Below are 121367 nucleotides of genomic sequence, written 5' to 3'. Positions count from 1 at the left end.
AAATCATCTGTGTTACAGACCCCAGACCTGGCAGCATCTGATCAAATCCAGACTAATCTGTATCCCCACTGTGTCTGTGGTCTGTTGGGGGTCCCCAAAGTTCAGTTATCAAAGGAGTGCAAGCAGCCATGGCCAGAACAATGCTGTCCAGTTGGCGAGGCTGAGGGAGGCCTCATTAGAGCTCATTTGTACTGATCACAGATGATCCTCCCTAATGTCAAGATTTCTCAGTTTAAACTGCGATGTGCTTGGCTCAGGAGCACAATTTCAGCACGTAAACACTTTGTGTGTCATCAGACTACTGCCAGGAGCTGCACACACGCACAATGGCAGTGGGGGCTCAAGCACTGTCTGGCAGAGCCTGGCTGGAACCCTGGTGAGCCTCTCAGTGAGCTGGACTGGGACCTTCACTGCCTTGGTGGGCACAGGGGCCATGCAGGCAATAGCAGGGGCTTCATTACAAACCCACCATCAAACTGCTCAGCCCAGTCCAAACGTGCCTGTGAGCAGGAATTCAGACATGAGGGGACTGACTCCCTAACATTTAGGTATTGCCAAAGAGCTGCCAGCTGAAGGAACCTCTTTGGCTCCTGATGGGTTAACAAGGGCTGCTGGGAGCTAGCGCAGCTCATCCCTGCCTTGGGGCTTCTGTGGCTGTGCCAAGCCTGGGGTCCCTGTTGAGAACATCTCATAGCAAGATATCAGCAGCACTCCCATGAAAAGAGAAGAATTTCCTTGAAATGAAGAGTTCCCCTCCTTGAGCAGAATGGAAACCCACTCTCTTCCTGCTCTGTCCGAGGACTCTGCCTTTTTAGAGGGCAGGTCCCTGCGTGTTGCAATACCTCCTCTGCCTCCCCAGTCACAGCATCTTCTACCAACAGGCCAGGATGCTTATTTCCCAGGAATTGGCAGCCCACCATGAAACGAGAGGGAGTTACTGAGCAGCAGTGTGTGGGGAGGGATAGTGGTTGTGCTCACAGCACAGGAGGAGCACTTGCCCTGGCTCACATCTGGCCAAGGCCACTGGCACAGGATGGTGGACATGCCAGTGGCTACATCCATGATGTCCTACACTGCTGCCCCTGACTTGTTACTTGCGAGCACCAGCAACCTGATGCCAGCTTGTGCCTGGGATGTCAAAGACTCTGTATCCTGTTACTAATTCACTGAGCCATCAGTCCCTTGATGCAGGCTGCATTTACACCAGTAACCTACAAGCGAAAGGCTCAGGGTTGTCTTCTCAGTCCTTTGATCTCTCCCTGTCCCTTGCCATCTGTGTCAAAATAACTGAGTCTTGAACCAGCCCTGCCTGGTCCACCTACAGCCCTGATCCTTCACCACCAGTGTGGGACACGTGTTCTGGGTATTAGCCATTTCCTGCAGGAAAAAGGGATTTGGGATGTCCAAACTGGGACTTGGGATGTCCAGAAAGAGTGGCAGAGATGTGTGGGTCAGAAGCACATGCACCTGAACCACATGGGCTACAGGGCCCAGAGAGGACTGGCTCTGCCCTGCCATGTGGAGCTATTTGGAAGCCTCCCTGGTCTCAGGATTGGAGATGAAAGCAAAAGGATTATCTCTGCAATTAGATTATTTAGACTGGAGCTTTAATCTCTGATCCTGTCTGTGCAAGAAAACAGTAAAACTCCTTGGGATTATTTGGGGCTTGTTGTACCAGTAAAACCACACTTGCAGCAAGAGCTTCTGCTGGAAGAATTAAAAAATGAATGTTCTGGTGACCTGCCTTGTCTGACCTGTTCCCTGTATTGTGCTGAGACCTGACATGTTATGTGGAAGAGCTTCCAGCTTTCCTTGGAAGTAGCTGTGGGTCCAGGACTGCCTCTGCAATGACACAAAGGTGCCCTGCAACCACCCTTCCCCTGGCACTGGTGTCCCTGTGTTTCTTGGGACTACAAACACAGCTCTGCCATGGTACAAATGCAGGGACACCAAGGGACACTGAGTGTCACTGATCCCCACAGGCCGGCACAGTCACTCTGCTGCACGCAGCAGTGCTGTCCTCTTGCTCTGCACACACGAACACGCATCTTCCTCAGTGAGCTGCACTGTAAGTGAAGCACATTTGTGTGCCAACACTCCCTATGGCACACACAAGCCTGTGCAGGTCTCTCCCCCCTGCCAGTATTTTCCTAAGTACACACATAACTTACTAGGACTCTGGACCCTGTTCAGTTCATCACCCTCCTAAGCACAGTACAGCTGCTGTACCAATAAATGTGGAGATCTGTAAATACCCATTTTCCCATTTCTTGGCTCACACCCACATTTCCAAGACTGGACCAGCTCCATAGATACACACATATAGTTTGCATACACCCACTTGCAAACAACTCTTCTGCTGCTGCACTGCCATGTACTTATCTGCATTCCCTGCTTTAATGTGCACACACATAAACCTTCCCCAGTGCACATGCCTGTGCAAACAGGAGTACACATACGAAATACAAGGAGAAACAGCTTTTCCATTGCTGGGATATGAGCCATTGCCGCAGTTATGGTGATTGGCACAGCAACAGGACAGCGTAAGGGAAAATCCTCCTCTGGGACATGGATTTGTGGACCTTGAGAATTTGAAAGGGAACCTGGGAAGTGAAAGACCTGAGATGGAGGAAGCAGGAGGATATTGGTCCTTAACCTCCCAGCTGGAGTAAAGGGAAAACTGAGAGGAAAACAGCTCCCATTCTCACTGAGAAATGCACAGTGATGATGATGCCCTTTGAAGCCAAGCAGAAATTAGTCCTGGCAACTTGTAACTGAGAATCTGCATAGAGAAAGAGGATAACCATAGGTCTGGCAAGGTAGGGGAAGGGAGCAGGAGGTAGGAATCATGTTGGGGTAAGGAGAAGGAGGTCGATAGAGAAGAATAGGGCCTGGAGGCTGCTGTCATGGTCACTGCTGCATATATCTGCACCATTTTGGAGTGTGAACAAGCTGGAGAGCAGGGCACTGCCAGACAGGGAGGATCAAGGGCAATCACTGGCACCAACAGCTCAGCTCCAGCAGCACAGCCCCCACTGTGCATTCATTCACAGCTGTGTTTGAAATCATCTGAAAAGGAGTGATGGTGGCTACTGCTGCCTATCCCCATCCCACCCAGCTCCCCTCTGTGTCCTTTCTCCTACTGTTCCTTGCCATAACACCATGGGGGCTCCCACTTGCCCCTTTGCAAGCAGGGGGAATGCAGGGCTTGGGGACCCTCACACTGCTCTCACCACGAGGCATCTCCAGGCCCCCAGCTGCAGGCTTAGAGGCTGGCAGTGAATCCCATTTCCTTGGCAAGGACTCGCCTCTGCATCCTGGTGCCAATGATGGCTTGTGCATCTGCTGAAGCCCTTCTCCCCCAGCCCAGCCACCACCTCTCAGGGACATCCAGACATCATTTCAGCGTGCATATTTATCGCTTTCTCCCCTCAAGACATGTATTTGAATGTACTCTTGGTAAACATAATCACAGGAGATGCGAAATACGTGCCGGGGAAGCATAAATAACTCCACACAGATAGACACACACACATAGACAGCAAACACAGACACGGTTCACCAAGGGAAACCAAGAAGTGCAGAGCACGCCCTGAGGCTGCCACCAGTCCCAATGGCTTTGCTCTCATCCAGCAAGCCAAGAGGATTTCTCCTGCTCTTGCTTTGCAGCAGCTGGTGGGAGAACAAAGCTGGGGAGGAGGAGTCTAAAGTTGCAAATATCCCATGAAAGCATCATGGCAAGTCCTGGCTCTGCAGTTTCCTGCAATCATTTCCAAGGAATGGTTCCAGTTGTAGGAAGTTGCAAGTCTTTCACAGTGTGAAAGGGTGGAGGGGCATGGGGACCACCATGAGGGAGGAGCAGCAGGTCATCTTGCAATGTCCCAGTTGCAGCCAGCCGATAAACCTTCACATGGGAACATCGGGGCTAGATGCTCCATCTAGGTCCTCTTCTGCCCTCTCTAAGGTGCTGATTCTTCTTTAGCTGAGAATAATCTTCAACGGGACATCATGCGAACAAACTCTGCAACCAGTAAGAAAGGACAGCCCTGAAGCAGGAGGCATCCATGGTCCCCAACCCAGCTCTCATTCCCTAGAGAGAGCATGCAGCCGGGCACAAACCCAGAGTCAATACACTGCCAGCAGGTCTGTGCTGCTCCGTGACTGATCCTGGAGAGCTCCCACAGAATGGGCTTTAGTCCTCGCATTAGATATAGTGACAGGAGCTCACTAGCAGGTCAGTTCCTTGCCTTGGACTCCCTCCCAGCTAGTGTACAGTCCTGTATGCACAAGCAGCTCCCTGTGAGACACTATGGCAAGTGTTGTCTCCTCTGTAACTTCAGGGGACCCTGATTTATAGTCTTGGGAACACAGTATGGTTTCATAGTAAGCTTGCCACTTCACAGAGACAGCGTTGTGGGAAAGCACTAGTGTTTTGGTAGGTACCAGCATTTTTACAGAGAAAAGTTTACTTTGATGGACTTTAGGTTTTTAAAGATACAGGCTAACTGTAAGGCTACCCTGGATCTATTTCTTCACCATCCTGCAGCTTGTGAAGTCCATTACAATTGTTCAAATGGAGTGTAAATGCCATCGGATATAAATGTGTTTTCAGTCTGCACTTGAATTGCCAAGGAACTAATAACTGCAAAAAGGAGGGCAGTGGAAATTACCCCCCTTGACTTCTCCTTTTCCATTGATGGAGCTGTCCTTTGATAACTAAAGCAGTAACTCACAGAGAAAATTATACTGGGATAGCATTCCATGTATTTAAGCTGTCTAACACAATTTAGCTGTAGGAAACAAGGAGAGCTACTGTCATGTAATCAGCCAGTGCATTAGAACAACTGCAGCTACCAGATATGTTCCAGAGAGACACTTCTAGTTTTTGAAGCCCTCAGTAATCCTGGGGACAGAGGCTCTGTGTGATGTGGGAGACCCAGGAATACTCTGAGCCAAAAAAACAGTCTATTTAATTTTAATTCAGTAGTTCTTCACTCTTACTGCAAAGGGATGTCTGGGTTTGCACTAGGAAAACAGCAGCCTGCCACGCTCTCACACCTTCCAGCTCTTATATCCGCTTAGCTGTCTGCTATCAACTGCTTCCCTTGCCAGAAACACTGAGCTCTATTAATACTGCTCCTGCCATGGCTAATAGCACTCTGTTTTTCCCAAGTCCTTCTGGCATGAAAAGTGAGAGAAGAAATGAGTTATCTCTAGGATTTAACAAGACACCTCCAGATCAGATATCTGCAGTCCCAGTAAGCGTATCTGCCATAAAGGCACAGAAACAAATTCTCTATAAACCCAGATAGCAAGGTGAGCCAGAGGAAATGGAGGCTGCAATGCATTCTCCAAACCAATCTAGCCTCCTCACAGCTTTTGCAATAGATTTATTGTCCCATAAAAAGAAGGCTGGCACAGCATGTGTGCACCTAAATCTCCTTCTCTGTGACAAGGCATTTCTCTTACTATGCTAGGATTATGAAGACCCAATTGAAACTGAGATGCAGCAAGAGATGATACACAAATGAATACTTCAGCTGAGGCATTTCCTGCGGGGGCCAATGTTCTTCATTTTCCTCAAATGACTAGGAAAGAAAATCTTGTGGTTTTCTCCATACTTCAGATACCTGGGCCCTGAGCATGCAAATCTTCCCTTCTGCTTCTGCCTCTGAGCTGAAACTCTGACTCACCCCACAGCAGATGGACAGGGAGCATTTATCCCTTCTCACCTTCAAAATCAACACGTCCATCTCCATTCAGATCCACATCCCGGATGATCTCTTCAATATCCCGATGGCCCACCTGCTGCCCTAGAAGCTTCTTCATGGCTTCTCGCAGCTCACTGGTGCTGATCTCCCCATCACCATTGGTGTCAAACTGTGAGTACATGAAACATACCATCAGGGGAAATACACTTAATGGAAATGGATCTTGCTCTGGGCTGGATTTTGTACTGTCCTGCTCCCAAGTGCCCTGGTTTTCCTACATTTCTTTTGTGTCCCTCCTTTTCCTTCTTTGTGTGCCTTTTGGATCCAGTCTGTTTTCTCCTCAGAAACCCCTCGTAACTGCTGTGTCTGCACCAGCTTTCCTCTTCCTTGCCTCAGGGGCTCCCTTATCTTAGTGACTTTCTCTGCTCTTCCCTTGTTTCACACCTGGCTTGGCTCTTTCTCTGTCTTGTACTGCTCTTTCTCCTCCTCTTCCCCAGCGAGTCTCCTTCCTGTCTCCTGCTGCTCACCTCTCTGGGGGCACACGGTAAGGAACACTCACCTCTCTGAAGGCATCACGGAGCTCTTTTACACCAATCATGTCTGCAGTTTCTGCTAGCAGCTTTGGTCCCATCAGCTCAACAAAATCTTCAAAATCCACATGGCCACCCACTTGGGACAAGACAAAACATTGTGTGTAAGAACCCCATATGTTAGCCAAGCCTAGCACTCACTGCACTTCTGTGAGCCCCGCTGGTTCTCCAGGAAGCAAAGCACAGAAGGTGCAGGACAGTGGAAGGAAAAGCAGGGTTAGTTTTACACTGTCTTTGTATTTTCTGGATTATGGGGTAGGTGGATGAGCCCAAGCTATTCCTTCCTAGGCTGCCATGGACTGTCACATCCTTATGGCATCACATACTAGGATTTAGAGGCTTGATCATTTCTAGTGCTTATAACAACCCTCTGCTGCGCCTGAGCCAAAGGGTATGGCTAGGGCACAACATAATGTTCCTGCATGGCCTGGGCAGTGCCCTGCAGCAGTGGTGGAATCTTGCTCCATTAGCAGTGCTAATGTATGTCCTACTGCTCGTTCATAGCATCAGTCCTTTTTCTTGTTTGTCCCTATTTAAAAGCTGGCAGTAACACTCTCAAATTCCTAACTGCTTGTGTGCCAGGGTTATAGAATCATAGAATAGTTAAAGTTGGAAAGGACCTTAAGATCATCAAGTTCCAACCCCCCTGCCATGGGCAGGGACACCTCACACTAAACCATGGCACCCAAGGCTCTGTCCAACCTGGCCTTGAACACTGCCAGGGATGCAGCTTTTGTGCATGCCTGGTTGTGTATGTAATAACTGTTTTCCTTCCCCTGACCATGTAAGTGTCCTTTTTACATCATCATGTGTCAGAAACAACATGTACTAAACACCTTTTTTCCCCACATGGAGAGTAATACCCTGCACTGCCACAGACACGAGGCAACAAAAGATGATGATGAAAGACAAGGAGCACAAACACAGTGAATATGACACATCTGTCACATACTTCCATGACTCCAGCAGCTGCTCCCATCTGACACTGCCAGCACAGCTAGCTCACAGCCCATCCCCAGGCACACAGCTGATCCACCAACCACTACAGAGTGAACAGCCCACCCGTTACCCATCTGACCAAAGCTTCTCCATCTTCCTAGGCTCTTTCTTCAGTCTGACACCAGCTGACAACAGGTTCAATATGACAACACCCACAAACAGAGCACTGATGTCTAACTGCCCACATCAAGAGCAGTTTTATACCTGATAGCATAAGCATGAAGGACAACCCTTCCACTCACTGTTCCCATACAGAACAGTCCACACAATCCCTTTGTTAAGCAAGAAACAAAGGCATCAACTCCTGGGGACCACAAACAAACAGAAGAGATGACAGGGAGTGAAAATGAGAATCAAAAGAGGGAGTCTGGGGGAGGGAATCCAAAGGAAGAGACAGCAGGAGACTGAAAAAGCCCGTTGCAATGATGCAGGACACAGCAGTAGCAGTGAGGCACAGCTAGGTGGATGTTACTCACAGTTCATGTTGATCTGCTGGGAGAGCTCTATTAGCTCCATCTCAGTAGGCATGTAGCCCATGGTTCGCATGCAGTTCCCCAGGTCCCTGCAGTTAATAAAACCATCCTTGTCTTTATCAAACTCCTTAAAGGCTTCTCTTAATTCTGTGGGAATAGATCCAGAAAGAACAATATTGTCAGTGACAGCTTGAAATAACTTTTCCAAGAAACCTCCCCAGAATCAGCAGCACTTTATGAGGTCAGACTCCCTAAGACAGTCCTTATGCTCCCTTTGCAGATCTCCCTGTAAAGACCAGTGACTGGAGCAATGTTAAACTCCTGTACCAGCAGCACTGCTGACCCATTCCTTAAAGGAAAGCTTGCTTGGACTACAAGATCACAAACTGATCATTATTAAACTGCATTCCCTAAAGAAACTGAAACAAGTAAGTTTTCCCAACTTCTACCCCTGCACTATATTATATACCCTGTAAAACAGCTTTCCTGGAGTCGTATACTATTGTATCACACTCTACAACACTTTCTGTCAGAGCTGGGGTGCACAGCAGTTCTCTGACAGCCAATATCCCACTACTTTACTTATCCTCCCACCCTGACGAAGCTGGAATGGATGCAAATTCCTTCACAGTCAGCACTCTTGTAGTTTTCTTTTGCTGGGATTTCCAGGAATTATTCCAGTAATCATCTCCCTCAATTTGCCCCAACTTATTTTACCCATGGGGCCAAGCTGGAAGGGCCTGCCAGTAGGAGCAGGTTTTCCTTGGGCAGGGAGAAAGGTGACACGGAAGTGACAAATTTTACCTTCAATTTCTTCTGGACGCAGTTCTCTATCCTGCAAGACAAGAAAACATTACGTTAAAACTGCTTGTTTGCCAAACACACAGTTTAAGAACAGCACTTATTGGTGCAAACAGTTCTGGGACAAGCCAGAAAGCAAGAGAATGAACAAGAAGGTGATGACATGTTTAATACCATCTACCTGCCAAGGCTCCCCAGCTCTCCTCCCCAAAGACAGGGGTGTTATCCTGCACACCTTCCTGGGGAAGCCCCTCTCCCTCTCATCTGCTGACAGGGGGATGTCAGGTGCTCCCCCAAAACAGAAGAGACCTGGGCCAGCACAGCAGTAAGTGTGGCCTCCCTACCTGATGGTACTATGAGCACCTTCATGAAGCTCCTACATCACTCCCCAGCACCAAGTCCTGGAGCAGACACTGTCCCTGCAGCAGTTATGATCTCTTCTAGAGCTCTGACTGTATTTCGTACTGCAGCTCCTGCTGACAGCCAGATCAAAACAGCCAGAAGCAGTTCCTGTAACCAGCAGGTCTATATAATCATCTGCTTGGATCACTGCTTGATACCTGTCCTTCTGGCATGGCAGCAACAGCCACAAGCTTTCTTACAGCCCACATCCCAGTGCCATCTCCTACAGTTAGTTCTCACAAAAAGGTAGGAGCTTCTCCCTTACCCCAACCTCAACTCCATATACAAGCGCATGAAGGCAGACACACGACATATACATCATCAAGGTCATCTACAAACAAAACAGGACAAGGATTCACCATGTTCAGGAAACACTGCAACTTCAAACATCCAATTTGAATTTCTTGGAAGAAGGGGAAGGATATAAAAGAGTATAGGAAAATTCCAACACTGCACCAGGAAGAAGAGATGAGCATGGAAACGCACTGCTTTCTGGTTTAAACGCCCTTTCTAATTCCTTTCATGGCTCCCAGGCAAATCCAAAACATCTGAGAATTTGGAAACACAGAAACACGATCTCTTTTGTCGTCTCACTCTCGGCTTTTCCCCTTAACCATGGGGAGTTTCTCCTTGCCTTCCAGGTGTCCTCCAGCCTCACCACATGTCCCTGGAGACGGTGCCTTTGATCAGTTTGAGGATGATCCTTTGTTATTTAACCACAGGCTCCTCTGGAAACTAATGGCAGCTGCTCAGAGTGCCTAGCAAACTAGGACACACACTGGTTAACGTCTGTGCAGAAGTGGGCTGTGCCAGAGAAACGACCAGCTTGCCACTCATAACCTTCCCAGAGGCATCTCTGTGCTGGATGGAACTGTTGGAGCGCGCTGGCTCTGCCATTTCATCCTTCACAGAACTGGTATTTTCAAACATGTCATCCCATTTGTTCTGCTTTCATCAACAGCAAGTAATAAAACAATTCAAACTCTTCAGACTGGATGCAGAAGGCATTATTGCCCTCCTGCCTGAGATAAAACAGCAGATGAGAACCACAGATGATCAGTACCAACACTGTGTGCACCTCATTCCAGAGCGTGCGGACGTCAACCCCGAGGGATCCTGTGGTGTGCCAACAGCTCGGCGCGGCAGCAGATGCAGGGTGTGATTGCCACGGTGCACAGGGCCTGTGGTCTTGTGAGAGCGGCTGGGGCAGGACCCAGGCCTTCCTCTAGCACAGTCATCACAAGAGCATGGTCCTCCTCACTCACTGAAGACCACACTGTAACCGACACCACTGACACATGCCGGAAGTGGGGGCTTCAGCACCAGCTCTAATTCTGCACATCAAGGCATTTGTGTCTGCAGGGCGCTCAGCATATCTTTGCACATGCAGACTGTAGCATCAGAGAGCCACAGACTGCAAATGCAAAAGGAGGGGGAGGGCTTACGTCCCTCCAAAAATCTGACTCAAGCAATAACTAACGTCATGAAGAGGTTTTCTGTTTTAAATTTGAAAGAAGAGCCCCTAAAATGATAAAGGAGGAAAATTGCTTGGGAAGAAATGGGCTGAATCACTCCACAGCTTTTGGAGAACATATGGAAAGAGGAATAAAACTCTTCAGAGTTTAGATCCTAGCTATGAGCAGAGGTGACCCTCAGAGAGTACATTATACATAATGGTTTTACCCTCATTTATTTCTTTCCTATGCACAATAAATCCTGTTGGTTTAGAGAGTAAGTAAAAGTAAAGCTGTTTATCAGATGCACTTATTCTACATCAGGGTAGTTACAGACATCACTAATCCTATTCTGGAGGCTTCTTAGGGCACTGTGAGTTTCCACAGCCTAAGCAGGATGGATACCTGTCCAGCTGTGAGCCTCCCACTAGAGAGCTGGACCTATCTCCTATATCAGACAACTCTGTGTATGCCAGCAAATGTGCTTGTGTGAGAATACTGTTTTGTGTTCTAGTGAAGTGGCACAAGGAATATGTGATCACTCCATGGCTGAAGGTTAGGAAGAACAAAAGCCCTTCTACCAATAATGACAAATAATGACTATTTTTTGTGTTGCTGATTGAAGAAGATGTTTCAGAATTAAAGCCCTAGGTGCCTCATAAAGCTCTAGATAACCATAGCACAAGTAAGACAGAGATTTACAGAGGCAAGAAAGCTCTGACTCTCAGGTAACTGGGGCGAGCTTCGTTTCACCACAGGAACATGGAATGCACCAGGTGAATATCTGACAATGCACATATTCATTCATACATATCCATAAAAACAGTGCTAATCATACATTTGTCTATGTCTTTAAATTCATGCTAATGTAGGAATTAAATGTTTATGTAAAAAGTATGGTTTACTTCTTGTAAAGGTATAGTACTGAGGTGCATATCTATGTATATCTAACATGTCCAAGTGCATATATTTGAAATTACATACAAACACATATTTGTATTGTTTGGATATAAATGCATTCATTAGCTGCATATGAACACATAGTTACAAATAGGTGGGACTGAATGGACAGATGTGGTTTTGCTATCTGTGTGTGTATATGGGTAATAGCTCCTGTTAGTGTAAGCACTATCTGCAACTATAAGGACAGACTGATGTTCTTTGGTTTATCTGGCTGGGATTGCTGCAGTGTCAGTCTGGGTATGATAGTGCGTAAGAGATAAGCATTTGGGTATCTATGAGGAGGCAGATGCATACTTATTCCTGCTGGTGCTGGTGTGCTCACTGTGAGCTGATAGGAACAGTATCAAATATGGACAGCTTGTTCCCAATACGGATGCTCTGATTTGCATTTAAGTGGCTATTTAGGTCTTAAATGCCAATCTGAGCCTCTTGGAATGAAATGTGGATGTCTTGCTGGAATAGCAGCTTTGAACAGTGGACTCCTCCTGAGTCCATATGATTATGTAAGTCCTGAAGTCCTAAGTCCTTCTCTTGAGTTCATATGATTATGCCTACTTGAGTGTAGGCTTGGATCTAACTTCCATAGCTGCATTTTTAGAATCCTCCTTTCTTGGTGCTTAGGCACGGGGGGTATCTCTGCACAACCTTCAACTTAGACATTTGCCTGTGATTGTATCTGCACTTGGAGCTGGAGCCGGGATGCTCGAGACCCAGGGCTGGGGGTTACAGAGCTCCACACAGATGGAGCATGTGGGCAGCTCCGCATTCCCCGCTCACATCCACATGGCTTTGTGCACGTCTCGCCCGGCTGGGTGTAACTTACGTACAGGCTGCCTGTTTTCTGCGAAGCCCTTCCTCAGGAAGATGCATGCCGGCCCCAGCAGGTTGTGCATGACGGCGCAGTTCTGGGCCAGCACCATGAGCGGACCCTGGTACTCGCAAGCCGACGGCCCCTCTTCACTCGTCTGGACAGCCTTATAGCACGTCTTCTCCTCATGGCGGATCTTCCCAGCCAACAAGCAGCAAGCAAACAACACAACAGAGGATGTTACCTCCCCATCTCGCCCAGCCCTTCCTCTGAAGTTCTACTGAACCGCCTCGCAGAGACATTATTGCTAAATTTCCTTCATCTGGTCCACACTGCGTCCCCCCCACCGCTCTATGAGGATTTGTACAGAAGCAGTAAGTCCAGGAGTTCACTTCCAAAAGCTGACAGAAATACAAGCAACCAGGAGAATTTCACTTTGAAATGACATCAAACTCACAGCACTGCTCACATCTACCCAGACACAGCCAAAAGGGCCGTGCTCCCACTATCGGTCCCAGCGTTAACAATCCCTTGAATGAGCTGCAAAGGGCAAGCACAGCCCAACCTAACAGTACGTGTGCCAGCCTGTGCCCAGGGCAAAGCTGCTGGCAGAGCCGGGTCAGCGAGGGCACCCCCAGGAGACCAGGCAGAGCCTGCACAAAGGCACTGCGGGAGGCTCCACATCACATTCCAGCCACACAGCATCACACGCTTTGTAATGTTATTAGAAGGCCATTTACAGCATCAGGTGGCTCTGCCAGCTGCAGGGTCACTTCTAATTAGTTACACCCTCAGGGTCTCAGGCACTTACTGCACTGGCCTCTTCTAATCACTGACAGTCCCAAAGTGGAGATCAGGCACGGGCACCACATTTTTGTCTGTTTGCATCTGCACACGTCCTGCTAAGCTGTGGCTCCAGAACAGCACTGGATTTTATAAGGAGGCACTGCTTTCCTTTTATAGAAATGCATTTCCCTGGCTCTGCAAGAAAACTCTTATCCTGATATTCCCATGCAGCTATAAAAAGCCAGCACAACCCACAGGACCCTTGGTTTTATAGAATAAACATTAATCACACATCAGATTCCTCTTCAGGAATGATTCTACTTTTACAGACCGTGCTCCCAGGGGTGATCAGAGAAGCTCTGTCAATTGTCATTGTCTCTATTAACCCTTTCCTTAAAGCCTGAGGTGCCTTTTCAGGCTAAAAGACCAGATATACACACATGCCCCATTCACACTTGTCCAAGTCTATTGTATCTACTTGCTGCATCTGCCATGTGCTATTACATTGCACACATGGTTTGGAGTTTGCCTTTTTGTACAGTCTTATACCAATCTGCTCATGTATAATGTCATGTGAATATCAAGCATCAAAACAAAAACAACTCAAAAAGCAAGCCATGGAGAAAGAAAATGATGAAGCAGGAGAGCAGTTTCATTGCAGTCATGGATGAGGAAGGAATCTGCCCTGATTAAACCTGACACATAGGACACTTGTCCTTAAAAACCTGAAAGATGAGCATCTGTCCACAAATGGCATGTTACCAGCTCAGCTAAATGTCAAGATATCTGTGTTGAACTGCACAGCTTGGTGCTATCAGTGCAATGTATTTTCAAAATTATCAGCTTTATTTCCTGGCACATTTTTCAGTTTGATACACCAAATACTATGAATCACTTAGAACAGTCCGCATCAGTTCTGGGTTTAACTCCAGTGAAGCCACATGACAGACTCATCAGGCCCCACAGCCCCTGATGCTTGTTTGCTGGCCTTTCCAGTCAACAGAGTCTTACCAAGCCACAGAGCAGCACTACGGAACAGTCACCCCATTACTTTCCTGTGTGGAAAGGGATTGCCAGTTGATGAAGCAGTTGCCAAGAGCCACCAAGGATCCTGACTACACATCCCACCGCAACACCAGGACAAGGCACTTGGCTCAGCGAGAGCCCAATAAGGGCTGCTGCAGGCAGGATTTGTGGCATTTGATGTTTCCTCTGCCAGCAGCACCCCCTGGTTTCTCCTGCAAGTATCCCCTCAAGTTCCTTCCACCATGTTCCTCCTACAGCCCACCAGAGCCATGAAGGAAGCTGTGATATGGGCACAGAGCAAAGCAACGTCAGCTGCCCATTACAGGGGAAATAGCAGCATGCATGACAAGGAAAATACAAGGACAGGACTGGGAAGCTCAGGCTTTCCCTGTCCTTTCCCTGAGCAAAGGGCCACTACCCTTCCTATCAGAGTGCAGTCCCTGGCTGTGTCAGACCGGCAGACTGCAGAGAGGGAAGAGAACAGGCTGACTTAGAGATGGCTGCAGAGGTGGTGATGGGTGGCAAAGTGAGACCTGGATGCTTTTGACAACAAAAGTTTTGACTTTTCCTTTCTGCACAAAAGGGCTCACTTCATTTTCCTGCCTATGTGTCAGAGGGACTTCATAGAGCAGCAAGCCCAGGGGGGCTTCATCCTGACAGCAGTGCCTCTCAGAGGGAAGGGCAGCCAGGCTGGCTGCTGGCATCACTGAGGGGACACTGTGACACTGAGCACTGCCACCAGAACCGGCATGGTACCCCCATGTCAGCCAGTCCCAGACCAAGCCAGCCAGCACCCCTGAGTGACTCCTGTACTTCAGGCTGAAGCCATGTATTCAAGAGATAAGTCTGTAACCCAAAAGCAGCTTTCACACCCGTGGTTACAGTCCCTCTTCTTTACCATTTCATCAGAATGAATTTGCCCAAGCTAAAATCTGAGAAAAAAGATTGGTATTACAAAACAGCCACGTGAAGTTGTGAAATGTTAACCCAAACTATTCTATAATTCTATGTTAAGACAGATCTGCAAAGTCTCCAGTATAACTGTGTGTTGTGATCAGAAAAACAGCAGGGACCTAGGACCTGTTGGGATGAGTGCCTGAGGCCTTAATACATGGCTAGCTGGAGTAATGTCTGAGAAATACTCTAATTCAGCTCTGCAACTTTCTCTCTGTAGTCCTGCCATCCCAGGCCTTCTAACTAGGCACAAAGTGTGTTATTTGAAGCAGCGTTTAGGAATAAAGCATAAATTACCTAAAAGACTGACGACAGAGCTCATACGTTCTTGAATCCATTTGGATTCAAGCAGCCTGGCCACACGTCATTCTTTAATTGCAGTCGCCTCGATCATGTTGAGCACAGCTGCAGCCAACGCCTTTTATTGCGAGTTGGAGGCATCCTACAAGCAACCAAATTGGTTTTTCATGTGTGCAACATTTGGGTGAATTTCAACTACTTCTGCCTTTCCCTGAAGGTCACCCTGACTTAGGGGATGGTCTCAGCACTGCCTCACTGCCTGGTGATGAATCCCCATCCTGTGTGTCCCAGCTTCCCCACAGCAGCACTGTGCTATTACTGGCTCCGCTCACAGCAGCTAAGGTAAAAGCAAACTGTGTTCCTACACAGAAGAGGCAAATCTCTGACCAAAAGAAACTCTCTGCTAGGGAGGTTCTCCACCAAAGAGTTCCCCCCCAGAGGGAACAAGGTCTCCCTGATGTCAGTGGCACTTCATTGTCAGCAAGGTCTCATGAGACCTCCTCAGTGCTCTTCATTGCAATACTTAGGATGCTTAACATAACTTTTTCATTTACAAGGAGTGAATTGCAGCTTCTTGCTGAGTTGCTAGATTTGCAGCAGCAGTATGTGAGAACAGTGTGGCTGACAGGTACATGGTGCATCAAGACCTTTCTCAGTGAAACAAGAAATTTTTCCAGGACACGTCATTCCCATTTCAATCTGCTCCCTAACAGCAGCATCATTCCTGAATCTAATTTGTCCTGGGATCACTGCAAAACCTCAGCACAGAGCAGACCATGAGTTGAAGACTAACAGATACACATGGCAGCTTGCAGATGAAGTCCAGCTGGGCCCAAGCATGTGGACACATGGGCTGTGCTGATGCGCAACATGATGCACGTACATGCAGCCAGGGCCCAGTGCATCCACTCACAAACAGAGGCATGGACAAACAGATCACAGAGAAAAACGTGCTTCTGTACCCAAACACATACCAACAAAACCAGATGTGTGCATATGCAAGGATGGATTATACATAAAACGCATGTATGCCTACATACAGATGTCAGCAAGGACGTCCACCAGCAGGTACACACACACACAGAGTGCTGTACAAGCAGGGATCCGTGTATGACCCTATATACTCACAACAAACCCTGCACACCTGCTCGCACACCTCAGGATGTGCACATAGAGACACAGAGCGCGAAGGACACACATGTACTTCAGATGGGCTCATTAGGTGTGTGGACTCTTACACACCAATGGAATACGTACATGCACCCATTCCCCTGTACATGAAGAGATGTCCCTACAGGAGCAACACACGACTAAACTCATGCCAACACCTTCCAACTGAAGCACATGCACACAAACTCACACATACACACGTACATTAAGGTGCCCCTACAGAAGATGTGTGGCAGCATGCTATGGACATTGACAAGCACAAGCTTGCATGTACCCAGAGGACTGCTGTGTATACACACACAGCGGGAGACAAGCCTACTCCTGTGCATGCATATCCACACATTGATTTACACACGTTATGGCTTTAATGGCTGCTCTTGTACGAGCAGCTCTTACAAAAAAAAAGTCTGGTTGAAAAGAGCTGAACCCTTCACACACACCTTTATGTTTCTCCCACCTCCCATTCCCTTCTGCCCATCCCAAGAAGCAGGGCTGGAAACACACAGCGCACTTTGATTCAGGGAACATACCTTTTTAGAGAGATTTCTCAGTGGAGACTTCACACAGTTGCCCATAATATGTTGAGTCTGCCTTTCCGGTGGACTTGGTTATAAAGGAACTGAAGCAACTGATCCCATTAAAGGTATTCCTTGGGAGCAAAGCAAGAAAGGCAGTGCCAGGCAAATCCAAACAGCTACTGGCTGCTGGGGCTTCCCTCTTCAGGGAGCTTTTTCTCTCTCTGCCTCTCTCTGTGTTTTTACTTTATGTTCACTTTCTTGAAGAGATGAAGCAGGAAGGAGAGGGAGGGGAGAGAAACAGACAGAAAGAGAGGGAGAGAGAGAGAGAGAGTGAGAAGGGGAGAGAGAGGGAGGCGGGTGTATAATCTACATCAGATTAATGTTCAAATCCCTCCCACCCCCCTCAATCTCCAGGCAAGATTGTTTCACTCATGGGAGAGGGCTGATTCAGGGGGAATTAAAAGAGAGACGCACAGCAAGAAATGATTTCAGTGATGAGTTCAGTGAATCCAGCTAGTTTGGATGCACAGAGCCTTTGAACATCGCATCCCTACCCACCCCCTTCTAACTCCTCTCGGGTTTTCAATCACTAGAGAGCGCGGCTGGCCAGAAGGCAATCCACTTAGGGGCTTGGAGCAGAGTCCAGAGCTGGTCTGGAGCAGAAATGGACCATTTATCAGGGTGGGACCTGTTTCAGCTTATAAATAGCAGAAGTCTCTCATTCTTTTCCTGCCACGGAGGAAGCAAGCCTGGAGGCAGCAGTCCGGGGGCCCTACAACACTCAGCCCCAGGCTAGTAGCATTTAACCACAAGGGAGAGACCTCGAGCCAGCCTTGTGGTAAAGTTTTTCCAGCTCTCTGGAAGTCAGCTGGCGGTTTACCTGCACAAATCTGCCAACGAGGGGCTCACAGCTGAATCCTAAATCTGAGCAGCCCTAGGCTGGGTAATGTGAAGTAAGGAATTTGGATATCATATCCATCCGTTCCATTGCCAAGCACCCAAGTCTCAGAGGCACACAAAGGCTAAGAGGCTCCTTAAGCTACAGCCAGCTCCGAACTCTGGACTTAGACCTGCTGAGGTAACAGAATAACCTCTGAAAGAAAAGCGATGAGTCCCCAGTACATTTTCCTCTGATCTCAGGCTGAACATAAAAGCATTCAGTCTGAAAAGAGATTTAAACGCATTAAAAACTCACCATCACACCCAGGTAACAGGATTTGAACAGGATGGTGAATGCACCCTTAGCTAGGAAGCCACAGCAGCTGCAGCTCCAGAATGATAAGAAGCCATGGCACATCCTTCAAGACCTGTGAAGACCAAAGTGACACTGATGCTACACCACGTCTATGCAGCAGGCAGGTTGGACTCAGGTATTCAGCTGAAAGACTTGGCAACTTTCTTTGCTAGTGTGGTTCCAAACAAAAGGCTTTACAAAGACCCAACCCATGGACTGAGTACTTGCACCACAGGCTTTTTGTGAAGAAGCCACAGACTCACTCTCCAGGCAGTTAAAGACAGAGAAGAATGACCTGTCAATGTCACAACAAAGCAGAGATTTCCCTGCTTCCATCCTGATGGTGCTGTGGCAAATTAAAAATGATTGTAAGGTGAATCAACAGTTTCTTTAGAGCTTAGAGGATTCTTCCACCTGAGGAGATGAGTTTAGGAGTCCAGACAAGAGTCAACAAATTATCCAGTCCTAGTCACAGCCATGTAGGACAGTGTTTCTTGCTTTTCCTTGTGCTAACCACTTCTCAAGAGTGGAGGCAGTGGAGCAGCCTCCCCTCAGATCCCCTCAATGCCTTCTTCACTGGATGGCCTGGAAGGGACCCATACAAAGATCCACAGGACCTCCAAAGAAAGAAGCTGCAGTAGCAGATACTGGAAGACACCCCTTGCACCAGGGCAGACTGAGAACAGGACAGAAGGGATTGGGAGGCTCTGGTCTGGAAGACCTCCATGGTGGGCTGGAAAGCAAAACTGTTCCTGAGCTGGGCCTGCCTCCTGCTGTCATAGTCTGAAGACCCCTGATGCCCAGGAAATGTACAGTCACTCCTTGGGGGCTGTGCCAGCCCTGGGCCTCTCAGCAGGGGACACTGCAGGAGGATGCTGAAACTCTCAGCTCTTCTCAAGACTGCCATCTTTAGCTCTATTTCTCCTTCCTCTCTCGAAGCAGATAGTGGGAGGCTGATCTACCCTTGGCCAAAGAGCTGGTCGTTAATAATGTCCTCTGTCAGCTGGAGCCATTCCCCAGGCTCCTTGTTTATTGACGAAGTGCTTGTCTCCCTTGAGCAGAAGCTGCCACACAGTGTGTGAGGCGCCTGGGCTCCTTCCTGAGACAAACGACTCCAGTTCCAGAGCAGAGAGGAGAGAGAACCGCCTCCCTGCCGCTAATGAATCTCCCCCTGACAGGCAGTGTGGAAGCCAGGAATGCCCTGCAATTCAGAAGTGCCCATCTCCTGCATCCCCCCAGACAGAAAGAGTGGAGCAATGGAGTCAGGCATCTCCTGCCAGCAGAATCCATCACAGCCCCCCAGACTGTCATGGACAGCTTTGGAAGACAGCCACTGAGCGTCTTACAGAGGCTCTAAAAGTCTCCCAACAAAAGTGGAGATGGTCATCCTCTAAATACTCACTCGTACCAGAGCATTCAGAGCCAGCCACCATGGCATGCTGCCGTGTCTGCCTGCTCTCCTGCTTTTCTTCCCTGCAGTTGCAGGTGACTGTGTGAAATGCACAGGTCAGAGTGAGAGGGCTGAGACCTCTGCCAGGCTTGGCAGGGAGTTTACAGTCCAGGAAGAGAAGAGGTGATGGAAACCTGCTTGCACCACGTTTGCAGCACAGTCACAGTCCTTCAGCTCTACAAGAACTCTGGCAGAGCTGCAAGGGGCCCAAAGGATGCAATTATTAACAATTTTCCCACCTCCTTATTTACTCTGGATCAATTGGGCAGCACATCACAATCCAGCAGACAGACCCTGCTGACCTCTGAGGAGGAAAATCACTGTCTACATTGGAATCTTGTTCCCATCACCACCACACGCAGCTTAGCGACAGGCAGGAAAGTGAAGCTGGGAGGAGGGTCATTAGAAGATTAGGTTAGAAGGAACATATTTTCTCCCTCCCTCCAACTGAGGCTGCTGTGAGAGAACAGGATGCTGAGAATAAGTGTGTCAAAAACATTTGTGTGTAGGTGCTGATCTGTGGGCATGCCTATATCTGGGGTAGTCAGTATGTGTGTGGGAGGGCTGCACATGCATGTATACTGGTTTTCCCACACTGTTCTTTGTGGCAATCATACTGTTCTCTTAAGGTCTGGGGCTCTGCTGTAAACTTTCTAAACACTGGCAGGAACTTTGTGAAATGCAGCTCTTGCTATGTGCCTGCATCCCCTCCTCTCCCCTGAGGTCCAAGGTGGAGAGCAGAGACCCCAGCGGATGTGGTCTGGCACAGAGTGAGGTCCCAGCTCACAGGAAAGAAGCATTTGGCACAGGGACTGGCCTGAGCATGGAGCAGGGAGGAGCCTGGGTGACTTGGCATTGAACAAGGAGTGAATTAGGTGGTTTAATATGTCTGGATTCTTTAAAAAGCAGCAATGCTGTGCTTTGGGCTAGCCCCTTTGGCAGAAATGCTCATTTCGTAAGAAAATGTTGGATCCCACCACAGCTAATCACTTGGTAGCTGCCAGAAACTTTATCCAATGGCAGCAAGTATCCAACAGCCACAATGGAAAGAACAAAAGTCAATCTAAAACTTGGGATTGCTTATCAGAGAGTAGCTTTGCTCGGCAAACATTCTTCCAGTGGAAGTATGGATTTGTACAAGGGGACTGTTCAGATGCCAGGCCTGTTTCTGTGCACAGTCTTTCACCTGCTGGAATATCCTATCAGATGGTTGTTCTCAACACAAAACAAACTGCAACAGGGCAACCTCAGTAGGTAGGAGGGTTAATCTCTGAGGGAGTACATCCTAAAGCAAGGAAAACTCATTCTTAGCATCTTTGCACTGAAGTCCGTCACAGAATCAAGCAGCTTGGAAAAGACTTTTTACCTATGAGCCCTTTGCATGCTTCAAAGATTTAGTATTTGAAAATACATCACCTCATTTAAATCAACCTAACAGGACAAGAATTTTTGATCTATTTTTTTCCTATCACAGAATGCAGAATGCATCTATTGATCCGTAGCTTTCAAATCTGCTCCCAACCACCATTTAGCTGGTGGCTATAGATCGGTATTTTGCAAGAAACAACCTAGTCTTGTTTCCTAGATGACCTCAGCTGAGCCTAAGCATTTGGAATAGTTATCATTGCCAGTGCTGTTGAGGGCCTCATTTCCAAGATCCCCACTGCTGGAACATGCACTGGTACTTAGAACTTCTGCAACTGGCTTCCCCTACTGCTGCTGCACATTGAGTTGTATCTTCTAAACTTGAATGAACTTTGGATGGTTTTGTATTCCAGTCAGACAAGTACAGGTCCATTTCACAGGGAAGCACCAGCAGGTACTGGTGGATGCAGTCCAGATCCTCATCTAGGGGGGAGGAATATTTCTGCAGAGAGTTTGGGAACTTTCTTTGCTGTCAGCTGTTCCAGGAAGAAAGTGTTGCTGACTCATGCTGTGCATAATATTCTCCTCCATTAGAGCAATTGGATCATATTCAATCACAAACAGAAAGGTTATTAAAAAGACCAAGGCTATTTTCCATCTCGCTCAAGGTAACAAAGCCTGCACTGTCAACTTCTGTTTAGAACAGCTTTGACTGTAATTAGCTAGTTTTATTCTGTGTTAGATGAAAAGAGATGGGACTGTGCCATCTGACACCATCCATGCAGATGTGGTCCACGCATTTTGCACTAGCCCGACTTCTAAGTCCCTGCACAGGAAATGTGTTGGCCAGAGCACAATGTGCTGTGGATATTTTCTGCTTTCAAGATCATCAATGGGCTACAAAAAGACAAGTACAAGCTAGACAGCCCAGAACTGCTCTGACAATTTGCCATGTACATGCAGTACAAAGACTGTTCAAAACAAACTTTACATGGTCTCTTCTTTTTGCTCAGGAATATGAGAATTGTGAATCACTCTCTGTCCATCTGGGACTACTGCAAGAGCAGCCAAGTGTGCCCTGGCTCCCTCACCTCTTCCCAAATAAAAGGGAGTCCGTTTCTGGCTGGCACACTGAGGTGCTACCGAAAGCATGGATGAGCAGAGGCTTGGGAACCAATACTAATACTAATAATACAAATGTGCGAAACCAACCATGCACATTTAGAAGGATCAAACTATCCCAGTACGAGCTCTCAACACTGCTGGTCACAAACTACCTAACCCCTTTTGGCATTATTTCAGCAGAACATAGGGGGGTTGATGGCAGTTTTCTACTTCCTGCCTTCAGCTGTTGTGACATGATGCTTCACAACATCACAAAGTTGCCTGTTCCCTTCCAAGAACAGAGAATGTATTTTGTCTGTGTGGGATGAAGCAATGCTGTATATTCTTTTCAAAGATGGCTGCAAGGTGCAAGGTACTCCAGGGGAGGAATGGGTGGAAGAAATATTAGAATATTGCTAATGACTTCATTCATAGCTAGCACTGAGTTTGTGCTCTCACGCTGGTGCAGAAAGCTACTGAAAAACTGGGTATGACCCTACAAGCTACAACAGCTGTTTTGTCTTTGTTTCTAAGCAGGGCATTTGATTGAAATTGGAGGATTACTCAAGTTCATGGGCATTGCTGTTGCTCTCTAAGGTCACAGGAATGTCAGGGGATTATTGAAAGGGAGCCCAAAGTTAGCTAGGCGTCTTTTACTGGATGCATACCATATAGCTGCTTGTTATTGGAAATCAATACCACTCATGGACTCATCAGGGAAAAACAGTTACTGAAGCTGGGATGCTACAAAGAACCACAGCTAATTTGGCTGACAAACCTGCAGCCCAGCCACTGTCTCTAAAGCAAAAGTCTTCTCTGACACTTTGTTCAAACCCAATATGCACAAGACAAAAACCAAGGTGGTATAGGATGGAATAGAGATGGAATGCACAGAGTAATTCAACTGATGATTAATTTTTTATTGAAATATTTTCTTCTCTCAAAAGATAAGCCGAATCTACCCAGGTGGTTTGTGTATTTCAGTGCATTAGATCATGCTGCTGTATATTTTATGAACGGAATATTTAATGACTGTTCTTTTAGCTTGGTTTTATTTTAATATCTTTCTATATCCTTTTAAAACAGATTTGTTTAAAAAGTAAATCACTGGCAAAGATTAGTGTTTGCTGGCAAACCCAGTGCAAGCAGGAAGCTTATCCATTGCCCCTCAGTGGTTCTGTACAGCTGGCTCACTCAAGCTCTTTATAAGCAATAAATGTGATACCTTTTTCTCCAAGCTGAGCAAGGGGGTAGTAGCTGAGTGGATGTGCTCAAATGGAACAATGTTTTTCTGTCCATTACATATAGGAAACACAAGACGTACCTTGGAAGGTATGGTGGGTGTCAGCAGACAGGGATGTACACACACAATTGGTTGTTGTAAGCACAGGAGTGAGTGCATACACATGTAGAGAGGAGGGTGTAAGCCCCCCAGCAACTTTAGCAGAGGCTGCAGGCACGCAGGCTGTGTGTATAAAGACAACACACATATACAGACACTCTGTGTCAGGCTACATGCTTGGACATGGCTGTGGCAACACATACAGGGATAGAACCACCGAGGCCGTACAAGCCCCATGCAGGTACCCGGACCGCTGTGAATACGTGCTTGGCAGTGAGCAGGACCAGTGCTCCCCTACATCACGGCAAGCAGGCGGCTTTCCCCAGTCTGACACGATGACAGGGGAGAGGCCAAGCCCCAGCGGGCCCTGGCCGGGGGGGGTGTGTACTAATGCGGTCCCGCTGCCCAGGGCAGAAGCCTCCCGCTGTCCCAGCACCCCGCGGCAGAGGGCGGCCCCCGAGGAAACCTTTCTCCTTCCACCCCCTCTGAGGACCCATAGGGGCCGGATTAAACCTTCAGAGGTGCTGTCAAAGAGGAGGAAGGGTCCGGTCAGGGTTTGGTGTTTCTGCCTCCTAACCTGCGTACCCACGGTCCACGCCAGCGCCAGGACTGCGCAACAGGATTAGCATCACTGCAGCAGTTGATCACTGTCAGCCAGAAGTCGTCTGCTCACCCCAAATTACTGTGCCGATGTAACACTGTAAATGAGGAGCTGCTTTGCCACAAGCCCTGACATGCTTTATTTGCCTTACACCATGGTACAACACACAGCTCCTGCAAACCCAGACCCTTCACCTTCGCCATCCCACAGCACAACACCTGAACGTTTCCATGACTGGCATCACCGCTCCAGCACAGCCCAATGCACTGCAGCCTCTCCTGCTAATACAGCTGAGAGCTCCCTTTCCTGAACCATTCATCACTTCCATTACTGAACCCTTGGCCAGAGCTCCCCGCTCTCTGCGGGTGGAGCTCCAAGCATGTCCTAATGCAGCCGCTGCTCTTGGGCAAAACTCCCAAGCATCAGCTTGGAGTCAGAATCAGCTGCAGCTGAAGCCACTGGAAGGAACAAGGTCACCCTGCAGATGAGGAGACAAGAAGGGTGAGAAGCTGGACAAGGCACTTTTTCCCTACCCGCTCCTGGCTGGTTTAGAGGAGAATGTTCTTGACACCTACTTCCTGCACAGGCAATGCAGGGACACATCCTGCCCCAACATAGGGACCACTTCTGTCATCCTGATTTACTGTAAGGTCCTGTTAAGACATGGTATGAAGAACTTAAGCCCATGAGCAAAGGAAAATGGAGCAGGACAAGAAAAGGAAAATGATACAGGAAATGCAGCAAGATTCTTTCCTATTTTAATGGTAATGTGGATGCTGACATTAAACAGGAATGGGAGACGGGTGCAGATAGGAGAGGCTTTTAACTCCCTGTACAAATAGAAATACAAAAGCCCCTTTGGCCACAGTGCTAACAGTAGAAGCCTGTAAATATTTAATTATTCCCTACAGCATTGTTTGACCCTGCTGATCCCCATGCTACCATAGGCAATTGACAGAAAACTGTTGGGGAATCACTCCACTGAAAAATTTAACAGTCAGGCAGGGTGTGAAAGCTAAACGGCTCTGAAAATGGTCAGGTCTCACATGGCAGGATCACTTGCAAATTAATATTGCATAGCAAAGGCCTGGAAAAAGGTCTTCTTAAAGGTTCCAGCTAGGCCAGTGCTATGGCACAGGAGGAATGAAGTGACAAGGATCGGTGGGTTTCTGTGCTGCAGTGCCCGTACTGTGCTGCGCTGTGAGCCCGGTGCCAAGCTGCTGCCACACTGTGGGTGCTGCTGCTGCATCGCTGCTGCCCCAGGAATCCTGCTGCCACAAAACTGCCACCCCACGCTGCTGTCCCAGTCACTGTGCTGCTGTTATCACACTAATAAACTGTCCTGCTGCCAGGCTGCCACCTCACCACCATCCCAGCTGCAGGGGATCACTGCTCCTCTGCTGTCATGGACATGCAACTGTTCAATACTGCAATGTTCTATAGCCACGCTGCAAGCACTGTAGGACTGTCATGCTATTCTGCTCTGCAGAGGTGATAGAAAGCTCCTTTTCGCTCCATGACACTCCTTTACCACTTGGCCATTCCAACACTATCCTGCTACCAGGCCAAAATTATATGGAACATTCTCCCCATGCTCACTTTTCTTGCCACTTTCCCACTTTGCTGCATTATCACACCTGCATCCCTTGCCAACTACACCCATGAATCACTGCACTGCTCTCACACTGCACACTGCACTAAGCCACTGCCATTGCAGGGCCACTTCAGAAAAGCACTGCTGCCCCACTGCCACATGCATCTGATAACCAGCCCATACTCACACGGCACTTCTGTCATCAAGTCGGTCTGTGGTGTTGCTCTCGTGCTAACTCACAGCCGTGCTTCCAAAACTGCAGCATGGTGGTAACACTTCACTTACTGCCTTCTGGTACAACGGGATGGTGCTGTCAGATCAGCACAGCCTTTTTCTAATATCACACCAGAAGTAATCACTGCTGTATAGAATAGCTCCCATCTGGAATATTGTATTACTACATCATTAGGCTGCTAAACTCTTCTGTCAGGCTACAACACTACACAATTATCACACCCATGCATTGCCAAACTGCTACCGCATGGCTCCAGTATCACATCTCTGTTCTGCCACAGGATTGCGTTACCACACCACCGCATTGTCAGTGCTGTGCTCTCCAGCACTGTGTGCTAACCCAGTATAAACTCCACAGCAGAGTGCTTCTCCGCAACTGTCTCGCTGATCCAGTGTGCAAACATGTCGTTAGGTTAAGGTGATATCCTAGCTTATACTAATACATCATTCAACTACCCTACATTTGTTAACTCATGTACTGTTTAATTACAAAATGGTAAAATGCCCTAAAAGAGTATTATTTTTATTGTATTATATTAGAACATCACTGTACCAATATAGCATAAGCTTACTTAACCAAATATCCCCGCATCCCATATCCTGGCAGTATCTTAGCATTCTCCTGTAGTGCATACCCACAGTGCACTATATTGCTGTGCTGGTTACATAAACACAGCACTTCTGCTTTTACTCTGTCTTTTTTTCTGCACAGATACAAATCTGTCTCCCTCAGACACAACCCTGTAGTCCTGGGCTGCTCCTTTTCGCTGTTACTGCAATAATGACATCCTCCGTGAAGTCATCCCTGCAATCTTTTCTGCGTTTCCGATTGTATCACTGTAGGGTCTGTATCTGCGACCACATCACTGCACCACCACGGAACAACAGGGTGAGGATGTTCCACAGCTGTACAGCTGGAGCAAGATATACTGGTGCTGCTGGACCAGAGCGTTCTGCTGCTGCAGATATGCATCACTGTGCTCCTCTCCTGCTATGTGCTGCAAAATTACTGTTTTAACTGTTTCACAGTGGGCTGTGTGGGCTGGAGAAGTTCTTGTATCAAATAAATTGTCTGCTGAGCTGTTGCACTCTTCTAATTGCAGCATGGAGCAGACTGGTGCTACAGCGCCTGCAGCCTTACACTGCAATCCTGGACACTTCTGCACCTATGACCCTTGCTCAGCCCAGGGTGCAACTTGAGTTCCTGCACATTGAAGTCCTTGCACATCGCAAAGCATCACTCATATTTTGACACAATGCTTAGCACTTGTTTCTTAACTCATAGAAATAAAACTTCCATCATCCTGTTCCATGATGGAATTCCCCCAGATCTTATCTTTAAGCCTTTATTCATCTTAGGATGAATATACATCATATCTCTCCTGCAAGCAGCTCTTTGTGTATTCTACATCATAGTTCCCTTTCTTGTATCCACAGATCCACTGTACATCCCTACTACAGCTCATTCCTAACAGCCAGTCCCAAATCCCCACTGGATGTTTGTTCTCTTGTAGTTACTTCAAACAAAGCAAGTGAGAGATGAACACAGAGAGAAATGGGAATAAATAATAGTATGCTCTAAAAGAAAGATGCTGGTGTTTCTTTATAAGCACTGGTGCAATGTACCCAGTGAAAAGAAGAAAACTGGAATTGCATCTGCCCCTTAAGAGGCATTGCTTAGCATTGCAATTACATTTTGCTAAGTTTAAGGCTTTAAGAACTGTCTCATGACACTGGGATGCAAACAGCAAAACAGGGAAAACAAAGATCCTGTGCAGGTAAGGACTGAGTTCAAAACCAGAGAGGTTTCTGTGAGCAGGAGCCCTGACATGGGTTAGTTTGTATTTCTGACACTTTGGGGACATACAGCTGCACTGACTTACAATCTCTTCTCAAACACATCTTTACTTTCCTCAGAACTACAGGTACAAAATCAGAGCTGAGCCCATGGATTGCAAAGCTTGGTGCTGGAAGGAATACAGCTTTCTGTAACCTGGCTGAGCACCAAGCCGCTCATCAGGCCCTTCCTTCTTACCACTACAATGTCAACCTAGACTTCTGGTACACAGAGGGTGGCCCTCGGTCCGAGTTAAACACAACCAGAACATTCATCAACAGCAGACTTTCAGGGAGGATGACAAATTGTCCAGGGAACAGATGTGCTTTGATTTTTCTCTGGAGAACTCAAAATGAACAGAAGTAGAACGCACTTCCTGACATCAGATTAAACAGATACAGGTGTATTACCCACTTCCACCCCCTTACAAAAATTCTTCTCCTTCTCTCCATAATCTTGAGTCCTGTAACCCACTTTAAAATAAAGCAACCTAAGGACAACGAACCCCACAATCACAATTCTGGTTTAACTGATCACTTCCAGGGCTGGAATTCAGCCGCCCAGGCTGCTGGCTTATACCTAAAACTGTGCTTCTGGGAGATTGCAGTTCCATTAATCTTCCTGGAGATTACATCTCCCACTAACATCCCTTAAATGGCTCTAAAAGAAAATTTCAGGCCAGTATCCCTCTGCCTTTTCATTTTCAGAGGGTAGTCCTGTTGGGTAATTTCACTACCAGAGGCAGCTAAAAGCAACAGCTTTGTACCAAAAGAGCTTGCAAACACCGAAAGCATCTGTTTCATCCTAACATAGTGACTGCGAAGGCTTCAGAATTGGGTCAGGATTTTTTTATTTTTTTATTTTTTTGCCGTTCTCCCCACTACCTTTTCCTGACGGCTTCTGCCATCAGAAATGATTCATCTGCTGATTGTACAGAAATGCACCATAAGGGGATGTAAACAAATCAGCAAAGCAAGGCGGGGAGCCAGAGAGATAGAATCTAATAAGTAAATACATTTTAAATATCCGCTTCTCTGACTCTCACCCTCAGCAGGCAGAGCCACAACTTCCCCCGGCGGCAGGGAAAGCACCGGCACTTCCCCCGCCAGCACCATCGAGAGCGCCCTCCGCAGAGCCCGGCGGGGCGGGCGGCCGGGGCTGCGGGCGGCTCCGACCCGCGCCCCCTCCCCGGGGCCGGCCCCGCAGCTCCCCGGCGGTGCCGCACCGCCGGGAGAAGTTCGGCAGGGCGGCAGGAAGCAGTGCATTTACCTGCGCCCCGGGGAGCGAGGGGCTCCCGAACGAGCAGGCGAAGGTCCGTGAGCGGGAGGGAGGAGGGGGCGCGGGGGGGAGCAGGCAGGAAGGGACGGAGGGGGCGAGAGGCGCTCTGCCCCTTACCTGGCCAAAGACCGAGCTGAGCATAGGGTGCAGCTGCTGGAAGAGGGGGTCCGCTTCCACCGACCGATCGCTGCCACTGGACTTGGTGGAGCACTTGCTGCTGGATTTGGACAGAGGTGAAGCGCCTTCCGAGAGCTTTAGGGACTCTCTGCTGGACCGCTGCCTGTGACTGTAGAAAAAGTCCTCCTCTGCCTCCTCCCCATCCCTGTCTGAGAGCTGATGCTGGTCCTGGGGGTGCCCGTGGCTGGCGTGCTGCGGGAGGTGGTGGTGATGCCTGGATGTCCGCACTGGTTCCTTGCCGCTGCTTCTCCTTGGACCTCCTTCCGCCGGCTCCTGCTGGCTCTCCCCCCGTCCATGTGACAGCTTCCCCGCGCCCCTCGCTCCGTCCTCCCGGGCGCCCGGGTGGCAGAGCGGCCTGCGGGCACTGGGCTCCCCGGGGAGCGGCTCCTGGCTCAGCTCCCTCCCCGCCTGCCCGCCTTGTCTTCTGCCGTCCCGGGCGCGGCTGCCGCGGGGCTGGGGCTGGGCGTCCGCAGCCCTCCGGCTCCCCGCCGCCTTCAGCAGCGAAGTGCGGGACTCGCTCTTCGCCATGGAGGAGCCGCTCATCGCGGGGCCGCTAGAGCCGCATCCCCGGCCGGGCGGAGCGCTGCCGCTGCGGGCAGGGCTGCGGCGCGCCGCTCACGGCATGTCCTGCGGAGACCCGCTTAAATCCCGCACCGCGGCCCATGTGACAGCGCAAACAAAGGCCGCGGAAGGAGCGCTCCGGTGGGGGCTGGCGGGCACCGTTCCCCCAGCCGGGGCTCCCCCCTCCCCCCCGCCCGTCCAGGTGAGCCGCGGCCTCCCCCCGCCGGGGGCCGGCTCAGGCCGGGCCGTGCCGCCAGGCGAAGCGGCGCCGCCGAGGGGGTGCGGGCGGCGGCGGGCGGCGCTCCCGCAGCGCGGCGGGCGGGCAGGGCCCGGCGGCCCCAGGCACGGCGGGGAGGGGGGACCGCAGCCCCCCCCACCGCCCCCGGCGCGGCGGCCCCGAGCCTCGGGAGCATCGGCCCCGGCGGCGGCGCGGCAGTGGAGAGCGGGGGCAGCGAGAGGGGGACGGGGGATTGACCCCCGAGGCATCTCCCGGGGAAGGAAGGAGCTCGGTGCCCCTGCCCTCGGGCTGCCCGCACGCCTGCCCCTCGGCCGGCGCCTCTTTCCCAGCACAGAGCCAGCCCGGCGCTGGGAGCCAGCCCCCTGTGGGGGCCACGGCCCACCAGAGCCCCCCGCCTGCCGAAACGGGACCGCGGCGGATACCGGCTGGATAGGTCAGCACCTCTAGGGCTTATCGTTCTGACTGAGGGGACTCAAGTCTTGATCAGAACTCCACATTTCCCAAAGTTCGGGAGAAGAGGCTGGGTGCTGAGCCACTGACCCATATGGGGAGTTTTGATCCAGCCTTGGAAATGGACACAGAGGCTCATCATAAAAAAGACATAAAAATGAAGGAGTTTGTACCTAAAAAGCACATCATTTAGCATCTTTGTAATCAAACACAGGTAATTAAGTGGCAACAGGTGCTTCAATAATGATACTCTGTTTAGAAACAGTAAAAGATAATGGTGTCAAATCAGACATATGTCCCCAGTAACAAAAGGACCTGATTCCTTCTTGCTTATCTTCAGACAGTGATTGTGCCTCACTGTGAGACTTGGATACCTCAGCAGTTTATGCACCCAAAAAGATGAAAGTGTGATTATTGAATAATAAGCTTACTCATGCTAGCTCTGCTCTTGCTGGCACATGCCCAGCAGTTACTATGGGATGACACAGAATTTTCTGCAACAGCCCAAGTGCAACTTCTGCAGCCTGGGTCCCACTGTGGCCTGTTCTGCTGTGCCCCCACCATAGCAGGCATGGTGGTCAGGGCAAAGCTGCCACAGAAGGAGAATTACAGTGTGCTGTGTTCCCTCAGCTGTGCTGTCAGCACCAGATGTGCAGCAGCCATGAGCAATTCCTGCACAAGGTGCCCTCCATCCATCCTCAGGAGGGTAGAGAGGAGAACAGACAGATCCTTCTGCCCATCCTGTTTTGGATGCCTGGCAGCAGCTCTCGGTAGCGAAATGGGCTGTCAAAGGGATTGTGGTGGGGATGTTTGTCAAAAAGCAATTTGCCATTCAAACCTGAATTGCCATTTCAGGTCCTAATTATAGACAAGGTACCTTTTGGGGTTGGTCTGGGTTTAGGGTTTTTTGTTTGGTTTTCTTGGGGGGGGTTATTTCAGAACAGGCTGTTCCTGTTTGATACCAGCAGGGCAGAACCACTGCTTGTGGCTGGATGAACACGAGCATTGGCTTTCCCTACAGCAGCTGCATTGATGGAGCCGTGGCTGCTTACAGCGGTCCTTCTGCCAGGAAGCTCAGAGGTAGGAGGAGGCTGAAACAAACACTTCTCAATACCTCTCTGTCCCAAGAAAGTTAATTCCATCAGGATGTGACATTGCTTGTAGAGAAGCTGCCATTTCTGGAATTAAAGCTGGTGGTGAAGAGATATCGCTGTGAGAAAGCTCACACAGATTAAGATTCCTAACACTGCTGTTAACCCTGCTTGGGGTCTTTTGAGCTATTCCTTAGGGCTGCAGTGACACTTCTGTCTACAGGTGGGTTCTAGCTCCTTGCCCCAGTCAAGTGAACACTGCAGAACCAGGAGCAGATGCCTCATTAGTGAGAAGGGACTCACTAGTGCAGGTGTGATTCATCGCATTGGAGAGCACTTCAGGGATCAGGGCATAAAACTGCTTGACTAACACAGGCAATAACAATGCAGGCAGGGGCCATGTTACACATCCAAGCAACAAAACAGCAGCAGTCGCTGAAAAAACTATGAAATGGGCCAGAGTGAGAGGACAGAGCAGATACCTGGCTGTCCACAACACTTGTGTTTGGGTTTCAGTTGGAAACAGACCCCAGCTGTTCGGCGAATCTGTTGTACATCCTCCTCACAAATTCATTTTAGAGGTTCTTCATGTATCTCCTTTTCTAGACAAATTAATCTTGGGATCACAGTGGCTGCATAGCATCCACTGCATACTAAAGAACTAGCTATTCTGGAGTCAAATGCCAGGGAGAATTGGTGCCCGCTGCAGGAAGAAGCACATAATTCCAGCATGGCTGAGCGGTGAGATGCACAGGGACATCTCTCCAGAGAGCGCATGGCTCCTCTTCCATCTGGCAGCACAAAAGAGGACAGGCCTGAATCCTCAAGACACAAAGATTATATTATGTAATTATGTAATGTGAATGCTCGCTGCTTCCAGAGATGGAGCTAAGTCAGAGCTTTACATGAGTCAATCAGAGGCCAAGGCAGAGGGGTGCTGCACTTCCATCCCAAAGTAGGGGCATTCTGGAGCCAGTGAGTAGCCTGGGGCTGGGGGGAAGCACCACCTGCAAGTGTAAAATCCTGTCTTTCCTTAAAAGTGTTATGAAAAACATGCACGTGAGCAAATGCATGAGTGTTTTTGGGGGAAGAGCTTGATCAATTCTTTGTGGCTTCACTTGTGTAGAGAAAATGTTTGATAAAATAGAGAATACTGTTCTCTATTTCAGTTCAGAATACTGAACTCAAAGAGTGGAATGCAAGTTCAGTTAAAGACCACAGACTAGAAAGAGTTTGAGAGTGAAATAAGTGAGCACTGCCCATAGGAAAAAGTCTCCAGCAAGCTGGTGATGAGAAAGGCCAAAATGTCTGTGATTTTTTTTTGCAGCAGTTCTCTGGGCACTAGTTTCTTAGTGTTTATTATTTCTTTCACCTTCATTTGCAAGAATATGATCACCTAGGGTAAGTATGATATCATACCATTTGCCAAAGCACAGTAAAATCTAAGATGGACTGGACTGAGAATCTGATACTGATGAGGAATCTGTCCTGTAACAGAAGGTGGACTCCCTAGCCCTCATTTATGGCCTTTCCTTTCCCTTTACTATCTTCATTGCTTTTGAAGGCTTTCAGAAACATGTCATGTTTCAGTAGTCATAAAGATGCCAAGTATCAGTCTTCTGGCATATTGTATTTGGACAGGCATGTGTCTGCCTCCAGAGGAAGCAAAAGCACTGACAGCTGGAGATTCTGTTTGCTTGAAGACTTGGTATTGCTCTTCAAGTTTTACTCCACAGGAGAGGAATAATCCCAACAGCATTACAAAGGCATTATTGTTCCGGCTGTAATCCCTCTGCTCAAATCCACCCTGGTTACTTGCATCCTGATTGCAAATGGAGACCTTCCCTTTGCATTTGTCAGGATGAAACTGGAAGATGGATTGGAAGACACTGTTTACTATAGTCAAATAGCATCAAAGGGGAAAAAGGCTGCACTGTGGTCCTGTAATAAGGCTACAGAAATGGAAAAGTAGGATGAAGGGCAACAGAACAAAAATGACTGTCCACAGGAGGAATAGATGAATTACAGGAAAAACGAAGTTAGTGGAAAGCAAAATGACAGAGAGATGAGGGGAGAAGAAATTCATAGGGACACATGTGAAGCTCCCTGTACATTATAATGTAAACACACAGGCTGTGCTCACAGAGGTGGCAGTGGGAAAAAGAGGTAAGAGGAATCATCAGTGGGGAAGAGAGGAAGTGTTTCCAAAGAGAAGCAACAAACATTTCCACCCCAATGCTCGGGGTGGGGGGGCACAGATCTCAGCTTGATTCTACAGCTCCATGTTGTTGGCACATGAGAGGCCAGCCTGAGCAGGAGACCATGCCAGACACAGAGATGATCCCCCAACCCTTTCTTAGCTTGTTAAACCAAGTAACAGGAAATAACATACAACAGAAACTCTGCTGCTCAGTAGGACAGATACGGCTGAACGCTCCAAGCTAGCATGTGTGGCCTAACTTTAGCCAGACACCCAAGAAGAGACCAAACCTTCCCTACTCCAGACATGCAACAACAGTAAATAAATTTCCTAGAATTACACCTCACCCTCCCTCCTTTCCATGTGCCCTTTTTGAGCCTCAGTCCTCCAGTATGCACAGCTAGGAATGCAATTCATTAAGCTATTGTAGCTGGCTCAGTTTTGCAGTTTTAGTGCCCATGGCTGGCATGTGTCACCTCTTTAGTATCGGACATCTCCGCTGCCAAACTACAGCCAGCTTCAGAGTCACATCTATGTAGAAGTCACTGCTAGTGTGAGTGAACCACAGGACAGGCAGGAAGCACAGGTTCTAGGAGAAAAAGAAACCCTCTGAAAATCACTTGAAGCAAAACTGCCGTGGTTCTAACAGTGCCAGTGGTCCCTCTCTCCATCTGACACAGTCTAAAGGCATAAAATAATGTGCCAAATAGTAAATAGGAAAGGACTGCTCAATTGGTTGGCTTATCTTCCGCTTACATTGAAAGCAGCAATTAATATATGAAGAAAAAAATCAAATCGCTTCATAATTTTCCACTTCCAGATGACCTCAGCTCTCCTAGATAACAGCAAAGCTTTTTATGAGCCCATGCAGATGTTTTACAGCCCCAATAAACCATGTACATGATGGAGCAATCTCTGAAATATGTTCTGGACCACAGGATTATGGCTGCTTCTCAGAGAGACAGGTGGATTCTTCAGCTGCAATAAAAAAGGATCCCTGATTATCAGGTAAAAACCCTGCTTTTGGGTTTGGGTTTTTTTTTCAGGAACATTTAATCTTTGCCAGTTTAAAACAAAAGGAGGGAAAAAAAAGGAGGTTATTTATCAACTGCCTAAAGAATTAGTTCAGGGAATGGGAGGGAAAGAGCAGCACTGAAAGCCAGATATTTGCAGTCTGCTCTGGGTTGAAAGTAGTCTGGGGACAAAGCTGAACAAATTGCTCTTGCTTGTTCATTGCCTGGCAGCCTGATCTCTGGCCAGTCTCCTGGCAAAGAAAAGCTCTTGTGTTTATTTTGGGAAAGGGTTACTTTCCAAGGGGACGGGTATTAAGGTGTGTCAAGATTCTGATACATCACTCCTCATATTTTATTCTGCCACCTGGGAAATCAGAATAAAAGTAGCTGCTGCTTTTTATCCTTTGACCCTTTCACAACCACCAAGTAAAATACAGACTACTGCCATGAAGTAACTCAGTTATACAACATAAACTCGATTATACAACAAGCAGGCAAGAGTATGAAATAACTACAGTGAGCTGAAATTCATTTGGGATCAGCTGGAGTGAAACACTCATTATCTCCAGGGCAGCTGCTCTCTCTCCATAGAGCTGCTCTCTCTCAAATATTTAATGAACACTGATACTGGTACATAACCAGCTTGGTTCTGGTAGAAGATAGCTCCAGGGAGAGACAGGGTTTGGCACATCTGGCTTATAACCAGAAAGGAAGCTGTATGAGTGTGAAGTATGGTCAGATTTCTATTAGCAGCCAGTAGTCCATTCCAGATGAAAAATTATAGTCCTAGTACTGACACAAGAGGGTCAGGAACATGTGGCCAGTGGAAGAAGGACATCTTGTTTTAGTAGCAGAGCTGCTGAAAACTCCTGTGCAAGCACGTCCATGTCTCTGCTGAGTCAGGAGGCTGGACAGAGAGAGATAGGGAGCAAGATGCTGCTACCAGTGTCACTGGCACAAGAAACAAAGGCACTAAGGATTCCTAATCCTGAGGATCTATTGGGGGTTTTTTTCCCCAAGAATTTAATGAAAGACTCAATGTCCTGAATAAATTACAGCTCAGGAAGTTACATTCTGCTTAAATTACCCGGCAACTTCAGAGGAAGTCATTTGTCAACTCTACAAATATGTTAGGTACAAAATGATTTCCCTGTCTCACTTCAGAGGTAGTTGATCTAACAATGTCTCGTTACTATAGTTATATTCAAGTATTTGAGCTATATTGAATAATGTAGGGGTTTTTTGTCATTTCCAACAAATCATGTTAAACATCTAGAGAAGCATTTCTATGTCATAGTTATTAAAGAATCAAATTAAGTCATCAGAATGAGTAGTTTTATCTTGTACAGTGGCTTTGCAGGTTTCGGGCAGGCAGGCAGCATACACTAGTGTACGAGCAGGGAGTTGGGTGTCAAAATGAGAGCTAATGACCACTCAGACTACCTGAGTGCTAAATTGTGACATCTTCCCCCCCCAGAGTACCTACAGCAACTTCAGCTTTATTGCACTATGCCTCGGTTTCTTTCAATGTAAAGCACAGACAGTGCTTTCCAAAGGTCCTTGGATTTAAGGATTTCTGTTCAGATAAGAAGTAGAAAGTGTTGCAGGCTTCTAAAAATCATTTAATGCAGCATGTACCTAAGCTGGAGAAACCAGAAATCTGCTGCTGCTGAATGTGATTTCAAAATGCAGATTGCACACACGTGCCGGTATGTTATCTTTTAAAGCGGGATTTAGAGAGAGGTTCATGTTTGCTGCCTGAAGCTCACATCTCTCCTTTATCTGCTCATTAATAACATCAAACTCTATTAGAAGTGCTTCTTTCCTGCTTTAGTTTACTAGGAAGACTGTTTACTCTTTGGGCTTTATTCAGACTGAACAATATCTGTCAGAGCTGAATCAGGCTCCCGAAGAAAATCTTCTTAAGACAAGTAAACATGAAGGTTCATATCCCAAACATGCCAGTTTGTTAGTTTTAAGGCTCACTTCTAATCTTTACTAAAGTACATAAACACTGGGGAAAGCTGGCAACTTCCTGAAATAGCTGAAGCAGTGTAAGAGGAAAGGGGATAATCATCTGCAATGAATTAAGATCTTAAGACCAGACTTCAAAAAGGCTTGTCGTCAATTAGCAAGAATCTCTCTTCTTGATCAGTGATTTTCTGGATACCCACAGCAAGGAAACAAGTGATTCCCAGCTTCCAGGTGCTCTCACCTATTGACCAAGCTGACAAAAAGCTAATGTGTAGTAGGATCTTAGCAACACTGACACTTCACGAAATGTCTCCATTATCTCCATTTCCTACAGCTTCTTTCACTCTCCAGGTGATTTATTGCTGCAAACAAGGCTCCTAGAAGAATTTTTAGAGGCTTTGCTAACTACTTCACATAAATCTGACCATGACAGCAAGCCATACTCTTTCTCATAATATCAAATATTTAAAAGCATACTGACTGGGCTTAGACCTTTGAAACACTGTTAATTTCTAATGGGTTTGTCCATTAAAGCATGAGGACTAATGACAGAAGAGGCAGATCAAACAGAGGTTTTTCCTGACACTCCAGCTCAGAAGGACTCAAGTGTGGATAAGGCTGTTATGTAAGACAGGCTTTTGGATATCACTGAAGTGCTTTACAGTTAAGATGGAATATTAATAAAAGACTTAAACTGAAAACCTCCAGCTATTAGAAGGATTAAGATTTTGCAGTGGGCTAAAGGAATACATACAATGTCAAAGCCATCTTCTTGGCTGTGATCAAAGGCAGAAAAGGCTCTGGCAGAAACACCATCTTGGAGGGAGGGGAATAGATCTGCAGCCTCGTATAATAATAAATGATAATGATAATAATAGCAGCAACAACTCATGCAGAGACTGCAATCCACAGCAGCAAAAGACAAGAAACGAGGGTGCAGTCTGGAGCTTCTCTACTCAGCAATGTGCCCTCTGACAGCAGATGTGCCTACAAGAAGGGACAAGCATCAGCCCATTTACACCCTTGCGGCTGCACTGGCTTTCCTGGGAACAGAATTCACACTCAGTACATTTGTCATTCAGTGGCAATGTCAGCGCCTCGCACCTGGGCATTGGCCAAGAGGAAAGAGCACAAAGCTCACAGGGCTCAACACTGCATCAACAAACTGGAGTTGATTACATTTATTTTCTGGAGATTGATTTTGGTTTTTCAAATCAAATCTCTTCAAGGAGTGCACTAAAGGGTATTTCCTTTAAAGAGCCCAGGCCATTTCCCTGGAATTCTCATGGGAACAATTACACTGATAGAATCATTCTGTTCTACAGACTGTCATTCTGTAATAACTCTGTAATCATGCAAATAATATTGACTGCATTTTAAATACATTTCTCCTTTGGAAAAGCCTGGGGACTGACCCCCTTTGGCAGTGTCCCATTCCCACACCATGCCTTCTGCTTCAGGGACTATGCCTAGAGCGTCCAAGCCATAACCCTGGCAACTGTAATTGGAAGTAGTTCAGTTGCCCAGGGACTGGGACGTGGCAAGAGCCTTCATTCTGTAAGTAGAGAAAGCTGGAAATGTGTCATTAATAAGGAATAACTTTTAAAGCAGTTTGGGTGCAGAGGGATTAAGGAATACCATATGGTATCAGGAGTAATAAGATGCCAAGGAGTGTAACTTGAATGGAAAAGAAGAAGCTACCAAGATGCCCAGAAGAGCTGAGAGTCTGGAAATACAGAAGGCAATTGGGAAAATATTAAATTGCATGTATGCGATAGAAATCCATATTTATCTAAAAGCTGTATGCCAGTATGCCAGTAAAGAGGAAGCAATCAGAAGCTTTATTTTTCTTAATACTCAATTTTGATGCATTTGAAATGTTTAAGAGGTTCCAGTCAATTTTGGCAATGAAAACCCCTTAGAAAGCCATATCCTGCATTTCAGTACATGCAAAGATGTTTGGTTTGGGCAAATATCACAAAGGCAAGTAGAACTGAAGGAATGCATGTGCCTGCCTGGTTCTTACCTTTGAAAGAGTGCTTAGGGGTGTCCCTCCTGAGCTTTATTCTGAAATTTCAAATTATGGTCTGTTCTTTTATTAGGGAATTTGATTTCCCTCAACAATTTCAAGCCTGACAGAAGGCCAAAGAACTGACCTATGACAATCTTCCAGTCCAGAATTAAGCACAAGTCAGATCTAAACACAATGAAATACATCATGCAAGAGATCTGAGAGAGAAAAGCATATTAAGTTCAAAGACAAAATCATGTAGAATCACATATGAACTATGACGACTGGGATGGATGGAGAAAATATCTGGCATATGGGAGAATACACAAGAAATGTCATAGATCAGCTTCACAGGTTTTGCAAGCAGCAGCAGAGCTTGCACAACGTGGACAAGATCATTGCAATGCTACCTCAGGGAAACTGTTCATAGGAGGGAAGCTCAGTGTTGCAGTGATAAATGAATATGCTATCAGCTTGAAAGGAAATAAAACATTTGTTAAATTGGACAATGGCACACAAGTGAGTATAATGCTGGAAGCTGCCTTGTGTGCAATAAAAAAACAACAGAGTGGGCAAGGGATGTCAAGGTAAAATTCAGAGATTACACTGAAAAGCCTGTCACCATTAAAGGATTATAGAGATTAGATATATGAGTAAATAGGAGGCTGAAACACATTTAAGGGCAGTGGCTAAGAATATTGTTTACTGTGCCAAAGGCACAGCAAGCCCTAGGCTTGAGCAAATGTCAGCACACAGTACAACATTGGTACAACACAGAATGCAAAGAACAGCTTGATAGTGATCTTCCATCTGAAAGACAGCAGCCATATCTCTGAGACTTTCCAATGCAGAAAAGGTTCACTGGTTTCAGAGTTGCCAACTAAGTAAAAGAGACAACAAGTGAAAGAAAAAAACCAACACAATGCTTTCTTAATGGTACTGACATTCTGTCACTAGAGATTAATTTCTAATCTCCGTGAACTTCACTCCAGTGAATGGTGGAAACCAGTATGAAAATAAGTTATCAGCTACTGGCAAAAGGTGTTGATCAAAGCAGTGCAGCCAGATGCTAATATTCATTTAATATTAGATAGTTTGATCTGCAGCAGGTAAATCCAAGAAGTAGCCAGCTGGATTCACAACTCATGCTTTTGGCAGAAGGAACACTGGTGTCTTAGGAAAATGCTCAACCAAAATATTAATAAACATTATTAATGCCACATAAGCAACCCAGAACATTGGCTGAAAAAAGAGAGTATTTAAAAAACCACATTTCCCAAATATTTGACTACTTCCATTCTGTGGCGACAAAGCACAAGGTTAATGAATCAGTTACTTCTGCAGTAAAACCTCCACATTCTCTGGCAGAAAGGCAAGATGGAAATTTAATAACTCCCTTTTTATTCACATGTAATTCAATTTCTTATTGATTCTTTGGAAAATGTCAATTAGATTTATTTACTTTTTACAATCTAAAGATATGTAAAAGAAGACTCGTCTACACCATTGCTGTAACAATCAGCTGAAGCTTTCAGGCTTGTATCTACTATCTGTAGTTCATAAATTAGTGTCCTCTTCTACCTAACAGACATGCATGATTTTATGAATGAAGTTCCAAAGTTCATTAACACCTCAATTTACTGTTCCTGGCTCAAAAGCCTGGAGACTATTGACCAGGTTGAAATAAAGATGTAATTACAAGCAAGATACAAGCGTTAGCTAGACAAAGTAACTAATTCCTGAGATGCTATTACTACATTTACAACTAAAACTTCCATGGATGCTTTACAGCTAATTTTGAATATTTATACTGCAAACCAATAGTGCCTTATGCAACACATTAGAAATCCACACTGATAAAATAGGGTCTCTCACCTGTAGACAAGATATGGAGCAAAACAAAAAAAAAAGAGAAAAGAGAATTAGAATACTTTTACATAAAAAAAGCTGAAGTCAGAGGAACTGGGGTTTGAAATAATGAGAAGAAAGAGACAAAACACAACAAACTCAGAAGCTACACCCTGTAGTGGCTGGATCCACCAGCTTTATAAGCATGACACTGTAGGCATTTCTGATGAAAATCAATAGCTCTAAACAAGTATCCACAGGAGGTTGTGGACACAGGAGGTTGTCCTAAAAGACAGGCATGTACTGAAGGGGAACACACATTTCCAGCTCTAGGAACAATATTTTTTCCTTGCCTGAGCAAGTGACAGCTTGATAACAGTTATAAGTTGAAACAACTTAATCTAGATACAGTATCACCAAGTGGGCTTAGCACACCCTAACAACAGTGGGTTTATATATTGAGAGACATCACCAGCTCCATGCTACACCAAATCCTTCAGAGAATAAGGAGGATTTTTAGCATGCTGGTTATAAGTGTTTATTAAAACCATGTATCACAGAAGGATTGCTTTGTTCAGTTTTTTGATGATGACGATTTGGCTTGGATAGAAGGGTGAAGTATCAAGCATTTAAATAGTTCAGTCTCCCAGACACAGGAACGCCCAGCAGAAACACATGGTGGCAAAGCAGCTGAAATTCTGACTGCTTACTGAATGTTATGCAAGTAGAGATCTTGCACAGCTCCCTACAGTGGTTTCTTCTGGCAGGAGAGGCTGGAAATTGTAATATAAAGCAATGCTTGTCCATTACAATAACAGTATGGTGAATTGTACACATGTTCAAACAAGATGTCTGGGTAATCAGGAGTCTTTAGTATTGACAACGCTTCAGTCACTACGCCCATCTCTCAGCCTGCAGTGTTGTCTCACTCCCAGCTAGAGCTGGAGAATAGGAAAGTTTTCCCACAGTTATTCCCCCCCAGTCCAATGCTATTCCTGGAAGCACAGTCTGGTCCTATTATTTGAATCCCACATGCAGCAGAAACACTGATCTGCAACATTGCATCCTATACCTCTTGAAACAGCAAATCTTTTATGGTTCTCCTGTGACCCAAGAGCAGGAGGACAGCATGGGAGGAATCATCAGCAAGAAAGCCCTAAATGAAGAAATGAAATACATTTCCCTTGGAGAGGAGGCTTACTGGAGTGTAAGGAAAACAAGCCCCATCCTCCTCCCCTGCATGCACACACACACACCCTAGAGGCTTTTGCAAAGCCACAGGAACAGAAATAATTTTGTTTGAATCCATCAAGCATTAAAATCCGTTCGCTGAGGGATTGAAGTGAAAAATGAGCTGGAGACAGGAATTAGAAGCTCACTGCCTGGGTTGTCAAAAGGGATTTTCCCCAGATAGAAAACAAGCAATTGGAAATGCAGGGAGGTAAATCCTTTCAGTCTCTGCCATGTATGCACACTCTTGGCTTCCCCTCCTGGCCCTCTCAGTTCTGGGTTCATGGAGCCAAACCTGGGCACATCTCCCTGTTTGCTCTCTGGCCATGGTACCCATCCTTGGGATCTGCTGCCAGAGGTTTGCTCAAATATGTCGCAAGTCTCAGGCATGGGGAGATGGGGAGACATGCAGAGAGCCAGCTGCACTACATACACAACTCACGGGTGCCTAAGGCAGCTGCTGAAAAAATAAACCAACAGTTCTAAGAACCATTTTATCCACTGTATAAAATTTGCTGAAGAAAGAGACAGAAGCAAAGTTGACATTATCATCACTGCACATCTTAGTTTACCACTCAAAAAACCCACAAAAACTCCATGTCCCTGAAATATGGTCTATTTCTCTCATACTAATGCAAACATCTCTGCAACAGCTCTATCCTGATGATGTTTCAGAGGCTTATTTGCAGCCCTAACTGCCAGTGTCCTACTTTTTCCAAAATGAGACTGAGATTCAGGAAAATAATGTGGCAGATAGGGAGAGTTGGGGCTACTCTGCAGAGGCCACCTCCGACCCAGATTGTGAGTTGAAGCATATAAGGTACATCTCACAATCACTAATCTCTGCAGTGGGCTTCAAGAAAGAAATCATCATCACAGCATTGTTTGATTTATGCAGAGTAGACTTTCCCCTTAGCTGGTTGCTAAAACTGAAGGCAAGAGTTATTTATAGTAATTTCTGTATGAAGATAATAAATACAACTTGGTATAAAAAAAGGCCAGTATAGCTCTGAGTCCAGAGCTCAAGTGATGTAGGACAGCCAAAAGAGAGAACACCAGAGAAATCTACAGATCTACCAAATGGCCTTAACAATGTGCTGACTATACACTCATCAAACTATGCATCAGTCATATACTACAGAGCAAATTGTCTACTTAGTGAAGAAGGGGAAGGAATAAAGAAGTAGAGAGAAGAAAAAGGGAAGATGAAGAGCCAAATATGAAGCATTTAAGTTATGGGAAGAAGCAACAGGAGCCAAGGAGCCATCTAACTGCAGCCCAGTTCCAGACATGCAGATTGGTTTCAGAATAGCACAAAGGGTAGAACAAAAACAAGGTAAGCGACAGAATCCCTGGTGCTATGTGGCTTTGAATTCAAAAGCCAGTTAAGAGAACAGACAACTTGAAGAAGTTTAACATAAAATTCAGTAATTCTAATGTATGCTAATATGCTTAAAGATAAAGGCCACAGGTACCTAGATACAAAGTCATATGCATTCATAGTAAATATTTTCTTTAACACATGCTGTCCTCTATTGTGTGTAATACGCTTTCCTATTGTTCTGTGACTCTCTCTGATAATAATACTAGCACTCAAGAGGAGTTTCATAGCTACAGAGCACACTGTGCTGAGCCCAGGGGGTATCATTATCTCTGTTTCACAGAAAGAGTCATGGAAGCACCTAGGGATGAAACAAGTCCACATCAAGACTGTAAAACCAACTACAGTTTTACAAATTATAATGTTAGCTTATATGTGACAGAAACCTCAGGAGGTTTAAATGGGATTTGCTGGCAACATAAAGATTACTTGAAAACACCCATGAAAAGAGCTCATCTTCATGGCAAGCCAGGGACAAACATGGACAGAGACAAAGAAAAGGTGATAATGCTATGGCCATGGGTCAGAAAGAGTCAGCAAGAGCCAGCTTAGCAGCTAGAGTAGAAAGAGTTTGTATTTTGTTCACACTGATACTCACCATTGTCCCCCTGCTCTTTGAGGGGCTGATGAGTTATCAGCAGAATCTTACAGCAGGACCAGAGCACTCAGACAGATGAGCAAAAAGCTTGGGAACAAAAGGTGGCTGAAGTCAGCTGGTGGCTCTGCGGCTCTAGGGGCAATACTGGGGTGAGGCTGATCTGTATCTGAAAAGTCTTATGTGCCATCCTCATTCCTGTCCCCCTCTTCCTGCTGAAGATGCTGCTGCACTGAACCTGAAAGGTCTGGTTATAAATAGCTTCTCCCTGCAGCTCCTCAATGAGCCACTGAGGCGGAATGAGTCATCTCTGCCGGTTCCATGGCCCCCCCAAACCGACTGCGTCAGGTTGGGAGCACGGCTGCCAAAAGCAGTGGTACACACTGTTCTCTCTCAAAGGGCAGTGGCCTTGGGGGACAGGGACACTAAACAAACTAGCTCTACTCATTACTCATGAGCACCCGAAAGACACATCACTTTGTGAATAAGAAAAATGTAAAATCTATCAAGAGCGCTTAGAAACCAACAGTGGTGCTTCAGCCTCCTCCGTCCACACCACTGTCTATGCCACACTGGTTTGGAACTGGAGCTCCTCACCCAGTAATTGGTTTGTTGTGGAAAGGACTGAGAAGGTCTCTGAAAGTGAACCTCTCATTCTGCTTACAAAGAACTTCTCCTTAACAAGGTTTGCTAACATTGATCAGTGAATGAACATAGCAGTTATAACAAGAACTAACAAGTATGTGAGCTGACAAACCCTCACCTCTAGGTGAGGAGTGCTATGAGGCACACCTCTGTGTTTCCCATGAAGAAAGAACATGTGAATTCTAACAGGAAAAGTCAGACTTAGATTTACTTCTCCCATCGTGAGAGAAATTCATTGTCTTCAAAACAAGACAATGCACAGAGCTGATAGACAGCTGTCTCTCTTCTAGTCTTGTTGCAGGAAAGCAGCATTCCCTGGTGGGATTTCCTGACCTTGCATAGGAGGCAGGTGCCCAGAGTACAGGAATTCTAGTTATTTTTTGGTTTGTTCATGTGGGCTTTATTTGGGACAAATTGAGCTCTCCTGAAACACATCCTTACCCAAGCCAAGACAACAGAAATAGATGTTTCATGAACACAGGATAAGCACCTATGTAAGTAAGTAAAGTCCTATCCAAGATAAACATACCCATTTATTGTGATTAGCAGAGACTGGAGAGGGGTTGGGACTGAGTACTTGTGGTGGGGCAAATAATTTAAACCGACACTGGGTTAAAAGGAAGAAAAGAGTATCAAGGAATGAGAAAAATGCAAAGTCAACAGCAAAGAAGAACACAAGCAATACCTGAAAGCCATTATTACTGCTATAAAAAACCACCCAGATTTGGAGCTAGGAAGTGAGGAAACCTCCTAGTGCTACACTTCTTTCAACTGGAGAGTTTAGGGTAATGTGACCAAAGTGGTTCTGGTATGTTTTCCATGAACTGAGTTTAATGGCTGTGAGCTGTGGCTCACTCAAGCACCGTGTGAGAATGCAAGCTCTAGACAACAGGGCAGACAATAAGGAGTATCTTCCAGTTCAGCTGTAACCTTTGCAAGTAGAATCTCGAAAACTAAAATTCACACTTACCTGTTATTAGAACTGAAAACTGGTCAGGTTGATGCAGATCCACATAAACAGAATAACCAGAGCAATGTATTTGACTTCCCTCTGTCAGCATTCACTAGTGCTGACAAGAGCAATATTCTCCAGCTGTATGCTCAGTGTAGTTCTGCAAGTGATCCCTGGCACTGCACTGAGTGACGGCAGAAGGATGTTTGCTTTCAGGTCATGCTGTGATGCAAAACAATGACAAAGCCTGGCAGATGTTTTGCTGCCGGCAGAGGTGATACAGTGTTGTCTCAACGGAGGCAGAGGATGATGCAGCTTTACATGAGCTGCCTTTTAATTTTCCCTCCGGTTTTTAAGTCACCATCAAACCAATAAAGTACATTCTGTTTAAAGTTCATGACTTTGTCCTGATAGAGTTTTAAATCCAACCTAATTCAGAATCTTGCAAGTTCATCATGTGTAGCCTCATCATTTCTGTAGTCATGTTGTCTGGGAATATTTTATCTTCAATGAATTTTTTTTACTAAACAAAATAGACTTACTCCATACAAGAACCTAAACCTTGAACAGATCCCTGTCCTGTTTTCTACCTTCTTCTCAGCACTTAGAAAGTTACTTACTAGTACTTGTCACCCATACAAGGACAATTCCTCTTTCTGCTATCACTTTTATCCCCTCTTCCCTTTCCTCATTATTACTTCTTCTCTGTCTCCAAACAAGGATGCAAAGAAGAATATGTTTCCTCTTGTAATGTTCCTGTATCAGTGAGTAACAACAGAAGATCCTCACCTTATTTTTACTGTGCAGAAGAGGCAGGCTCATCACCATCTTTTCTTTCTTTAAACTTTGCCATTAGAAAAGATCTAGCCACATCACTATTGATCACTGTATTCCTTTAGCCTCCCTGTGGAATCCAAGCTACACAACTGCAGATTAACTATGTCTCAAGGATGTTTCTGGGCTGTACCCAACTGTGTTGTACCCCATCCCCTGTGTTGTACAATGACTAAGAATGGAAATTGCAAAAGTCAGTCCCCTGGCATCAGTGTCAAACCCCATCTTCTTTTATGATGGGAGAAGGACAGAATAGGTGAACTCCTGGAATTTCCATAATTTCTTAGCATTCTGGGATTTTTTTAGTCTCACTAATATATGTATTTATCAATTCAGAAACTTAACACTTTGGGTCCTTCGTTGTATTTGAATCTCAGTGCAGGTTATTTTAACCATAGCTGTAGTTCTGTTACTTGCCACCTGGACGCAGACATAGGAGCCAGTATAAGATGCAGGACATAGAGAGATATCTCGATATAGAGAAAGCAAATTCTTTGCTCATTTGCAAAGATACAATTCCAATTACTTCAAGAGATATATCCAGTGTACCCAGAGGAAGTATCTGTCCTAACAATGGGAGGGAATGCCAAATGGCTACAGTGAATGGCAAAGGCTACAGTGACTACTCCATAACAGAAGATGGTGGTTCTCACAATTAAGAAGTAATATATATATATATTATTAATGAGTAAGAAAATAGTTAATAAAAATATAATGACATATATGGGAAGCAAAAGCCTTAGTGAGAACTGAGGTTCTGATGGGAGCAGAAGAAATACTGATGAAATGCAATTTCTTGCTTTAAATATTTATAAAGGCCAATACATCCCAAATCAGCCTTTCAGGACATCAAAAAACCCAACAAAACAATTCCACCAACAGATATCCTGACTGTCCCAAGACTGCAAGGTATTCTCTTGTTATCACACATAGTGACCTTGGAAACCAAAGATACTGAAACCAGTACAAATGAAATAGCTACTGCTAGGAAAGGGTTAGAATTGTGACAGAGCTGCTGAAGCAATATAGCTGCTACTACGGGCCTGCCATTTGCAATCAGTAAACAAGGAGAGAGACAGAGACAAGAAGTATTTCTGAAAGTGATTCCTTCTGTTGAGCTGTGTTTGAAGGATCTTATCTATATCCTTTCTCACCTGAGAGCAGGTACCTCTCCAGCATGCAGGTCTGCTTCATCCCCATCTGTGTCATTCTTCGGCTTTTCTGAGCACAGGGAACTCCAGCTCCTAAAGACAAACAGTGAAGAAGCAATTAGCCGAAATACAGTCATGGTTATCAACTACAACTGCAGGTGAGCTCTCTGTCTTTCATGCCAGGATTATTCAGAACATTATTCTCATTCCCTAGAAAAGCAGAGCTTTGCACGGCCCTAGAGGCGGCCTGCAAACTCTCCAGAAACGTAGATGGATTTTCCTTAAACATCCTAAGGAAGGAGGTTTTTTTGGGGGGGGCTAACACTCCCAGGTTGCGCAGTTTCCCAGATCATGCCATGAAAAGCATGGTATACAAAGTTAACAGAGATAACCAGTTGGTTTTAATAAGCAATATCCCTTTGCAATAGATAAAAATTCATGCTAGCCAAGTTCCAAATTAGATACCACACTGGAAAACTGATGAAGGAAATACTTTAACTGAAAACTTCAAAGAACAGGGAAACAGTTCAAAAAAAACCCAAATCAACCCAAATCAGGGTAAGAATCATGCAAAACTCATAACTCTATTTTCTTTCATGCACCTTGCCACCATTATCTTTCTTTTTCCTTTCTGATCCATTGGATCCACTTACTTTCCCTTCTGCCAATTCTACTGCAGTAAGCAGAGATGTAATGCTTATGCAATGAGATTTTTCTTACATTGCCAAGTGGCATGATTACATTGTGTGTGTGAACAGAAGAAAAATCCTCCCTATGGAACTGAAAAGTCAAGCACAGGGAGTCAGCTATTGATGCCCAAAGGCATATCCAGTTGCTTGGCCATGCTCTATGGAAAAAGCCATGGCTGCGGCGTGCTGTCATCCTGCTCAGTTGCAAGCAGGATTTTAGACACTGACAGGGACATGAGCATTTATATCTGCTGTCATCGTTGCTTAGCAGGAAAAATTTGTTCCTTTTAGGCTGTCCAGACATTTCAGTTTCTGTTAGGACCCAGTTAAGAAAAAAAAAGTGAAAGAAACTGATTATTCCACTGTGAATAGGAATCTGGAGGAGGTCACTATATGCGTAGGATAAATATCCTCCTGCTGCAAACTTGTATCAGTCAGTCATCATCATCTAGTCTGTGGGATAAAAATGTCTTGGATACTGTGCACTCAAACATCAGAGTTGCCCATCTCATTTGCAGTGCTTACTGCTGCTCAGCAGGATCAGTCATGAAGTATGAGATGATTTCTTGTTCAACCATTGCCCTATCATTTCTTTTTTGGTATTGAACCTTTACCTCCTCTCTTTTCCCAATATTAAAGGTGAAAAAATCTGAAGAGACAATGACACAGTCATGAGAATCACAGAACTGATTGAGCTCATGTCAGGAAATTGGATTGTTCTGCAGAACTCTGTGCTCATCCTCTCCACTACCATTTTTATACCTGTCTCAATGATTTTGTTAGACAGTATTAAACAGAGAGATGTAGACCCATATCTGAATCTAGTGCCAGTGAACTGAACAAAAAGACACTCTGTCCCAAGGGAGAGAAGGAGTGGGCAAATAAGAGAAATGAGAGAGTGGAAGAGGAGCACAGGGAAGATGAGAAAGGCCAAGTAAATAGCAGAAAATACAAAATTATTTATTTTCGCTCTGCATTACCTTCCCTTGTTTCTTTCTCACACTCAGGTTCCCCATTCCCTTGAGTCTGCAGTATGGTGTGTAACTGTAGCTTTAAACTGAATCTGAGTCCAAACCTGACTTTTCGATTCCTAAAGCTCTAGAAGGGAACAGGCAGGAACTAAGAGCATCCCAGAGGAAGGAAGACTTCTCTGGCAGAGCTGCTGCAGCAGCAAAGCTATTAATAAATGTTTGTAATCTTTTAATCGTTCTGCTAAATTGCCATCATGTTCTTGCAAACCCCATAGAGTGTCAGTGCAGCTGCCTCCTCCCGCCTGCCTCCCCGTGTTTGTGCATGTGAGTGAGGGGGAACATCAGGAACATGCTCAGATCCAAAGGCTGCTGCAGTGGTACAGAGAACATTATTTTGACAAGTGACTTTTTAAATCTTCCCTGTTCCAAAGAAAGCAGCCTATTAGTTATATCTATAACCCATACTTTCACCTGGTTCTCCTCCTCCAGCAAATCCTGCCTGCTCAATCCAGACACTAAACTTCTCTTCATTAAAGTATCACATCAGTGGTTGGACTTGTTGATCTTAAAGGTCTTTTCCAACCTAGCTGATTCTATGATTCTATAATCTGATCTATGTCATGGCTTGGGACCTGCTTTGCAAGAGGCCATGTCTCCTGTGATGTGAGTGATACACTATAGTCACAATCGGCACACAGTCACTCTATGTCACACACAGACACAGACACAGCAGTCACTCTGACTTAAACACAGATATTCCCAGCAACAGAATATTTTTGTCTGCTTTACATGACCCACTGTGGAGTTGATAGCTATCAGGACACAACACAGACATATACTGCTTTTCAGACTTTCTCTACAGGGTCAGTTAGTCAGAATATAAGTGGACTGGAAAGCTGTGATCCTATTTATAAAGGCAAGAGATAACATTTCAGGATGAAAAGGATTAATACTTTTAAATAAATTGTCTATTTGCCTCTTCATGTGCCTAAAGCGTATCCGTTATTGTCCAAATTCAGATATAACAGACAAAGCCACCTTCTAACGTCATGGTGGAGATCAACTTAATCCATTGTCTGTTCCCTCCTCCAGCTCAAACTCTCATCTTCGTCCTAATTATAATAGCAGTTGAAATTATCATGGTTTAAAAAAAGATGCCAGCTTATATAATATTCTTATTGCTTATTAATGATTTCCAAAGGGAGAACAAGTCGCCTTGGCATGCTGGGAATGATGCAAACGAAGGCTGAGCCGTACCTTGCTGGGCTCCACCAGTTTCTCATTCGGAAGCCTGATGCAGGAGGATTACCGTGTAATAACAGATGTTAAGGCTTTTAGTGAATGACAGTGAATACTTGAACAAGAAGACATGGCAGGCGTCACATCTCACAGTGATTAGCCTTGGGCACTTGGCAGAGGCAGAAGACTCCAGGCAAAGTGACTTTAACCATCCTGCAAGTGTGATAATCCCCAAGACAGCATAGCCTGAAAAGTATGATTGCTGTTCAGCATGGCAGCTTATGAATAATAATAAAGAAAACATCAGACTGGATATCAGTGACATGGTTACATGGCACTGACAGCCAGAAAGACAGTCTGCTTGGATGTGAAGTCCTGAAGTCCATTACTTAATCTTAAATTAGTTATACCCTGTCCTCTAAACATCACCTCCTCTATAAAGCTATAATGTATGAGACACTGAAACACTGAACTTGAGATTCGGTCACTGTCCTTAAATTTTCTGTTCATCACTGTGGTATCTTTCTGTTGAAGAATATGGGGCAGAGTAGGAGGGACCGTGAATGGGAGCAGGAGCTCTGCATCCATGTTATAAACTGGTTCAGTTTTATTGAAACAAGAGCTTCACTATATGGTGACAGCACCAGTCTCTGCTACTAAGAGACTATTAAAAGCCTAATGAGGTTGCACACTCCCCACGCTTCCAGAGAAACACCTGCACCCTGGCAGTCCCCAAAATAAAAGAGCTCAGGATGTATAATTTAAGTAAATTAACTAAATAAACTTATTTTTACATTATTTTGTTAATGTCTGTGATCTGACTCACAGACGTTGATCTTATGATACTGGGTTAGATTATAATAATAGAGAAATAATAGTCTATGTGCTTTTCCAAGGAATAGATCTATATGCATAGCAATAGACATAAAAATGCTGAGAGCTAAAGGTGAAAGTGTGTTTTACAGGAATCTAATAAACACTAAAAATCATCATCTTACTCTTTTACTCTTACCCTTCATAATTATTGTTTAAATAGCTGTCTGTGTGCCACAAAGAAAGCTGAGGGAAGTTTGTTTGGGCCAAGTGGTTGGGGTAAGGAGAGGGAAGAAGAAGAGGTAGGACAAGTTAAAAGAATCAATCCATCTCCTGGAGACAAACCATCACATGTAGAAAATATCCCATGTCAGCACATTTACAAATAAATGGGATGTCATGCAGACAGTGCTGGACATTAAATTACAGAGGTAGGAGTAGCATGTCCTCTGCTAGCCCTGCTATTTCATCAGCAGTGCCCACCCTGTTATTTACCCTGGGAAGTCCTTTAGGTGGCCATTATGGTATCAACAAAGAGGAACCATGCAGCGCAAAAACACTGGCTCCTGTGACACTACAGGGTGAAAATCTTGCTAGCTCTACACATCCTACACAGACACAGAAAAAAAACCCAAACCAAAACCAACCCACACTTTACTGGCTGCAGCTTAGTTTCTTTACTCAGAAGCAGGTACTAGTTTTAAGCTACATGCAGTCCACAACACCAATTCTTGATGTGCCTCATGTTCTGTTTCTACACCATCTTGCACCTTGCTGGCTGGAAGAGTGGTACTCGCCTTGGCATGGAGGCACAGGCAGCCCGGGGTGCTGACATACAACAGGCATATGCTGAAATGTGGGGAAAAGTGAGCTCCCTTAGGAAAGATGGAAAATGAAACCAGATGCCACCAATACTGAGAGAAAGAAGAAACCAGATCTGCTCCTTTAGATGACTTGATGGAAGCTGCTCATGTTCAGAGGCCACAGGACCAAATTCAGCTCTAATTAAGTCACTAATGTTACAGCAGGTTAAACATGATCTTTTAAGCATCACAGGTATGAAACAGGGTTAGAGAAGGTCACATAGCAGCAACTGCTTGAGTTCCAGCATGAGCACTATGGAATTTTACTAGGGTGGCCTGGGAGATGAGTTCTGGGTCAATTACCCCCAAATCATCTCAGCTGCCATCACAAGCACTGCAAAGAGGTTGCTATGTGTGTCATCAGAAGCTTTACCTTGGGACCAACCAGCATCAGGCAGAAGTCATCTCAAGAGCAGCTCCAACAACCTTGCCCTCAGGGCAGCTGGTGGAGTGGGCCTAGCAAATGCAGCAAGGTATTTTCTGTTTTGCCTCAGTCTTCACAGTGCACATAGTTAGGAAATATGACACATATTGACAGTCTCTTTCACTCAGGTGCAAGTACATATTTAGAAACAAATAATATTGAACAAAATAAAAGCAAAAAGCCCCAGCAAGCTTCCCAAAATAGGTCAGATGCTTCCAGTGCTTTTTGTCTACTTCAATCTATAATAACTATTGCCTCTGTAAGTCTGACTGCATTTACTGGTCTTCGTGAGCACCCCCAGTCAGCACAGCAGAAAAAGTCACTGCTGTTTCTCCCCACCCAAATGTGCCCTCATTTCACTTACCATGCCAGCCAGTGGGATGCTGCAGCTAAAATTTGATCTAGGCAAGAACAGACAGGTGGGGAGGTCTCTGCCAGAGTAGGTCAGGCAAAGAGTTGAGACCTGTGTGCCCCAACTAGTCAGTGACTGACACACTCCTTGCACAAAGCTGACACTGGTACAAGCCAAGACCCTGCAGCTGCCCAGGGGGGCCCTTGGCCATACCCCACTGAGCAGCTCCACTGCAGCTTCCCCCCTGCCCTGCATGCTTGTGGCTGCCCTGCCAGAGCCAGGGAGCAAGCATGGATTGTATAAGGTTGCTCCAGGATGCCTGTCCTCCCACCTCAGCACCACAGTGCAGGGTGATGGATGCACTGACAAATGTTTTTCATTGCCTCCCTCATTAGGCAGACAAGTGTTCTGCAGAAGACATCTCTGATCCTATGCTGCTCTAGGCTGCTGGAGTTAAACATAAAGCCACACAGAGAAAGGATTTTTCAGTATAGGGCAGCATAAGCAGACACATCTTACTGTAAAGCAGGGCCCTGGCTTAAACTGCACATGTGAAATCAGGGGAGGAAAAAGCAGAGAGCAAAGATCTGCAAGATAAGCAACACTGGACACATCAGTTTTGTTTCCCTACACCTCTTTATAGACTCTACACCAACTCGTATGTGAAGGTGGTGGCTCCAAGTAGGCTATGTTTATGCCGTAAGAGCTTCTATTATCTCAAGTATTATGTTATTTGAGTACATAACAACTCAATAATTTATTGAAGTAGAAAAATGTTACTGTCTTCAGTCAAAAGGAAATCAAAGGAAGCTATACACCTAAATATTTTGAGGATTTGTAAATAAAAAGAGAACTCCATGGGACAGTTAGGAATTGCAGGTCTCAGGCTAACCAATCTACTAATCTTGGATAATTGAAAGTGCTCTTCCCTTTTCTGTTTCACCTTAATTCAAATATCTCAAAATATTCTTCACTCTTCGTCTTGTTTAGCTTAAATAAACAAGTTTTAAATAGAATGAGTCACTTGGAGGTATAATATTGTGTGGTTTAACATGCTGCTTGCAGAACTTTACTTGCTTAGCATGAGTAGTGGGATTTGTTGAAGCCATGGGCCATAAGCTGTGGACTTCCACCTAAATATGCTTTCAGCTTGAATAGAGCTAATTTTCTTAGTATTTTTCCTAGTAGCTGGCACAGTGCTGTGGTTTGTCTTTAACTTGAGAAGAACTGATAACACACTGATGCTTTAGCTATTGCTAAATAATGTTTATCTGAGGTCTAGGAGGTTTTTTGTGTCCCAGTGCTCTGCTGACCAGCTGCTGCACAAGAAGTACAAACCAGAAGGTAAGTAGGTTACAACTATCAGCAAAAGCTGCAGCTCCACAAGATAACAACAGTTAATGATCTGCCTATATGGAGGTGGAGAAAGAGTCCAGTAAGGTGTTAGAAGACCCCAGACCAAAAATCACCACTGGACTAAAGCAGCAGGTGAGGGGTGGGTGTTCTTTGTCCAGGAGTTTCTTTGTCTGGGATCCCTTTCCAGAGGCATCCAGCTTAAGCTGCTCCTTGTGCTGTACCACTCAATCACTGAATTATATTTTCCTGGAACTGGATGTCTAGATTCAGTTGCAGGAAACCTAGGGTCAAATCTGAAGGAGGAGCAAGCACATCTTGCAGAGTGTCTGGTGGTTAAGTCTTGGGTGGTGTGTGTGCAGCTCCCTGAATAGTGTGTGAATGCTCAGGCAGCAGCTGCTTCCCCAGCAGTCACACACCTCTGCTATCTGTGCTTCCTCACAGGGGATATTCTGGTTACTAAAGAATCACAGGTTGGATTTTCCCCTTTTTCAAAAGCTTCCTTCCCAAGCTCAAGGGTTTGTTTTGTTGTTGTCATTATTGTCGTTTGTTGGTTTCTAATAAACCCTTTGGTTTCCCTGTGGTTGTTTCCACAGGTTTCTGGAAGTTTACCGATGACAAGTCTTGCAGCAGCAGCATCTTGCAGCCTCACAAGTTGCATCCTCTGTTTAAGTGCCATTCAGCACAGAACAAAAGAGTCCTGTCTCACCACCGTGCTCTCAAGTGCGGGCTGGAAAGTGAGTAAGACTTACCGAGACCATTCTTGAGTTTAAGGCAGTTTTTGACATAACATTATGGAATGTTGTAGGTCTCCCTATAAGTAGCAAGCATTTAAATCCCACTAAAGCTACTGGATTCTTTGTGAAGAAGCAATTTTTCAATTACACATAATTAATAGTAATTACCCTCTATCTTCAGAGACCAGAACAAAGTATAATTAATCCATCTTAACATCCCTGTTAAGGAAGTATTAAATATGTGGGGTTTTTACACAGCAGATTATGTGTAATTTATGTGGCCTACTGTTCAGTCTGTGTTCCCTAATGCAGAAAGGGAAAACTGAATCCTGAACTACGTAAACTAATATTCTAGTCTTTGCCTTACTTTAATGAACCAGTTTGAAAACAGCTGTTTGCTTCCTGCAGCCGCTTGCTGCAAATGAAATGTGGGCTGCCTACAGAGCTCTCTTGTATAGAACCAGTTTTACTATACTGGATAATAAACAACATCCAAGGGAACATTTTACTAATTTTTAACGTGTATCTGTGAGTAAAGTATTTGCAGTTATTCCCAGAAGAAAATAAAACTTGGAAATTTAGGGCCAGCATATATATAAAAATCAAAGAAACATGAATTTAGTATTTTGATCCTAAGCGAAACCAGGACAGCGAGTTGTCCAAGACACACTGCAAGCCACTGCAAGAGGCAGAAGGAGAATTTGCTTCAAATGCACTGTTTTACAAGACAAATATTCCACGTGGCAGGATGACAGCAAAGATGAGGGCAGCGCTGCTGGCACACGCGTGGCAGCTCCAGCTGACAGACTGGCCCCTGGCAGCCTGAGTGCCCAGAAAGGTTGTGATTAGTGATTACATGTTAATGTGCTAAAAAAGGAGCTTTTATTCTTATGTGTATTGATATGAGGGGTCCTGAGCTCAAAAGGTGGGAGTAGACAGATGCAAAAGATGGGGGAGTAAAAAGAAAGGGACTGAAGGGAGAATGTCCCAAATGTTAACTGAAAGCATCTGCATGAAAGGCTCGAGGCCAACATGCTCAGAGAATGCACTCTTCTGTCTCAGTGACCTTGTGAAGATAAACTGAACAAAAAGCTTCAGGCAACATCAGACAGAGGATTTAAGAAGCAGTTTTAATTTTAGCCAGATTGCTCTGTATTTTTGACTGCAGGGTTATCTGGGGATGCAATGTGCACTCAGTGGAACAAAATGTAGCTGTCACCCCCAACTCTGATACTGCACCTGATTGCAAATTCAATTCTGTGCTTCCACGGGGAAGCAAAAATCATGGTTTGGGCTATGCAGGGAAGATCAAATGGTGGTATCACAAGGATGAAGTACCAGTGCATCCTAATTTTACTCCAGAATGTAATTACTTGTCTACCTTATGCATGAGCAGCATACAAGACCTACCTTCCAATACAATATGCACTAATACACACTGGTTCCCTCTACTCACATTATGTCCTTGCTCTGTACCTCCAGACCTATTTACTACGAATAAACTGTTTAATCCCACTATACCTCAGTTTCCTCACCTGTATAATGGAAACATCCTTCCTAAAGAGTGCAACAATTCACTAACAGATATACAGCATGTTTTTTTCAATGAACACATTTGCTGGTAATTTTAATGACAGCAAATACATACAGACTCTAAGAGCTGGTTTAATACAACAAAACATATGAATTAATCATGATGTCTGTTGCAGCTTATTAGCACAATTAATTCCACACAATACAAATGCAATGTAACCCACAATCTGGAGATTCCAGATGCCATATAAATCTAAAATAAGGGTCTATCTTCAAGCCTGTAATACAATGTAAAATCGTAAACTAAAATGTTAATAAACCCAACCCAGACTGATTTGGAGTAATTCCTCTACAGGTACACTACCACACACAACAAACACGAGCTGGGAGAACAAGATCTCAGTATTCCTCCTGCACCTCTCTCACAGCACCACCTTTCTGGACAATCATTGATGTAAACTTAAAGCTGATAAAGAACCTTCCATTCAGTGTTCTCAAACTGCTTTACAAATTGCCTCTAAGGTGTATAGATGGCGCACATTATTTCCCCTGTCCTCACATACTCTCTTCTCCATAATTTCTACCTGATAAGGTATCCTGAGGCCACATTGTCTCTCCAAGTCTGCAGGAGAGACATCCATCCTCTCTCTTGGGGAGCCTCTTGAGCCACTCTTCAATTTAAATAGCATTCTCTGATTTTTTTCTCTCTCAGATCTTTTCTTATGAGACAGTTCTCTCCCACCTTGACTGGATAATTCACCATCACTTGCAGCAGTTTCTTGAATCACTGACACTGGAATTAATACAGCAAAGCTGGCAGGGGATGGGAGTGAGGGGGTGGGGAAACAAACATGAAGCTGTTGTAACCTTTTGGTCCTGTGCTGTCAGCTCAGCACCTCGTGACGCCTGACTGCACCAACACACCTTGTACTAAGACAGGCAGTGACTGCACGGGGAGCAGTGGTGGCTCAGGCCTGCTCCGTGCATCCTCCAAACCAACAACAGGGAACTAAAGACAATACCCTACATGAAATGAAGCAGGACAGAGCTCTCTCACAACACTGCCCTCTCTTTGCACCACATCACTCCTAATCAGCTTTCTGGACCGAAAACAGAGGCCTTCAGTATACATAAGGTCCAGCCCATAGCATGCACAGCGCACATGTCCTATTGGATTACAGGGCAGAGTGCACTCACATGGCCTGCTTGTCAGAGCCCCAGCCTGCCTCTGCAAAAAGAAGGAAACAAGGGAGGGCATGAACAAGAGTAACCCAAGCAGCACAGGGCTACTTGAGACCAGCTAAAAGGCAGGATGGGGGATGCCACTACAAAGACAGGGGCAGCAGGCATACACACCTTGACAGCCATGCTGGAAGGCTAAAAGCCAAGACCTCACCCCACAAAGAAAATACATGGGTATGTTCATGGACTTTGCTATTGTCCAAAAAAGGAAGAACAGTTTATCACTTAAGAGCTAACTGTATTGACAGCTGGAACAGATGACAGATGGATCCCAGTTTGGATACTAAAACACAGAGCAGTACAGCAGATCAGTGCAGGGCAGTATCCCACATTGGGAAAATGCTTCTATCTGCACCATTCTCAGAAACCAACAAACTTCCTCCAGTCCCTCCCTTCGTGGCCCACATGAAAAAGTCTCTTGCACAGCTCATACCAGATTTTATGTGTTTCATCATAGAATCACAGAATGGTTTGGGTTGCAAAGAACCTCAAGATCATCCAGTTCCAACCCCCCTGCCATGGGCAGGGACACCTCACACTAAACCATATCACCCAAGGCTCTGTCCAACCTGCCCTTGAACACTGCCAGGGAGGGAGCATTCACAGCTTCCCTGAGCAACCCATTCCAGTGCCTCAGCACCCTTACAGTAAAGAATTTCTTACTTATATCCAATCTAAACTTTCCCTTGTTTAAGTTTTAACCCGTTACCCCTTGTCCTATCACTACAGTCCCTAATGAAGAGTCCCTTCTCAGTAGCCCTATATCACCCCTTCAGATACTGGAAGGCTGCTATGAGGTCTCCACGCAGTCTTCTCCAGGCTGAACAGCCCCAACTTTCTCAGCCTGTCTTCATATGTGAGGTGCTCCAGTCCCCTGATCATCCTCATGGCCCTCTCTGGACTTGATCCGACAGTTCCATGTCCTTTTTTTGTTGTCCTTTTTATGTTATCCCCAGGTAAATCATATTCTGCAGTTCTCAGAAAAATGTGTCTCAAAAATGGGATCACAGATGATGGAGAGAGGAGATAATAGAGAAAGAGAGCAAGGGAACAGGCATCTGTTTCAGAGGGCAGGAGTTTATCACCCAGGACAGGATTTCCACTGGGTTTATCACCACTTTCTTTGTCTAGAGTTAGAGTCATTAAAGGAGATGTTTCCACTCTGAATTAGCAATGAGTTCCCCCTTTAAATTAAATTCAGTTTAAGTACAGTACCTCAGTACTCCTGTGTGATTTGGCTCCAGGGACCTCAGCAGAAGCATTCCTCCTGTACCGCCCTAACTGGTTCTCTCTCTCATCTCACATCCAGGTGCCCACCTCCTATCTTTTCCTTACACCCATTCCCCTCTCCCCCTTTTCTTCTTTTCAAAGAGCACTCCCTGCTTCCTCTGACCGTGTCAGAGATCACAGCTTTGAAATCGACTACTGCATGGAGCTCTGCTCCACAATGCTCTCAGCTGTTTGCATTCATTACAGTCCGCACATAGACCAAAGCCCCCCATACCTGGAGCCCGAGGAGCTATGGACACTGGAGAGCAGTTTTGTCAGGTAGCGAAGGTGGAGCACAGAGCTGGCACCGGGCGCTCTGCTCAAGCCCGCCACCTCCCGCAGCAGGAGGGTGCCGCTCCTCAGAGCCTGCCCGCGGCTCCCCTCGCACAAGCAGCGGTGTGAGGGCCGGGACGTCCCGTGCCCATCACGCCGGCTCTCCGGCACTAGGCAAAGGGGGGCTTGGCTGAGGTGGGCTGGAGCACCACAGCGAGAGGAACCCATCATGCACCTCCAGGAACCCATCCATGCACCTCCAGGAACACATCCATGCACCTCCAGGAACACATCCGTTCACCTCCAGGAACACATCCATGCACCTCCAGGAACACATCCGTTCACCTCCAGGAACACATCCATGCACCTCCAGGAACACATCCGTTCACCTCCAGGAACACATCCATGCACCTCTAGGAACACATCCATTCACCTCCAGGAACACATCCATGCACCTCCAGGACCCCATACATTCACCTCCAGGAACACATCCATTCACCTCCAGGACCCCATCCATGCACCTCCCTGCGCCCATCGGACCGCGGCCCCCTCAGGCGCAGGCCGCGAGCGCCCCCGCGCGGAGGGCGCGGGAAGGCGGCAGGGTCGCTGCACGCGCCGCCCCGACAGACCGGCCGGCGGCGGAAGGCGGGGGGGGGAGGGGGGAGTGGAGCAGCGCGCATGCGCAAGCTCTACCCCCTGGCTGATGGAGGAAGGTGGGCCCGGGAAGTCCTCCCTCTGTCCCCGCCTTTACACGACGACGATTGGCTGCAGTGCGCAGGGGCTCCTCGCCCATTGGCTGGAGCAGCGCACGTGCGCAGCGGGCCCCGCCGCCGCCATGGTTCGGTTCAAGAACAGGTGAGTCCGGCGGCGCCCCGCCGGTTGGGCCCGGGCCCGGTCCGGGCCATGCCGCTGAGGCCGTGCTCCGCTGCAGGTATGTGCTGTGCGAGGTGGTGTCGGAGGACCCGCAGTGCCGGCAGTGCATCGAGGACCGCGCGGTGGGGCTGGCCGTGAGGGACGCCATCGGCAGGGTGCACGGGGACTTCGGGCTGGCCTGCTGCTCCATCTCCTTCACAGGTGCCGGGGGGCGCCCGGGCCGGGAGGCGGCTCCTCTGGGGAGCGCAGGGGTCCGGGCTCACGGCCGCGTGTGTGCCCCGCAGTGAAGTACCTGAACGCGTACACCGGGACCGTGCTGCTGCGCTGCCGCAAGGACTCGTACCGGCTGCTCTGCTCTGCGCTTCCCTTCGTGAGGCAGCTGGAGAGCCGCAACCAGCGGTACCCCTGCTTCCTCAACACACTGCACGTCGGAGGTCAGCCTCAGCCGGCCGGGGACAGGGTGCAGGGTCTGGTGCTTGCAAGGAGCCCGTGGAGCTTAACCGCACCTTCCAGGCATTCTAGCGTGGGAGAAGCCCCTCTACCTGCTATGCTGCCATGGGTACACCACCCGCAACCCTGACTTAACTTCCAGATCTAAGGAAGGCACAGGCAGCAGTATTTCAGTGAAACCCTCACTAACTCTCCTCAAGTCTTCATTGCATTGAACACAAAACCAGAGCAGCAAATACTCCATTACATAATTTTCTTTTAAAAGGTATATTTTCAAAATACAGAATTGTCCATGTCCTGAAAATTAACCACTTAGGGCAAATAACAGGTACTGTATGTTAGAAGTTACTATTCCCCTACTTAACAGTGAGGAAATGAAGTCTACAGTCCCTTCTTAGCACTGACATTAATAAAGTTGGTGCCTGGGGGTAATCTGTCACTTGATGGAATATGCTTTGGAAAACATACTAGCAGCTCTGAACTGCTCGGGCTTGTGGACTGTTGTAGATTGTTCTTGTGACTCCTACAGGTACCATAAGAACATGTCAGAAATTCCTAATTGAGTACAACAGAAGACAGCTGCTGCTGTTGCTGCAAAGCTGTACAAATGAAGGTGAGTTCCTGCAGCCTCAGCTCCTGGGGGGTTTGTAGGATATGCTGGGCTACTTCTGCATTCTTGAACTAAGGAATACTCCTGGGTTTAGAAGTTGAGAATATTCCAGTGTATGTGAAGAGACCAAGTACTGAGCCTATGTTGCTCTTTTTATTGCAGAGGAAAGACGGTGTGTACAGAAGTCCCTGCTGAGATGTTCCCTTACAGAAGAGCAGTGTCTAAGTGGAAATGAAGATGATGATGATGATGGCACAGAGACAGACTGAACATTACTTGTTACTGCTCACCTCTGTCCTCTACTTGTGTGATCAAGTTATTCTCAGTGTTAAGCAAAGCAAAGGACAGAAAAGGTGCCTGTTCATTCCCCCCTTCAAAGTGTTTTTAGATAAATTAACATCAAATATAGTTTTTCCTTAAGTTAGCCTTTTGCTTGTTTCACTTGAGTCAAAATCACCTGCACTCCAAAGGGAGTGTAGCAGCCCAGTGTGATCTTTGGGCTGAGGTAAAAGTGAGCATTAGGCAGTTGGCATAGACAAGGAATTTAGTTATTCTTCGGTACCGAAAAAGCATTAACACCTAACTCTTTTTACTTTCAAGTGCATGTTATCCACAGGGTTATCCATTGCTTTGAGTTACAAAAGCATCAGTTGTTACACCAGGAGCAGAGATCACACAGAGCCCAAGGCATAGCTGTAATGCTCAACTCCAACCCATTACAAAATTCATAGGTACAAGTACTGCTTAGATATTTATTATGTTTACACCAATCAGTTACAAGAAAGTAGCATTGCTGGTATTATCTCTTGAATCCATAGGAAAACAAGATACAACTTGAAGATACTGTCCTGTGGAGACTGCACATGCAGAAGAGACAGTCTTCCTTGCCCACATCATTTCCCTTGCTCTAGTGCCTGTGAGATGCGGAGGCGAGTTACACCAGCTCCAGTTACTCTGTCTCCCTTCCCATTGCAAAGAAAAGTTGACTATAAATGTGCAGAGATAATAGAACACAACAGATACTGGTTAGACACTAAGTAGTTACTCCTGTTCCATGGCTTAAAATTGCAAGTACAAATAGGAACCCAATGGTACTATGAATGCAGTTAACTGCATACTTGAAACTTTACTTGGTTGCTTTCTTTGCCCTCACCAAGATTTTCCAAGAGCACATAAAGCATTAACAGCAAGATGTGTTACCACTTGCATCTTGTTTCAGTTTCTTTGCAATCTCTTGTCAAGCTGTGCTGTCTTTCCATTCAGTGTAGTTAATTGTGACCAAGTGTGAAGCCAAGCTGCTTTCAAATAATGGTTTGCAGGTGTTTCCTCCATACTCCTGTAGCAGTTGACATATTCTTTATCTCTCCCCTCTTCCCCTTCTTTCTGGTTCATAGCCACATGGAGAGTTTTATATGAAGTATACTCTGCAGTAGTGGCTTCCATGCACACATGCTTAAGTTCCTCAAGGAAGCAGTGGTATAACTGGGAGCCTATTGCTTGGAAATCAGTGTATGGACATAAAGCCCTTAAAACAGAGACACAACCAATGATTGCCAGTGGTGCTTGTAACTCCTGGAGTCAGGTATCTAACACACTCATCCTTTCTCAGATCAGTCTCAATGTCAGAGGGAGGAGCACATCAGCTTTTTACAGCCTGTGCACATACACACAGACCATGGGTGCAAGTGGGGTCAAAGAAAACAAAAGACACCATCAGTCTCACACTGTAAGTTATGTGGTACTTTACACCAGCTCCCTGGCATGAATTCTGTCAGTAGGAAGGCAAGATTTAAATCTGTGCCAAGTACATGTTCTTGTGGTCCATGTTGGTGTGACAGTTCAGCTCTAGCTCAGGAAGTGTGCAGTACTCTAAGTGCATGTGCGTATGATTTATTGCAACTGTTGGCCTTGACTGGTACATGACACCTATAGTTCATTTTATTCAACAAAATCCACACCACTGAACTCATAAGCTCAAATCAAACCACAAGCAGTGCAGAATGTGACCACCCAAAGAAAGAGTGGGGAGGGGTCCAGAAGAGACATGGTTATAGTCTGAGTTGCTTAGTGCAGACCAACTTAACATCCCAGAACCAAGCAGATACAGGCTCTTACCCCTGTACAAAGAGCCCAGTTTCTTGCTGGGGGATAAAAGTTAACTACTGACTCCAGCTATCAGTTGTTCTTCCAATTCCAGAGCAGTTAGTGTCCAAACATCATTCAGGTAGTTACAAGAGCCCTAGGGTGGAGTGTTTATTCTAGATGATCATGTTACAAAGAATGTGCAGCCCATAGTTGGCAATAGAAAAAATTAGCAGCCTCACTCACCCACATTAAACCAGAGTTGAACAACTGAGAGAAACCAGCAGGTGCCTTCCACCACCAGCACCAGGACACATTTCAAATACACAAATCCATCAAGAGTCACTTCAAAACCAAGCAGCCAAGTTCCGCTCTATGCTCACCTCAGCTTTAAATCTTTCCAAGCCAGGAGAACAGGAGGAATTCTTGCTCTTTAGGAAAAGAACAGATAATAGCAGCTAACACTCTAAAGCCAGTAAGCTCTTTTGCCCATTTCCAGTGCAGCAGAAAGCAGTTTCTCAAGAGAGCAGTTTGACAGCTTTACTGAAACAGCACTACTGTCACAGTCAGGTGGACTTCTGCCCATTAATACTTCTAGGGAAATAAAGGCTCTCTGCATCTTCACTTTGATAATATTGCAGTATTCTGGCAGTGCCACACAGGTGTAAGACTTTCATACTGCCTGTTAGGCCAAAAGAATCAACCTGGCACACACTAGAGACCTTGGCTGATTTGTTTCTGGGTTGTATCTTTCAAAGCTTTGTTTCAGTATGAACTGATTAAGCAGTTGGAATGAAAAGGTCTTACTTCAACATATCCTGTTCATGGTTTCCTCCTGAACCCCCTAGAAGCCCCGGAAACACAAGTTTAGTCTGTTCAAATTTAAATACTTAAACTATAGCAGCAAAACAAAGCAAAATGAAAAGAAAACCAGGAGAGGAAACTTCTTGTGAAGAGCAGAATTACTTTGTGTGAACAACAGAGGTGCTGAACAATAGCTTCTGCTTCTGTTTCTTTCTTTTCTTGCCTCCCTTTTCCTCTGTGAAGAATTAAAATGATACTGTCATTCATCTCATGGAAGAGGAACATCACACAGAAATGATAAAACAGTCTTCCCTAGCCTAAATGACTCCTACAGGCCCGTGACACTTCCTATCAACTCACTGAGCACCAGGTAGCTTGATTTTAACACAAAAATGACTGCAGACAAAGAAAGGGAGACACCATAACACTTAATCCACACCTACAAACATGCCCAATTCTACAGCTGCTGCTGCAACAGCAGATCCTATGAGTGCAAGCGCGCAGGAGTTTGCCTTGCAGACAAGTACAGTTTTCATCCATGTCCAAAACCCACTACAACTGGAGCCAAGACTCAACCTCACTGAAACTCCTAGGCCCTTCTGTCCACCTCTCTTCATCATTCAGTGCAGCCCCAAATAGAAGCCAGAGCTAAGCATCAGAACTGAGCATTAGAAATGAGTTTTATCAGCCAGCAATTGGCTTGGAGGTTTGAGTTCATCCCAATTTGAAATTTCAGTCAAACTTAAGTGGTTAAACTTAAGTTCAGCAACTCAGGTATTTGTAGTTTAAAACAGCATTGTCTTAAGGAAGCTTAGGCTAAGCTTACATTAAGTTCTAGTAAAGACATGGCATACAGGATTGCCAAAAGCCATCTTTGTCCTAGCAGGATTCTCTGCTCGTCGGAGATCTCAGCTCTCACTAGGGGAACTGCTTTAAACTAACAGAAGCCTTAGTCAAGCTGTTCAGAAACCACAACCTGACAATTTTCAGCCCTGTTATGTGGCCAATTTTCGGTCCCCAAAATTGCTGCTCTCACTCCTCCCACAGGAAGAAGGGGAAACACTCTGTTTTTTCACTGCCCTCCCCACCTTTTACCTGACAAATGAGCAGCTGTGGACGGTTTGTCCAGTTTCAGGAGGGCTGCCTCAATCGCTTGGCTGAAGGAATTCTGGAAGCTGGGCACAGGTATGCGGTCAGAGCTGTCACTTTCTCCATCACTATCCACTGGCACAGGGAGGGCCAGAGTGTTCTCATCTGAAAGAGGAGAAGTGCCTTGAGAGGCAGAAGGCTGTATAAAACATGTGCAGTGCAAATGTGCCTCCACACTCCAGATGTTTCTTGTGAAGTGACAAGATCTCATAGATTTAGATTCATGGTAAAGAACCTGAAACAGTAATACCAAATCTTCTCACCTCTTGTCTTCGGAGCAGGTTTGGGCCATGTTTCTGGTTTTGCCTTTCCAACTCTCAACATCTATCAAAAAAAGTTGTAAGATATTATTAAATCCTATGTACTAAACCAATCCTGCATACCCCTTAAATGGAAAAAAAAATACAGGAACCCCCTGAAGCACTCAAACCATATGCTATTTCCATAAGATTTATCCCACCCTGTTTTTGTGGGGGAAGCAATTGTGTTCTCAGACTTATCCCCAGCTAAGACATAAGTAATTCTGACAAGATTTACTCTACTACATGGCTTACCTGGGCAAAGGAAGGGAAGGGAGACTCCTCTTCCAAACTCCCACAGAGCAAAGGGTTGACCTGGCTGGCAGCAGGTGACAGTGGAGTTGGAATAGACTCTACAGAGAAAGCAGCAGGTAATTAAAGACAGATGCATTTGCCAGAGACACTCACTCTGCTGTTTATCAGGATGAGGCAGAAATAAAGCGTTATTATCTTATGTAATTAGCCAGTTCTCTCATCAGATCCATCCATCAGTCACACAGTGGGACCTCTCAAATTTTCTCCATATTCTTATTTAAAGAAGATTTAATGCAAGATAAAACACTTGGTAAAGCATCACTGGACAACAGCCTGAGTGCTCATCAGTTATGTTTGATTTCAGTGGGGAAGATGGAAAGGACAGAAAGCAAACATGCCAGTAGTGTTTTCCTGGCATACACACTTGTCTTTCCTTTTGGGGGAAACTTTTTTTCCTTTCTTTTATTCTGCCTTAGCAAAGATTTAGAAGATGGGGTAACTACAATGCAGATCTCTCATTGCTACTGAAGTAGAGGTAGTAAAAAGCAGACAAAGGACCAGAATGTTTCTTAGCTGTGTCAGCCTTTTGTGTATGATCTCACAGGCAAAATGGGAATGTCTGTGATCAGCATTAAAGACAGTGTGATGACCTAAGCACTAGATCCCAAAAGAACAGTCGAGAGCTGGATGCAATGTGTATTTCCAGATGCTCACCTGTCTGATACACTGGGCTTCTGCCAAGAGGGGACAGACAGAAACTCCGATGATGATCAATGCTGGTAGTTTCTCTGGGACAAGAGGTAAAAGCAGGGAACTGCTGCAGATTCTCTAAAGCAATATGGACCTCTGGATCTAGAAGAGGTGTTAAATTAAAGCATTACACAGTGTGGAGGACTGTCAGTGTGCAAGTGCTTCAGGAGTCTAGGAGGTGCCAAGTCAATTTTCTTTCCACCCTCTATTTTAGAGAGCAGTACAAGCCCTGCTGCTTGATGGGAACAGTCCCTAGGCATCTTTTTGCCTTCTTCACTTTTCACACTATATTTCAATTACCATAAAACCAGCAACTAAGAATCCTGAGACCTATGTACACCATGGAGATAGCTGCGCCTCCAAATGCCCTCTGTCTCCCCCACAATGTGCGAGTATGCAGCATAACATCACCTAACATCCTGACTAAAACAGCTTCTATTTTTCACTCTGCAGATATTGTTTCTAATCCCTTGTAATTTTTTTTCTAAGTGCACACTACAGACTAAAGGCCTTAGAGGTGATCCTATATCAGCTCAGCCCCTAAAGATGACAGGAAATCCACCATTTATGCACAAGCACCACTTACATTTGCCCTGTTTCTTGTTTTCTTCTATCTCAATTCTGCGTTCACGTCGCCGTTCATCACGAGCTTTCTTCTGCCGCAGACGTTTCCTCTTTTCAAGGTCATCTAGAAGCAATGCACACCAGTGGGTATCAAAAACCCCCACACTGATACCTCGGCAATGTTTTCTCCAGCTCTGAGAACAACATATTCAGCTATAGCACATTAGTAACAAAATATGGTTACAAACAACATATGCTCTTCCAAGCAGTCAGGCTTTTTTATTCTTCGTGTAACTGTTGTCTACAAAATAGTGAATTGGGGTTGTTCTGTCTAGTGTCATCAACAGTTGGTGCAAGAGGAGTAAAGCTGCTATGTATGTTCTTTTATCTGCCATTAAGGGATATGAATGACTTCACCTTCATGGATACATGGCAGAGCCAACTAAAAAGGGAGTACCAACCTGAAAACAACTCTAAAGTCTCCTTAGAGATGATGGGTGGCTTCAGAGCCAGTTCACAAATGCTGAACTCACAGGTGAGGGGCAAGTGACAGAGGTAACGATGACGCTGTCTTATATCCTGATAAAAAAAGAGCAGATATATCACAAGAAGGCTGAGAAGCTGTTGTAGTGATGGGCAGGTAATGGAGATTGAACACCCACCATTCCACAAAATCAAATGGGAAAAAATAGCAGCAGTGATGTAATAATCACTTTATAGATGATAAACACATGAGAGATGTGCTGGGTCAGGCCCTAATGCTCCAAGATCTCCACCAACTACATCCTAGTCATGTTTGGATGAAGTTACTCCACATTGGTTACCAGTTTTCTCGTCGTTTCTCCCTTCTCTCACCACTGGAATAGAATTATTTATTACCAGTCTTCTGACATCATTATTTTTGCACTGGACCAAATGTGCCTTTTACACTTCAACTCTTTGGATCAACGACCACCAATTTGCTAGACTGAAACAAGACAAGTTTTGTATTTTTCCACACAGAGACAAAAAGCTTGAAGACAATTCCCTATCTCTGCATCCATTCCTACCTGAGCATCTACTTTCTTAAAGATTAATTAAGAATTACGTACAGCTGCACATGTAAATTCTTACAGTTGTCTTTATCTGAGGTAAAGGCATTCAAGACCCATCCCCTCTTCCAGAGCTTCAGTGGCTTAAGCACTTTCAGTGCCTCTATCTCAACCACTGAAGTTTCTGTCCATCCTCTTTATTCTCCTCTACCCCTGATGCTCAGAAACAACTGTTTGCAAAGACAGAGGCAGAACACTTCACCAGGCTGAGAAAGATGATGATCTGTGTAGGTCAAGCTACTGTCCTATATGAGAAAAGAATTTACTTTTAAGACAGCTTTAACAACAAAGCAATCTTAAGCTTGCAATTCTCTTACCTCTAGAACTTCCTTCTAGATAAAAAGAAAAAGCTAGACTGCAGCCTGCTTACCAAAAGCAACATAGGATACCGCACCTTACACAGACCCCCTTTTCCAGGCTAGGGTGCCTATCCATCCATAGCTGTTTCTCTTCAGTAATAGTAAATAACAAGTCTCATTCATCAGCTGCAATGATCAACCTGCTAAAACAATGGCCCTTAATTAATAAGATAAAATAACTACCTCTGTCATTGAGTAGCCAGTTATCTCCACTACAGCTGCAGTTATCTTCTCTGGACTCTTCTCCAAGCTGCCGTATTCACGAACAAGACATCGAACGTTCACTGGGTGAAGATACATACACTGCCCATCCTCCGCTGCAAGAGAAGATATTATCACTTATGCTTTGCCTTTTCATTTTCAGTACCTTTCTCCCCATCTTGATACATTTTCCAGTAATAAACTTAAAGCCCCTCTCTGAATTTCTGTGGAACTTTTATTTCACAGGGGTCAGCTGCATCTAATGAAGTAATAAACCTCTTCCTCAAGAGGGATCCCAAAGGAGGCAATTCTGCCCCCATGATTCCAGGATTTCATTGCACTGACCTTGATAGAAATAGTAAAAGGGAGTGCTGCTTAGGTGTCCACTGGTAACTGTATCTTTAGATTCTTGGCAGCATGTTTCAACTGGATTTGATTCTTCCATAGTGTTCGTATCAGGATCCCCTACTATATCCACCTCAGGCACTTCCTCTTCATCCAGCACTGCCTCTTCTGCTTCCACAGGGGGCGAAAGGGAACTTGCCAGATCAGAGCAAGGCTCCACAAGCTCTTCATCAAAAGCAGAGAGATATTCCACACCACACTATCACAGCAAAGAGCACACAATTAGTAATACATCACCCCCTTCAAAAGATTATCATCTCTGCAGAAGTTTTTGGTGCCACCACCACAGACTGCAGAGTGAAGTGGTGAAACTAAGTATTCACAAGATCTCCCAGAACAGAGTTGTCACCCACCTTTTTCTCTTGGGAAACTGCAGGCTCCACAGCCTTGGATCTTTCTAGGACCAATTCTTCCACAGCTGCACTGATTCCAGCAATGCCATTGTTTTTACGCTGGTCAGCAGAGAGTGCTGTTTCTCGCTCCTACAGGTCATCCAAAGAGAGTAAGTTTTAATTTGCTATTTAAGCCAGGAGACTATCACCACAGTTACTTTCAGCCTCCTATAATTCAGGTTTAATTAACCTTCTATAATTCAGGTTTTTACAGATCTTTAATTAATCTGTGTCAAAGAGTGACCCTTGAAGTGAGGTCCTCTCCTTGTTACTGGAAAGCACACCCAGTGTAGTACACCTAATGGCTTTGAAAAGGAATATTCTACAGATTTGCCTGTGTCTGCCCAACAGATGTTATCCAAGAAACTGATGGAGCTGAAAGGGAAACACATCTTCCTTTGAAAGCAGAAATCTACATGGAATGCAATGAATACCATTCACTAAAAAGCATTCTGTTATGTTGTCTCGAACACCGTGCTCCAAAGCCCATACCTGGGGTCTAAAGTCTATAGCATCTTCCAAGATTTAGAACGTTATCCTATGCAGACATCACCACCTTGCTAGTATGTATATTCTGGAGACCAGAATAACCATACACAAGCACTTACACAGTAGAATATAGATGGTCAGCACCCAGCATACTTCCAAAACTAAAATTACTAAAGACTCCATAGAGGCTCTTACCTTCAGTTCCTGGATAGCTGCCTCAATAAAGCAAGCCTCTGGGGTGTGTTTTTCTTCCTCATACTGCTTTAGTAATGCTGCTTTCTCCTCCAGAATCACCAGCTGCAAGACCTGCTCCCTGGATGCCAGAAGCAGCTTTGAATACTGACTGTGATGGTCATCTGAAAAGAAGGAGCACCAAATCATTAATATCCGCAAAAATACTGCAACTGGGAAGTTCTGCAAAACTGACCCCTGGTTTGGCTCAAACTAGTCTGTAAGCCTGTATGTATTAAAAAAGAAAGTACAAAACATTATTATGAGGGGTTTACAAGAAGCACAGCAGAAAGAGTAAGCTAAAGAACTGTAAGTTTAGCAAAAAACAGTCGCCTTTGTTACTAGAGAGCTTAACTATAAACTTCACAGCTACCACAGCATCACAACCTAGTACAGTCCCTATAGTCACTGCTCCCCAAGAGTCCAACCTTGTCTACAGAACACCAAGTCAAGATTGAATTTCTTGGGTTTAGAATGATCTCACATCCCTATTTGTTCTTTGGTTTATGAAAGGACTTAAAGTCTTTTCCTTTCAAAGGCCATGACACGACACATGTAAGCACACCTGCTGCATGCTGGGTACCCATCGTGTGTTCAGACATGACTTTTGACAGAGCTTCAATGCACGCAGCCCTTCATAAGTGTGACTGCAAAATGAAGGGAGCCAAGCCAGCCCACGAGCCAGCAATGGTAAGATAATTTCTTTAGTCACATGAATTTCTGTGATACTAACAGATAAGATGATGATGATGTGTTAAGTCACATAACTTGACTGGAGAAAACTGAAGAAGTCAAGGAACAGAATAGGTTTGCAATAATTTTCATTATTTTCCCATATTATTCACAGATTTTAGGTGATAAGTGAAGATGATGAAAACCTTGTTGAAAATTACATCCCTAGAATAGTTTAGACAGAGACAGTTATTTTTGTTAAGCACTACAACGAGGAGCCAGGATAAATAAAAATGTTAAGGACACTGAAGAGCCAACAGAAGCAGCAAGAGTCACACCAATAACCATACAACACAACACACATCAAACTCATAGCAATGACTGAGAAAGCAGGAGTCTGCAGTGCAGTAACCTGAAGGAAAATAGCACACAAGTTAAAGTCTTACAGAAAACAAAGTGTGGGTAGAAAGCTTAATATTAATATGCGGTCACGAAGGTTTTCAGCTGCTAAAACCCGTATTTTGTAGACTTAGTTTACTTTAAGGTGACAGCATGACATTGCCATGATAAATCCTCTCTATACAAGCCCTAGTCACTGCCAACCACCAGTCCTCAGATACACTTACCTCCAAAGTAAACAGGCTGCACCACATCCATCCACTGAGATTTGGGCAGTGCTATCAGAACACCTTTCTCTCTTCTCATAAGCTGCATGGTAATGGTATCACCAATTGCATATTGACGCGTTTCCATAGCAACAACGCTGCAATGGAAGCAGGAGGTTAGTGGGGCAAACACACTTCAAAAGGATGCATCATTCAATAAATACCAAATCTCACCTCTTGAGATCCTTCTTGTGAACAGAGCTGTAACAAATAGGACATTTACTCCAGGTCTTTTCACTCAGGGAGAGATAGTGAAGGATACAGGCCCAACAAAAGATATGCCCACAGCGGGTAATCTTTGCTGCAGTTGGTGGGTACAGACATATGGGACAAGAGGGCACTTCATGGCTACAGATTCGCTGAAATGGCACATGAGAACAACAGCACAAGTTTTAGACTTGGAAATCAGTTCCTGTGCTACAGAATAAGCCACTGTAAGATCTACTCTAACATATCAGTCTTCCAGCTCCTTAGGCTCTGCTTATTTACCAAGAAATTAAGTACACTGTGAACTAAGTAACACCTTCAGACTGCACATGGAACAGCCTTCAAAGCCACCCATCTGGTATTCCTACTCTAATGACATTAGAAAAGTGACTCTTCTCAAGTTCCCAGTCATGTATTCATCATCTCTTACGAGTTAGCAGCATCTTCTTCATCTGAATTCAGACACTGAGAAGACAGCAAATGAGCTCTGCTGCCTCACACAAGCAGACTTGTGCAGCCCTGTTCAACTGCAAGACTGAACTTACCTATTTCCATGAACATGTTAGTTCAGTCAGATGCTTTAGCATCTGTATGTTGCAGAGACATAACTGCCAAGCAAGCACCTAGACTTTTCAGTTCTCTTGTAGTGTCAGGTCTCCTGCCTCCTCCCCACCTACACTATACACCAAGACTAGACTTGGCAGATAATAAGTGTCTACTTGAGGCAACCCAAAGTTCTGACCATAATTCCCAAGAGATTTTCCATTTTGTTGCTAGGCAAGACAGGCCACCTATGCACAGAATAATTCTTCAAAATTCTACACTCAAGTCCTCTTCCATGGACTCATGCCCAAGTTTTCTGTTAATATCTCGATCACAAGGACTCTGTCTACAGAATGTCAGATACTATTTTTGATGAGCTCCCATCTGCGAAAGCAAGAAGAAGCTGCTAATTTTCCTAATAGATTTTAGCACTTCTCTTTTCCTGTCATGAAAGTATTTCATAATATATTCCATGACAGATCTTTCCCAGTATTGTGGGAGTGACAGAAGAGGCCTCAACTCAAAAACAGCTGAGTTTTATGTAACATCACAGAGAGAAAGAGGCAGTTAAAGACAGGGTGAGCTTCTTAATAAGAAGAAGATAAAAAAAAATCTAGCCCATCACAACTGACCACTTGCTCCACAAAGTCCCAGTTGACCAAGGTATCTGGATCAGCAAAGTGGACTGTGTAGTCCTGTTCTTCAGAGACAACAAACTGGCAGCTGGGGAAAGGCAAAGAGACAGATGATCCACTCAGTTGTTTCTAAAAATTCTTTGAGAACTATCCTATAGGATTCTCTGAGCTTCTTCGTTGTCCAGCAGGAAACTGCTGGGCACAGTCAATAACTTCTATGAACAAAAACCAAAAGAGTTCAAGTCATAACCAGATTTCCAGAATGCAGATGTGTCTAATTTCAACTAGACACAATATCATCACATACTAACTACAGAATGAGCCAGGCAGTGGCTTTCCAGAAATTGTAAGAAACAGCCAGCTCCTTCCAGGATCTTTTAAAAAAGAAAAAAAGGAATCCACAAGTGGAAAAAATATGGTCACAAAAACTACAACTACTGGGATTCCTGCAAATAGACTTCACTACAACAAGCCACAAAACAATAGGGAAAAATTGGAAGCATCAATGCTGAAAATAGCTGGTTTTGTCTTTAACATGAACCAATACAGGAAGTCCTCACTACACTTCAAATTCCGGTGGAAGCGACCAGTACTTCCAGTCAAAAGCAGTTCTGCTGCTGGATTATGATACTGGTCATCATTTGGGTTATAATACATACCTATGGGCCTGTGAAATAATCAGCAGCTTAAGAACTAAGACCCATATGAGGAATTGCTTCTGGGACTTACAGATTCAGATTAGCTTTCAGCCAGCAACTGCTATCCCAACCATCTCAGCACACTGTTCTTTAGAAAAAACTGCTGTCTTCCCTAAGGTCTACATTGGTCTTCCCTAACAGAATGTCACATTCCATAGGTGATGCTAGAAAACCAGAGCTAAAGGCTAATTGTTTTGTATCTAAAGGACTTATTCCATCAGATTCCTTGTAAACAGGTAAAGACGACAACTTTGATGTACTTTTATCCCTTTCAAGTATAGTCATTACCACTACGAACACTACAGAGAGGTAACTTCACCCTGGAAAAGTCAATACAAGTAGTGAAGGTCAAGCACAATTCCCTGGCTGATCATTCCTTACAGCTCAGTGTCTCTGTAGAAGTTTAAAAGCCCTGCTGGTCTTCCACTCACTTGGCCTGTAGGAAGAGCTCCTTGTTGAAAGGTTTATGTCCCCACTTGTTCCTTTTCCCCCAGTTGCCATGTCCATTCCCATCAAAATGGCCTGCTTGGCCACGGGGTTCAAAAGTGAAGTTCAGTAAGTGGTTCAGATTAATCTTCTTGGGACCAGAGAATTGGGCAGGGCTGAACTCTGCCCGCTGAGCCTCTGCTACCTAAGAGACAACAGCATTTGTTAGAACTTGCTAGAATTTACTGCACAAGCATCAATACAAGCTGATACCCAGGCCCCATCAATGAGTATGGACAGAATATAGAGCATCCACTCACTCACCTGCTCCCATTCCAGTTCTGCAAATCAAGTAGTGCAGCGTTAGAAGTGCACGAGAACCTGAAAGAGCTGAGTGGTCTTACCCCACACTGATCAAAAGGAGGAAAGCATAAGAACAGCCCACATAAGGACAAGTAGAAGCTGGCAAAACATAGCAGTCAAAGTTACTAACAAAAGACAGCTGTTCAAATCCTGACAACATTCTTTTAGATAGCCAGTAATACAAGTCTGATCACTATTTGCACAGACTGTTTTGGTTAGTTTTTACATAATGAAGCAAAGAATGAGAATTCAGCAGACAGCAGGTGAGTTGTGACAGTCAGCAACCCAGGTGAGCAGAGCTGCTCATCCACTAAAACTGAAAAAGCAGAGTTCCCAATGAAAACCCACGAACAGTCTATACAGTATTTAGACACACATCAGCATAAAAGCCTCAATCTGGATTTTACTCCATCCTTACGTCACCCAGGCCAATACAATTACTCTCCCAACACCACCATCACATGCAAAGTTGTACACTGAAGTGATCAGGCACAGTCTGTCTCCAGAGGGCAGACTCTGTCTAGGAGCCTGGCTGACAAGAGTCCCTTTGGAAGCAGTCCTGAAGGGCAAAGGAGTCCAAGAAGGTCTGGGACTTTAAGAAAACATTAAAAGCACAGGAGCAGGCCATCCCATGTGCCAAAAGACAAGCCAGACTGGCTGAACAGAGAGCTCTAACTGGAACTCAGGACAAAATGAAGAGTTTATGGCCTTTGGAAGAAGGGGCAGGCAACACAGGAGGACTTACAAGGATGTCATGAAGTTATGCAGGGAGAAAATTAGAAGGGCCAAAGTCCAACTAGAACTTAATCTGGCTACTGCTGTAAAAGAGTAAAAATCATTCCTGTAACTATATTAGCAACAAAAGGGGGGCTAAGGAGAATCTCCATCGTTTACTGCATGCGGGGGGAAGCACAGTGACAAGGGAGGTCCCAGCTGACTGGAGGTTAGCAAATATGACAACCATCTACAAGAAGGGCAGGAAGGAGAACTACAGGGCTGTCAGTCTGACCTCAGTGACAGGGAAGGTTATGGAGCAGATCACTAGGGTGACCTTATCGCTCCCTACAGCTACCTTAAACGAGGCTGTACCAAGGTGGGTCTTGGTGTCTTCTCCCAAATAAAAAGTGATAAGGACAAGAAGAATAGCCTCAAGTTACATAAGGAGGAAGTTTAGATTGGAGATAGGGAAAAATTTCTTCCCCAAAAGGGTTGTCAAGCCTTGGAACAGGCTGCCCAGGGAAGTGGTGGAGTCACCATCCCTGGAGGTATTTAAAAGGCATGTTGATGTGGCACTTGGGACATGGTTTAGTGATGGCCTTGGTAGTGCTGGGTTATTGGTCAGACTCATTCTTAAGTCTTTGCCAACCTATACAATTCTGTGATTTTGATCACACCAAACTTAAAAGCTAGAAATTGCATCAGTAGATATTTTCATCAAGGACCTCTGTTTCAGGAGGTATGTACATGGCCTATCTAGGCACCCATTCCTGAGATGGCATTTTTTACTGCAAATATCTCAGAGCAGAGAGCACTCCTCTTCTGTTGTTGGTTGTTGCCAAGTTGTTCTGCTCACACTCACTCTGGCATCTCAACGATGTTAGCACCTCTTATCGCTCTTTCCCTTCTCAGCCCAGGAGCTGAACACTGACCTATCTAGGCAGGTCAGAGTGATCCATTTGTCCCAGGAAAGAAGGCCCTGGAGGCACGGCATTATGATTCTCACCTCATCTCGTCTTCCACCATTAGAAGAGCTAAAAAGTTTGCCACTTCCACCGTTACCTCCCCTTTGAGGAGGCATCTTATTAAAAGCTTTGCTTTTCTGTGAATTGGAGCGACGGGACTGACTGGAAAAGTTCTCATTTTTTGAATAGGAAGTTTCTCTTTTACGATTATAACGCTGTTTGGATCCATTGGCATTCTTTCCATCTAAAAAAAGAAGAAAAACAAGGATCAGATTGACAGCCTCGGAGTTGTCCACAGATACTGTACCTCTATGACATGCTCACCTAAGGCACTGCCTTGGGCCATAGTTAGACATCAAATCAGGATGTATCAGTTTCATCCCTTCAGGAACCCAAACCATTTTATTCCTATCACTGCCCAACAGAACCGGTCAGAGTATAAAAGAAGGATGTATTTGCTGTGCTGTCTCTTTTACTACTGGTTGAATTTTCTTTATCTAGGCTTGGAATTGCTGTCACCAGATGTCAGTGTGTTGCCTGGTACATGAAGTGATGAACACCAACACCACATCTTCAAGTCCCATTACAAAAATAGACAACTAGTTCGTATTGTCATTCTATTTTCTGAAAACACACAACATATTGTTCCTCTATACATATATGCTGTATCTTTATATGTAAATATACATATATTGTGTTTGTCTTGAAGTCTCCGACTTCACAAGACCCCATTGCCTGTTTTCACTCAGTTCTGCCCACTGTGCTAAAAAGACACAAACAAATCTACTTCTTTCACAAAGCCAACAAATGCTAATCGATTGTGAAGCACCAAACCAATGCTCTGGCCTCACAGGGGACGTACCTAAGTACTAAGTCCACCAACCTATGCAATAGGAACTGTTTGCGCAAAAGCATTGCTAAACATACCACTGACCCTAATGTAGAACACAGAGATGAAGCACAAAGCAAAATCCTGCAGGAATAGAGCCCACAAGAGCAGGAAAATCAATCAGGCTCTTGAAAGGGGTTTCCTGTGTCTAAACAGCTGCTTCTTTAGACTGCTAGAACGGAATTAATACATTAAGGTATTTCTACCAGTCTTAACACAAGACTGAAGTTGCCCCAAGGACACAACACACCTAACCTACCATTTCCAGCAACTGCCCTGAGTTTTATTTGTAGAACAGGTATGCTGCGATAAGCCCGGAAGCAACACTCCACAGACCTAACAAGATGTCTAGCCACATCAGCCAGCCCCAAAATCCCTCTGGATACTCAGTAAGCTATACACAAGCAGGAATACCTCATGAAAAACAGCCAGACCCATTTAATAAAAGCCTACAAGTTTCCCCACCCCAGACTCCTCTCCACCCCATAACAGAAATCTCACATGGCAGGCAAACACCCCACTGTGATTCAGCATCATGCTCCTCAAATGGCTTATTTAATTTCCAGGGCACCCAGCTTTCCCCTTCCCCAGCACCACTTCCAATCTACCTGAGCATTTAAATCAGCTGCAATGAAATCACTCACATGCAGTCTCTTTCCTTTTGTTATTTTTAGGGGTTTTTTTATCCCACATTACTCTCAAAAGAGAGGGGCAGTGGACTGGAAGGTGTCTGTGTTACTGTGCATTACTGAGGAGCTGCCTTCTTAAGAACAGCTAACAAAAGTGGCTTGACTGGGTTTTATGGTGGTCTGTTTCTTGCACAGGCCAGACCTTGCCTGCAACTGCAACTATAGAAGTAAAAGAACACTGTATCATTACTTCCCTGTGATGTGACAGAGCCATTCAGCAGGCAAACTATCCCCAGAACTGGTTATTTACTCTGCTATTCAAGAGGCTGACCCTTTAGTTAAACCAACTCCATTAGAACCCCAGATGTGTAACTCAGAGACAAGCTTGCACAGTTTGCAGTGCTATCAGCCACATCAGGCTAAAGAGACATGGGTTGAGTATTATCAGGAAAGCACCACACCAGAAGCTGCCAAGTACTGAGGGTGTGACTAGGTCTGGCTGAATGATTACTTAGACCCTTTTTAAGAGTGTTTGTAGGGAAGAGGCTATAATCAGCACCACTGGATCTCTGGTGAAAAAAGTAAGTTATTTTGAAGAGGCTTGGACTACACTGTAACAACTTCGCAGAACACAACTCAAGAGAAGAAGCTCAGTCTCAAGTGGGTTTTTACAGGCCCAGGAACAAGGAACAGTTTGTACCTGCAGCCGACAGAAGAATTTCCTACCACTTATAGTTTTAATCAAGGTAGTCACCATTAAAGTTGTCACTCAATTTACACACATTCTTGTCATATTACAGGTCCTTCCAATCCCACTCCTAGAGCCTGCAGGAGTCACTACAGTGACTCTCACAATTCATAACAAATTCCTCTCCACCTCTCCCTTGTATCACAGTCTAACAATGCTTCAAAACTGACTTTACTGATTCCAAGTTTCTTCCTGCAGAATAATTACCCTCATGAGGATTCTGGTCCATCAGAGTAGCACTGAAATGTGTCAACAGACAACCAAGAGTGTGGAGTATGCATTCATAAACTGGAACACTTTTCCTCCACCCTGAATCTAAGCAAATCCAACCTTTTCCTGCAAGCTACATGTCAGGATGCTCTCTGCTTTATATCACCCCTCCCTGCATTCCCACAAAGAGTGGGGCAGGATGGGGTTATCCGCACTCATGCAGGGAGAAAAGTGGAAGATTCTCACTGCCATTGTCTCTTGTTAGATCCCAGCTTTAAGTACTGTTGGTTTGGACTGGGGGGTTTCTTTTTTCCTTCTTTTCTTGGAAACTTAGGAATGAGCAACAACAACAGCGCTGGTGAGGTACTTGCTATTCACTCAGGTCCTCAGGCATTTTGCTTCTGTCACATGACACACAGATTGACCCATCCACTCTCCAAGCGAATAGAGAATTAGAACAAATACTGTGTATGTAATTCTATAAAACTATTAACAACGCTGTTCTTGCCTTTTGGAGCAAGCTCTGACATTTGTGGGTTTTGCTGCTGGATGCCACACTGTTAAAGGAACTGTATTTCCAAAAATCCAGAAAGAGGAAGTCAAGTTCACAGGACTAAAACTAGCTCTAGGTGACCACTTTGGTCCTGGAGTTCAGTACTGGTTTACTACTGGGGTGACGACTGCAGTTTCCTTCCATCTTTCTTTGCCTCCTCTTTTCAGCTGAGCCGTATTGAAGCCTGCCATGTTGCATAAGGGGTTTGGGTGGTGGGTCACACTTCAGCCTCAGGGTGATTGCATGAAAACAACTGAAGGTATTGCTGCTGTGAAGGCAAACATCCATGAGCAAGAGGTGACTGAGCAGCCACACACCCCAGCTCAGCACACTCACATTGTAATAATAAGGCCTAACAACATCTGCAAGAATTAATGTTGCCCATCAGGTCTTGCGCACTGCAGAGAAAGCCAACAAGCCTATTTGGCCTTAGCTGCTTTATTCCATCCTAATGGGATGTGATTTCTGCTGGTGCACTAATACAAGGAAAAGAAACTTTTCTGTTGAAAGCTTCCAAGTTTAATTTCATTTCTAAGGCCAAGTTTGAAACATAGTGAGAATCTAACTTGCACAAGTAGAAGAGCTCATGGTATTCTATTCAACCCATTTCTAGCTGTGCTGCAAGAGAAACAGGAGAAGCTACCACAAGATTTAATGAATGCCCACTTCATTTCCTCAGATGGACTCAATCACAGTAGAAAACTCTGGAAGGCATCTAAATGGCAAGAGCTTGATTGGACCATCCACTGAGCACGAGTGCAACTAAAGGTCAGCACTGTGGGGAAGGTCTGTGGCCCATATGGATACTTCCCATTCCAAAGGAGACTCAAGATTTTCAGAATAAATCCTATACCTTTCCTGAAATGGGAGAGAAATTAGGTGGATCACACCAGTTACATGCACCATGAGAAGGAGCCCAAGATCACATGCCAGTATCTTGCATGCAACAGCTACCAAACCATGTAACACAGCTGTGTCCTGTATGTTCATCCTGTGGCTGTCTGCCCTAATCTGAGCCAGGGAATCTTCTCATTTAGTTTTCAGTACCCTGCAGTTAAGGTATTCCCAGATATACATTTAGTCTTACCAAAAGAGATTCTAATTTTGCCAGGCCTCTTCAATGCACTTTAAAGGAAGCAACTAATTCCATAAGCCTTTGTCCTCCACTGTAGTTAAGGAACAGCATCTCAGAAGCTGAATTATGTCAAGCCAAAATTTTCTTCTGCTTTATTAAGAAAGAGGTATTAAGAAAAGTTGTGTTTTTTTAATGAAAAGTCAGTGGATTGTATTGGAATAGAAGAGTATGGTACATCAGGATTTCTGTTCCCACTGCTCCTCTGCTAACAAACTCAAACATGCCTAATTCAATTCCCACTGCTCCTCTGCTACCCGTGATGTTTCAAGCCTGTAAAAGGTGCCATCCCACAAAAGAAAAAAAACACTCAACACTTTTATTCTGGGCTGGAATGATACACCTTTAATTTCCTTTCTCACTACAAATACTGTTTCCCCAGTGTGAAGACATACCAGCCACGGGACAGGCCAAGTTACCTCCCTAAAGAAGATGTTTGTATTGTGTGAACAACCCTCTACACGGTATGGTACATCACTAAAAAAGAAGCTGTACTGATGAGGTATCTCTTGATGACACAGGGACAGAAACCAGGTCTCCACCACAGGAAAACCTCTCCTCAGCCTTTCCCACTACCTCTCATAGTGCATGAAGTTTATATACTTTGTTACTCTGTCAGAAGCCAAAGATCTGGTTCTAAAACTCTTGTTGCACACCTAGAACATGATATACCCTAATTCTATTTGTACTTTCATTAGAGCAAAACCATGAAGAGACTGAAAAATAACAGCAGTAGCCAGGGATAACAAGACCCCCACATCAAATTCTGCTGCTGGTAAAAAACCCTTGGCAGATCAGTTAAAAGTTCTTCCAGACACAACTACTTAAAAAAGTTCTTCCTAAAAAGCCTTTCATGGGTTTGAAGTTCAAATTTCAATGTAGTCGCAGTTACACCACAACCTGGGGAGCTGTGGATGAGCCATCTCCCATGTCACTCCAGTCTACCTTGTGGGAGATCTGTTAACCCAGGTGAAAAGCAGGTAATACTTGGTTAACTGGGATCTGAATGCATTCAGAACATCCAAGAAAGATACTCATTTTGTCAACCCTCTGGAACACATTGCTCCTTTTTCAGTGATCTGAAGTAATGCAGTTGAAACCAGCCACTGAAGAGGAAGGAAATTAGTACAGCTATGGTGTTACAGCAACCTGCTGATGCTCTGATAAATACTTATGAGACTAAAATCTCTCATTTTAATCACTACTGCCCCATTTCTAGGTTTTAGGGGAAAGACCTGCGAGGTTCCAAAAACACTCTGCTCCCAGACAAGTTTAGAGAAAGGAGGCAGATTAGGTTTTACCTTGAAAAGGAAGATGATAGGAGCCATAATGCCTCCTCATGAACTGCTGTGTCAGCAAAAGTAGCTGTGTGCAATGCCAGACAACACTTTGGTTTCAATGCCAGATAAGCAAACAACAAGTAACTAACTCTGAGCTCCTCCAAATCAGGTTACTGACACACAGCCAGTAAGGGGAATGTTGTGTCAATATTGATACAAGACCTCCTAAATCAAGGAGTAAAAGCACTCAACCAGAGTACAGAATGAAGTTATGGGCTCATATGAACCAGCAAATATTCGTTCTTACTATAAAACCAGAGCTCTCAAGCTGATTACTACAATGCTAATGAAGACAAAACACTAATCCTTTAAGGAAGAGCAGGACCTGCATCTCACCCAACACTGAGCGAAGCCGGAAGAGGAAGGAAAAAGAAAGCAAAACCAGGCAGCGACCTGAAACGAAGCCAATTAGACCCAGCACAAACAACATAACAAGGAGTTCAGCCTCATCACAAGCCCAAGCCGGCACAAAGGCCCCCAACCTCACATAGTTCACTGCTCGTTCCTCCCGCCCAAGCTAACATCGGTTCAGACACACCAACGAGAGCCCGAGGGGCCGTCGCTAGCGGCCTGACAGCCCAGGGTCTCCGGCCCAAGGCTGCACCGCTCCCCCGGCCGGCTCTTACCGCCTTTGGGCTTAGACTCTCCCGCGGCGGGCCCGGCCGAGGCGGACCGCGGCTGCTGCCCTTTGCTGCCTGCCGAGGAGCCGGGCGCACCGGAGCCGCAGGGGCTGCTCTTGTCCATGGCAGAGGCTGCGGCGGGGGTCGCGCCGGGCGGGCTCTGCAGCATCAACGGGTGCCGCGGGGGGGAAGAGGCGGCCCCGGGAGGGGGTACAGGACGGGCGCTGGCGGAGCCGGCGGGGGCCCAGGCTCATGGCCCGCGGGGGCGACCGGCGGGGGCGGCGCAGAGCGGACTCGGCTTCCTTCATGGCGACATCTTCTCGCTGCTCCGCTCGAACCGGAGGAAGGCCGCGGGAGGCCGAGCCGGGCCTGCGGGGCTCCGGGCGACGAGGAAAGTGAAGCTGCTCACGGAGCCCCGCGGGGCCCGGCGCTTCCTGCCGCCCGAGTGGTCGGCACCACCCAGGCACCCACCGGCTCCTCAGCGCCGCCCCGGCCCCGGCTTGGCCGCCGCTGCCCCGTAATGGCGACGAGTCGCCCTCAGCAGTGGCGGGGACCCGGATGGAGCCGATCCCGGGCGGGCCCGCAGGCACGACGGGAAGCGTAGTCCTCGGCCGCCGTGGAGCACGACGGGAAATGGAGGCGCCGGGACGCAGAGCTCCCCCTGCCGGCAGCAATGCCCACAACACCCGCCCCAGGCACCGAGCCGCGGCCGAGCAGGACGCGGCCAGAACAACGTCCTGGGGCCGGGGGAATCCAGTCTTTCCTTTTCCAAAGCGGAAACGACCAAAACGCACATTGTTAGAGGTCTGGAACAGGAGGAGCTGAACACTGTCAGTTCTTCAGCAGGTAGGAACCACCAGTCTTGGCGGTTAAGCTTGTGACCAAAGAGGCCTGAGAGGATATAAAAAATCAAGTATTTCCACTGAATTGCTCAACTAACTCTGAAAGGAACAAACCAGCTCTGCAATGCCTAAATCAAGTGATCTTTAACTTCAAAGCAAAAGAAAAGGGGAAAAAACACAGGGCAACAAATTCTACCCGCATTTCAGTTAACCCTTTAAATAAGTCTTGGGCACCCCTGCTGATCCCTTTCCCCTTATTTTAGGGATGAGGGCCTCAAGTTCACTGGGAGAGGAGTTGCAGTGTTTTTATACCAAGTCAGGGTGCAGTGTGAAATGGCAGAGCTCATATTTTAGGAGAAGTCCCACAAAATGCCTTACTTTACCTCCTGTCTGTTCCCTAATTAGGTCTATTACTCTTAGAATTACTGACCAAATCATGAGGATTGTTATCACAGTGCTTAGAAATTTTGCATTTGAGAAAACATGCTTTCTAACAAACTCAAACATCCACATCTGCAGGGAAAGATGAAAACAGCACAACCAGTGCGACAAAAGGAGGGCAGATGGCCATAAAACTTCCAAAGGCAGGACACAAAACTTTTATTAGCAAACAAGTTGGCTGTGGAAAGAAAATAAATACAAAGAAGTTCAGGTTTGACTTTTTTCTGCTTTCTATTCTTCCTTTTAACTACAATAAAAACATCAATCATGGCAGCAGAATCCATCCCATTGCGCTTAGTGGCCAAAATGTGCTTCCTGGGGAAGGCTGAAGGCACGAGGCTTTGTACTGTTAGCACACAACTGATTAACTGAGGTGGGAGTTTGAGAGCCAGTTCATGGCTCTGAGCACCCTCAAGGAGCAGACCAGTAACAGGACCCAGTCAGAAAGGGATAGGGCAACTGGTCTGTTGTGTCACAGCTGCAAACGTCCCTTCACACAGCTGCCAGGTAGGACTGTATTTCCTAAGAAATTCCTGCAGGAGACACCACCAGGAAATGAGCACTACTACCCAAATGCTGCCTTTGGGAGCAGAGGAAAGGAGTTAAATAGAAGGAAGTGTGAAAGAGAAGAACTGGAAAAGTGCATATAAGGTTGACAGAAACATGAAGACACCAGTCTGCAGCTGAAATCTGAACGGATCATCTAGTGGCCACAGAACTTACTATCCTAGAACTACTTACTCACCAACATCTTACTTGATTTTTGAAGTCCATATAGCATTCAGGAGGAGGGCTTTAGCAGCAAATACTTCTTCTCATTATATGAGCTGCATTGTTACAGTAAAGCACTGCATTCCTAGAGACCGAACGGCACACTCCACAGCACCTTGCTGCATCTCTTCTGATATTCCTGTATCCCTTACCACAGCTGTCTGATCACCCATAGGTACCTGTAATAAACAAAGTAAAGCGTTCAGAGCTGCTGCCGTACCTACCTGCCAAGTAGCTCTGCACATCATTCCTGTCATCGCTAGCAACAGGTTTGCTGCCATTTCTGCGGCTGTGGCACAGGCGCAGCCCGTGCTCCGGGCCACATGAACGGGGGTTTAAACCCTCTCACTTGGCGCACCCGCTCTCCAGCCGGGAGCCACTGGAGGGGGCGCAGCTGCTCCAGCGCCTTTCCCTGACGAGGAAAGTGAACGGAGGCCGGCGGCCCGCACCAGGGGCCCGGAGCCCCTCAACGACGGTTTAATGGACCCGCATGTGCCGCGGTTCCCTCAGAGTACCCCCGCCGGGCCGGCCCACAGCAGAGCCCAGCTCATACCGCCTTCGGGCTCGCCTTGCCCCGCAGTGGGCCCGGTCGAGGGGGATCGCGACTCCTGCCCTTCGCCACCGGGCGCATCGGAGCTGCAGGGGAGGCTCCTGTCCATGGCGGGCATCCCCGTAACGGCGTCAACTCTCCCTCAGCAGTGGCGGGGATCCGGATGGAGCCGATCCCGGGCGGGCCCGCAGGCACGACGGGAAGTGTAGTCCTCGGCCGCCGCGGAGCACGACGGGAAATGGAGGCGCCGGGACGCAAAGTGCCCTCTTGCAGCCGCGGCCTGCGAGCCCCCGGCCCCGAACGCAGCTCCCCCGCCTCCTGCAGTGCCCCCCTTGTCAGCCCCGTACGGGGCTGAGGGACCGGCAGCAAGGCCCAGACCAAGCCACCCCCCTGCCCAAAGCAGCCAGAAACAACAGCGTGGGGGCCAGGTGGATCTAGTCTTTTATTTTCCAAAGCACTTGTCTGAGGCACCAGCAAAAACAGCCCAGGCCTTGGGGCAGCACATCCAGCCACACAGGAGGGGAAACCGCCAAAAACCACCTCGGAAGAGGACTGTAACAGGAAGAACTAAACATTGTACTTACATAGCACAAGTGGTAACTGGGCAATACTGTAGACTGCTAGAAAACTCTCCAAGGCAAAGCTGCTCCAACAGCTCTACTAGCAAAGAAGCAGGCTTTGGGAACAAAAATAATATTTAAAAAAAAAAAAAACCCAAACATGGAAGACCTTTTTTTGGTATTTTTCCTTTTTTATATCCACAATGTAATATCATCTGCTATAGCATAATCCCTGCCTTTGCCCTTGAAGATCAAGGTCTGCATCCTCAGAAGGCTGCAGTAACTAGTCAGAGGAATCAGCACAGTCCTGTAACCAGATGCAAGGTTCAGTAACAGTCCATGGGTCTAGCCAGACTTGAACAGAAGAATAGCCACTTGGCCGAGGTAGAAGTAGATGAAGTGCTTGGTCTCGTGAGTCACGTAGCTGCCGAAGTTCCTCCCCACGATGCAGTGCCAGGTGGGATTGTATTTCTTGTCAAACTCCTGCAGAATAGATCACTAGAAATTAAGAACTCTTCTAAACTGGTATTCACTCTAAGCAAGGCAATTAGGGGAAGAGCAGATAATCCTGGTGCTTAAGAGAATCTTATTTACATCTTACTGCTTAGTCAGACAAAAACAAAAGAGATACAATGCTTCCCATCTGAGCAGCAGTAAGTTTAAAACATTATTTCTGTGCAAGGAAAGTAGTCTTCCTCTCCCTACAATTCACAGCAGGATCTGAAACTAGAGCCCTTGAGTAAAAGCTTCAGCACTGTAGTTTATACCCACAGAGATTAAGCCGTAATTTAGACTTCATTGTTCATCTGCCAAAGGGATGTGGTGGAAAATTCTGCCACATGCTCTGTAACACAGATACAATCAACAAATCTGAGAATGTGTGGTTTACTCCTGTCAAATCCTTTGCGAAGTCACAGCAGTTGTTACAAAGAATACCTGAAAAATTAGACTAAACTCTCTTTCCCACTGTCATAGATAATTCCTGCATTTGGGAAATAAAATATACCTTCCTCAACTGTGAGCATAGCAAACAAGTATTCTCTAGTGGAAAGAATCATTCTGCTTACTGAAAATACTTTTTATGTTCAAGAAGCTTGTCTGCCCTACATATCCTGAAGCAGAGCCTCAGGCTTTAAGTCCAATGAGGTAATTTCAGTGGTACTGCAATAGAAACAACTCAAGCTGGGTACCTCCAGAGAATGACCCCAGTTCAATTTCTGGGCAATTATACGCTCACAGTTGGCATTCCCCACCCCTCACATATCAGTTGAGACCAATAATAATGTTAGGGTCTGGAGTCTTGCTCTTCACTGGACCTCTTCATTGTCCCTGGGCTATACATTTCTCATGTTATCTCTGAGGTTGTGGTTTCTGATGGCAGTAGTAGCTTCCTTATCATGCAGCCTGAACTGGCTCTTGAGCCCCTCTTTCATGGAACAAGGTCAAAGTTTAACATGTCTGGGTGAAAATTCACAGCTTGCAGCCTAAGCCTTCAGCAAATGTATAAACTAATGCTAAGCAGTTAACTCCAGACAGCTGCAGCCCAATAATCCTTAACAGTTAAACAGCAATTCCACTCAGATCAGTTTAACTTCTATCGACATTCTTTGGTTTCTCCATTCTCTGGAGTTGATGAAGCAGGAAATTATCACAACCAGATCTTTCCCATGTTCAGTATTGTTAATCCTACATAAAGAATGACACAGACATTGCAAACAACAGATAATCAGTGCCACCAGCGGTATTTTTTGTGGTGGTATTTTTGCCCCTTCCTTTTTTGCTTATGTCACTACATAAGGAAAGCTGTGATTACAGTAGACTTGCAAAGAACTACTTCACTCTGCAATTCTTGACCTAGCTGGACAGAAATGCAAACAGATCCTTACGATTAAGTTCAATAAAACTGAAACCAAGAACAATGTAAAACAGGTTTACTCTCAAAGGAAAACCATACGAGAACTCAATAGAGCCCCTGTGTTTTGTACCAGCTCATCAGCCACCGGGACAGTCAGCAGCCGCTCTCTGTTCACCTTGGGCAACAGGACAGTGGCAGAAAAGGCTGAAGTAGAAGGCACTGGGACAGAAAAGCAGAACCTGGAAAAGTCCATGTAAAGGGTGGGGAAAGGAACATGAGGACAGCAGCCTACAGAAAGTCCAACTTGATTATCTGGTGTCTCGAGAACTTGTTTCTCTAGAGCTACTTGCCTAGCAGCATTCTGCCTGCTTGATCTTTCATGTGCATAGATATTTCACGAGGACAACACAAGCAAACATCTACCTTCTTTATGTGAGCAGCAATGTCCTTCTCGATGTTGTACTTCTCCAGTGCCTGTGTAGCACACTCCACAGCATCTTGCTGCATCTCTTCTGACATGTCTGCATTCTTGATCACAGCCTTTCGATCACTCATGATTGCCTATACTGAGCAAAGAAGAAGAGAATTCAGAGTCACAGGGGCTCTACCTGCCAGGATCACCTACTAAACTGCCACACAGGTACCAATGTTCCCAGAGAGGTTTCGGAGCCCGTGCAGTGCCCCAGCCGTGGCTGCGCAGCATTTCTGCGGCTGTGGTACAGGTGCAGCCTGTGCTCGGGGCCAGAGGAACAGAAGTTTCAAGAGTAGCCGCTCTCCAACTGTGAGCCCCACAGACACCGTCGGGGTGGTTTCAATGCCCTCAGCCTGCCCAGCCCTCCGCAGGCCCTCGGTGCCGCCCGGCCGCGGCCCGGCGCAAGCCAGCAGCCCCGGGAGAGGGCGCAGCCACTCCAGCGCCCAACCCTGACGGCCTTTCCCTGCCGAGAAAGCCAAACAGATCCCAGGGCTCCCCACCAAGGGCGAAAGCCCCGAACAGCTCCAAGAAAGCCTCCAGCCTGGAGCTCCCGCGGATGCGAGAAAGAGTGAAGTACTCCCTCAGGAAAGGCCCGGGCACCGAAGGGTCGCGGGGGTGCCCGAGCACCAGCTGCTCAGAGCCAGCCTTCCCAGAGGCCGGATAAGACCCGACGCGTTTCAGTAGCTGCCCCACGCCAGCATTCAGGCCCTCCCCACTCTCCTCACCTCTTGGCTGCTGCCGTAGGACCAGCCCCAGTTGATGGGAGCAAGCAGAACGCACAAGAACAGCGAACACCTCCCTCCACCACCGCCTCGGTTTAACCGACCCGCGCGCAACGCCGTCGCCTACAAGCACCCCTAGCCACACCCCCTCCTTAAGGGGAGACAGCCATTGGTCATTGCTACCACCCCCCCGAGCGCTCATTGGCCAATATCTGGTGCTCTCGTAGCATTTTACCGCAGCAGTTTGTTTCAGACCGGCATGCTTTGCGCCTGCACCTGTTCCCATAGCGACGGGTGGCCGCAGAGATGGAGGCCGAGCCCTGGGTTGGGCGGGGGTGCGGCCTAGGGTGGCTCCACAGCCAGGCCTCGGGGGAACGCGGGGCACGGTGCGGCCGCAGCGGGCTGCTGGCCGGTGTGCCTGGGACAGTTGCATTCAGGCGGTGCGCGACCTCGGCGGGGCCTTCCCCTTTCTGTCCTCGTGGCTGAGCTGCCTGAACGTGGCTGCTTGCACGGGTCTGCAGCAGTTTGTGACTGCAACATGAGAGAGGCTCTCCTGGTCACCTCTCTGGTAGGCAAAGATCATGTCTCCCTAAAGCTGAGGCAGACAAAAGAATCCCAAACAAAACAGCCCCCCAAAAACATGTGATGCTTTGCGAGGCATCTAACTGCAAAAAATACAGGGCAAAGCAAAATCAGGATTTCACTGTTTGCTCAATTCCGCATAAAAACCATGTGAAAATCGTGGTAGGACCTGGTGATGGCGCTACTGTCCCCACATCCTGGCAGGGGAGATTGCTCCTCGTCGGGGAGTGCAGGCTCAGGTTTCACTTACCCTGTTATGAGGCAGGGTTACAGGACTCCTTTGTGTCTACAAAGCTGAGCTAATCCCTGGGTGATTCAAATAATGTGATAAGCGGGGCAGCTTTTTTTCGAGGAAAAAAAAAGGGCAGAAAAGGCCTCTCGTTTGTACTGATGTCCCTACTAGGAATCAGAGGCAACTCCTCCCCCTCATGGGGTCCCACAGGCCAACCCTCTCCATGAGGTGTGACTTTGAGCCAGGAAAACGCAGAACTAAAAATCTAAAGAGATTAGGACAAAAATACGTGCAAAATTACTCAAATCCGGTGTATGAAGTGCCTTAGGTTTGGGTTTGTTTATTTTTTGTGGTAGGGTTGCTTTTTAACCCTGTCAGGTACATTCTGCCAGCACATAACCAGTTGGTAGCACCGGGGTGTTTGAGGCCGGGTCCCGCGTCTGCTCCGGCTGTGGAGAACCCACAGCCCCCACCGGGGCCGGCACAGCCTCGGTACAAACACCCCGTGCAGGTGCGGAGCACCCCAGCCCCGTCCCTAGCGCCGGGTACCGATGCAGCCGCCGGCCCCCGGCCCGGCCGAGGCCGCGCCCCGCGCCGGAGCCGCTGAGGGAGGTGCGCGGGTCTTGCTCTTGCAAGATGGCGGCGGCGGCGGCGCTGTGGCCGTGGCGGGCCGTGCTCGGCCGCCGCGGCGGGGCTCTGCGGGCGCTGTGCGGCTCGGTGCGGGGCCTGGCCGCGGGGACGCAGACGCACTTTGGCTTCCAGACCGTGACGGAGGAGGAGAGGAGGGAGAAAAGTGAGGGCGGCGGCGGGGTCCGCTGCAGGGGAGGGCGAGCTGGCCGGGTGGGAACCTAACGGGGGTTCCTGCAGCCGCCGCGTAGGGGCTGTGGGGATAAGGGGTGCTGGAGCGGTTGGTTTGAGGCGTTACTGGGAGTCGCAGTGCATAATGGCGCTGCGCCAGCTTCATTCCTCCTCTGAGCTCCGGAGGTGTTACGGGAGGAGACTGCATGTCTCCAAAGGCGTGTGTCAGGCAGCAGGCTTACTACAGTTAGATTGTGTTTTTTGTAAGGAGTTTTCAGGTGGTATATTTCAGTTCCATATGTTGACAGACCTTCACGAGGCAATAAAGGGTTCATTTCGCTTCTAGAGGAGCGTTTTTAAGTAAATCGCATCTCATTCTCCTTTCTTTGCAGTTAACCAGGTCTTTGAGAGTGTGGCCAAGAAATACGATGTAATGAATGATTCAATGACTTTAGGGATTCATCGAGTGTGGAAGGACATCCTCGTGCATAAAATGAACCCTTCCCCAGGAACACTTCTTCTTGATGTTGCTGGAGGAACAGGTAAATACTTTTGGTGAGTTCCACATGACAATGCCATTCTGGTTTTGAACTGTTTGAGCCTGCTCAGAATTAAGTTGCCTAGGTTTTTCTTTCCCTCAGTTCTGTGTCTTTGAAACTAGTGAAGCATCTACTTGCTTTTCAGAGAAAGGTTGAGAGCTGCCTCCTTTGTGGTTTATAATATCTTGCTCCAAGGCTCTGAAAGTGTTACAGTCCTGCCATGATGTGTTATGGAAAACTGTTTACATTTGTAGGAAGTCAGGGACTCTTTGCTTTTAATATGTTCCCTTTACCTATATATATGCACACACTTTCTGTCTCTCTATACTCTGTGTGTGTTTTATTTATATGCATATATATATAAATAAAAATGAACTTAGTTTAATTTTCAAAGCCTCATGTTCCAATTTCCAGAAAACGTTCCCAAATGTATCTCTTTCTATTCAAACAACTGCAGGTGACATTGCCTTTCGCTTTATCAATTACGTTCGCTCTGCCCGGGAACGGCAGCTCCAGCGGAAGCTGAGGCACCATCAGAATTTGTCATGGCAGGAAATTTCTGAGAGTTACCAGGAAGAGCAGTTTAAACCACTGGGGGATTCCCAAGTGGTGGTCTGTGACATTAACAAAGAAATGTTAAAAGTTGGGAAACAGAAAGCACAGTATCTTGGCTACTCTGAAGGTGAGTCATGCATTGTACCATGGCAGTAGTGTGCTTGATGCATGGTAGCCATTGGGTAGTAACCACTTCAAGGATCACAATATACATTGTGTGGCCATGGTGTATACTGTACCTGTACTTGTGTATTTGCCAGCCTTGAATGACTTTTTCAGTGAGCATGTAGTACATTGTTCTGACATACAGTGATCCTCTTGAAGAATACTTGAACTTTCAAAAATACATGTATGGGAGTGTCCATGAGGTCTGATACCCAGCTGTCCTTCAAAATTGCCTAAAGAAACTAAACCTGCTGTTTATTTCTGTGCTAATAAATCTGATTTTACTAAGGCAGGTAATGCAAAAGAGCTCAGGCTTAGAATGATTGCACTAAAGATCTTATAATGGATATTTTAAGAATGAAGGCAACAAATAAAAGTGCAAGAACTGAGGGTATTGTAAACATATAAAACCTTCCACAGTTAGAGCATGTGCTAAAAACACTCAGAGAAACTGAATCTGAAATTAAATTTGAATGTCTCCTGGCAATAACTGTGTTTTTTCTGTTGTGTTTTGCTCTCCTCCATGGTCACTTTCTGGCATCCTGCCCTTTGAAACTGCTGACCTCTGCGCAGAAAGCTTTTGGTTTGGGGTTTTTGTCCCCTGTAGTTTTTTGTTTGTTTGTTTTGTTTTGAATTTGAGTCACCAAAACCAATGACTTTAAGAATTATTAACTATAAACTGAACAGTCTTATTTTTTTGTACCAATAATGTGGACATGCGCAGACAGACATGGCCTTGATCCTCTGGGGTTTGGGAAGCAGCAACAGCACACTGGCAACAGGATGACATGCCGATAGTGCTGATGAAGGGAGCATGGCTTTTCATATGTGTCTGTTTAGGGAAGCTTTCTAGCAAAATGTTTTTAGTGTGTTGGCCATTGTTGCATGGCAAGATATTAATTATTGTTTGAGCAGAGATTCTCTTTCTGCACCTTTACTACAAACAAATGGCAGCCAGTATCTGCAAAGTTGGTTGCTTTCCACTGCGATGCAAAATTTGGGTGAAATCCTTTTGGCACACTGTGAGCACACGTATGTATACACAGAAGAATGTTTTGGCTGATCCGCAAAATTGAGTACTTTGGCTTGAAAGACAGCTATAGAGTACAGGGCTTTGAAAGATTTGTGAGTATAGACCAAGGTGTCTTTCCTCCAACAAAAATGTAAAATTGAAACATTAGCTTTAAATATCACCTTTTTTAATAATCTGGAATTGGTAAGTTCTGGTCTTTCTGGAGCAGCCTGAGTTCAATTCTGTTTCCTTGTCTTTTACTACAGGCTTATCCTGGGTACTTGGGAATGCTGAAGAGTTGCCCTTTGATGATGATAAGTTTGATGTTTACACAATTGCCTTTGGAATCCGAAATGTAACTCGTATTGATTTGGTAAGTTGCTGTAGTGTATCCTGACATGGTGTCCTTATAATTCATCTGAGATTTTTATTCCAGCAGAAGTAGTAAAGGAGGAATTTCTTTGGATAAAGGAACATTGTTGTCTAGTCCTGAAACATTTAAAATAAGTGTCATGTAGTGTGCAACTTGTTCAAATGCAAAATGCAATTAAATGCCCCACCTTTGTCATAAAAAGTTAGATTTATACCAGTTGCACCCAATCCTTCCAGCTTGGCAAGCCACACCATCTCTTCCTAAGGCAAAAAGGCCTGAGTATTAGTTACAGTCATTCCCCACCTTCTCCTGACCTATGATGTGTCTGGATCTACACATGCTCAGTGTAGTCAGCCTGCATATCTGAAAGGTTCCTGAACACCTGGTATATATCCCACCCACAGCGGGTCCAAAACTTCCTGCCCTGTCCTGTTTCCCTGCCTCAGCCAGCAGAATTTCTGGAGCAGAGAGTGGGAAGCAGCTGGCTGCTGCCGCCACTGCCATTGACTAGCCTGTTTAGCCTATTTCTGCTTAGTATCTTCACACTGGCTGATAGTAGAGTTTCCCACAAAGAATGAGTATGAGTTTAATTAGGGTAAGTAATACTCTTTGTTCTAAACAATATCTATCCTTCAAGAATTAATAGCTCTCTTGAGAAGAAGATAGATTAGATCACCTGTCTATCTGGACTTGTGTGTGTTTTGGAGGAGCATGTTACAAACTTGTCAGTGCTCCATCTGTGAAAGGTGTAGTATTTGGATCCAGACCACCTTGAACTGTATGCCTTTGAACTTCCCTTAATGTGGATAGCTTTTCACAGAGCTGTGTCTGCACCCTTCCGAAGCACAAGCTCTTTGCTTTCATGGATACAGTAGGCTGGTAGCATAGTTTCCAGGAAACCAGGTACAAAACACATCCAAGCTTCCAATTCTTTTGCAGAGCTCCTGTCACATGTGTACTGTTTATATGTTACCTCTTAGGAACATGACAGCTGAAGCCAAGCAGGTATACAACCTGCAGAGGTTCTTGAATACAACTGTGTTGTGCTCTCAGATGAAAAAACATACAGCTCTAAACAGTTCATCTTGGTTCTTCTTAGGAGTATTATTTGAGATTTAGCATGGAATTTTCAAAGTAGCCAAAGATATTCTTCCTTGCTCTCAAAACCCAGTATCATTTCTTCTTTGATCCTTTGGGTGTGCCTCACAGGTGAATAAAATCTTTTCTGTAAAAAGAAAAAAACATCTATCGTGCTCTCTTCTCATTTTCAGCTTCTTGTAGCTGAGTCACCCTCTCCCTTTTGGGTTTGGTCTGTAATTACAAGGGCTCTGCTGGCAAACATTCATCACCTGAGAGGAAGGAAAAAAGAAGAAAAATTGCCAACCTGACGTCATAGTTTCGATACGAAGTCTGGTGTAAATCTGTGTATGTAGCAACAAGAGTATTTGTGGTTTCGTTCTGTTGTTTGGTTTTGTACTTGTCTTGGGATGCTTCTCCACAAGTAAATATTGAAGATTGCCAGTCAGGATTCTCTTTATGCCTCTTAGTTCACCACCAAGATGCCATCACATGGCATGAGAATAGGAGGGTGCTGTTCTACAGAAACTAGCTCACTGTGTCTGCTTTGTCTCAGGCACTTCAGGAGGCCTACCGTGTGCTGAAACCAGGAGGAAGATTCCTCTGCCTTGAATTTAGTCATGTCAGCAACCCTATCATTTCCAGGTAAGAGCATGGTGATATTTTATGCCATGTCAGAAGGTTCTTTTGTGTGTACTCAGCCAGAAATAGTGATGGAGACCCTCTGAGGCCACCACACTGTGCACTGTTAAAATCATACACACATTTCATGGCATAGTGGTACAGAGATCACCTTGTGTTGGAGAGAGGTGGGTTTAAGCTTGTTTGTATTAATCCATATTTTCTGTCTCTCTGTGCAGGCTCTATGATCTATACAGTTTCCAGGTTATCCCTGTTCTGGGTGAGGTAATCGCTGGTGACTGGAAGTCCTACCAATATCTTGTGGAGAGCATCCGACGTTTCCCCCCTCAGGTAAGACAATATTTGTCTAAATTCACTAACACACCAAACATGGTCCCAATGTAACTTTATAGACATCTGCCTTACAGGCCTTCGGGTTGTTATAATTCTGGAACTGTTATTTTTCAGGAGGAGTTTAAGGCAATGATAGAAGATGCAGGCTTTTTTAAGGTGGATTATCAGAATTTAAACTTGGGCATTGTTGCCATTCACTCGGGTTTCAAACTGTGAGTCTACTATGTAGCAAACCAGGAAGTGTAATTTTCCTTACAAATCTGAAAGGTGTGGAACTTTGTCAAGATTGAAGAGGAGTTTTAAGAACTTGTGCAGCAGGTACGTGTTCAGCTGTCAGACCCTGAAGAGCATCAGCACCTTTCTTCCCCCAAGAGATCTGCGGGTCGATGGAGTGACTCCTGGGGAGTTTCTTACATTTGCATTTGCCTTCAAGTGCAACATAATGGACAAGGCCAAAACTGAGCAATGCTGACAAATGAAACCACTTCAGTTACCAGTGGTGTGGATACAGAAATAGACTGCCCAGTATTCAAATAAGATGCCTCCTTTTTTTTTTACTACGGTTCAAGGAGGATATTGCACCAGTGAAAAATAACTTCAATTCAGTAGATTTTTTATTAAGTGGTTATTGTCTTTGTCATGCAGACTTTAAGGGATTTTCCCAGTGATACATTTACCCTTTCCAAGGGCATCGGGAAGACTTCTGAAATAAAACCAACTCTGCATCAACTTTTCTCACTTAAGTCAGTGTTTTAGCCTTCGTAAGATTTCCTTTCTAAGAACGGGAATTTTACCTGGAGGAGAATGGCCACGTACCCATTCTGGGATGAGATGCTTTCACCTCCATATGAAATCTTTGTCATTCTAGATGCATAATCATTATGTAAAAATAGTACATGTTTCCTTCTGTATACTTGCTTCTGTAGGAGGATATAGAGATAGAATGGAAAAAAGTCTAGAGAAGGTAAATTTACATTCAAAGTGACAGATGTGTAATGAGCTAATATGAATATTTCTCCTGAAAATGAGGAGAGGAGGAGACTCCTGCTTTTAACCCGCCACTTCACTTAAAAAGAACACTCTCTTCTAAACACCAGAATTCGTGCTGGAGGTTGTGGCTACTGAAAATGATCTTTTCAGGAACAGGGGAGCAGTCTCTTTCTCTCAGAAAACTGCCTCTTGTTCTCTCTTACTCAGAGGTGAGCTCAGGCTTCAGGTGCTACGGATGTGGGGGGCAGGATGGAGGTGGGAATGTTCCCCTTTCATTCACAGTAGAATAAAGGGTAATACAAGCACTAAAAAGGCAGAAGGGCAGAGACAAGTATTAAAGGATAAACTTGTTCCAACAGTTTTATTAGCAAAGAAGCCATCTTTTGAAAGAAAATAAATACAAGGAAGACATTTTTGCCATTTTTATAGCCACAATGAAAAAAAACAGCTGCTACAGCAAAATCCCTGACCATGAACAATACAACAAAAGACCTGAAGGTCTGTTTCCTCAGGAAGGCTGAAGGTAGGAGGCTGTCTGGAGTTGGTGCAGTCCTGGAACCAGGTGCAAGTTTCAGTAACAGTCCATGGGTCTAACCAGACTTGAACAGAAGAATAGCCACTTGGCCGAGGTAGAAGTAGATGAAGTGCTTGGTCTCGTGAGTCACGTAGCTGCCGAAGTTCCTCCCCACGATGCAGTGCCAGGTGGGATTGTATTTCTTGTCAAATTCCTGCAGAAGAGAGAAGTAGAAAGTCAGCATTTTGGTGAGAATTGCACTAATATTGTCTAGCAAGGGCTATTTTTGCACTTGTTAACAAGTGTTGCTTTTGGAAGAAGGCAATTAAGAAGTAGCAGATGCTCTTAAGTGCAAGGATCATATGTCACTGTATAACTCATCTGCTGCTTAGTCAGACCAAAAAAAAAGGTGCTACTGAGCTGAGCAGGAATAAGCTTGAAACATATGTCTGGGGAAATAAGTTTTCCCCAAAAGTCACACCATGAACTCAAACAGTAACTTTTAAGAACTTCACTGCTTGTTCTGAATCTCTAGACTAAGCCATTATTTTGATTTCAGTAGCTATTTTCAACAAGGCTGTTGAAAAAAACCCTTAGATAGAACATTCTTTACTGCATCCTTGATACCAGGTCCTGAGCCTGTGTTCTTCCTACATGCTGTAGCCACGAGCCTGCTATGACTTTCAAATAAACCCAGGTTGGACAGAGCCTTGGGTGACATGTTTGAGGGTGAGGTGTCCCTGCCCATGGCAGGGGGTTGGAACAGGGTGATCTTAAGATCCTTTCTAACTTAAAACATTCTGTGATTCTATGATTCATGTGTACAAGACTACTCTCAGTAAAACTGCACAGTCAATAGTTATATACTGTAGTCCCTGACACCCATCACCTGAAGAGATTTTGGGGGGAGCATGCAGGAGTTTGTGTTCTGCTCAACCCAACCCTCCAACTACTTGCAGCTCAGTCAGGCTCCCAGTAGGAGTCAGAGAAAAAATCTGACAACTGTAAGCTATGAACCATCTGTTCTGCGTTGGCACAAACAGTTTGTCTTACATGTGCTGTGGGGAAAAAAAAGCAAAACCACTTATTCCAGGGTCAGCAAGCCCCCACTTGTCAGATGGAGCCCTGTCATCAGTCACAGGGACAGTCAGTGGCCACTCTGTTCACCAGGACAACAGGACAGTAGCAGAAAAGGCTTAAGTAGAAGGTACTGAGAGAAAAGCAGAACCTGGAAAAGTCCATATTAAGGATGGGGAAAGGAACATGAAGACAGCAGCCTACAGAAAGTCCAACTTGATTATCTGGTGTCTGGAGAACTCGTTTCTCTAGAGCTACTTGCCTAGCAGCATTCTGCCTGCTTGATCTTTCATGTGCATAGATATTTCACGAGGACAACACAAGCAAACATCTACCTTCTTTATGTGAGCAGCAATGTCCTTCTCGATGTTGTACTTCTCCAGTGCCTGTGTAGCACATTCCACAGAGTCTTGCTGCATCTCTTCTGACATGTCTGCATTCTTGATCACAGCCTTTCGATCACTCATGATTGCCTATACTGAGCAAAGAAGAAGAGAATTCAGAGTCACCTGCCAGGATCACCTACCAAACCGCCACACAGGTACCACTGTTCCCAGAGAGGTTTCGGAGCCCGTGCAGTGCCCCCAGCCGTGGCTGTGCAGCATTTCTGCGGCTGTGGTACAGGTGCAGCCAGTGCTCTGGGCCGGAGGAACGGGCGTTTAAACCCTCTCGCTTGGAGCACCCTCTCTGCAGCCGGGAGCCCCGCAAGCGCCGCAGGAGCGGTTTCAAACCCCGCAGCCCGCCATAGTCCCGGTGTCTCCCGGAGCCGCCCGCACCCAGCGCCCCGTTCCCCCCTCACCGCTCGGCGGGCGCCGCGGGTCCGGTCAGGATGGGAGCAGATCGGCGCTGCGATCTGGTCGCTAAGCACCGCCCCGCCTCCAAGCGCCGCCAGCCCCGCCCCCTCCGCAGCGGCCACCGGCCATTGGTCACCGCTGACGCCCCCCCTGCGCCCATTGGCTACTGCCCGGGGCTCTTACTGGGTTTTACTCCAGCTTTTTCTTTCAGCCCGGCATGCCTCGCGAGCTGCGTCCGTTTCCATAGCGACGGGCGGCCACGTGGTGAGGTGCTTGTGCCCGTGCCGGTACCGGGCGCGCCGCGGGCGGTGGTAACGCGGAGTTCGGCTGCGTGCGGAGAGATCCGGTCACGGCTGCCCCGCCGCTGGCCCGGTGATCCTGGCCCAGTGTTCCTTACGGTACCGCTGTCCATCCGTGTGAACGTGTCCACTGCGAGGCATCTTTCCGTAGCTGGCTCCTGGTTCCCAAAGGCCGCGCTTCAATCCGGATCACAGAGACACTGGATGTAACCCAGTGACCTCTGCAGCAGCCGTTTGCTGCTGGGAGTGCTCCTCCAGTAATTGCCCTTTCTGAGGGGGAATCCCACCCATGTCAGAGGAAGGAAACCCATAGCTTTAAAATGCCACTTGATCAGCTTTCCTGTTCACATGTGCTGTCAATCTGTCTTTGTCTTTCAGACTCAGTGGCTTCTGAGAGAAATCTTTCACCCATGCTTACTGTGATCACCTCAAAACTTTGTTCCTTTAGTGAACTGAATCCATCAGGCTCCTTATTCAAGGTACCTTCTGCAGACCTCACTCTCTGCAGCTCTTGTCTCTATTTTTTGGGTGGAGGGGGGAACATGTGTGTGGGTTTTGTTTTGTTTTGTTTGTGTATCTGTGTTTCAAATGAAGCAAGATGCTTTGGGAGATCCCCAGGGCTCTGTTCTGTTGGGTTTCACTCTCCCTGGGGCACTTTCTGCTTCTGCTCTTGTCAGCAGATAGAAAATTGCTGTCGAGTCTTCCATAGCTGGTGATCTGCTAATAACAGGACTGCACTGTTTCGATAACAAACAGCACAGGATGACTTAGGAGAGGTTTGTCAGGCACTGGTTGGTGGGGCTGCCATTTGCTTATAGAAATAAAACCTCAAGAGCAGTCATCTATATCACTTGAAACACAAATATTTTTTATGTTATTATATGATAAGTACTTGCTTAGTGGCATTCATAGGAAAAGCAGCATAACTGCAAACAAGCTTTTGCTTTTGAAAGCTCTGAGGCAACCTCAGAGGAATATATTGCCACCAGAATACTGAAACTGGATAATGTAATACTTTTGTCACTCTAAAGTATCTCAGAAATTATTTCTGACTTTAGCTCCCAGGATTTAGCATTCCAGATGGAAGAGATGCAATTCCCAGCTTTGCTTTCTGTCTTTGCCATTGGGAGGATGTGCTAGGGGTTGCTCTGAAAGTTATGAAATTAAGGGAGGTGTTCGGTAACTGCAGGCAAATTTCTACACATTTATTAAGAAATGGTTGGCTGAAGGAACAGATGTGATGAGGACTGCAGGAAATGTCAGTGTGGGTGAGATACTTGTTGTTAATGAGAAACATTAAAGAGAAACCTTCGAGCCTTCCTTGTTGATCAGGGATATAAAATGATAGTTTCCAGCAGGACAGAGCTGCAAGAGAAGGTAGAATAAACACACACAGGGATGTTATATGGAGGAGAGGACGTGCTAAAGAAAACTGGGTAATGGATAAGGCATATAATGAGGTTCCTCTTGCAAACGGAGGTTAGACTTTATGCACTTTTCAGTTGAGGCCTTTTTTTGCTGTGTCACATACTGTATTACTGCATCTAACAGAGATTTTTCTTTTGGCTCCTCGTTACTATCAGAAGATAAAATAATAATTGGCAAGAAACCAACTTCCTTTTTTTTTGGTAAAACTGAAGAAATCACCTCAAAATGTTCTTAGTAAACCTGGAGTACATATGCTAGGGCTTCTAATCCAATTTGATGTGTTACAGATCTTCACAGTAGTGGAAAATCCTTAGCAGGTATAAGTCAAGTGATCTCCATGGTCTCCAGGGAAACAAGACACATTTACAACATCTCAGAATCTGGCCTCCTTTTTTTTCCTTCTGTCTTCTGTATCTATTGACCACAGAAAAGGATGAGTTATTTCACAAATACACGTTATGTTTGCCCCACTGCAGTTACCAGGAATTTACAGGTAGCAATGTTATTACATGAGTCCTTAACTATATTTATTCACTTGCCAGGGTTTATAAATTGCACTGTGGCAGAATACTGTAAAGACCTGACCCAGATCCAGACCCACTTGCTCATCAAGGCCCTGCAGTGAAAGCAGATGAACCAGCACCACAAAGGGCATCTCGTCCCCACCTCAGGGTGCAGCTGGGGCCCAGTGGGGCTTTGCACCATGCTGTGGGGAACAGCACCAGGCAGGCCAGGGGAAGGCTGAGGCACTAACACATTCTGCCCTACAGGCAGCTCATCTAGCCTCTGTGAGGGTTCCTGCTCTGGTGGTTGCAGGTGTCTCTGTCAGGGCTGTAATTCCTGTATTAGTGGTGAAGCTGCAACAAACCCCTTCATTAAGGAAATGTGTTTTCCACTTAATGTGCACTTTGGGCTGCAGGGAACAAGCATCAATCAGTTTGTTCTCTCAGTGGAGAGAGTAGGTAAGAGGGCAGCAGTGAACTGGCAGTTTTAAGCTTAGCCTGTGCTGCGTTGGGAATGTGGGATCATCTTTGCCCAGATGATTGGTTTGGTTGTTGCTTTAACATAGCTACATATATTGGGTTGGAAGCTCCTGCAGCCATGTGGTTGACTCTCAAATTTCTTTTCCTTTTTCTGTGTAAGTAACATTGTCCCCATTCTCTATGATAGTTACAGGAGGAGGTCAAAACATGTAGAATAGGTAGGGATTTTTCAAGCTGGGAATTCTCTGCTAACATTCTCGTTGTATGGTATGATTTGAGGCCTTCCCTTGTCATGGTGTATAAAAAGTCATAAATTACTTTTCAGCTGAGCTTGTATATTTATGAAACTTCATCATCTGCAGGGTGTGAATCTTGAAAAGCCAGAGACTAAAGCACTAATACAGTGTTATAGCTTTGCGAAGAGTTGGATTAGTGGGGTTAAATAGAGACTTTGATTCAATACTCTTAGAAGAATTCAAGTATCATAATAATTACATGTTTTATACATATATGTATGTGTGTATAATAGAAGCTTAAAGAAATAATGAAGCAACTGCACAAGTAAGAGAAGGCAAGTGGCCAAGTGATTGTTCTTACTTCTTGCCTGAGAAACATGAAAAGAAATATAAATCAAAGTTCAAAGCTTACCAAACGTGCAGCCTTTGAGAGCAGTGAGTGAAAGTGGCTCCTACTCAGTAGCTGTGATTCCTTACACCAGCAAAGCTAGCTGTACTGCTTTTCACTCAGCCTAGGCTTTCCATTTAACACATGGCACATAATGAATGGCCTGAGAGGCCATTGTCAAAGTAGTCTGTACACCTGGTGTTGAGAGCAAGCCTCTAATGGCTGAACCTAGCACCAGTACTGTTCAAACTCCTTACTACTTTAATATACTTCTAATATGCTTGAGATGTTAAGAAAACAACATGTGTGTCATTAATCTCTAATTTATATTACCTGTTGTTTGCAGGGACATGGGAGATGCAGTTCATAGGAGAAACAGTCATGGCCATGCACAGGACTTCCTCTATCAGACAGCTGACAGCACCTGAAGGGACACATGCACCAAGCTGGTGGTGTTTATTACACAGCTGTACACAAAGACTGAGTAGGAGTAATGACTTTTCTCTGCAGAAAGATACAGAACATGCACTGTGTAAGCTGGATGACATCAAATTATGATCTCATGAGGTGAGTTTTTGCCTTCAGGGAAAGCATGTGCCTACATAGGCATGGGGGAGCCTACTTTCCTTCTGTCAGGCTCTTGAGAGCCATAAGAGCAGATATATAACTGGTATCCTATTACAGTAACACCAGGAGTCTTTTCTAGCACTTCTGAAGAAAATTCCACTTTGGCTTAGCATGCCATGATCTCTTCTACTGCGTGGAGTTACAACTGGAATAAATAATTATGGATTCTTAAAACTGGATGAGGACAGGGCACTAGCCAGGAATGAAAGTTTGGTTTTCAGCTCTTTACTGTACTGTTTATGACCTGAAAGTGAATGGTCTGGACTATTTGGTTCTAGTTTTCTCTGGTATTCTTTCAGCAGGTCTTTGTTTCTCTGTGAGCCCTGGCTTATCTTGTCTCCAACTGTTGGAGGTTCTGTGAGGAAGCCTCAGTATTCTCTGCCAGGATAAGACAATGACAACGTATGTTTTTTGCTGGAGCAGTCTTCACCATTTGCCCCACACAGTACCTCTTCCTGTGATAGTCTCCTGGCCTAAGGCAGAAAGGCAGAACTGGGGGATTGGGGGGGGGGGGGGGGTTCTTCTGTTCTTGGAGCTGTGCTACTTCTTTTCTTTGGCTGGGCTTTCTGTGACAAACATCCCATCTGGGAGCTGATGGCTGAGGTGTATGCCCCAGCAGTCTTATAGAATTTGAGATACTGATACATACCTGTTACTCGATGGTAACAGGCTGAAAACAGTTACTTTTCAGCACTATCTTGCAAATAAAAAGAAATACCCCTGCACAAATCTGTCTTTTTCCCTCAAGATGGAAACTTCCCAAGCCAAAACTAAAACCGAGCCACAAGAAAAGCATCTAGAGCTTCCTGCTCAAAGATATTTTACTTCTAGAGTATTAACTTAACAGTCTGGGGTGTGGTTTCTGCAACTCTGAGATCTAAAGTAAAAGTTCAGCACCCTTACAACCAAATTACAGCCAGTAAAATGTAATGATGCTGACGTGATGCTTGTGTGAGCTTGTAGAGTAGAGCTAGAAACAGATCAAAGGTGAACCTGTTTCCAGAGCAGTATCTGCTCCATCACACTGCTTCTACTAAAGCTGTTGCTAGCTTTCTGTTACCAGTCTGCTTGGAACACTGAAGAGTTCCAGGGTACCACCATACCTAAAACCTGTTCCAACAAGTAATAAAGGTGTCAGTGTGCATTTAGCTCCCTGTGCCAACAGAACAAAAATGTCTGGTTCACAAGTAATTACATTTTTTATTTACAACAAGCTTAGCCACACAAGGTGTTTTAAATAACAGAGATAACTGCAGTGCTTTGTTTGAAATGGAAAAATGGGTTAATCCAGAACATACTGCCAGTGCCACTACAGATACACATCTGGAGGACAAAAATGGCTGTGGCAAAGACTTTTTCTTCTAGAACAGCCAGTTCTGTGTCTGAAAAGTGCTTTCTCAAACTATGTACAACTCCAGGCACTTAATTTATGAGAATAAAAACAAAAAATGCCCCATCCCTGGCAGTACTGCAGGACAGGTTGGACGGGGCTTTAAGCAACCTGGTCTAGTAGAAGGTGCCTGTGGGAACAGGTTGGAACTGGATGAGCTTTAAGGTTTCTTCCAACCCAGAATGTTCTACGAAGTATTCGGTAGAAGCAAAATATTTGAGTGAATGATCTTCTCAAAGTGCCTTTCCTTCCATAATGAAAATCTGAGCTCTCTCTGTCAGAGATGCAACAATGGTACAGACTCCTCCTCCAGGCCCCCCAGATACCTGGGAGCTCTGTTACTTCTGACAGGGTCAGAGCCAGAGTCAAGCTAAAGGTCAGAAATAGGCAAAAGAGCTTTCCAATCTCTCTTGTTTCCCAACAAATTTGTTGAGGAAAAATAGTGTTCTGAGAATTTTTAATAATTACCTTTTAATGTTCTTTTTAAAGCCTTTAATCCATTCAGTATCTTAAAGAGCAACATCCAGTTCACTTTGCTAATTAAAAGCACTGAGATAATCTGTCATGCTGCCTTCCAGCTTTGTAAACATTGAATATTACAGCAGCATTATTAAACTTGTTCCACCTTCTACTGTAAATCATCTTGCAAGTGCTCTTCTTTTGATCAGAATACACACCAGAGTATTTTGGCTGTGACAAAAGTTAGTGTTCCCAAATAAAATACTGGAATGGCCTTTGGGCTCTGGGCTAAGAGCTCTGCAGATAAGTCTCTCATTCTTCCAGCTTTGGCAAAGGGATGTTACCTGATAGAGAGGAGAAAGAAAGGTGTGAGATCAGCAGTAAGTTATCTCTGGGTAGTACAACTTAGCACAAAGGTGCATCTCCAGTTTATTCTAAGCACTTTCTTATTACAAGCTAGTGCTTCTGCAAGTGGATGCAGCTATGCTGGGTTACATTCCTCAGGTTAAATCAAGCAAGATTAAGAGGTTTTTCTATGCAAGACAATACCTGGTGGGGCTACAAAATACTCTTCTACTTTCTCTTTGGCATTTTTCAGCAGTTCTTTTGTGCAGTTGCCCTCTGTAACATCATCTTCTCTGAGATACAGACACCTGAAGAACAAAGGTTACTCTCTTCCAGCTAATCCATGAATATGAAGTAGGAAGTGTGGCTTATCTCTAAACCTGGGTTTGGTCTTAAGCAAGCAGTAAGACAAGTATTGGAACATTCTGAAGAGTAAGAATGCCACTGACAGCTACATGGGCACAGTACATGCCAATCATTCACGCAGAGTAAGATACACCAAGGAACTGGGAGTTTCTGTGCTCGCACACAAAGAGCAAGGGTGCCAATGACATCTGCCTTCCACACACTACCGGGGGAAGACTTGTCTGTAAGCAAAGGAGCCGAAAGCACAACCATGGCCATTCCCAGGGGGAAAACAACAAAGGGGTTACAACAGCGAACAGTTTGATGCAGTAATTGGTACAGGGAGGCTGCTGTAACTGATTCATCACCTGTCCTCCAGTACTGAATCCATTGGTTCTACGCCATCCGTGTTCACCTCATGAAGCTGATCAGCAAACTGGATCGCCTTCTGCAGCCGCTCCACACCCTCGGAGTCACGGAAATCCACCAAGGCCAAGTGTTCCAAGTGATCCAGCACGTCCACCGTCACCTTCTGCGGCACAAACACAGACAAACCCGACTATGATGTAGTGCTACTTCCCTTTTGTTAACGGGGAGCTCGTTGCACGGCAAGCCCCGGTTACAGCCGCCGGGACACGCTGGCTGCTTTCCTGGAACCGAGCTCGTGTTCTCTCTGCCGAGCTAAGGGCAAACAGGAGCTCATTCCAGTACCTCAGCGCGGGGGCAGGAACCGCCCGGGGCCGCCTCCCGCTCCCTCCGGCCCGGCTGCGGTACCTGCGGGGAGCCCGGTCCGCCCGATGGGGCCCGGACAGCGCCGCGGAGCCACCGGCTGACGGACAGCACCCGCATAGCGCTCTCCCGACGGCGCGCCGGCAACGTCACCGCGCTGCGCCGGAAGCGTGTCAGAGCGGCGGCGCGGCGGGCCCGGTGAGGTGCCGGGGCTCGCCGCCGCGATGAACAGCGTCGGGGAGGCGTGCACCGAGCTGAAGCGGGAGTACGACCAGTGCTTCAACCGCTGGTTCGCGGACAAGTTCCTCAAGGGCGACAGCGCCGGAGACCCCTGCGGGCAGCTCTTCAAGCGCTACCAGCTCTGCGTGCAGGTGAGGCCCGCCGCGGCCCCGGTGACCCCCGGAGGAGCCGTCGGAGCGTTCCGGATCTGCGCTCGTCTTCCGTTCCTGTCGGTCGTGATTAGCAGTGGTTCATGGGTGTCTGTTACCGAGTTTTTCTCGTTAATGAAACTTCCGGAGCCCGTTGGTTCCGAGGTTGTTTGTGTGAGGGTATCCAGGCTACATTTGGTTCCACAGCAGCGTTTCAGTATAAGGAGGATACCGGAGACTCTTCATTAGGGACTGTAGTGATAGGACAAGGGGTGATGGGTTTAAACCGAAACAAGAGAAGTTCAGGTTAGATGTAAACAAGAAGCTCTTCCCTGTGAGGGTGCTGAGGCGCTGGCACAGGGTGCCCAGAGAAGCTGTAGCTGCCCCATCCCTGGCAGTGTTCAAGGCCAGGTTGGACACAGGGGCTTGGAGCAGCTGCTCCAGTGGAAGGGGTCCCTGCCCGTGGCAGGGGCTGGAACTGGGTGAGCTTTAGTGTCCCATCCAATCCAAACCCATCTGTGACTCTGTGAGTTCTCAGTACCTACTTGAACATCTCCACTATTGAAGCTTTCTCCAAACCAAGCTTAAGACTACTTTCTATAGAATCTTTTTTCCACCAGAGATTATATTAGCACTATCAAGGTGTGTCAAGTTTAATTTTGTGGGTTTTTTCTAATTTCAGAAAGCTATCAAGGAAAAGGACATACCCATTGAAGGCCTGGAGTTCATGGGTGCAAACAAAGGAAAAACTGAAAATTCCTCTTGACCACAGCTGCATGGATGAAATCACCAACAGGAACCTTTGACCTAAGGAACACCACCAGGCAGGCGGCTCGACGCCACCTGGATATGACCTTTGTTAAAGCTGCTTTCTAGAAGCCAGGCACCTTCTCTGCTCTTTAAAAAACCAAAACAAGACTGGATGATGTGGTAACTGCCTCCTTTTCGGTGACTTTTGGTGGTGGTTCAGCATCTAACAGCGTGCAAAGGCCTTTGAACTCACTTCTCAGTGAATGTACTCTCTAGTGGGAGAATGCTTCTTAGAGTGGGCTGAGGTAGTAGTTGCTTTGTGACTGATTTCTCTTGCTTATTTATATAACACTTGAGAATGTTTAAAAAGTAGTATGAAAGAGGTGGATTTCCTTTGTGTCCTCCCTGTGCTGCTGAATTTTGGTGGAAGAAGTTTCTTTTATATGATCCTGAATGCTGAGGGACTAAACCAGGGTTTTGAATCAGCAACAGAGGTGGTATGAAAGCACTCTACTGGACCTGCAGTAACATAGCTCCAGTAAATATAACTAGGTTATGTTTTGTTCTGACCGTGACCTCTAGGAAGGCCGAAATGTGAACAGGACACTTTTAATACTTCTCCATACTTTTCTGAGGTACTGAAACAATCCTAAACTGGAAATCTCTCTCCTTTAGCATTACATGTTCCTGCAGTAAAACTGCAGCACAGCCTTGGCCATCCTTTTCCACATTACCACAAAGCACTGGGGTGGCCACCATCACAGTTAGGCTTTTGGTTGTGGTGGTTAAAGTGTGTGCGGAACGAGGGAACCAATGGGTTGAAACTTGACAGGTGGTGATGTTAAAATCCCTAACTGCTGCTGAGGAATATCTCCTGCTCATGAAGCTGCTCTTGAGCTGTGTGTCCTTTGTGCCTAGGAAAGCAAACAAAAGCTTCATGTGCTGGTTTGTGAACTGCAGAAACACTCACAGCAACTAAAGTGTTTGTCTTAGTCCCCCAAACGGGGCTAAGAGAAAATGCCTTTATGATGTTAATAAATACTGCAATAGCTAATTATGGAGAATGTGCTTTAGTATGGACTGAATTTTAGTCTACATTGTTAGCCTGACACCTGTTCATCTGGCTCTTGAGTTTACAGTGATCAGTTAAACCAGACATGAGGAAGTAGTGTCTTGGACCATGTGCATTCCTGTTGTCAGTGTATCAGATGCAGGAGCAATTATGAACATTTATGCAACTTTGCTCCTGTACTGTATACTCAATGTTTTAAGCAAACACTGAACTAAAGAAATTCTAAGGATTCAGATTAACAAAAAGGTCAGGTGCTAAATTCAAGTTCAGACTTGTTTATTTAAAGGACCTCTTCACAAGCACAGACAGAGGCCACCATGCCATTCCGCTTCATCACAGAAGGAATACAGAGTTTCTTAAACGATGGTTCCCACACAACATTCTGTTCCAAGATGGGAAGAGCCAAGGTTCTGGCTGTGGTCAGGATCTTAGTTTTAATCTTCATAACCGGTTGGGAGAGGATTAACATGGGGGTTGTGGAACAGAGTTCTCTTCCCATCACCCCAGGGGAAAGGCTGTAGAATGAAGAAAGAAGACAAGGCAGTGTCAGCTGAGTGATCCGTAAAGCACAGGAAACCAACAGCAACACGGACTCAGACATCACACACCTCCTCAGGCTGATGAATTAAACAAGTTGACATCCATTCCTAGGCTGCAGAAGCAAGAGTTAGAGAACATCTCCCTCAGCTGGAGCTGCTGTCTTAAACAAGATCACTGAATGGTTTGGGTTGGAAGGGACCCTAAAGCTCACCCTAACCCAACCCCTGCCATGGGCAGGGACACCTTCCACTAGAGCAGCTTGCTCCAAGCCCCCATGTCCAACCTGGCCTTGAACACTGCCAGAGATGGGGCAGCCACACCTTCTCTAAGCACCCTCTGCCAGCGCCTCAGCACCCCCATAGGGAAGAGTTTCCCCCTAAAATCTAATCTAAATCTCCTCTCTGTCACCTTAAAGCCATTCACCTTTTTTCACACCTGCATGCCCTTGTAAAAAGCTCCTCTCCAGATTTCCTGTCAGCCCCTTTAGGTGCTGGAAGGATCTTTGCTATCAGCTGTGCTACAGAAGGAGGGCCAGTTTTGAGAATTTGGGATTTTGTTACCTTTCAGATCCATATTAGTTTAAGGTAAGCACAGCAACTCCAAGACTAATGTTTTCCAGCAAGCCATCAGCAGGATTACTTGGGGTAAGAAGGCTTGCGAATACCACAGGTGCTTCACCTAAGCTGTAAGGAACTCGCTGCCTCAGAAACAAAGCTACAGGTCAAAATCATGGCTAAGTGCATGGCACCTCATGTAGCAAACAAGAAAGCTGCAGGTACTATGGTAGCTCTGCAATCACAGAACAAAAGGAGGGTCTTTAAACAGAGCAGGGGAATGTACCTTGGTCCGGATCCGGAGATGAGTGTAGGGAATAAACTCGGGTCTTTCATGCTTGTGCTGCGCTTTCAGGTAGCAGTTCAGCATACAAACACCCACACCGGGCAGGGCCACCACGAAGGTCAGCATCTTCCACATGCGGGCTGGTGGGGAGCACAACAGGAAGTAAAAGGACAGGATAAACGTTTCCATTAGCGTTAGTGACCCGGCGCACATTAAATGCAGCCAAGGGGACTGAGAAGACATCGAATGCTCTCATTCCTCACTCGAGCGTGGGGCTCCCTCCCGTTCTGCACAGGGACCCTGCGCTTACGGCTCACGCCACAGCTCCCTCGGGGCACAGCCGGGGCTCGCACCGCCCGCGCCCGCCGAGCGCCTACCGCAAAGGACAGCGCTGTCAAGGGCAGCGGCCGCCAAGGACAACGGCCCACGGGCCCGACACCGCCCTCGCCCCGAAGAGCCCCGTTACCTCCGCCTCCCTCATGGGCCGCAGCCGACATGCTCCGCCCCGGCAGGGAGCGCGGGGCGGCGGCACCGAGCAGCGCCCGGGACACCCTTCCGAGCGCCGCCATGTCCGAACCGCGACCGGAACTGGGGCCGACGGCGGCCGGCGGGGGACACAGCGGCTGCGCGTCCCACCGCTCTTCCCCTGCGCGCATGCGCGCTGCGTTCTCCTGCCAGGCTGACCTTGAGCTGCCGCGGGCTGATGTTGCCATGTTGCGCATGCGTTGTGTACGGGGGTTGGCGCCATTTTGGTGCTGAGGGGATGGGGCAGAAGGGAGAGGGTTTAGGTGTGAGGGGCTGAAGGGTCCCTCGAGCGGGGCAGCCATGAGGTGAATAAGAAGCTGTTCGCTGTGAGGGTGCTGAGGCGCTGGCACAGGGTGCCCAGAGAAGCTGTGGCTGCCCCATCCCTGGCAGTGTTCAAGGCCAGGTTGGACACAGGGGCTTGGAGCAAGCTGTTATAATTAAAAGAAGTTCCTTGTGAGCACTTCTTCCTCCCATAGAGCAACAAGGGGTTGTGGAGAGCAACTGGATGTGGGGTTGAGGTCTGTCATGAACCTGAGCATGGTGGTGGTTTCATTGTAATCTGTGCTACACTGATGTAAAATGTGGCTTTCTTAGGCTTTGTCATTCTGGCAGCTGTGATTAATCTACCTATTAAGTACCTTAGGAGTCTAATGGGTTTGATTCATGTAGTCTTGAAATGTACCATTAATCAGGAGTGACTGCTGGAAGACACAAAAGATTCCATGTGAAAAATACCTTCTATCTGAGGGAGGACAGGCAGCTATTGGAAGAAACCTTGGTATTTTTCTATTGTGAGGGATGTTTTGGTATAGTTGTATGAAATAAATTAAACTGCGATACGTCATGGTTATTGTCACTGTGATGACTGCAGTCATCCTGACAGCTTGTGTTTTTACAGAGGGGTAGGGAAAATGGTGGTGAATGAGCAGTCAGCTCTGCCCCTGGCTCAGTGGCTCTGTCTGATTGTGGCCTTGTAGCATGGAACCCGCTATTGAACCCAGCAGTGTGCACTGCTGCCTTGCGGAGAGGACTTCCTCCGTGTGGGTTTTCCCAGAGCTGACCTATTTGAGGGCCTGTAGCTTGGTTTAGAAACTAGATTAACGTAAAAAATACCTTTTTAAATCCAGGATTTTGAGGAGGTTTCAAAGTGTACATTTTTCTAAAAGACGCTGCATCCTGGGAGACTTCTGGGTGCAGAAATGCTACAAAGTTAGCTCTGAAAAAGGAAAAAATATAGCATATCTATAATGTATACTATATAATACATATTATATATATACATAATACATATTATATATATAATACCTTATATATATAAATAGGCATATACAGTGGTGGTAGCCAACAGAGAAAGCTGTTTCCATGGTGGTGGTACAGTCCAGAACTGTTGACTGACTCGGCTACCCAGTAAACATCTCCTGTTGGGTATGCAGCACATTGGATTGTGTTGCTGTTTAGTTTAGCAGAATCTGAACGATTGCAGCGAGCTGGTGTTCAGTGGAGCTGACTCACTACACTGACAAAAAAAAGAAGGAACGTTTCTAGCACAAAAGAAAGCTTGGGTTTATCTGTGCTAAGCACAGAAACGCACACTGAGGCAGGAAATGTCAGCTTTCAGGTTAACAGCCCTACATTTAGTGAGTTTTGAGACAAGGAGGTTCCGCTGTAATTCAAAGTATCTGTCCAGACATTCATCTTTAGCCTTTCTTTTTCTTCCTTTTCCTCGCTGCAGTGGTGGGCAGCAGAGGACACGGATAACAGCGTGAGTCTCTGATGAGAGGTGACACGGTCAGCTGGGGCCGCAGGGGCGCAGAGCAGTGCCGCGCTGGCCCGCCGGGTGGCAAACTGCTGTCATGGTAAGCGCCTCTCCGTTTCTGAGGTTTGGGAACAACAAACGCGCTCTCTGTGCTTTCACACTGTAATCTCATCTGCGTGCGTTTTAAAGTTTTCAGGGATCGGCTCATCCCTCTCGAATAGCAATGTTTCCTCCATCAGATACGGCCTTCAAAAGGCGAAGTTCATGCTGAAGAGATAGCGTCTGTGTCTCAGACTTCACAGAGTTTCGGGGGGGGGGGGGGGGGGGGGGGGGGTGTCTTCATCTTCTCCCTGTAGTCCCGGAACTGCGGAAATCAATATTCTGACATCTGTAAATCCTTTGTTCCCCTTTTCACCAGGGCTTTATCAGCTTTGGGAGGAAGAGAAAGAGGGGGGGAAGAGGGCGTTGAGAGAGCCATTGTCCCTTCTCTCGGGAATGATCTGGAAGTACTATGCAAATCTTCATTTGAAGACCCTGGGAACTGGGGGAGGGCTTTAGCTGCGAGATCAGTAGGAGGGGAGCTCTGCATCTCTGCTCGCACACACTCCTGCCTGATACAAGGAGCTGGGGAGAGTGTTTTAAATTAGCAGAAGAGACATTTTCTGCTTTGTGCACTTCTGTGAGGCTTTGCACTCCTTGTATCTCCTCCTTTGTGCTTTTTACTGCCCGCTTCTAAATGTTTGCATAAGAATTGAATAAGGGAGAGATCCAGGAGCTGTGACTAGCAGTGATGGAGTCAGGAGGGCACAGGGTGCAGCCTCCCCGCCTCATACCCTGGAGTCTTCAGCCAGGCAGCAGTGCAGGTCCAGCGATGCCAGCACACGTATCGTCCCACTGCTGGCATTAGCATGGGCACAGCTCAGTAAGTAAGTGATTCAGCTGGTCAGGAGCAGTGGAGTAAAACAGTTTGCACTTCTCAAGTTATTATGATGTAGCCAGGTCTTAAAAGGCCTCCTCTTACAGGGGCAAATGCTGGCAAAGTGGTACCTGCTTTATGAAACTCTACAGTCTGCCCTGGCTAGGCTCAGAGCTCTCTGTCATCTGGTTTGTATTAGCACAGGGTCACACTAACTGCCAGTTTCCTGGAAGCTGTGCAGGGTCTTTCTTAGGCCTTGTGGAAGGGGAAATATTCTGATTGCATAGACACAGGGGTGAACAGGGCAGGGTGGGGAGGAGAACTGATTCACATTGAGGTATTTTTGTGTTTATAAGCTGCTGTAAAGGCAGTCATTGCCTTTCTGATTTTCTGACATCATTTTCATGGCATCAGCCATGTTTGTTTTTCAAACTTTGAGGGATTTTTGTTCCAGCACGCTAAAAACTGCTGTTGACCAATGCCAGCCCTAGGAAATGCAACATTCTGCTCCCCTGGGCAGCTGAAAAGATGCTGCTTTTTTAAAATCTCACCTTCTGCCTAAGCCTTAGGAACACGTGCCCTGAGACCTGATTCTGTTACCTCCAAAGCAATGGAAAACACATGCCCTGAGACCTGATTCTGTTACCTCCAAAGCAATGGAAAACACTAGTGGTTTTGTTCTGCAAGTACTTTACTGCTTTAGAGAGGGAAAGTGTATCACAAACATGCTCTCACGTGCACAATTGGGTCTAAATCTGCTCTCTGTCTTTTTATGTTTAACTTCAGAGTGACTCAGCAGAGTCGGACAAGTGTCCCCTGGAACCCTGTGAGCTGGGAACCTGCTTGGACATGCCCTCCTGCTCCTGTAAGTGCTCCCACTACCTGTGCACACCAGCACATCCATGTCGATGCTTCTCTGAGTACACTTGTTTGTATGCAGGCTGGTGTCTGAATGCACATTCTTCTCAGCCACTCTTCACATGTGCATGCAAACACACAGGCATTCTCAAGTGCACACATCCATTCCCTTTCTCTCATACACATTTGTGCACATACACAGACCTTTTTGAAAGCTCCTGTTTTCAGAACGGTTTTATTTATAGGTCCTGCCTGGTTGTGAATGTGAAAGGGAGAAAGCCCCTCAGAGGGTTCCTTTCATGTGTAAATCAGCCTGGGCTGAGAGCATTGGGGTCACTGAGAGGAGGATTTCACTCTTAATTACTCAGAGATAAAGCAGGCAGGGGACTTTCTCAAACTAATAGGGCTGTTCTCTGATGGGGAAAGCAGCTTGAGATGCCCAAGTTTCTCTTGCATCAGACTTTGGGCTCTGATTCACTGGCCTCTTCTGCCAGTAGCAAGAGCTGGTGTCTGTGTGGCACTCAGAACAAACAGTTCAGCTTCCAAGCAGGCTTACATATTAAACATCATTATGTTCGTTCTGGTAATTGGGTCTTCTTTGGAGACCAGTGGAAAAAACTGACCTAGTTTGCTTAGTTTTTCAATAAAACTGACATAAAAGTAATGTTAGTTTGTGCTGTATCTGTGGTTCCATCTGATGACCTCAGCATTCTTGCAGACCTCTTTGCCAAGTAGAAAAATGCTATTGTCTAGAGATTAGTCCAGTGTGCAGGGCTCTGAACTTGGACTTAAAACCAACACTGAATTCCCAGTCCAGCCACCGAAGGCCTTTGTGACCTTAGCAGTGAAATGGGGTAATTTCTCAAGAATGGGGCTGTTAAGGACAAAAGTCAATATGGATAGTGGTACTCTTAGTAATAAGGCTGGGAATGCCAAGGTAAATGGGTGATGAGCATGTCTTTTTCCTGAAATGTAGTGCAAGCACACAGATTCCCCTGCTGAAGTTCTGTTGTCACCTTTCATGTGAACACAAAACTGAGTCTGGAGGCATGGAAACATCCCAGTCACATGCCACTCTGTCCTCTGCAGGAACCAGAGGACCTGTTTGTACAACTACACAACTAATACCAAGTGCAGCTGGAGAGTTGCAGTAGTTGCAGGGAAGAGATCTGTGTTGCCAAGTACACATGCACACAAGCAAGTCTATTTGTTAACTTTAGTTGATTCGGTTACATTTACATCCTTTCATCTGTACGTCCTTTTCCTATGGGCTCTGCTTTCTGCTTTTCTGCATAGGAAATAAAGCTTTTGAGGGATGAACATTCCCAACCAGTGCACAGACAGTCCTCTGGGAGCAGGATTCTTGAAGTTTCATTAGGTACTTGCCTAGGAAGGCAGAGGTTTCAGTCCAGGAGCACCTGTTTGAGGAAGCCTGGGGCAGTGGTGGGGGCCATTGGCAGATGAGGTCAGCAGTCTGAAGTGTCTGCAGAGGTCAGAGAGAAATGAATGGGTCATTTCTTTTGCAAATGAAGAGCTGCAGCGTGGAGCAGCCTTAGCAGAGCCCAGCATGGGGGTCTAGGCTATTCCTTTTATGAGCTGATGGAAATGGGGCCCAAAAGGACTTCCCTGATAGAGTTTTGTCACAGCTTTTGTTATCTTTGCCTCCTGCAGCATGCACTGGGCATAGAATATGCATTGGGGGTTATCCTGACTACCAGCACAGTCAAGAGGATGAAGGCTTTATGGCTGCATAGAAAAACCTAAGGCTGCAGGGTATACTTATTGCTGTTCCACAAGGAAAATCTTGGTTTAAATGTAGAACACGTTTCTTTTGCTTTAGTGCTTCCTTTTACTCAACCTATACTAAAATGAGTAAATCCAAGGGCTGCTTTAAAATAATGCATGTAACTGAGTAACAGTGATAAAAAAGCCTGGATTCTATTCCTTCTCCTGGTGGTAAGTTGTTGGTTACTTTAACAAAGCCCTATGAATGCCTTAGTAGTGTATTCCTTCTTCTAAACTATTTTGAGGATTTGGGATGCTGAGTGCTTTATACATGCAAGTCGTTGATGTTAGTAGCACCATCTGTCAATGAGATCTCTTTTTGTCTACTTTTTATGAAACTGTTACTTTCTCTGAATTGCTGATTCAGAATTTTGTTACATAAACACTGTCAGTTCTGTTTTGCCGTTTGCTCTTTTTCTTCTTTGCAGACCACCAGGGTCTTCTTTTGCTGTGACATTGTAATGGGAGGTGGAGACACCTCGAGGAGGAGGTTGAAACACACAACAGCAATCACAGTCAATAGCCTCTACGAATTGGGAAAATTCTGCCTCAGTTACAGGTCTCTGTATAATCTGTGCTATTTTTCCTACATACAGGTGTTTAAAATAAGGCAGGACGTGGAAATAACTGCTTCCCTTGTAGGAGCTCTAGGAACAGCTTCCTATTGTTATTTCACAGCCTCAGCTAGAGTAGGGCAGGGTGAGGGTTTTAAGTAGAAAGTAGCTAAGGTTGTAGTAACTCTGCTCAGGGTTTAGTGCTCACTGCTGTTATGTTATAGTCCCAACAAGCATCTATAAGTTAGAAGAGCCCTGGGAACTTGTGCTGGTGCAGTTTAATGCGCTTGCTTTAGTGCAGGACTTGGACGAAAGAGGAAAATTAGCTTAGGTTTAGAGTTTATTTTTCAGCATCCACTATGTGTGAAGGATTGGTTTTTATGGCTTTTATCTCCATTTTCCTTTAGAAACTTCAGGAGGATTGTCCACCCTTCAAATCTGTTTTGATGTGTTTTAAATGTGTGATACAGAGCACAGCCACTCTCAGTAAATTGCAGAAAGAGGGCATAAAATCATAACCTGTCTTCAGAGGGGTATGTTCTGTATTTCCTAGGAACACCAGCCAGGTTTACACCACTTTGTGTAAGAGTTGCTGCAAGAGAATATGAATGTTTTTGAGGGCTTAGAGACAGCTTCATGTTTGGGGTAAGGCTGAGGTTAGCCATGGGGCCTGTGTCCAGGCAGGAATTTGACAGCAGACATGGGCACACAGTAATGCAGTCTCTGAAAATCACAGAAGCCTGCTGAGTTATTGTGAGCTGGAGGAGCTTTTCTGTTTGTGGGCACATGGGTCTGCCTGCCTCACATTGTGCAGACATAACTGAGACATAAAGGAGGCTGGCAAATTGCAGAACACTGATGGAAAGGGGAACAGGGGCCTGAAGAAGAGAATTTAAGAGTTTGTAGACAAAGGGTTTAAGCCTAGTTGTGAATTCCTAGCCGGCAGTTGGTCTTTAAGTGAAAGCATTTGTCAGGTAACATACTGATTTAGTGTGGGAATTGGATAGATAGCTGCAAAGGTATTTGCACCCTGTTTGCAGTGTGATTACAGGAGATGTTAACAGAGAAAGCAGTTTTACTTTCTACCAAGGTATGTATTTGTTCATGTATCTAAACTCTAGGGCAGGCAGTAGAGATGTCATGTGTATCTCTCTTTGTATGATATCATGGGATATGGGCATCTAATGTCGTCACAGATTATGACTGATTGTAAATTAGGCATATAACTTGCTTCCATTCTGGTAGTACACCACCATACTGTGAGTATTGTTGGCTTATCTAGGGCCTGGCATCAGCCACACTTTGCTTCACCTTCTGGCTCATGGTCTATGTCCCTCATCACACAGCCCTACTCCTGTTTTACCTGGGCCGTGCACTTGCCATCTCCATCATGAGCTTCACCTTTCTTGGACCCCACATTATCTCCTTTCACTGCTCTGGGACTTCAGTGTCGTGATGTAGTTGCTTGGCTGTACTCAGCAGTGGCTGTGATCAGGTTGCATGTCCATGCTGTGCCTGTCACCAAACTGATGCATTCCGCAGAGCAGCACCAGCAGCTCCTCTCTGGTCTCTGTGTGTGTGTCCCCTTTTCTTGCCTGTCAGGACTCTGTTATGGAATGTAGCAGGCCTGGCATCCTACCACAGCTCTCGCTGGTGCACAGGATTGTAGTATTTTGAGATTGTGTCCTAATTTCAAATTTGTCTAATTTTCTTTAAATTTCAAAAGCCTCTTCTTGAGCCTTGAACCATTCCTATGCTGGAGACTTGTGAAATAACTGCTAAGGATTCACAAGTTGCTGATAAATGTGTGCAGAAATGAGCTGTGTGGTTGGCCATTCCTGTAAGTCATTGGACTCTTCATCGGCTTCATTCTGGGCTTTTCCTTTAAAGCCTTCTCCCAGACTGGACCCAAGACAATGGACACCAGCAGGCACAGCTCCCAGTGACTAGGATATTGTCACATATCCAAAAGCCTGATGGGAGGAGCAGACATTAGGTCTGAATTCATCCTGGCAGGGAGATTCAGCTGAAAAAGGAGGAAAAGAAGGTCAGAGGCAGCTCCAAGGAAACGGCTTTGGTTTAAAATGTTTCATTAGAGAGTTTTCACACTGGAAATATAAAGTACAGGAATACAATTGCTTGGCAGAAGAACCACATTTAGTAACAGTCCTGTATACACTGAGTACTCTGTGCAGAAAGAGGTAAAATATCCCTATCTCAGCAAAATTATGGGTTCTTCTTGTAAATGTGACTTTTTTTTTTCCAGAATAACTTACATAATCTGGAGGATTTGTTAATATTGATAAAAGATGTTCTTTGTCCGGTAGATCATTCTTGCTGCTGTAGCCACACAGCCTTTGCAGGGCAAACTAGTTTAAACAGTGTATCAATGTCAGTCCAGCTGGGAACACTATTGGATGCTCACCTCACATTGTTTTCCTTCTGTGTCTATCTTTGATATTCTCAGTTGTAACTCAGTAAGAAAATCCCAGTCACCCCCTTCCAAAGGGTTACTCTTCCCCCTATTGGTTTGATAAGCTCCTTTTTTTGAAGGTAGTTGTTACCTGCCTCTTGAGCTTTGTCACCTCAGGGTGTTTTCCCTTCTCCTGCAGACAGGGGTGTGGGTGTTGGACTGGCCTGTAAAATCTGTGTTACCAATGAGGGAGTAGGAAATGGGATGCCAGGATGTTTTGTCTGTTTACTTCTTTTGGGATATAGCTTGACCAAAGAACTGAGCAGTTGAAACATCACAGAGAAGTGTGTAGTGTGGATGGATTTTTCTATGGGAAGCCAGGATTAGTTTACCTTTGTTTTTTTTCTTCTGCTGAAGTTATCAGTGAAAACCTTGGAGGGGCTTTGTCATTACATCATGATGGCAATTTTACTCAGAAAGAGGTGTTTCCTGACAGACTGGCAAATAAAAGGACACATGCAGTGCCCTGTGAAGGTCATACCCAGTCAGAGCCTGAAATAGCTGAAGTACAGGTTGTTAATCTTTCACACTGCCAACCCCTGTGGCATGTTTGTACCCAGGTTCTCTCAATGATTTTTATGTTCTTCACTGCCTGTGCTGGGCAGTGTGTTGTCAGGGCCACGGTGCACCAGCTGACTCTGCAACCTCTTCCCCCTGTCCTACAAGTCTGACTGCCGGTGTTCAAGGTTTGCCCTGGTATGGTGCAGTGTAACCTTGGACCAGAGTGCTGTGGGAAGAGCTGTGTGCCAGAATGCTGAGAGAAACCTGCTGGGGCCTCCCTGCTTTGGAGCCATGCATAGAGCTGCCCTTGTCCTCCATCCTCGTCTGGGGTGGGCTGTAAGGATGTCTGTGTCTAGCTGTGGACCTTGCTGATCATGACTTGGTGTCTTGACTTTCTGGTTGGCCTCAGACCTGGCCCATCCCTGTGGCCTTCTCAGCAGCTGCTGTGCTGGGCATTGGCCACAGCCTTTAGGCACACCATCTTCATCTGTCTGAGGAGTCGGAGAGTAAATGGGCAGCGATACGAAGGACAGTGTGGCATCACACTGATTTATTGCTATTACAAATGAGAAAGACGTGGCATTAGCTTTGCCTCCCTTAATTTCCAACTTCCTGCAAAGGCACACCGAAAATCGCTCTGTTGGCAAGAGCTGGGTCCGTCAAGAAGCAGCCGGCAGGAGGAGCTCTCTAGACATTTCGCTGGCTCATTTTCGGGCTCTCAGAGCTGCGTGTTTCAAGGGCATCGCTTTAGATCTACTTTCTCGGGACTTCCTTGCAGACAAACCAGCAGCAGCACCTCCGTGCTATTGCAACTTCAGTGGTTTCTTTTTATTGGAGACTTCTCAAGTTCCTTCTCCCACTGTGATACCTCTCTGTCTTCCAGAAACTTACGATGCTCATGAAGATGTTGGGTATTCTTTTTGGTGCCTGAAAGGGGTCAAGTGTTTCATCTTCTAGGAAAGCTAGTATAAGATTTAATGGACAGCATCCTAACCACAGAGTGAAGAATTCCAAAGCAGTGCTTGTCTTTGCATGGAAAAAAAAAAAAAATCCTCCTGGATTCCTCATGACCTCTGAAGGGACCTGTAAGGAAAGAGCTTCAAAATGTATCAGTACCACTCTGGATATTGGCCTGACAAAGTTGTTCAGATAGTTCTGCCTCCTTGTATAGAGTTCATCTTTTTCTTTTGTGAGACACAGGTTCAGAGGACAGTAGTCACAGCACTGTGTTCTCATTAGTTAGGTGCAAAGCATAACCCTGCTTAAGGCCAGTCCTGCAGCCCTAAACTGCATAGGCCCCGAGGCTGAGCCTCTGCTCTGCCTTTAAAAGAGAAATAAGACTGTATTTTTAATTGGTGAATTCTTCTGTAAGTCTGGCCCTCATTTAGTAATCTAAATGGGAACAAGGTGCCTTCTGCTCTTCAATGTTGCTGTAATAATTATTTTGATTCTGAATGTGCCAGAAACTATTCTAATGCATATCAGTGTAAATGAAGTCAATAGAGATTCTTCAAATTTACCCTGGTGCTCAAGAGAATGGAATTCATACACTTCAACTTACAGTGTATTAAGTGATCAGAATTAATGAAGTTGCAACAACCTTTTCTGTTCTTGTTTACACGTTTTTTTGCCTATTCATTCATAATGTACATGATGTAGGAAAAGCAGACAGTTGAAAAGGCAGCCTGTGGGTCAGATACGTCCCCCGGAGCACAGCATTGTGCTTCAGCCTGTAATATTTGCAAAGCTGTTAGAAATGCTGCATGTAGAAATGGCACCTTCTGACTCAGCTGATGCACACAAACCCAGCTGGTAGGAACATGGATAGTGTTCTTCAGAGTCAGTGGAGTTTAACAGATGCAGAACAATTCATCTTTCTCTTTTTGAAAATCATACTTCAGTGTTGTCTCATAGTTCAGTCCAAAAGTTAGGAATAATGCAAACCATTGGATCCACCTTTCATTTTATTCTGAGATTTGGAAGTCATTTGGGATGTCACCAAGAAAACCTTCTTTTCCCAAGACCAACTGAAGGTTATCCCACTGTGCTTCATTCAGTTCAAGGTTGGAATGACCAAAGGTTGCCATTGGTTTTCATAATGTTTAAGGCTAAACTTGTGAGTCTGCATGCTCATCTGGACATCATTTCTCTCTGACTGCGTGGAACAGGACAACTTCTAAATGCTCCATCTGATCATCTGCAACAATTTCAGAGACTTCCTATTATTACTGGGAGACAGAACAGTAATTTCTGAAAATAGTAGGAAATCAAAAAGGGAAAAATAAGGGAGCAGCAGTAATTTAGATACCACTGTGTTTGTAGATGAAGGAACTGGGTGATGGCACTCGCATACCAATGCCTTTATCTCATCTCTGTCCATCACTCTAGAAAAGTCATCATGTGAGCACACTGAAAGATCTGTCACCAGATAAACACAGGGCTTGTGTGCAACCTCTGCAGAACTGGAGGAGAATGAAGATCTGAAGTTAGAAGGAAAAAGGGTGGGAGACACACAGCAACCCCAGTATGGGGGAGCTGAGGGTACCTTGCTACAACATCAGTGTAGGTGAGTACAGAAAACCTGATAGTGATGCTTAGAGCACCCATCTACTCAGGGAAAGTAGTTAGGGCATTAAAATGCTATTGTAGGAGAGAAGGAGGGATTCTTGAAGAGGAAAATGTTGGAATCACAGCAGCCCATACATAGTCTGCATGGGAGCACACCCTCTAACCCTCACCAGGACACCCGAGAAAGGTTCTTTCTAACCGTGTGGGCTGGTTCTGGCTGATGTATGACTTGCTGAAAACCAGAGAAACTGGTTAGTAACTCAGGCAGGCTAGAGTGGAGCCCAGGGCTGGACAGAGCCCCAAGCAGAGCCACACAAGCAGTTCACTGTGAACTTGGTCCCTGCCTGGCTGCTGTTCTCTGTGCTGATGCATCTCAGGGGCTACTGGGCAGTCTCTGCGCATGAAAGTACTATGCAGGGGCAGGTAGGCTCTGGAAGTTGGTGCATGTATGGCAGATTCCGAGTTCTTTCTACCTCTTTTTACTTATGTACTTGCATAGCTGTGTTAAAGGATGAGAGAGACCCTCAGAGGAAAGAATAGTGAAGTGATCCTGGACTCTGAGGATTTGTAAAAGCAGGGGGAGTAGAACCCGTGGTGGTGTTTGAGGAGGGTAGAGT

The 121367-nt window shown here is 45.9% G+C and overlaps 9 protein-coding genes and 1 long non-coding RNA gene across 15 annotated transcripts; 4 read left to right on the top strand and 6 right to left on the bottom strand.

Annotated features, from left to right (window-relative positions):
* Nucleotides 1–3397: 3397 nt before the first annotated feature.
* On the bottom strand, nucleotides 3398–29735 carry CABP1 (calcium binding protein 1). 3 transcript variants are annotated; one of them, XM_034068547.1, is made up of 6 exons: nucleotides 29112–29735; nucleotides 8578–8608; nucleotides 7777–7920; nucleotides 6271–6380; nucleotides 5733–5880; nucleotides 3398–4021 (listed from the first exon to the last, which is right to left on the bottom strand). In XM_034068547.1, exons 1-6 carry the CDS (start codon nucleotides 29712–29714, stop codon nucleotides 3996–3998), a joined length of 1062 nt encoding a protein of 353 aa, XP_033924438.1. In that variant the 5' UTR covers nucleotides 29715–29735; the 3' UTR covers nucleotides 3398–3995. The 3 variants fall into 3 exon arrangements, with proteins under 3 accessions (XP_033924438.1, XP_005147866.1, XP_033924439.1); XM_005147809.2 differs by lacking the exon at nucleotides 29112–29735 and adding an exon at nucleotides 16968–17249 and having other exon boundaries at nucleotides 3433–4021; XM_034068548.1 differs by lacking the exon at nucleotides 29112–29735 and adding an exon at nucleotides 12221–12391 and having other exon boundaries at nucleotides 3433–4021.
* Nucleotides 29736–59907: 30172 nt separating this feature from the next.
* POP5 (POP5 homolog, ribonuclease P/MRP subunit) lies at nucleotides 59908–62244 on the top strand. The gene is made up of 5 exons (XM_005147810.3): nucleotides 59908–59958; nucleotides 60035–60177; nucleotides 60261–60410; nucleotides 60956–61039; nucleotides 61199–62244. The coding sequence occupies exons 1-5, from the start codon at nucleotides 59939–59941 to the stop codon at nucleotides 61303–61305; spliced, it is 504 nt and encodes a 167-aa protein (XP_005147867.1). The 5' UTR covers nucleotides 59908–59938; the 3' UTR covers nucleotides 61306–62244.
* On the bottom strand, nucleotides 61621–82712 carry RNF10 (ring finger protein 10). Of its 2 annotated transcripts, none has more exons than XM_031047765.2 (17): nucleotides 82126–82712; nucleotides 76040–76242; nucleotides 73959–74158; nucleotides 72827–72917; nucleotides 71619–71803; nucleotides 71406–71542; nucleotides 70072–70232; nucleotides 69349–69477; nucleotides 68936–69194; nucleotides 68573–68706; nucleotides 67401–67518; nucleotides 66962–67063; nucleotides 66340–66477; nucleotides 65626–65723; nucleotides 65335–65395; nucleotides 65018–65194; nucleotides 61621–64157 (listed from the first exon to the last, which is right to left on the bottom strand). In XM_031047765.2, the coding sequence occupies exons 1-17, from the start codon at nucleotides 82286–82288 to the stop codon at nucleotides 64081–64083; spliced, it is 2433 nt and encodes an 810-aa protein (XP_030903625.2). In that variant the 5' UTR covers nucleotides 82289–82712; the 3' UTR covers nucleotides 61621–64080. The 2 variants fall into 2 exon arrangements, with proteins under 2 accessions (XP_030903625.2, XP_005147868.2); XM_005147811.3 differs by having other exon boundaries at nucleotides 65018–65176.
* A 2429-nt stretch (nucleotides 82713–85141) lies between these two features.
* Nucleotides 85142–88473, bottom strand: LOC101879869 (dynein light chain 1, cytoplasmic). Of its 2 annotated transcripts, none has more exons than XM_031047880.2 (3): nucleotides 88336–88473; nucleotides 87562–87704; nucleotides 85142–85766 (listed from the first exon to the last, which is right to left on the bottom strand). In XM_031047880.2, the coding sequence occupies exons 2-3, from the start codon at nucleotides 87691–87693 to the stop codon at nucleotides 85629–85631; spliced, it is 270 nt and encodes an 89-aa protein (XP_030903740.1). In that variant the 5' UTR covers nucleotides 87694–87704; nucleotides 88336–88473; the 3' UTR covers nucleotides 85142–85628. The 2 variants fall into 2 exon arrangements, with proteins under 2 accessions (XP_030903740.1, XP_005147869.1); XM_005147812.4 differs by having other exon boundaries at nucleotides 87562–87699; nucleotides 88336–88451.
* Nucleotides 88474–89778: 1305 nt separating this feature from the next.
* On the top strand, nucleotides 89779–95369 carry COQ5 (coenzyme Q5, methyltransferase). Its single transcript, XM_005147813.4, has 7 exons — nucleotides 89779–89939; nucleotides 90337–90486; nucleotides 90941–91165; nucleotides 92482–92588; nucleotides 94222–94310; nucleotides 94526–94637; nucleotides 94755–95369. Exons 1-7 carry the CDS (start codon nucleotides 89783–89785, stop codon nucleotides 94854–94856), a joined length of 942 nt encoding a protein of 313 aa, XP_005147870.2. The 5' UTR covers nucleotides 89779–89782; the 3' UTR covers nucleotides 94857–95369.
* Nucleotides 95370–95972: 603 nt separating this feature from the next.
* On the bottom strand, nucleotides 95973–98098 carry DYNLL1 (dynein light chain LC8-type 1). Of its 2 annotated transcripts, none has more exons than XM_031047893.2 (3): nucleotides 98021–98098; nucleotides 97557–97699; nucleotides 95973–96358 (listed from the first exon to the last, which is right to left on the bottom strand). In XM_031047893.2, exons 2-3 carry the CDS (start codon nucleotides 97686–97688, stop codon nucleotides 96221–96223), a joined length of 270 nt encoding a protein of 89 aa, XP_030903753.1. In that variant the 5' UTR covers nucleotides 97689–97699; nucleotides 98021–98098; the 3' UTR covers nucleotides 95973–96220. The 2 variants fall into 2 exon arrangements, with proteins under 2 accessions (XP_030903753.1, XP_005147871.1); XM_005147814.3 differs by having other exon boundaries at nucleotides 97557–97694; nucleotides 98021–98097.
* Nucleotides 98099–98497: 399 nt separating this feature from the next.
* Nucleotides 98498–102458, top strand: LOC115946299 (uncharacterized). Its single transcript, XR_004080399.2, has 3 exons — nucleotides 98498–98793; nucleotides 101696–101916; nucleotides 102276–102458. It is a non-coding gene; the product is annotated as an uncharacterized lncRNA (long non-coding RNA).
* Nucleotides 102459–103151: 693 nt separating this feature from the next.
* Nucleotides 103152–105404, bottom strand: GATC (glutamyl-tRNA amidotransferase subunit C). The gene is made up of 4 exons (XM_005147875.4): nucleotides 105227–105404; nucleotides 104884–105047; nucleotides 104375–104478; nucleotides 103152–104169 (listed from the first exon to the last, which is right to left on the bottom strand). The coding sequence occupies exons 1-4, from the start codon at nucleotides 105362–105364 to the stop codon at nucleotides 104138–104140; spliced, it is 438 nt and encodes a 145-aa protein (XP_005147932.2). The 5' UTR covers nucleotides 105365–105404; the 3' UTR covers nucleotides 103152–104137.
* On the top strand, nucleotides 104484–107426 carry TRIAP1 (TP53 regulated inhibitor of apoptosis 1). The gene is made up of 2 exons (XM_005147815.4): nucleotides 104484–105615; nucleotides 106295–107426. The coding sequence occupies exons 1-2, from the start codon at nucleotides 105469–105471 to the stop codon at nucleotides 106376–106378; spliced, it is 231 nt and encodes a 76-aa protein (XP_005147872.1). The 5' UTR covers nucleotides 104484–105468; the 3' UTR covers nucleotides 106379–107426.
* A 267-nt stretch (nucleotides 107427–107693) lies between these two features.
* On the bottom strand, nucleotides 107694–109442 carry COX6A1 (cytochrome c oxidase subunit 6A1). The gene is made up of 3 exons (XM_005147816.3): nucleotides 109281–109442; nucleotides 108815–108954; nucleotides 107694–107949 (listed from the first exon to the last, which is right to left on the bottom strand). Exons 1-3 carry the CDS (start codon nucleotides 109381–109383, stop codon nucleotides 107869–107871), a joined length of 324 nt encoding a protein of 107 aa, XP_005147873.1. The 5' UTR covers nucleotides 109384–109442; the 3' UTR covers nucleotides 107694–107868.
* Nucleotides 109443–121367: the final 11925 nt, after the last annotated feature.

The sequence above is a fragment of the Melopsittacus undulatus genome, chromosome 12 (genome assembly GCF_012275295.1).
Source record: "Melopsittacus undulatus isolate bMelUnd1 chromosome 12, bMelUnd1.mat.Z, whole genome shotgun sequence".
NCBI lineage: Eukaryota > Metazoa > Chordata > Aves > Psittaciformes > Psittaculidae > Melopsittacus > Melopsittacus undulatus.
Note: the sequence above shows the minus strand (reverse complement) of the source record. Positions and strands in the feature narration are given on the sequence as shown.

Excerpts from the sequence above, each read along its gene's own strand:
- CABP1 (XM_034068547.1), bottom strand. The coding sequence starts at position 29,714 with ATGAGCGGCTCCTCCATGGCGAAGAGCGAGTCCCGCACTTCGCTGCTG. Across the intron at positions 8,609-29,111 it reads TCAGCTCGGTCTTTGGCCAG|GATAGAGAACTGCGTCCAGA; the intron begins GTAAGGGGCAGA and ends CTTGTCTTGCAG. Across the intron at positions 6,381-7,776 it reads CCAGCAGATCAACATGAACT|TGGGTGGCCATGTGGATTTT; the intron begins GTGAGTAACATC and ends TCTTGTCCCAAG.
- POP5 (XM_005147810.3), top strand. The coding sequence starts at position 59,939 with ATGGTTCGGTTCAAGAACAG. Across the intron at positions 59,959-60,034 it reads ATGGTTCGGTTCAAGAACAG|GTATGTGCTGTGCGAGGTGG; the intron begins GTGAGTCCGGCG and ends GCTCCGCTGCAG. Across the intron at positions 60,411-60,955 it reads CAACACACTGCACGTCGGAG|GTACCATAAGAACATGTCAG; the intron begins GTCAGCCTCAGC and ends TGACTCCTACAG.
- RNF10 (XM_031047765.2), bottom strand. The coding sequence starts at position 82,288 with ATGCTGCAGAGCCCGCCCGGCGCGACCCCCGCCGCAGCCTCTGCCATG. Across the intron at positions 70,233-71,405 it reads GCAGCCTGTTTACTTTGGAG|ATGACCATCACAGTCAGTAT; the intron begins GTAAGTGTATCT and ends CCTTCTTTTCAG. Across the intron at positions 65,396-65,625 it reads CCTTCCCTTCCTTTGCCCAG|ATGTTGAGAGTTGGAAAGGC; the intron begins GTAAGCCATGTA and ends TTTTTTTGATAG.
- LOC101879869 (XM_031047880.2), bottom strand. The coding sequence starts at position 87,693 with ATGAGTGATCGAAAGGCTGTGATCAAGAATGCAGACATGTCAGAAGAG. Across the intron at positions 85,767-87,561 it reads TTGCTGCTCACATAAAGAAG|GAGTTTGACAAGAAATACAA; the intron begins GTAGATGTTTGC and ends TCTATTCTGCAG.
- COQ5 (XM_005147813.4), top strand. The coding sequence starts at position 89,783 with ATGGCGGCGGCGGCGGCGCTGTGGCCGTGGCGGGCCGTGCTCGGCCGC. Across the intron at positions 91,166-92,481 it reads GTATCTTGGCTACTCTGAAG|GCTTATCCTGGGTACTTGGG; the intron begins GTGAGTCATGCA and ends CTTTTACTACAG. Across the intron at positions 92,589-94,221 it reads ATGTAACTCGTATTGATTTG|GCACTTCAGGAGGCCTACCG; the intron begins GTAAGTTGCTGT and ends GCTTTGTCTCAG.
- DYNLL1 (XM_031047893.2), bottom strand. The coding sequence starts at position 97,688 with ATGAGTGATCGAAAGGCTGTGATCAAGAATGCAGACATGTCAGAAGAG. Across the intron at positions 96,359-97,556 it reads TTGCTGCTCACATAAAGAAG|GAATTTGACAAGAAATACAA; the intron begins GTAGATGTTTGC and ends TCTCTTCTGCAG.
- GATC (XM_005147875.4), bottom strand. The coding sequence starts at position 105,364 with ATGCGGGTGCTGTCCGTCAGCCGGTGGCTCCGCGGCGCTGTCCGGGCC. Across the intron at positions 105,048-105,226 it reads GTTCCTGCCCCCGCGCTGAG|AAGGTGACGGTGGACGTGCT; the intron begins GTACTGGAATGA and ends TTTGTGCCGCAG. Across the intron at positions 104,479-104,883 it reads GATTCAGTACTGGAGGACAG|GTGTCTGTATCTCAGAGAAG; the intron begins GTGATGAATCAG and ends TTTGTTCTTCAG.
- TRIAP1 (XM_005147815.4), top strand. The coding sequence starts at position 105,469 with ATGAACAGCGTCGGGGAGGCGTGCACCGAGCTGAAGCGGGAGTACGAC. Across the intron at positions 105,616-106,294 it reads GCTACCAGCTCTGCGTGCAG|AAAGCTATCAAGGAAAAGGA; the intron begins GTGAGGCCCGCC and ends TTCTAATTTCAG.
- COX6A1 (XM_005147816.3), bottom strand. The coding sequence starts at position 109,383 with ATGGCGGCGCTCGGAAGGGTGTCCCGGGCGCTGCTCGGTGCCGCCGCC. Across the intron at positions 108,955-109,280 it reads GGCCCATGAGGGAGGCGGAG|CCCGCATGTGGAAGATGCTG; the intron begins GTAACGGGGCTC and ends GCTCCCCACCAG. Across the intron at positions 107,950-108,814 it reads ATCTCCGGATCCGGACCAAG|CCTTTCCCCTGGGGTGATGG; the intron begins GTACATTCCCCT and ends TTCATTCTACAG.